This window comes from Sus scrofa, chromosome 13, assembly GCF_054392235.1.
Source record: "Sus scrofa isolate SSC_HxYL_T2T_F1_AM1 chromosome 13, Sscrofa_HxYL_maternal_Yorkshire_Landrace_v2.0, whole genome shotgun sequence".
Lineage (NCBI taxonomy): Eukaryota > Metazoa > Chordata > Mammalia > Artiodactyla > Suidae > Sus > Sus scrofa.
The window spans coordinates 208,960,728-209,104,906 of NC_139395.1; the positions used below are offsets into that span (position 1 = coordinate 208,960,728).

General features: G+C 37.9%; 6 protein-coding genes and 1 pseudogene across 6 annotated transcripts; 1 reads left to right on the forward strand and 6 right to left on the reverse strand.

Moving 5' to 3' along the window:
- Nucleotides 1-1,713: 1,713 nt before the first annotated feature.
- Nucleotides 1,714-2,490, reverse strand: CLDN8 (claudin 8). Its single transcript, NM_001161646.1, is given in 1 exon segment — nucleotides 1,714-2,490. A coding segment is annotated over 1 exon segment (678 nt). The 5' UTR covers nucleotides 2,433-2,490; the 3' UTR covers nucleotides 1,714-1,754.
- On the forward strand, nucleotides 1,964-62,808 carry LOC146397856 (uncharacterized). Its single transcript, XM_084989759.1, has 2 exons — nucleotides 1,964-2,920; nucleotides 60,437-62,808. The coding sequence occupies exons 1-2, from the start codon at nucleotides 2,690-2,692 to the stop codon at nucleotides 60,512-60,514; spliced, it is 309 nt and encodes a 102-aa protein (XP_084845885.1). The 5' UTR covers nucleotides 1,964-2,689; the 3' UTR covers nucleotides 60,515-62,808.
- A 5,524-nt stretch (nucleotides 62,809-68,332) lies between these two features.
- Nucleotides 68,333-69,967, reverse strand: KRTAP24-1 (keratin associated protein 24-1). The gene has a single exon (XM_003358906.3). The coding sequence runs from the start codon at nucleotides 69,947-69,949 to the stop codon at nucleotides 69,188-69,190; it is 762 nt and encodes a 253-aa protein (XP_003358954.1). The 5' UTR covers nucleotides 69,950-69,967; the 3' UTR covers nucleotides 68,333-69,187.
- Nucleotides 69,968-78,289: 8,322 nt separating this feature from the next.
- Nucleotides 78,290-88,352, reverse strand: KRTAP25-1 (keratin associated protein 25-1). Its single transcript, XM_084989990.1, is given in 7 exon segments — nucleotides 78,290-78,465; nucleotides 78,468-78,511; nucleotides 78,775-78,965; nucleotides 78,967-79,131; nucleotides 79,133-79,151; nucleotides 84,691-84,817; nucleotides 88,175-88,352. Coding segments are annotated over 7 exon segments (900 nt in total).
- Nucleotides 88,353-104,976: 16,624 nt separating this feature from the next.
- On the reverse strand, nucleotides 104,977-107,491 carry KRTAP26-1 (keratin associated protein 26-1). Its single transcript, XM_021070899.2, has one exon. It carries the CDS (start codon nucleotides 105,792-105,794, stop codon nucleotides 105,243-105,245), a length of 552 nt encoding a protein of 183 aa, XP_020926558.1. The 5' UTR covers nucleotides 105,795-107,491; the 3' UTR covers nucleotides 104,977-105,242.
- A 19,391-nt stretch (nucleotides 107,492-126,882) lies between these two features.
- Nucleotides 126,883-131,653, reverse strand: KRTAP27-1 (keratin associated protein 27-1). Its single transcript, XM_084989758.1, has one exon. It carries the CDS (start codon nucleotides 127,501-127,503, stop codon nucleotides 126,883-126,885), a length of 621 nt encoding a protein of 206 aa, XP_084845884.1. The 5' UTR covers nucleotides 127,504-131,653.
- A 3,733-nt stretch (nucleotides 131,654-135,386) lies between these two features.
- On the reverse strand, nucleotides 135,387-135,918 carry LOC146397858 (keratin-associated protein 13-2-like; annotated as a pseudogene).
- Between the last annotated feature and the right edge of the window lie 8,261 nt (nucleotides 135,919-144,179).

A 144,179-nucleotide genomic window follows, 5' to 3' on the forward strand; every position in this document is an offset into this window, starting at 1 on the left:
ACTAATTACTTCAGTCTCATAGAAGATTTAATTATATAATTCATATAAAGCAGTCAAGGTCCTAGCATATAATGCTTGTCCCTAAAACCTCACTCACCATTGCTAATTAATACTATTTCTCAGAGGTAGAAGTCTATTTACTTATAAAAAGTTTTTATAGAAATTGTTATTTTGTACTTAGCATTTATAGTATATACATTTTTGGGAAACTATAGTACTATCTTAATAATATATTATTACAATATCCTTATAAATATATGGTCTGCACCAAATACTAATGTGTTAATCCAATAATTGAGGTTCTTAAATGATATATGACACTTAATATTCCCCAGAATTATTGCTGAATCTAACACATGGCCTTGACAGTCTTTTTTAAAACGGCAAAGCTGAAAAAGTCAGGGTTTTAAAAACTCTACAAGTTAATGAAATAGCAAAAAAGGTGGAGACTAATGAAAAGATATCAAATTAATATAAAAAGGCACAATTTATTAATACAAAGGACATAAAACAGATAACACACAGTCATTTAAGCTGGAAAAATGTAGACATAAACTTTCAAATCAGATTAATAGTTGTATCAAATTTGGGGGAAACACAAAGATGTAGTTATTCTATACTTTGGTAAAACCGAACAGAAGTGGAAAACGTGAAAATTTTATCTTCGATTGGACTAAAATGACAATTTTTTTTTGTCTTTTTGTCTTTTTTGTTGTTGTTGCTATAAAATGACAATTTTGACATAAGTATCCACATAGAAGAAGACAACTGGATTTTGATTTTTGGTAAGCAAATTAAAAACAAAGATAAAAACAAAGATATACTATTTTTTTTGTCCTGTTACGTATGTTAATAAAAGCTCGAAGTCTGTATACAAATAGTTTATATTAACATCTTCTTATATGCGATTTCTTGTCAAAATACATCCTGCTCTAACCACAGAACTTAAAAGAAAACAAATTCACTTTCCTAAGATCTTTAATGTTTCTTAGACTATACTTTTATCTTTGTTCCTAGCATAGCTCTGGAAAAGCAGTTTGAATGCAAAGCCCCTTGACAAAATATCTGCCTTTTAAAAGATGTTCATTTAATATACAAGAAAAGGAAGGCCTCTGGGGAAAGAGGATAAAGGAGTTAGGATTTCTAACTCCTAGGCTGAAAAACAGGATATCAGAAAGCCATTTAGTTCCCTTTACACTGCTGATTAAAGCCTTCATTTTAACCTTCATTATAAATCAAGTGCATTCATCACTAAGCCGTTTTTAAACAATTAATATTAACCTTCTTCAATCTTATCCCCGGTCCCCCTGAAAGGCAATAGTTGAATTCTATTTATTCAGTGTAATGAATCAGTATTTCATTTAAAATAGAACCATCTAAGCCCATCTCTATTTATGTGAGATAGAAACGTCACTCTCATCTATATACATAACGCTATGTCACAGAGAAAACACGGTTGTAAAATAATTGTCTTCAAACAATGTCATTTTGAAGTAACTGATAAAAGGAAAAAAATGTGTGACCCTTTTTAGAAAACAAATTACTGTATCTTCTAGAACGATCAATGTGTGTAATACCTCATTCGGCTGAAATCACTTATGGAATCATAAAGAGCTGATGAAGAGTTCCTGTAATTAATGTCAGGCAGTCAAGAACAGCAAATCAGTGTTTCTTTGGGTTCCATTTTTAGAAAATAGTAGACCTTTTTCTCATCAGCGTGGCTTTCTAGGCAGTTCAAAGAGAGACGCACACAACTATACATACTGACTTCTGGAGTACACACTCGGGGACTTCTTTTCCATGTGATAGCTCCTTTGGGTTGTTCGATGGGAAGGTATGGAGTATCTGTAGCTATGGCTCCTCTCACTGCAACAAAAAATACAGCAGAACAGGGCCCCTGCAGCAATCAACACGAGCGCTGCCGTCCAGCCTATGTAAAGGGCTTCTCCGAGCTCCCGCTTTTGGGCAATGTCCACTATTGGGTTGTAGAAATCTCTGATGATGGAATTGGCCACCCAGCTCACGGGGATGAGCACCACGAAGCCCGTGAGGACGAAGAGCACTCCAGCCGTCAGCAGGATGTAGCTCTTCACTTTCTCGTCGTCGCCCGTGCATCTGGTGCACTTCATGCCGAGGATGGCCGTCATGAATGCCAGGAAGGACAGCACGGAGGCAGTGCACATCAGTCCTCTAGACGCCTGTAGGTCCGGAGAGAGAGCCAGCAGGGAATCGTAGATCTTGCACTGCATTCGGATGTTGGCATGCCTCATGCAGTTCATCCACAGTCCTTCCCAGAGGTTTTCAAAAACCACAATGTTGCTTCCAATGAAGGCGGACACCCTCCACTGAGGCATGACGGTGACAGCCACTGTGCCCACCATTCCAACACCACCAAGCACCAGTCCGGCGATCTGCAGGGCATTGCTGGCCATTCTGCCCTTGGATGGAGTTAATCCCAGAGGACTCCAGAGCTGGCAGGGCTTCTCTGAAGCAAGGTTCTCGGAGCTCCGGAGGAGAAGAGTTTTCCTGCAGTGCTGAACTCAGAGCTCAGCAGTTTTTCAAATGAGAGCTGTTTTGCTACTTCTAACTAGATTAAATCCAGTGTCGGCTGCCTGAGGTGCCCCCTACTGACTAGGAGAGATAAACTTACCAATCAGGCGGGGCAACTTTCTCAGCCAATAGGAGGGGGATGGTAACTTGGGTGTGTTTAAGCCCACAAGAGATACTTGGAACGCTGGACCTGCACGTAAACATTCTTTGTGCTTCTCAGTTGTCCAAGAAGACAGCCTTTTGTTTACCTGGAGGCATGGATTATGAATGCTTGCACAATCATCAAGAAATGCACCAGTCCCTTGAGATGGGAAAGTTGCACCTTACCCTGGCAAGTCTGAAACTCTTAGCAAGAGCTGCGGTGACCAAGGTACAAAATAAAAATCTCTGCCTAAGAAATTTGTTCGGACTGTCAAAATGCCAAAGTGAAAGGGGAGTAGGGGATTGATAGATTGCTCATACCTGAGAAACCACATTCTTGGGGACACATAGGATCCAAGTGCTTGATTTAATTTGTCTGCAACTTCAAAGCAAACTCAACTGGGGTGAAATCAGGGAACAGATCATGTCAAAGGACAGAAATCAGGCTAAATATACATTATTGGCCTCTGTGGCACTGAAAACATTTTTGTTTTGTTTTTTTCTTGAGCTAGGAAGACTACTTACTGGTATTTTCCTGACAATCTTGATTGAATCAAACTATATTAGGTATCAACTAAACTTCTTTAATATAATGGTTGTAGGCAGAGATGGAAACTCCTAAATGTAATACATTTTGAACTGTCTCTTCTCAAAATAATGGTGCTGACTGCTGTGGTGCTAAAATAAACATACATATTGATTTGGGAAACTTCCACTAGCAATTTTATTCTAGAAAGCACCTTGAATGCACTGGCCTGTCTTTCCAAATTTCAAACTTGAATTTCCTTTCTTTTTTGCATGATAAAAATGATCCTTTCTTTACAATTTTACTTCTTCTCTGCTTCCTTGTACTACCTTAAATCTGAGTGTGAAGAAAATAATTCCAGCTCACTTATTGAACCTTGAAAATTTAATGGTCCAAATAAATCTAAGTGGTTTATAGAGATTAAAAAAAACAGTACTTTTAAGGAGGGAAAGAGGAAAATGCCAAAGTAAACTGTCTTCTAAAAAAAAAAAAAAAAAAGGGAAAAATCTAGCAGACCAGGTTGTTGTTATTTTATTAGACTGGACATGTTGAAATTAAGAAAAAAATTAAAAATTGATATTTACATAGTTTTCCTCATTTGTTGGCCTCATTTAAAGACGAATCTACAGCACAGCATATCCCTTATGCTGACAAAATATGTAGCATTTTCTCCTTCAAGATTGGACCAGTTAAGGGGAAATAGGTAAACTTGGAGAACTAACCTGCAATCCATAAAAAGAGAGTTGAAATCAAAACAGCAGATTTTGTTTTGTTTTCTTTTTTTTTTAAGGGCCACACCGCGGCATATGGAGGTTCCCAGGCTAGGGGTTGAATTGGAGCTGTAGCTGCTGGCCTACACCACAGTCACAGCAATGCCAGATCCGAGCCACCTCTTCCATCTACACCACAGCTCACAGCAATGCCAGCTCCTTCACCCACTGAGCGAGGGCCAGGGATGGAAACTGCAACCTCATGGTTCCTAGTTGGATTCGGTTCTGCTGCACCACGACGGGAACCCTAATTTTTTTTTCCTTGAGTTGCCAACCTGGGAAAGGGGATGACTTGAGCTTGAAAATGAATAAGGAATGACATGATTGGTTGAGATAATGACAAACTAAAAAAAAATATATATATATAATATGTATATATCTGTCAATATATACACACCCATGCTCACATATCTATATATATTTTATTTGTAGGGAAGTGAATCAAAATTTCTTTCTGAAGTTCATGTGTGACATATTTTGGGGGAGCCCTGCTTGAGCAGTGCAGACTATCCACAGAAAAACAGGAAACCTTGAGATGGAAATAAGTAAATATTTGAGAGCCTTGACTTTCATAGGAGCTGCCTCCCAGGTGTGTAGCCATGTACCTATGGGTTTCGAGTACCAGCAAAGCTCTCTTCTCCGAAGCATTAAGCTTTACTAGGACCTTATTTCACACAAAATATTTTCCCCGCTTTAAAAAGATTAGTACTTTACTCCTGAAAGTTTCTGTGGCCAAAAGATTAGAATCAGAATGAGAAACCGACCTTGGGTTCACATTAGAATAATTACAGAGCTAGCTGCCTTAGGAGAAACTAGCCCAGGGCGCCTAGGCAGGTTTCTGATCACACAGCTATCTGGTTCAACCCATGATAAGCTGAAATAACTGTGCCCTAAAGGTCAGAAGAAATGAGAAAGACACGGAAAGATGGTAATGCCAAGTTTGCTAAGGACAGAGAGCCCTAAATTCAGAGACTAAAAAAAGTCAAGTTCATTGTTTACCTACTTTTCTATAATAACTGTGTCCCCAAGATGATTAATTTGCCCACAAAATTCAGATAGAAGTGATGCTTTGAGAATTAGCAGATTAATAATAATTTTACAGTTCTTTAATTCAGAAGTACAGAGCAACCTACACAGATTATTTTATCATTTGTATTTCCATTTCTATGGAAGAGCCAAAATATTACCAAAAACCCCCAAAAAGAAAAGTATGGTTCTTGTTGATCTGTTGTGACACCTTACTCTCTGGAGATCTCCATTTTGTCTACATTATAAGAAGCATGAGTCAAGTTTAGCAATTACATTTACTAAATTAAATAAATTTAGTCCTGACAACTGCGTAACACATGCAAATGATTCCTCCTTATAAATGATAACACACAATGTCACTGTCAGACTGCCCTTGTTTTCGTCGTCCTTAATGTTACAGAAATTAATCAGTCCTTAACTAACGACTCTTTAGTCTGGTGTTCCTATCTATTTTCATCACTACTTGGAATAATCTTTGTTTCTGCCAATTAAGCAGTCACCAGTTTCTACTGTCTTCTGGGTTTGTTTTTGTACTCATTTTCCTCTGATGCATTGGGGTTTTTTGTGTATGCATTTAAAATTATTTTTCCCTGTTAATTAACTGTACTTGGCTGACCATCTTGTCCTGAGAAAACAAGCTCTTGTATCAATAGGTCTCTTTGTTTCTCCCTCCCAAAATAAATCTTGTGTATTGCCACATGTTCCTGAACTAGCATCCTATTTGTCCTTTGTGATGTTCTCAGAGTTCTTCTGTCTCCATTAACAGACACATTCTCTGTCTCTCTAAGGCTTATACTGGCTCTGCCTAAAAATGAGCTCCTTCCTGTGTAATAATTGCTGTGTCTCAGCTCAGGCTGCTTTAACGAAACACAATGGATGGGGTGGCTTAAACAACAGAAATGAATTTTTCATAGTTCTGGAGATCGGGAAGTCTGAGATCAGGGGACCAGATGGTGGTGTTCTGGTGAGAGCCCACTTGGTAGTTTGCAGATGGCTGTCTTCTTGCTATGTCCTCACAGGGCAGAGAGTGGGAGAGTTCAATTCTCTTTCTCGGTGTTCCCGTCTTGGTGCAGTGGCTAACAAATCCGACTAGGAACCATGAGGTTGCGGGTTCGATCCCTGGCCTTGCTTAGTGGGTTAAGAATCTGGCGTTGCCGTGAGCTGTGGTGTAGGTCGCAGACGCAGCTCGGATCCCGAGTTGTTGTGACTCTGGTGTAGGCCAGCGGCTACAGCTCCGATTAGACCCCCAGCCTGGGAACCTCCATAAGCCATGGGAGCGGCCCAAAAATTCTCTTTCTCTTAGAAGGATGATAAACCCATGATGAGGGCTCTATTCTCATGACCTCATCTGCATCTAATTACCTCCTGAAGGTCCCACCTCTAAATACCATCTGGGTACTAACAAAGCCAAGCAATTAAGTTCACATCATTCTGAAGGGCCTTTTCTTATTGCACAAGGTGAATAATGATTATTGAAATGTTGTACTCTTTTTTCAACTATTTTTTTTTTTTTTTTTTTTAGGGCCACCCCTGCAGCCTACGGAGGTTCCCAGGCTCGGAGTTGAATTGGAGCTGTAGTGTCTGGCCTATACCACGGCCACAGCAATGTGGGATCCAAGCCACATCTGCAAGCTACAACACAGCTCAAGGGCAATGCCGGATTCTTAACCCATTGAGCGAGGCCAGGGATCGAACCTGTGTCCTCATGGATACTTATCAGATTCGTTTGCACTGAGCCACGACAGGAACTCCTCAACATGGTATGTAGAGGGGTCAGGGACTAAAGCCACAGCAGTAACCTGAGCTATAGCAGTGACACTGCTGCTGGATCCTTAACTGCTATGCCGCCAGGTAACTTCCTTTCTTCTACTTTTCATTGCATTTTTAAAAATTAAAATCTGAGTTATGGTAAATTCTCACATATTTTGGGAGCTAGGCTTTATTGTGTGTAGTGTATGTGATAATCCCGCTAATGAACAGGAAATCCAGGGAAATCTCTTATGTTAATTAAGCTATATACCGTGGGAATTTTTCTATATTAATAAGTAAAGTCTATTGATATGATCGACATGAATCATCCTACTTCTAATGGTTTGGGCAATTTTTCTTTTCTTTTTTTTTTTTTAAAGGAGCTGGAAATTTACTAGTAAGAATAGCGTATTAAATGGTCCCTATGTCACAGGTTCATTTCATGCATTACACTTTATATTTAAAATATGCCTGTAAAGTAAAGGTTATTACTTTACTTTTATAACAGAATAAATTAAAACTCCATAGAGATTGTGCCTTTTCTAAGGCCATACAGGTTTTGCTTGTTGTATCCACGGAAACAGAAAAATTCCATGTTCTTTCCTGTATCATCTCCTATCTCCCAAGGGAAACTAGAAAGGGAATCTCTTATATGAACCCGCTTGATCCAAATTAATGAAAAAACAAAATTTGTTCAACGTATTTTTTTCCTTGTAGGATATTATTGAAAACTATTTCCATGACCAAGCTCTGTGATTTTTTTTTTTTTTTGTCAAATACCTGATTCACTGATATTTGAAATACATATATTGTCTTTTGTCTTTTTAGGGCTGCACCTGCAGCATATGGAGGTTCCCAGGCGAAGGGTCAAATCGGAGCTGTAACTGCTGGCCTACACCACAGCCGCAGCAACACGGAATCTGAGCCGCGTCTGTGACCTTTACCACAGATCACGGCAATGCCAGATCTTGGACACGCTCAGCAAGGCCAGGGATCGAACCCACATCCTCATGGATACCAGTCAGGTTCTTTAACCACTGAGCCATGACGGGAACTCCTGAAATATATTTCTTTATGTACTCTCTTCAGAGAAGTTTATTCTGGGGAAATTACAGAACAACGATTTTGTTCTTTTTAAATGTTTTTTAGGATTTTTATTTTTTCCATTATAGTTGATTTACAGTGTTCTGTCAATTTCTCTGTACAGCAAAGTGACCCAGTCATACATATATATATATATGTATACATTCTTATATTATCCTCCATCTGTTCCATCACAAGTGACTAGATACAGTTCCCTGTGCTATACAGCAGGATCTCATTGCTTATCCACTCCAAATGCAATAGTTTGCATCCATTAACCCCAAACTTCCAGTCCATCCCACTCCCTCCCCCTCCCCCATGGCAACCACAAGTCTATTCTCCAAGTCCATGAGTTTCTTTTCTGTGGAAAGATTCCTTATTTAGAGTTTCAGAGTCCCCCCCCCTCGGAAGTCATTATGGGGCACTTCTTTCTTAGCCATCTTTCATTCTCATCTCCACCTTGATAGTTTCTTAACTACAGACTAGCGCATGGTCCTTAATGATCCAAGCAACACTGAACATGAATTTGGCTGAAATGAGAATTAAAGAATTTCAGTGCAATGAAGTGAGTTGCTTCATGTGTCAGTGCCCTCCACTTACGTCAAAAACAGGAAAACTTGCCTTTGTGTTTTACAGGACTTATCCGTGATCAACAGAGGTGTAATATAATAGTTCTTTTTATTAGTCCACTAGAATTGTTCTTCTCAGTGACTCCCTAACAACTTTTCCGTCTTCAGTTTCTAAGTGGTGTAAGACTGTGTTCCACATGGTTATTTTTGGAATTGCTTGAAAAACAATTTTTTAAAATCTTTTCATTTCATATCATAATTCTTTTTACTGAAATGTAAAGAATGATGTACACCTTTGAATGAGGGGAGCAAAGGGTCCCTGACAGAATTTAGACACAAAATCATCATCTCCCTTAAGAAAGGGTTTGAATTTCAGGTGAAGACGTTACTGAGGACCAGAAAAGGTAACATCCAGGAATGAATAGAGCCGTAAAAGAGCATTTCTCCCAATTTTATTTTAAATCCACAGCTATTCACATCAAGTTTAAGTCAGGTTAATTACAAAAAGAGAGAGAAAAGAAAAAGCATGTAATATAATATCTTCAATATGATTACATATACTTCATATAGTTTAAGAAATATTACATAATACTATTATGCTAATCATAAGAACTATTCAATAAATATTCAGTTATGTTAACAATTCAGGTTATTAAATGATATATTAATTAATTATATGATTTGAACCTCCCAACCACCTTATTAGAACAGTACTAGTTTTACTAAGGGAACCCAGACTTATGAAGTTTATTTTCTTCCTTTTTTTTCATTTATGATTTTTATTTTTTCCATTATAGTTGATTTACCATGTCTGTCAATTTCTACTGTACAGCAAAGTGATAAATATGTATATATATATTTTTTTTCTCACATTATCCTCCATCATGTTCCTTCATGACTGGATATAGTCCCCTGTGCTATACAGCAGGATATCATTGCTTATCTACTCCAAATTCAACAGTTTGCATTTATTAAACCCAGACTCCCAGTCCATCCCACTCCCTCCCCCTTGGCAACCACAAGTCTTTCTCCAAGTCCATGAGTTTCTTTTCTGTGGAAACATTCATTTGTGCCCTATATTAGATTCCAGATACAAGTGATATCAATGGTTATTTGGCTTTCTCTTTCTGACTTACTTCACTTAGTATGAGAGTCTCTAGTTCCATCCATGTTTCTGCAAATGACGTTATTTTGTTTTTTAATGGCTGAGTAGTATTCCATTATGTATATATACCACGTCTTCTTAATCCATTCATCTGTTGACGGACATTTAGGTTTTTTCCAAATCTTAGCTATTGTGAATAATGCTGCAATGAACATACAGGTGCATGTATATTTTTCAAGGAAAATTTTGTCTGGATATATGCCCAAGAGTGGGATTGCTGGGTCATATGGTAGATCTATGTATAGTTTTCTAAGGTACCTTCCTACTGTTTTCCATAGAGGTTGTACCAATTTACATTCTCACCAAGAGTGTGGGAGGCTTCCCTTTTCTCCACAGGCTCTCCAGCATTTGTTATTTGTTGACTTGTTAATGATGGCCATTCTGACAGGTTTGAGGCTGTACCTCAGTAGTTCTGACGTTTAAATTAATGGCCCACCCAAAGTCCCGCAACTACCTGGTAGAAAGGCCATTGTAGGAACTCAGCCTGTCAGACACCCAAGGTCATGCTCTTGACCCATTTATGTCATTACAGACCTGGCTCTAAATCTGATGCATTGCTCATATCGCTTTGTAGTTTCATCTCTTGCTGTTCTCTGGAATAATGCTCTGCACATTGTGAGTTTTCAATAACATTTGGAGCAGGATAGAGAGAATAAGTTGTCTCCATTACCTACAGCAAAAACCATTGCTCAATGTAAGAATCATAAGATGAAACCTTATGAGTGAAAAAGTCACACACCTGGAAAGCAAACACACACACACACACACACACACACACGCACACACGTCCTTATAAACAGAGCGAATAGAGGACTATAAGAAATGACTTTCTCTTGTAAAGTTGGAGTTAACAGGACAGGGAAATGTAATTAACCAGGCAAATAGAGCTAAGCCATGTTACTGATTAATTTACAAAACAATTAACTTTCCACTTAAAATTCAAATTAAGATTCTCTCTGCCTTAGGCAACCAGTGTTTGCGAATTTTAATAGGTTAGACATTAAGTGCCTTACTTAAAACCAACTTCAGACCACACTGGGTAAGAATATTATTGGAATAAGCAGTGCATGGCATTCTTGGTTTCTATTTACTAAGAAAAAGACAGGAGATATTGCAATATATTCCAACATACTGGACTTCCTAATACGTTTTCAGTGAGAATATGAGGAAAATTAGAAGCATCACAAATCCTATCTCATTTTATAGAGAGTTTGTAATTTTTTGCTAAATATATATATATATGTATATGTATTTTTGTCTTTTTTGCCTTTCTAGGGCCACTTCCTGCGGCATATGGAGGTTCCCAGGCTAGGGGTCTTATTGGAGCTGTAGCCTCTGGGCTACGCCAGAGCCATAGCAATGCGGGATCCGAGCTGCGTCTGCAACCTACACCACAGCTCACGGCAATGCCGGATCCTTAACCCACTGAGCAAGGCCAGGGATCGAACCCGCAACCTCATGGTTCCTAGTCGGATTCGTTAACCACTGTGCCATGACGGGAACTCCCGAAATATTTTCAAATGATGACATAAAATATCTTCTAACCAGACAAGTATGCTATGTAAAGGGCACCCTGATAGACTCAGAAGATCAAGAAATAAGTCATAGATTCTGCATTTTATGATTTTGTGTACGCCAAGCACTGAGGGAGCCGTGGGAAAAATAACTGCTTTGTCAATTAGCTTTTTCATAATAATCCAAGTCTTTAAAAACAATAGCAATAATAATAATAATGTCTGCTCACAATTATGCAGCTTAAAAAATGCCAGATTTGTCTGATCCAGAATGATAAAGAAAAGCTCATCCCCTAGACAAAAATTAGGCATATGTCCTTGCAAATAGTTGCAAGAGCACTACCAAATACTGCTTTTTAGGACCTTTTGATAGGCAGCTGTGTGTCTTCTTATTCTTATCATATTATTGCAACACTGCCTACTCTGATCACTTCGAGAACTGGAGCCTTTCACTGCTCTTTTATGCACAGTGTTCACCCAGAACTCAGATCATAAAAGCCTGGATAATTTGGTGCTGAATTGAGTCAGAGTCAGGAGTTTGGTGTCGATCTGGTCAGTAGGTCTTGCTTTGCTCATGGTAAGACACACTACCAATGATCTGAACCATTCTTTTGACTTTGAAAGACATATAATTTAATTGCTAGAAGCAGGTGAGGGGAACAGCCTATCTTCACTCCATGAAAAAGCAGCTCCAAGGCACTAGGGGCTTTTCAATGAGAACAAACAACCCATGAAAATCACCTCCAAGACACTGTAAACATTCAACAGAGGCAAGTCAGCTGACCCCTTAGTTACACAACTTTTCCGGCTCACTCCCTCTGCTATTCCCTTTTTTTTTTTAACCTTCATTTTTTTTTCTTTTTTTATGATTTTTATTTTTCCCATTATATTTACTGTGTTCTGCCAATTTCTACTGTACAGCAAAATGACCCCATCATACATATATACATACATTCTTTTTCTCACATTTTCCTCCATCATGTTCCACCCCAAGTGACTGGATATAGTTCCCCGTGCTGTACAGCACGATCTCATTGCTCATCCACTCCAAATCTTCTTTGTCTTTCCTTCTCTCTGAACCTTGCTCATGAGATCTTCTTTAGGATTCCTGCTCTGTGGATCCATATGTGACTATTGAACTGGCTTCTGGAAGTCTCTCTCAGGCATAGTTTTAGCTAGCCCTCTGGCCTCACACTTCCCAACATTCTTTTTCCTTTGTAACTAAGCTGGTTGGTCCTGCTCTGCCAGGCTTCCTTCCAGGTCAAGAGCTTGGAACAGGGAAGGGTGTCTTTGTACACAGGAGCAGGATGGACAACCAGACCCAAAGTAGGTCTAAGTGATCCTCTGGACCTCATTCTATAGATGAGGGTCTGAAAGAGCCATGAAGACAGAGCCATCTCTGTTCTACCTATCCTTGTAGCAGAATATGACATAGTGCCCAGTGCATAGAAAACACTCTATATTTATTTGACGTCACACAGATAGTACTGAAAGATCAGTGCCCCAGCCCTTGATGTCTCCTTGGTGACTTTGGGCAACTAGGACACTGGCATCAAGGAAAATACCTATTCGCATGTATGTATGTATTTTGTATTGTTTATTTTCCCCAACAGAATGTAAACACTCTGGGCAAAGTGACTTTGTCTTGTCCACCGATCTTATCTCCAACTGCCAGACATTCCCTGGTTCATAGTAAGAGTTCAGGAAATATTTGGGAGATAGACGAATACATAAAGGAATAGTGTAATTTAAGAAAAAAACTCCAGGCACATGGCATTTTGTTAATCCCTTCCACATAAATTATATCACTTTGTCAGAATTTTTTGGGTCAATACCTAAGCAGAGAAGAATCTAAAATACCACTCAGCTTTAGCTCTGTTGGCTCCTCACTACGCATTTAGCCACACCCTCTGAAAGGTGAAAATAATGTCCCAAATGGGTCCACGTATTTTACTTCAGCTTTTGTCCAATTTCTTTCTTTCTTTTTTTTTTTTTTGCTTTCGGTCTTCTTAGGGCTGCACTTGCAACATATGGAAGTTCCCAGGCTAGGGAATGAGTTGGAAGCTGCAGCTGCCGGTCTATACCACAGCTCACAGCAACACCAGCTCCCAGATCTGAGCTGCATCTTTGACCTACACCACAGCTCACAGCAATGCTTGCTCTTTAGCCCATTGAGCCTGACCAGAGATTGAACATGTGTCCTCATGGATGCCAGTTGGGTTCATTTACCGCTGAGCCACACTGGGAACTCCCTCAAATTTCTTAGGTATTCTCAGCAAAAATACTTCCACTTACTTATTCGTTCTACCTCCCTTTTCACTTCTCAATACACAAATCCCCATTCCCCCCCCCTTGCTATAATTAATCAAACACTCTTCCAGTTACCTGGGCAGATATTGGGAGACTGGGAGTCTAGGTTACCATTTTGTAAATATACAATTTTATATTTTTTGTTAAATATATAATTTTAATTCACTAGGGAAAAGTCAGTTTTAATTATTAATCTCTAGATATACTAATAAAAGTAGAAAAATATATATAGAATCAAGAAATTAATAAAAATTAATGCACATATATTTCTTAATTTTAGAAAGAATGTATCTTTCCTGCATGTTCTCATTGGAAAAAGTAAAATGGAAGTTCCCATTGTGGCTCAGCAGAAACGAATCTGACTAGCATCCTTGAGGATGCAGGTTTGATCCCTGGCCTTGCTCAGTGGGTTAAGGATCTAGCGCAGCTGTGAGCTCTGGTGTGGGTCACAGACACGGCTCTGATCTGGTGTTGCTGTGACTGTGGCGTAGGCCAGTGGCTACAGCTCCATTTAGACCCTCTAGCCAGGAAGCTCCGTAGGCCATGGGTGCAGCTCTAGAAAGACAAAAAGGAAAGGAGAGAAAGAAAAGGAAAAAAGAAAAGAAAAGAAAAGAAAAAGTAAAATGTAGTATTGCCTTCGCTATTATCTAGGAGTTGTCCTGATGTCTTTGGGAACTTCACTTTTCTTTGGCCATGTTCAAATTGGAATTCTTATGAGCTAATGATGTTGCAGGAAGGGATTTCATTTAGAAGGATCATTAAGCTACTTCAGTAGTAGTCTCAGTTGCATCAACCTGCCTTTGTCAACTTGCCTTGTGATTTACTCTGAATTCAGAAAGGAAAGGGGCAAGATCCTCCCCCACGAATGAGTGAATGACAAGTCCATCAGCGAGCTATTATTAGGGACTTATTTGGCTTCCAATGAATAGACTAACTTAGCTTGTAAAGCTTGAAGCAGTGATTTTATTTGAAAATAATTAGGAACATGCATCGATTTCTGTCTGTGTGTGCTTCCCTTGCCTTTCAATCAAATCTGCCTCAAATTTTATGCTATTTTGAACAACTGTTTTTAGAACTAGTAAAACAGAAAAAGTTTATGCTTTTTGTTATCTCAACTTGTGGCTAGTGGCTCTCCTGAGGACAGTAACACAGATGTCTGTATATGTGTATAGATAGGGTCATAAAGGAATGACTTCCAGATTTTGTAGAATGTGTTGGTTGAACTCTGTCCTTGAGAACATGCCCATGTCTTACAAAAAAACAAAGCACAGTTTTGCATGTAACCTTTATCTACATGTAAATATGTTTCTTAAGTTTGCCTTGAGATTCAGGTTCCTTTTAAATAACATGTATTGATCTTCTGGCACATGTAAGAAATATTACATATCCTAGGGTGACTGACTGTTCTTTAATTTGGAGATGGAAAATCCTCTTTGGCACTGATTCTGATATTAAAGAAAAACACATCTCCGGGGACACTAATTTCACAAAGGAAGGGACGTTCTCCTTACAGACCAATTCACAGCTGACTGAAATTGTGATGTAGAACTCACAGAGTAGAAGAGAATAGACTTAGAATGAACAGACTTATCCAGTGAATAGACTAGAAGAATAAGGCAGCAGCCCATCTGGATTTTGACACCCGCAGCCTCTGTTCTCACAGGCCATTGTCTCACTTCACATCTTGACACAGTCCACCAGTCTGCATATGTGTTGTGTTCCATGGCCACACTCTACCGTCTTTGACTTTTAGGCTTGAAATCCCAATTACAATGACCCCTTTGTGTCAGACCCTGGTCACTGTACAAAAAGCAAAATCAATCAATGAAATTCAATTCTGGAAAACCTCTCAAGTCCATTTTCCATCTCATGAGAACATTTCCTGTTGTAAATAGTCTCAGTAATCAAGAGCTTGACTCAGAGGCTGGTGGTTTTAAGTCCTCCATTTGCTAATAATTTCATCATTCATTTATCCAGTGCTGGCTTCCCAGTGACCGTAGGATAGACACTATTCCTTTTTTTTTTTTTTTTTAGGGCCACACCTGTGGCATTGGAGGTTCCCCCAGGCTAGGGATCCAATTGGAGCTATAGCTTCTGGCCTCCGCCACACCTACAGCCACAGCTGCCCAGGATCCGAGCCGTGCCTGTGACCTATACCACAGCTCACGGCCACGCTGGATCCTTAACTCACTGATTAAGGCCAGGGATTGAACCTGCATCCTCATGGATGCTAGTCAGGTTCGTTAATCACTGAGCCACAACGGGAACTCAGACAGATGCTATTCTAAGCATTAAAGATGAACTAAGGAGAAGGCACAGTTCCTGCCTCAAGGAGCTGATGGGTTAATTAGGGGAGAATACTTGCTGCAAACAAGACTCCCACTTAGAACCACCCTTGCCATTGATCGTAAAATCATAGGAATTATGACATGGTATCCCAAACACAAATGCCTGCAAAGGCCAGGGTGGGGACAAAAAACAAAATAAAACAAAACAAAAACAAAAAAAAAAAAACCTGAAGCAGAGCAGGAAAGGACCACACATGCTCCCCTAATGCAGCCAAAGCTAACCCAATGTAGCTGATATTTGCCACAAGGGAGTGAACCCTTGTGTTATTAGAACTCTCCACTCTTAACAGGAAGACAGAAATGTGAGCTTTTCAAATGAAATTCTCCAACTTTTAACATTTCCAACAGTGTGATTGCTGAACAAAACATGTGGAACAAATTTGGTACAAGGTTTGTCGGTTTCTAACCAGATTTCAAGACCCAGTAAACTCCAGGTATGAATCAGTTGCCATCAAGAAAGCCTTTTCCTTGGATAGTCACTGACCCCATCCATGTTTCAATTTCTTCATCAACCTCAGGAGAGCAGAACTTGCTGGTTACCTCCATGGAATACTTTAAGAATTGATGGCCCTATGTGTCTGTTTCTGTTATGAACCTAAGTTCATTTGTATCCTTTCTTTTAGTTTCCACATATGAGTGATATCATGTGATGTTTTTCTTTCACTGTCTGACTAACTTCACTTAGTAAAATAATCTCTAGGTCCATCCATGTTGCTGCAAATGGCATTACTTCAGTCTTTTTCATGGCTAAGTAATATTCCATGGTATATGTATAATGAAGGGGACAGGTGGTAGGGGAGAGATGGACTAGGTGTTTGGGAGTGACCTATTCACACTGAAGTATATGCAATAATTGACCAAAGGAGACTAGATTTATGGCACAGAGAACTCTACCCAAATTCTGTGATAATCTATATGGGAAAAGAATCTGAAAGAGAAGGGATATGTGTACATGTATAACTGAATCACTTTGTTGTACAGCAGAAATTATCACAACATTATACATCAACTATACTTCAACACAGCTTTAAAAAAAATAATGGCCCTGTGAAGCACTCAGATCTCCTTAGATAAAGGTACTATGCAAACAAACACTGTGCTCACTAAAACTATGTTTCACTCTGAAGAGTTTGCACTGGTTGTCCCAAACCATGGTTATTCAGTTCTGCATTTTGCACAAACATAGTAGAGGAGAAAGAAGTTAGAGTTATTTAGTGCTAACATCTAGATTTTTCCCTTAAATGACACATTTGTGATTTTTCTATTGGTAAACTACCTAGAGAGCTTGGAAAGGCTCCCAAGGAGAGCATAAAACTCCTTTCAAAATCGGTCTTTGTTTCATTTCTCTTCTTCTTTTTTTTTTTTTTTTTTTTTTGTCTTTTTGCCTTTTCTAGGGCCGCTCCCGCATCATATGGAGGTTCCCAGGCTTGGGGTCTAATCGGAGCTGTTGCCCCCGGCTTACGCCAGAGCCACAGCAACTCGGGATCCGAACCTCGTCTGCGACCTACACCACAGCTCATGGCAATGCCACTGAGCAAGGCCAGGGATCGAACCCGCAACCTCATGGTTCCTAGTTGGATTCGTTAACCACTGCGCCACAGTGGGAACTCCAAAACTGGTCTTTGTATTAAAAGGTAACCTCAGTAATTTACGAGCTGCTCTATATTGTTTGTTAAAGAAATTGTGGCGACTTGAAGTAATATTAAAATATTAGAAAAGAAGACAGACTGGTATGGGCCCAGATTCTGCGGTGGAACATAACATACTGAACTTCTCCATTTCCAAAGTGGCCCTGGTTAGCCTGGGGAAGAGATAAGAGTAGACAAGAACCCCTCTGCATAACAAACCCTGAAACAAAGAAGAGACAGCAAAACTGGCTTCTGTAGATTCACTATTTTGCTAACAGAAATTCTGTTTCGAAAACCTTGTTGATCAGACAAAACCTATATTTACCTGGGCCGATATAGTGCCTGCTTTCTCCTGTTTCTCTGGTTCTACCAGTGCTTAGGAAACAGACCAGTGTCACGTGTTGGTTAGCCTGGTGGCTTGACATACATCATTACACAGGTTCATCTCCGTTGAATATTGCACAACAGCCCATGAGAGAGACTGCTTCCAAAGAGATCCAGACTGCCCAGGGTCAAATAGGAAAAAAATGAGTAAGTAAAAAGTAAATAATGCAATCCAATCAGATTCATCATTCAGTGATTTTTTAAAAGTGTTCTTTCAATTGTTATGTATGAGGGCAATAAATTAATCTAGATCTCCTTTCCCCCAAGGAATGTTAATGGGCAGGTTTGAGTAAAATCTAGCTAATTGCCTATCTGGCTCCAAGGAGTTGCCTGGGCCTCAGCCTTGATGAAACAATTTTGTCCAGCGCCCAAGTTATACTCTAAGTGTAAATAAAAAATGTTGGCTGTTGGGCTAGACAAACACAGGCTTCTTAAGTTTTTTAATTAAGAGTACTGTGTAGCATCATTTTTTCCAACTTATTATAAATTGTGAAATAATGGCTCTTCCTCAAGCGCAAGAAATATTAAGCCCTGGGAAGATATTGGTCCTATTAAGAATACATACACTGTATAGATACTTTTACATTATGATAAAATGATGTTAGATATTAATCCCCCCAAAGAAACTCAGCTAAATTCAAAAAGAAAAAAGAAAAAGAAAAAAATCAAAGAAAGAGAGAGAAAGAAAATGAAAGAAACAGAAAAAGAAGAAATCAATCCTCTAATGAAATTTGTCATGTAGCTTAAGATACAAAAGCCAGTCTTGGAATTTTTTTTTTTTTTTTGCTTTTTAAGGATGCACTTGTGGCTTATGGAAGTTCCTAGGCTAGGAGTAGAATCAGAGCTGTAGACACCAGCCTATACCACAGCCACAGCCATCTGCAACCTACACAAGAACTCATGGTAGTGCCAGATTCCTGATCCATTGAAGGGGCCAGGGATCGAACCCACATCCTCAAGGATACTAGTCAGGTTCGCTTCCACTGTGCCACAGTGGGAACTCCCTTATGAAATATTTTTAAACACTGCCATCAATGAGAGTTCTCACTGTGGCTCAGTGAGTTAAAGACCCAACATTATCTCTGTGAGGATGCAGGTTCCATCCCTGGCCTTGCTCAGTGGGTTAAGGATCCAGTGTTGCTGCAAGCTAACTGTTCAAAAGAAAAATGATAGAATGCTAGGTACGGCTTGGATCTGGTGTGGCTGTGGCTGTGGCATAGGCTGCAACGGCAGCTTTTATTTGCCCCCTAGCTTGGGAAATTCCAGATGCCACATTGTGACTATCGAAAGAAAAAAATTGCCATTAAGGTATGAAAATTAAGATAATTCAAAATTCACACAGCAAATTTGAAGTAGAGCTAACAGAAAGAAATATCTTACATTTATTCCTACAGTATTATTGCATAGTATAACACGATTGCTATAGATGATAATGGGGTTAGGATCTGAGGTATTCCAAATAGCATTATTCTCACAGAACTGATGTATTTCACAGTGGCCATACAGTCATCACAAGAACACTATGAAATCAGACAAAGGAGTACATTGAGATTAAACAGGCTGAGTTCCATATACTCATCCCTGTGTTGGAAAAGTAATGTGGCCTCACATTTTCATTTCCCAAACACAGGCCTAACAGTTTTTAGGTATTTGGTTATAAGTTCATTAAACTATCAGGCATTCTATCATTTTTCTTTTGAACAAAAAGACACAAGAAGTTTATTAAAGTGCATGACAATTTATGCTCAAATTTAAGTCTCCTCTGCAAAATTGCACCTTGGATGACATCTTGCTTTGTATCCATTACTGTGGGTGCAGAATTTATTAATCCTAGCTCTAGAGAAAAGGCTGCTGTGGACTGAAACCTGCTGTGTCTTTTTGGAGCTCAAGGGCGTTGGCTTCAAAAACTCTACTGCTATTGAAGCCATCAAATGTTTCTAAATGATATGAAATTAAAACTGAGGTACCGTGGTCTCCTCTCTATCACTTAAATAAATGAAGAAAGGGCCATACATAAATGAGGCTGAATAGCAAATGTGTTTTGTGTATTGAGGGTCGAGTCAACCATAGAGTGGGGATGAGGGGTCTGAGGGATCATTAAAAGATAGCACTTAACACTATGGAAAACCATGGTTAGCCAGGTGCTTTAAAGGGAATATAGTATGAATCCTTTTGCATACTTCAAGAGAGACATTATTCTGCTTTCCAGGTTAGGAACGGACGCCACAGATATTAAGAACAATATGTGGCAGAGCTTAAACATGAATTTGAGTCCTTCCTCCAAATTCCACACTCTTTTGACTTCACTATACTCAGTCTTCAACTTTCGTTCATTATAAAAAAAATAACCAAGGAGTTCCCGTAGTGGCGCAGTGGTTAAAGAAACCGACTAGGAACCATGAGGTTGCAGGTTTGATCTCTGATCTTGCTCAGTGGGTTAAGGATTCGACGTTGCCATGAGCTGTGGTGTAGGTCGCAGACACGGCTTGGATCCCGCGTTGCTGTGGCTGTGGCGTAGGGTGGCAGCTACAGCTCCGATTCGACCCCCAGCCTGGGAACCTCCATATGCCACAGATGAGGCCCTAGAAAAGACAAAAAAAGGCACAAAATAATAATAAATTTAAAAAATTTAAAAAAATAAACAAAATTTTTTAAGAACTGTAACACATTCAACTAACTCACTAAGAGTGAAGAATGGGATAATGAAATGACTTTCAATAGGTATTAAATATCTCTAAAATTTATTTGTTTTATAGTTTTAGGTTATGGTCAGATATGGAAGAAAGGAAAAAATCTGTTGGTGGAGGAAAATATTGAAAAGATATAAATCTTGAGAGACATGGGGAGAAAATAAGAGATTATGAGATTAGAGATCACAAAAATAGAGACAAGAGAGAGGAAGTGAGATAGAGGTAAAGGGAAAAAAACAGGCATATACAGACCTGAAGAAGGCAAGTGTAGAGTTGACACAACACCTTCCAACCCTCCTCTGCATATCTTCCTATACCGAAGAGGTTGAAGAGTAAAAAATTATATTTTACACACTCCTTTTTAGGTAATTCTTAAGCTCCAAAACTTACCTGAAACTTGTTTGGGCTCTGAGTTACCCAAGAAGAGAGTGGATGTTTGTAGTTTATCCACTGTGTTGGCATTGATAGTGACAGAGCAGGTATGTTTCTGGAGCCAGCAACTCTGGTGCTGACCAGCTGACATGGAAAGAGGCTTCAAATACTCAAAGTTTGACATCATGGCAAGAATGGCCCCTCCCTTGATGGCTCAGATTTGCTTTGTGGTTTTGGGGATTATTCCTAAAGTCCCAGGCTGAATTCTGCTCACTCTTCAAACAATTCTATGCCCTGCCTAAATCTTTGGAAGTACTTCTCTCTAGACTCTAACTACAGGGGCTTTGCGAGCCCCAATCATGAATTCACAAGGATGGAGTTGAGATGGGTGAGACACAAATGAGAGAGACTTCTTAGCTTTCAACATTAGTGCTGTTGAACAGGGCTGTGAGCTTGTTTTCCACTGAGAAATTTTGACAGATTAATCTCTACGTGCAGGACTCTTTAACCTTTAACTTTTAGTTAAACATGATAGTGCTCATAACCTAGAAGTGGAAAAATTCATTAGGATCCATCAGTGAGATTTGCATCTTAGTCACATAAGAGCAAGTCGGTGTGCCAGACTCCTGCTTCCTGTGAACGTATAAACATCTTTAATAGCATTCCTTTTGTTTTTAAAGACCATTACAAAATCAACTGGTGGTTTTATTGAGAATAAATTATCAGAAAGGGGCATGGTTGAGAATAGCCTTCCAGTTTAAACGCAGGGTCGGTTAAAATACACGAGAAAGAACTAAGTGCAATCAGAGGTGGAAACAATGAGGTTTTTCCAGAGGTGGATGAAAGAAGAATGACTTTTACTAACATGCTAAAAAATAAAAATACTCAAGAGGAAATAGGTCAATAAAAATGAGTGGGTAAGATGAATAAGGCATGTTTATAATATTTACAAACAAAGTAATGAATACAGGTCCATGAAAAGAAAAACAAACAAACAAACAAAAAAGCTGAGGTTAAGGACTGTGCAGAACTGTTCTTTCCAAGTGAGATAGAAAATGAGGATTTTGAGCACATGTTCATATAGAAACTCAAATGCCTTGAGTTAAAGTCAGCATGTTCTTCTCTCAGGCATTGTACTTAAAAAAAAATATTATCTGCATGTCCCAAGTCACACATTTCTTACAGGAAGTGGCAATTCCACGTGCTCAGTTACTGTGTGGAAGGGAATCAGAGTAGATCTCTAATGGAAAACATCAAGATCATGTGGAAGCCACTCACATTTCTCTGCACCTGTAACATCATTATGGCTTCTGCTGTGGGAGAGAATTTACCTTTGGGAACATTAAACAATAACACAGAGAGTAAAGGCGAGAATCCACTCGAGGACTGATGCAGAGATTTCCTGCAAAAGTCAACAGACCTTGAAAAGGGGGTTAATATGTCATAGAATTTGGCTTTATGGCTTTTATGGTATGTGAATACATTGAACTGGAGAGAAAGACTGCTGGTGGGGGGGAGGGTGAGGAATGCGGAAGGGAACATGCTGTTTGCAAAAGGGCACACCTCTCAGCTTAGGACTTCTCATGACTATGATTTTCCCAAAGCTATTTTCTTGGGCACAATCTTAATTAATGTTACTCTTGTGTAAGCTCAACAATGTTATACATTCTGTGGTTTAACACTAAAATTTAACTCACCTTTCCCAAGAAAATAGTTAATAATGTGAGGTTTAAATGGTCATCACTCTGGGCAAATGGGAAGTTGATGTTAGTCTCATTTCCAAGCAGCAAGACTTTTCCCAGCAGAGGGATTTCAACCTCCTCAGCCCCTTCCTTCCTAATAAGGAGCAGATGGATATTGACTCCTGCAGATAATGTTGACCAGTAGGTCCAGTTGAGAATCCCATGCAGCAATCCATGGACAAGGTGAGAGTTTATCCAAGTATCAGAAGGGAGAATCATTTTCTACCTTCCTCTTTCAACTAATAAAAATTGGAGCAAACATATAGGACAAGACCAAAATTTAGCAATAAGGATCCCAGGGAAAGTGGTAGAAACCCCTAGGTGATTAAGGGAAAAAAGAACAATGTAAAATTCAGCCTAGGAGAGGTTTGCTTAATTACACCCGCTCTGGATTTTTGCCAGTTTCTCAGAAAGAAGGAATTAAGAAGTTCATGTTGTTCTAGGTACCTTTATATTTTATACAAGTAGGTAAAGTATACACAGGTTTTATTGCAGCGGGAACCCAGTAAGCCACCATCTGACTATGGTAGGCAGTAGACTTCAGACTCTATGCTATTGTGGTCTTGAACTTTGCCCGTATCTTTGCTATAAGTACAATCTCTGTTATCTCCACTTGCTTTCTAAAAAGTAAATGTGTTTCCCTCTAAAACATTGTACATATAGACTGGAATTCTGTAGTTTCATCGCTGTACTATAAACAGTATGTTTCTATATCTTGTTAAGTCTGATGGCTCGATTTTCTCTGTGGAATCCCAACTCAAGTACGAGAATAGCATTTAATTATCTTTATAAAGAGTATTTTTTCAAATTTAATCCTTGGAAAAAAGTTATTTGTTACTCAAAGACAGATGCTATTTTACTATTATACTGTTACTACTGTCCATTGTCAACAGCTACTGTTTATTAGTAACTTATTTTGTGCTGATCTCTCTAGGCCATGTACACATTATCAGAGCTGATCAACGTACCTCCACTTGGTATTTTTTTTTATTACTATCTCCATTTACATATGAGGAAACCGAAACATAAAGAATGTAAGCAATTGCTTATGGCTACATGGCTTGTAAGAGACGCACATGGATCTGAACCTAGATCACAGCTTACTTTGTTCTTCCCGAATAAGCAGTAACTTACAAGTAATTCAGAGGCATTATTGTTTAACCAGTGGCTAATAGTCTCATCCACTCTTTCATATTTTAACAGATAGATATATAAAGGTCATTTCATATAGATCTATTTTAAGCTTAAAGAAGAACATATATATGCCACTTCATCCTTGCAACACCTATTAGGGTAGATGTGGTAGGATTTAATATCTAAACTCTATGAACAAGGAGAATCAAAGCGGAAAGATACTATATCATTTGCCTGAAATCACACAGCTAATAATTGGTAAAGCTTATTGTCTTTTAACTTTAGATTTATTCCTTTCCAACCCACATGCCCACCTGACTCACTCACAGTGTGATCTGCTGGTCAAATTATGTTCTCCTACCTCAATCTCAAAGTGCTAATGTCATGAGAGATTTTTCAAATCATTGAACACCTCAAAATAATTAGCTGGGATATATAAACTAGTGAGTACTAACCACCTGTGTGATGGAATTTGAGACATTTGTTTCAAACACAGAAATGATCAAGGGATTTGCTATCAATTTGGTCCCTATGACGACAGGGGCATTTACAAAACACAATGTTTCAACCGTGTATTCTAGTCATAAAGAAGATTGATTTGTCTACATTCCATCACATTTATCAAGAGAGATTATGACCTGACTTTTGCAAATCAGGGCCATTGGAAGAAGTAATCAAAATGAAAAATCTTCATGTTTATGCCATCAAACATCAAAAAGTTCAGGGTTTTACCTTTCCAAATGAGCTTGTATACATGGCTGGAAGTACACAGTGGTACCTGAGGGTGAGGGTGAGAGGGAGGAGACAGGATTCATGTGTGCTGGGAAATGACAAGAACTATCTTCCTAAATTATCAACATTCTCAGAGATTTGGGAGAAAAAAAATTAAGTGACTTAACTGGTGATTTCAAATACCAGTTAATATATTGTAACAAAGAGATGACATGAAAGAAAATGAAAATTATTACGTTAATTAAAACAGACTAACACAAGGGATTTCTAAGAGATTTCATGACTGTAGCTGGGGGTTTGTCCATGAATTTATCTTCAGTCTTTCAAAAGTATGCCTTTGTTTTTTCAAGTTATCACTAGGGAAGATGAGAAGTAGTGATTTAGGGGGAAAAGGGGACAATTTAAGGTAACATATGGAGCTTTGTGTAAGTGTGTGTGTGTGTGTGTGTGTGTGTGTGTGTGTGTGTGTGTGTGTGTGTGTGTGTGTATCTTCCTAATGAAATCAGTGGACAAGGGCATGAAAGTTGCTGGGGAGATTTCATAAGGAGCTCTCTCAGTTAAGAACATTTTGATGTTGCAATGCCTTTTGAGACTCATATTCGTAGGACTCCAAATGACATAAAAATGTTTTGCCTTTTTAGTTAACACTACAAGAATCTGAAGACACTGCATTTAAAACTGGAAGGAAAAAAGAAAAGAATGTTCTTCATTGATTTTTTATGATGTTCAGATTTTCAGAACCCAATTAGAGCAGTTGGCAAGTAGAGTCTTCACTCATTTCACAATGCTCAACTTTCAGAAGCTCAATGGAGGGGTGGCTTTTGAGAATCTGAACAATCATTTGTTGACCCAAAGACTCAACTTCAGAAAAGATTCACAGGCTCTAATGCATGCACACCTAGGAGTGTATCTGAATTATGAAGCATCTGTATCACTCTGCTTCTTTGTTTGTTTGCCCATGCTGAAGAAATATGGAACTTTGGAATGGGGAAATTCCAAAAGTGGAAATGTGGAAATTCCTGGGCCTCAGCAGTGACAATGCCCTCAAGGTACTCCAGAATGACTCTGATAAATATAAGCAATATCTTTGACTTGATCAGTAGTAAGTAGAGAGTAAAGGAGGCCTCTGAATTTTTATATGAATAAAGGTGACTATTTTGTTTTGAGGCTGATTATACTTTTAATTTTAAAAATCCAGAATGGACCAAATAAAAGATAGGCGCATGACCTATACAAACAAGATTTTCTGACCATGTGATCTACTGCTGACCTTACATAACTACTTTTTAATTTATTTTTATTTTTTTATTTTTTTGTCTTTTCTAGGGCCGCCCCCACGGCATATGGAGGTTCCCAGGTTAGGGGTCGAATCGGAGCTGTAACCACCAGCCTATGCCAGAGCCACAGCAACGCAGGACCTGAGCCATGTCTGCAACCTACACCATAGCTCACGGCAACGCCGGATCCTTAACCCACTGAGCAAGGCCAGGGATCGAACCTGCAACCTCATGGTTCCTAGTCAGATTCGTTAACCACTGAGCCACGACGGGGACTCCTACTTTTTTATTTTATACCTGATGCTGTCTTTGCCAAAGATACAAGAACTAAATTAGGAAGCCCCTATCATATGGCAAATACTTTCTAAAAAGACTTTTATTCAACTAATTATTACCTTTTTATTGATAAGTAAATAATATAATTATCACTTAAAAGGTGAGAAAACTGAGACCAAGGTTAAGTAGACTAAGTTGAAATTACAGGAAAAAGGTGATTTCAATAGAGTCTTTTGAGGGATTTCTCATCGTGGCTCAGTGGTTACCAACTAGGAACCGTGAGGTTGTGGGTTCGATCCCTGGCCTTGCTCATTGGGTTAAAGATCCGGTGTTGCCGTGACCTCCTCAGATCTGGCATTGCTGTGGCTCTGGCATAGGCTGGTGGCTACAGCTCTGATTAGACCCCTAGCCTGGGAACCTCCATGTGCTGCAGGTGCGGCCCTAGAAAAAGACAAACAAACAAACAAAAAATAAGAGTCTTTTGATTCCTAACTCAGAGAGTTATCTTTTTGTGTCTCTTCAATGAAATGAAACTGAAAGCTATCGTAATTGAAATACCAGTTCAGGGACAAACTCCCTTGTTTGCCATGCAGCATCACTTTATTCGATAAAAACTGCAACAAATATTTGTATTTAGTATAATTTTGTACAACACTTAGTATATGAGTATTTAATAAAAGCACCTGGTTATAAGTTCTCATTGTGGCTAGGTGGGTCAAGGACCTAATGTAATCTCTGTGAGGATGTGGGTTCGATCCCTGGCTTTGCTTGGTGGGTTAAGTATCTGATGTTCCTACAAGCTTTGGTGTAGGTTGCAGATGCAGCTCCGATCTTATATTGCCATGGCTGTGGTATAGGCCTTAGCAGCAGCTCCAATTCAAACCCTAGTCCAGGAACTTCCATATAACATGGGTAGGGCTGTAAAAATAATAAAATTAAAATAAAATAAAATAAAATAAAATTTTGTCATATGAAATTATAAAATAAATAGTTTATGCATATCTTAGATTGTAAGGGTTGCATATCCTCACATGCAAATACCTAGTAGCCAAACTTCGGTGTGTGAGCATTTCTCAAATGAGGGAAAAGATGTTGCTACAAAGAAATTTTCATAGATGATTGCATACACTTTGAGACCACTAATGCTTACTTTCTGCACTCCCAATTAAGCTCCATTAATCGAAGCTCCCTTACCTACAAAGATAAATACTGACACTAATTGCCTTAATGATAACTAATTGATTCTAGAAATTTCTAGGCTACTTACATATGCATACATGTCTTTCTTTAATATATACAAAATTTGCGCCAAGGAATATACCATTATTATCTTGTTGCACCTGCTGAAATAATACTACTGCTAATAGTAGTAATAGTAGTAATAATAAATGTACATGGACAAAAGGGAGATGTCAGTTCTAAAAGAACATTTTCAAGATCACACACTAAACGTGTTCAGAAAATAGCTTCAAAGAAAATATAATGGTGGTTAAATATTCATATTCACTTCCTGTCTACTATAATTCCTTTCATTTTTTTTTCCTGTAATTAAGCAGTGAAGCCTCCCCTGCTTAATTATTACAAAGCTTTTCCTTCATGGAAACACTTACTTTTAAGCCACATTAAGAAGGGTTATTTTCATACTAGGTTTTATTATGTATTAGGTAGCAAATCATTAAGTGTATTTTATCCCTCACCCTGCTTTTTGTTCAGAACAGTAATTCATTTTTCGAACCATAACATATAAAACCAACTTTGGAGGAAAGAGAACTGAGGGAAAAATTTGGAATTAAACATTGTTATAAAAATTAATATGTCTTTGGCTTAACCATGTAGAATCATCAGATTTGTTGAATGTCATATATCAAAAAGAGACACACTCAGTGTTTAAATGCTTAATAGGTATCCTACTAAGTGTTTATTCATCTGATTTATTCTCAACTACTACCTACAGAGATGACAAACTGATATTTTCATTTTAGTGAATCTAAAGGCATTGAGCCCTTAAAAAAAAAGTCACCGATTGGCAGAAATCTGCAAATTCACAGATTTTTCACACATTCATCTATAACGTCTACTAACCCTACTAAATCTCTCCAGATATGGAGAAAATGTGTACATATTACCTTACGTAAATAATTTTAAACAAAATATGTAGACTACAATAGTGAATAGGTTAATTACCATTTTCAGTTTGCTAAATCTGTCTTCAACAAGCAGTCTATTGCATTCAATAAAATTATAGTGAGCATTTATTGCCCTTTGATATGTTTGGTAAAATTAAAGATACATAAATAAACAAGTATTTACTTACTTCTTGAACTGATGCTTGCTCAAAAATTTGCTCTTTCCTGGCCAATTTAAAAATACCATACTTTGGGTGATCCCAAATACTTGCTTATAAGTAACCCTATGGATTTAGGATGAAAAATACGTGTCATTCATGGTGGCAGTTTTTCTTCTTTCATCCAGAGTTTGTTGTCAAGTGACAAAAGACTTTTTTTTACTGACCTCAGATTTGGCCTTAGAATTCTTTTCAAAATAATTCTCTGGGCAGCAGTTGCTTTGTGTTCTAAAATCTAATTGTCATCCCAAATCTAAACTGCCCAAAGCTGAGCCAGCTGAGAACTGCCTTTCAGAGTTAGCCAAGCCAACCACAGGATAAGTCAGGGGAAATGCCTGACAGTCATGCTTCTTGACGGGGGAGTGCTTGCAGTCTGCCAGACGGACTAAGTGGATACCAAATAGGGAGTTGTCTGAGGTATGCCCTAGAGTTCTAGAGGTTAGCCCTGAAGAGAAAATTGACTTATATTTAATGAAGAAATCAGCCCCTTTATTTTTTAACCTTAACACTTCATCTCAGCATCTTCAACATCACTGTCCTCACAAGTCAGGGGTACCAATGTTTCTGGTCGTAACTGCTGTTTGTTTAAAAAGCCTGTGCTCTTTTTAGCACACTCTTGTTTTGCGCTCATGAATTATCAAAAATATTATAAGAGAATAGCTTTTGGTTACTCTAGTTATTCGGGTGGTTGTTATCATTAACCAAGGTCTAGTTTGATCTATTTTGTCATATTTCTATTTTAGATGATAGTGTGCTTAATGATCAGAGAACCACAATTCTCACCTCCCAGTGTGAAAGGATCCATCTTTCATAGAAAGTTCTCTCTTTAAACACAGGACAGGGACAGGCCCATGCGGACTACACCAATCTTTAGGAACAGAGTGCTTATAAGTTTCAATCACTTGGTCCTCCTTCATTTGCTCTATTTAAGCATACTGAAACCAAATAAAGAGAGCAAGTGCATTGATCCCTTTTTAATTAATAGTTTCTAAAAAATCAAGTTGGCCAAGCTATGCTTCTATCAGCTTGTTTCCAGAGCTCATGAAGTTAAATCACATCTTTAAAATGATAAATTGCACTCTAAAGTTGTATAAGAGGTAGAGGAAAGAAGGGCAGATGGATTCTAAAAATGACTGACTTATAAACTACAACTATTTTACTTGGTTTCTTGTACTACTTAACCACTTTAAAAAATTTAAAAATAAAAATTAGATTTTGCCTCTTGCTTAAACATTCCTTGTTGAAGGATCGGGGATGTAACCACATTAGTTCATGAGCAAGAGCACTTTATTTTTCTGCTTGTCAACACTGAAGCCCCCCACAGGGCACTCTCTTTTTTCCTTTTGAAGCCAGGTACCTAATTACATTCTTGTATTTATTCATCCTCGTGGATTTGTATCAAAACGACATAGCTCCAGGGATTGTTTCTTGAAAGCATGGCTGAATAGAGTCAATTTATGAGCTATTGGCTTGCTGAGTGGCCTTTTACATCCTGATGCCTAATTAATGCAAAACAACTGCTTCTGATATGGAATGTGGTTTTGGTGTATTGAGTCTACTAACTTTGTTCACAAGAAACAGATGAACAAGTTTTCTGAAAAATAAATCAGCCTTTAGGTCCTATGCATGGGTGTTTTCTGGTCACATTCATTTTGCTAGGTCAGAGGCCAAGGTTAATAACTTGGTGCTGTGGAAAAAAGCACTTGCCCACAAAATAAGCCTGAGCTCTTGCCTTACTGCTCATTTAATAAAAACCTATTATGGTCCAGGCTGTGTCTGGAATGAGTGCTGATGGCACAAGGTGACCTGGAGGAGACATGAGCATCCACTTAGTGTCTGGAATGAGATTATTTTGTATCCTTTATTCTCTCAGTAAACCTATGATGTAATGGGATGCCGTGGTTTAGACAGGATCCCAGTTATACAGTCATTTTAAGGTCCAGCAGTGGGAAAATTACTTTTTAAATTTCCTAAGATAGGAGTTGTACTTTAAATATTAAAAGTGTTTCCTGAAAGTGGAGACTTGAATTTTCCTTTGAGAGTAGACTGCTTCTTTGTTTGGAGGTGGGGGTAGGTAATAAAACTTTAATGGGAATTTAAGTTAGATTAAAGACTCTATTGTGAAATTAAGATTCCAGAAACATAGGCATGAAACTGATCAGCATAATAATATAAAAAGTTATCTTTTTAGTGCATGGTGTTGTGTTTCCCCCTGGAAAACCATTGTGTTTGTATGCAGTGTTGAGGAGTTAGGACTTAACTATGAATAGAGAAAGGAATATAAAAAAGAATGTATGCATAGTTATAACTGAGTCACTTTGGTGTACAGCAAATATTGGTATACTATTGTAGATAAATTAAACTTTACTGAAAAAAATTAAAAACTTAAAAAAATTAAGAAAAAAAAAGAAAGAAAAGTAAAGGAATACTCAGGGTGAGCCCCTGGTGGGAAGGAGAGGTGGGTGATTTGTGGAGGGCAGGGCATGTGGACTCTGGGACCTGCTATATTGTTTATTACTTTGCAAATCTCATGTGATATCCAAACACACACATTCTGTTCTTAGTTGTGTAGAGGGGATATCAAGCTACTACATGAGTCTGTCGTTAGGGTGTATGTGTGTGTGTTCCGTGGGCCTGATTTTCTTTGAAGGAAGTTGATTAGAGATTATGGAAATATCCTTAAGAAAAGCTAACCTCCATTGTGAAGTTGCCCAGGAGGGACGTAAGTGTTGGTACAGACTAGTACATTGTACAGCATTGGTACAGTCCAGTAGAACTTACAAAACATTGACATTTGGTCTTGAAAGAGATATCTGATTGCCTAAAGCTTTATGCAGCCTAATAAGTGGAGAAATTGTCTTAGAGGCAAGAAAGTCGCCAATAAGTGACACAGAAATAACTTTCTTATTTCAAATCCAAGTTGTTAAATCTAATTCAGGTAATGATGGGCTAGATTGCAGCACAGTAATCTCCCCATTAAAAACAATTTGTTCAGATGGATTAAGAAAAATATATGTTTAAAGGCATCTGAGAGCTACCCAGGCAGGCAAGACTTGATCAGTCAATTTTCCAGAGAGAAGACATGTTCATTAGAGTGAGTCAAATATTCTGCAACATGTCTCCCTCAAGACATTTGTTAGTTCATAAGAGGGGTGGAAAGAAAGTCTGAGAAGTACAAGCTACAGCTATGACTAAAAGGCAAACATACTGAGTAGTCTTTGAGATAGGAGCATACAAATGATATTCAGTGCTACCAAAGCAGCCGGTAATTGGGAACCCAAGATTCTGGTGGGAAAGAAACAAAAACAAGTGAGCCCAACCACTGACCATTCACTCAGAAGTGGTTGAGACCAAGAAATAGAGTTTAGGAACACAGCTGCTCCTAAGAGGTTGAAGAACTATGCAGAAATGTTAAGGATTCTCAACACAGGAGAGCTAAAATTTGAATTTCAGTGTGGATAGTTCCTGGTAAACAAGCCAGGCTTTCAGATGGTACCTTGAAAAATTTCATTCTGGAAGTAAAGATAAAACATATGTATGTGTATTAGAACTTAGAAAGAGGGCATTATAACCTGAAATCAGCTAGAACACTGAGAATACTAATGTTACCTAGTCTCCATCTACTTGCCTACCAGAAACTAAAAGTAAGCATCTAGAGAAAATAGCATCAATGCAATGTCTCTGGAAACTCTTGTATTCAATTACATATACCACAGGTCCAAGAAAGTGACAAAGAAAAGAGAGAGAGACAATGGAAACCTCTGCAGGAGGTCCTGGTAGAGATATGAAGCTGGACAATCGCATAGCAAGGATGTACTAGGCCGTTCTCTTATATGAATTTAGGTGTAAAAATTTATTTATTTTATTTTTTGTCTTTTGTCTTTACAGGGCTGCACCCGCGGCATATGGAGGTTCCCAGGCTAGGGGTCGAATCGGAGCTGTGGCTGCCGGCCTACACCATAGCCACAGCAACACCAGATCTGAGCCACATCTGCGACCTACACCACAGCTCACGACAACGCCGAATCTTTAACCCACTGAGCGAGGCCAGGGATTGAACCCGCAACCTCATGGTTCCTAGTCAGATTCGTTAACCACTGTGCCACAACGGGAACTCCCTAGGTGTAAAAATTTAAACAGAATGTTAACAAATTAAATCTTGCAATGTTTTAAAGAGGTAACATGTCACAAACAAAATGAACTTATTTTAGAAAGGCAAATATTAACACTAAAAAAATTAATCCCCTAAATTCTCCATATGCAGAAAAAAGGAAGTAACCTAGGATAGTCTCAATACAGTAAAACATGTTATTAAACTCAATCTTCATTTATATATAAACCTGGCAAACTATGAATAAAAGAGGTTTTTCTTCATCCGAGAGAGGGAATCTACAATAAATATCTCTAGGAAACCTTTTGCTCAATGATGACATATAGAAATTCTTCTCCCTCAAGTCTGAGAATGTGTCAAGGAGGTTAGAGTCAGCTCTGCTATTTAATTTTGCAGTTGAGATTCTATCCACAATAATTATTCAAGGAGGAAAAATAAAGCATGAGAATCGAGCAGAAATAAATAACATGAACTTTAATCAAAATGATGTAACTATATGCATAGGTAATCCCCAAATCCCATAGATAAACTATCGCAGCTAATACATGAACTCAGCAAGGTCACTGAATACAATGAATACACAATTGATGTATTTCTTTATACTGGAAATAAAATTTTAAGAAAGAAAATACAAAAACAGACTTTGTCGTTGCCTTTAAACAAACATCTTGCTATAAATTAAATATCTCAATAAATGGAGGTATTTATCACATGAGTTAATTGGAAGACGCAATACTGCCAAAAAGGTAATTCTTCTCAAGTGATCTCTAGATACAGTATCATTACAGTCAAAATCCCATTAAGACTTTTTAAGAAATTACCAAACTGTTTTTAAGAAATTACCAAACTGATTCTCAAATTTGTATGGAAATGCAAAGGGCAAAAACTAAATAAGACAACACAATGAAGAATCAAGCCAGAGGACTTACAAAATAAGATGCCAATACCTTTTAAATTGTTATCGTAGTTAGAGCAGTGTGGGCACTGGTGCAGAAGTAGATAAATCGATCCACAGAAAAATAGAAACTCAGAAATAGACTCGTGTGTGGACATTTGATTCATGGCACAGAGTTCACTATATAAAAATGGAGAAAGAATGATCTTTCATTAACTTGTTAATACAGTTAGATATTCACAAGGAGAAAAACTGGAACTTGAGATGCAACAGTATACTCTGCACAAAGGTAAACCACAGATATACTCTAAGTTTAAGTGCAGAAGTTAAAATATTAAAATTTCTGGAATATGAAAGAGAATATATTTACAGCTTTAAAAGCAAGCAACAATTCTTTTTTTTTTTTTTTTTTTTTGTCTTTTTGTCTTTTTGCCATTTCTTGGGCCGCTCCCGCGGCATTTGGAGGTTCCCAGGCTAGGGGTCTGATCAGAACTGTAGCTGCTGGCCTATGCCAGAGCCACAGCAATGCTGGATCCGAGCCGTGTCTGCAACCTACACAACAGTTCACGGCAACGCCGGATCCTTAACCCACTGAGCAAGGCCAGGGATCGAACCCTCAACCTCATGGTTCCTAGTTGGATTCGTTAACCACTGCGCCACGACGGGAACTGTGCAAGCAACAATTCTTAAGTAGTTCATAGTAATCACTAAAATAAAGAAAATGTGGAGTTCTCATCGTGGTGCAGTGGTTAACGAATCCAACTAGGAACCATGAGGTTGCGGGTTCGGTCCCTACCCTTGCTCAGTGGGTTAAGGATCTGGCGTTGCCATGAGCTGTGGTGTAGGTTGCAGACGTGGCTAGATCCTGCATTGCTGTGGCTCTGGCGCTGGCCGGCAGCTACAGCTCCGATTCGACCCCTAGCCTGGGAACCTCCATATGCTACAGGAGCGGCCCAAGAAATGGCAAAAAGACAAAAAAAAAAAAAAAAAAGAAAAAGAAAAATGGACCATACGATAAAAAAAGGACTCAAAAATACTAGTAAATTAGTATAAATGCAAACCTTAGGGCAAGGGATAATATATTTGCAATATATTCAAAAGCATATATGAATTTATATATATAATACAGTGGGAGATAACCATAAAAAATCAATAAAATCTTGAACAGACTCCTTTCAAAAGAGAATGTACAAAGTGGCCAAAATACTTAAGAAAAAAACTACTCTACCTCATTAATATGCAAAGAAATGCAAAGTTAAAAACCTCATCTCTATAGCACTTCATATACACACAGCATAGTGGCTGAAATAAAAGGAGAAAGCTAATGTGGACTGAAGCAGGAGATAGCTGGGTTCCAGGCTCAGCAACTGGAATCTGCCCCTGTAGACAGATACCTCAAGAATAAGATTATATTGGAGTTCGTGGAGCAGTGGTTAACGAATCCGACTAGGAACCATGAGGTTGCGGGTTCGATCCCTGGCCTTGCTCAGTGGGTTAATGATCCGGCGTTGCCGTGAGCTGTGGTGTAGGTTGCAGACGTGGCTCGGATCCCGAGTTGCTGTGGCCCTGGCATAGGCCAGTGGCTGTAGCTCCGATTTGACCCCTAGCCTGGGAACACCATATGTCGTGGGAGCGGTCCAAGAAATGGCAAAAAGATCAAAAAAAAAAAAAAAAAAAAAAGAATAAGATTATGATGGAAGCCAGGAATAGCTGCATCCTGCTTGGATAAAAGATAAAGAGACCAGATGCTTCTCATTCTTGAGGTCAAGGTGACCTCCCAAACTATATACGTGAAAAAAATTTCCTCGGGGGTCAGGGACTTGAGGGGCATCAGACCATAGTACATCCTGTCAACTACTCAGAGACCCTTGTGCTGGAATCCATCTTGGCTAAAGGATGTGCATGCACACAGGAGAGGGCCCTGAGTCTGGCCAAATGTGAGCTCAAGGCCAGACAAAGCAAGATGATTGGCCAGAGGAAGCCTGGAAGCACTGCCCCCAAACAGGAGATTTAATCCACCTCCAAAGCACATGTCACTCTCTTTCTCTTTCTCTCTGTCTGTCTGTTCTCTGTCTCCTTCTCCCCTTCTAGCCCACCTGTGCTTTCTCTGTATGTATCTTCTCTCTTAGTAAAGACTTCATTTGCCTCCTTACTCTCAGTCTCTTTGTCAAATATTTTTTCCAAAGGGACCAGGGGACCTACATCAACCCTGCTGGCCCTTGAGGTCTAGTGATTAGGGTTCAGCCCTTTTTCCCACAACCGTCCAAGAGCATGAACTACTGGAGTGCTTATTATATATTGCAGGGCATGTATACATTAACACTTTGCAAAAGTATGTTGCAGTACCTACTAAAGCATGCCTAACATCTCGGAAATTCTACTCCTAAGTGTATACCACACTGAGATACAGCCATATATGTATCTAAGGATATATACAGTAATGGTCATAATAGCACTATTTGTCATAGTAAAAAAGTTAAAACAATCTAAATGCTTATCATACTAGAAACATAAAATCATTGTATAATCAACAGTATATTATTCAGCCATGAAAAGAATCAAACCATATGCAGGAATCTTTTAAACATAATTTTGAACAAAAAATAGATATCCAAGAGTACATGCTTTATATAAAGCTCAAAAATAGGTGAAACTAATTCATGGAAGAACTCAGAACCCTGGTTGCCTTCAAGAAGGCTAGGTGGTTAAAAAAAAAAAAAAAAAAAAAAAGAAGGAGTTCCCATCATGGCTCAGTGGTAACAAGCCCATCTAGCATCCATGAAGATGCAGGTTTGATCCCTGGTCTTGCTCAGTTGGTTAAGGTTCTAGCATTGCAGTGAGCTGTAGCATTGTAGGTCACAGATGTGGATGGGATCCTGAGTTGCTGTGGCTGTGGTGTAGAACAGCAGCTGCAGCTCTGATTCGACCCCTAGCCTGGGAACCTCCATATGCCGAAGGTGCAAAAAGAAAAAAGGTTCTCAGTGAATTGGAGGGATTTCTGGGATGCTGGCAATGTCTTGTTTGCTGATACAAGTGCTGGTTACACAAGTGTGTTCAGTTTTTGATAATTCATCAGTCTCCAATATTAAGATTTTTCACTTTTTTAACATAGTGTTAAGTAATGATGTATACTGAAAAAATTAAACAACCATGTGGTGAGTGCTACAATGCCTTCCTCGAAGGCAGCAGTCAATACACCCTTGTCAAATGACAACCTGCCCAGGAAAAGGAGACCTTAGGTTATGTGGGGTTAACTCTGCCCTAGGTTGTCTGGGAGACACTTGGCTAATGCCCTAGATAGGACTGTGGTGATAAGTAGGTATTTTCCAGGCTCAAAGAGAAAAGGACTCTAAAGGCAAAAGAACAGCATGCACTGAGAACTTTTCTGAAGTTAAAAACTCTGAAAATATAGCAACTTTCTACAAAGGCTGAATTAATTGCTCAAGTTTTACTACTTGAAGCCCTTATTCCATTTAACCAGACTATGAAACAGAATGGGGCTGATTATCCATTTCCTCCCTCCTGCTGCCTACCTATTAGATGTGAGGCTACTCATTAGCCCCAGAAAAGGGGCTCAGGAAAGGACAGGGGGAAAAGTCAAATTAGTTAATTAGGCAGCCCTGACCAGAGGTTTACTAGGAGAAGAAGGTTGAAACTAATGGCTAAAATGAGTCTGTTAGACATAATGAAACTCATAGTTTTGGCTTCCTCATGACTATATCGAGAAATGAGATTTTACCTTAATTTGCTTTTTAATAGTGTCACATCTGATACAAGCTCTTTCACACTTATTCCAATGGCTAAAAGTTTTGACATATAGAAGATTCTCAGGAAAATAGCACCTATTTAACCTTTAAGTATTAATTCTCTGAACAAATATGAAAACAAAAACTACTTTAAGTCTTTTTTTTTTTTTTTTTTTTTTTGCTCTTTTTTTAGGGCCGCTCTTGCAGCATATGGAGGTTCCCAGACTACAGGTTTAATTGGAGTAATGTCAGATCCAGGCCGCATCTGTGACCTACACCACCACTTATGGCAACAATGGATCCTTAACCCACTGAGTAAGGCCAGGAATCGACCCTGCAACCTCATGGTTCCCAGTCAGATTCGTTTCTGCTGCGCCACAACGGGAACTCCTTGAGTCTATTTTTTTTTAAAAAAACAGCTCTTGCTGTTACAAAGAGGCAATGAAAAAAATGTCATGTGCTTCCTGAGATATATGTAGCAAATGACATTATATTTTTTTGAAACAAAATGTTTCTAATTTTTATTTTTAAATTATAGGACAGATAACTCAAAAAAATAATGATGTCTTCACTCATTAGAATTGTTCACTGGATTATTCAATTTTAAGCAAGGCCTTCTAGAACAGAGACAATTTCATTAGATTGGAATATAGTTCAAGGTTACCCCAAAATATATTTCCTGCATTTGGAAACAAATTAATTGGAAGGTGACTTATTTAGTACTGCCAACTTGGTCTGTTAACGCATCTTCAGCGAATAAACTTTTCACTGACAACTGGGGCCTCTGGCATATTGAATAAGCAAAAAATGGCAACATGGTTAAACAGGAATTTGTCCATTGAAGTATAAATGGGAAACTCACAAAGAAGAGGTGGCAGAGGAGAGATGATAGGGTTTGTTAGTAAGAGAAGAGAGAGTAACTACAGAGAAAGATAGCATTGTTAAGTAGAAGTCATCCATTTCTGAAATCTAACATTTAAAAAAAGCCTATAAGAAAAAATCATATTGTGGTTGACACATTTGCACAACAATAGAATCCGTATGAATCTATGATGTAGCAAATTGTTATAGCAATGTGATGTTTAAATATGTTTGATGGAGACTCTGTACTTTGAAGTCAGAAACAAATTATGACTTAGACCTGAGTCCGAAATACCATTTAATCTCTGAATCTAGAAAGTCACAAGTTTGCATCTGTTTGGTACTAGTAGCTGGCATGTTTTACTAATGTTCTAGCTTATCAATGAATGACCATAAAAAAGTGAGATAGTGAGATGCTTAATTATTTCTTTCAAAATGAAATTTCAAGTATGGCATGCATGGTAAATGAGCACTACTCTTATCTAGTCACGATTTCCAAGTATGGAGTTATTTGATGGAAAAGACCAATCATTATATAGATTTCTACCTCAGTAATAAGAGTGGAATTGGGAGAACACATTATCTACATTTCATCTGTAATTACTCCAGCAGCACTATGCTTCCAAGATGATTTTATTACATAGCATTACAGATAGGAAGGGTATAATATTACTTAACCTGATCTCAAGTGATCCATCCTGGCTCTGCTTGTCAAGATTCTTGAGAGTAACAGCCAATAGTTGATGGTATGGCTAGATATATATATATATACATATATATATATATATATATATATATATATATAGAGAGAGAGAGAGAGAGAGAGAGAGATCTCTATAGATAGATAGATAGATAGATAGATAGATAGATAGATATACAGGGAGAGATTTCTTTCCTTTTTTTCCCTTTTTCTTGCCTTATTGAATTACCAAGGATATCAAAGTACAGTATTGATAAAAGTAATGACAGTTATGTCCTTGACTTCTGGGTTTTAGGAGAAAACATTGTTTACAATCAACAGCAAGTTTTTCATGAGTGCACTTTGTTTTATGCCTAGTTTGCTGAGATTCTTCAAGAAATAATAAATAGGTTTTGAATTTTGTCAACTGTATTTTCTGAAGCTATTGAGATAATCATATGGCTTTTCTTTTTTTTGCCTGTTAATGGTATGTTACTATAGTGAATAACATTGATTTCTAATGTTAAACCAACCTTGGATTTTAAAAATTTTATTGGAGTAGAGTTGACTTACAAAATACTCTTAGTGTCAGGTGCACAGCAAACTGAACCATTTATATATGTACATATATCCATCCTTTTTCAGATTCTTTATTACACAGCTATTACTGTGTTATTACACAGAATTGAGTAGATTTCTTTGTGCTATACAGTGTTATTACACAGAATTTACATATTCTTTATTACATATTACTGTGTTATTACACAGAATTGAGTAGATTTCTTTGTGCTATAAAGTGGGTCCTTTTATATATAGTAGTTTGTGTATAAGTTCATCCCAACCTCCTAGTTTATCCTTCCTCCCAATGTTCCATAAGTTTGGTTTTGAAATCTTTGAGTCTATTTCTGTTTTGTGAATGTCTTTTTATATCATTTTTATTAGATTCCATACATTAGAAAATTTCATATGGTATTTGTCTTTCTCTGAATGACCTTACTTATGATAATCTCTAGGTCCATCCATGTTGCTGCAGATGGCATTATTTTGTTCTTTTTTATGTCTGAGTAATATTCCATTGTATATCTGTATGGCATCTTCTTTATTCAGTCCTCTATTTTTGGACATTTAGGTTGCTTCCATGTCTTGGCTGTTGTAAATAGTGCTGCAATGAGTACTGGAGTGCATCTATCTTTTCAAATTATGGTTTTCTCCAGATATGCCCAGGAGTGTGACTGCTGGATCATATGGTAGTTCTATATTTAGTTTTCTGAGGAACCTCCATACTGTTCTCCACAGTGGTTGCACCAGTTTACATTCCCACCAACATTGCAGGAAGGTTGTAGGGGGAGATTTATTTTAAGGAATTAGTGGCTTACATAATTGTGGGGGTGGCAAATCCAAAATCTGCAGAACAGGCTGGCAAGCTGGATACCCAGGGAAGAAGTGATGTTACAGGTCAAGTCTGAAAATATTCTGGATGAAGAATTTCTTCTTCCTCAGGGGACCTCAGTTCTTCTTCTCTTCAAGCCTTCAACTGATTGGATGAGGCTCACCCACATTAAGGAAACACCCTCTTTACTCAAAGTCTGCTGACTGAAAACTTATTCTTATCTAAAAAAATGTTCACAAAGACATTTAGACTGGCATTTGACCAAATAATTGGACACCATGGCCTAGCCAAATTGACACATAAAATTAATCATCATGTTAGTGTTCATACTTCTCAGGAAAAGGAGTCTGATTTGGTCAGACATCACGTTCTAATATGGAGCATCACACTGGGAAAAGTTTTTCACCAAAGTCTTAGAGGTTGTTGGCATCTTTCAGACCTGGTGTATATTATTTACCATTGATTCTTGCCCTGATCCCTGATACCTTTGATTTGGGGCAAAGAATTAGGTGTGCTTTTACTAGATGTTTATGAATCATGATAAATTATACAGAGAGAATTGCTGAAGGCTGTTTTCCTTAGAAATGCTCTAAGGCAGGCACCTAGAGTTCTAGCAATTTCTCTCCATCATGCCTCCAAAATGTATGTGTCAATTTACAAGCTATCAGCAATTCTTATGCTATAAAGAGAAATTTGGGGCATTATCACCCCCCCTTAAAATATTTTTAAATTTTATTTTGGTAAAGTATAGTTGATTTACAGTGCTGTGTTAGTTTCAGGTATATAGCAAAGTGATTCAATTATACAAACATATCTTTTTTTTCAGATTATTTTCCCTTATATGTCATTATAAAATATTAAGTTAAGTTTTATCACTTCCTTTTAAATATCCTTATTTCCATACTAGGTATACAATGGCATTCTGTATTGTAATATTCAGTTATTTGAAAACCAATTAAAAAAAAATTTTCCCAGTTGTATCGGTTTCTCCTTGAACGAATTGTTTATTCATGTAATTTATCCATTCATCTGTTGAGATCTCACAATTTTCCTTATACATATGAATAAGCTTTTTATGTAATGAAGACATTAACCTCTTTATTCTAGTATCATATCAAACGTAAGCATTTCATATTTAGATATTTTCCCTTTATTTTAGTTATATTTATTTTATTTTATTTTTATTTTTATTTTTATTTTTTTGTCATTTTGCTTTTTCTTGAGCCACACCTGTGGCATATGGAGGTTCCCAGGCTGGGGGTCTAATTGGAGCTGTAGCCACCCACCTACGCCAGAGCCACAGCAACGCAGGATCTGAGCCGCGTCTGTGACCTACACCACAGCTCATGGCAATGCAGATCCTTAACCCACTGAGCAGGACCAGGGATTGAACCTGCAACCTCATGGTTCCTAGTCGGATTCGTTAACCACTAGGCCATGATGGGAACTCCAGTTATATTTATTTTAATCAATGGAAATATAACACTGCCTATCTTCAAATCTATCAATTTTTCTCATTTTTTTAGGGCCACACCTGAGGCATATGGATATTCCCAGGCTAGGGGTAGAATCGGAGCCACAGTTGCCAGCCTACGCCACAGCCGCAGCTCTATCAATTTATCTTGAATGATTTCTCTGTTCTTTCAAAATTTATTACTTTACACACCTAATATATATTCACTTTTATTTTTGGTTACCGTAAGTTTACTTTAAAAAAATAATTAAGTTTCAAGATCATCTACAGCCTATTTAAAAATGGTATCTAGTATGGGTCTAACAGTTTCTGTGTTTTTCTCCAATTACCTCAAGGCAATTCATTAATTGCTTTTTTAGTCCATAATTTTTGTCAAATTAATTTAATCTATTAAAAAATAATATGTATATGTATATGCAAATATATGTATATATGTGTGTATGCGTGAATTTATCAACATGCATATGTATATATGGAGATAGATATTTCATAATCTACCCATAGCTGTCTATCTGTCTGTCGAGAAAAAGAGAGAAGAAAGGCTATTTCTAGTGTCTACTCCATGCCAGTTTTCAAGGTGTATGTAAAGGGTGCAAGCATGTTAATTTCTAAACTTACACAATTCTTATTTTGTTCTGGGAAACACTATGCTTAGTTATGAATGGTTATCTTCCCATCCTTCCTTGCAATAAGAATGGCAGTGTCACCACGTTCTGGCCAACAAGACATAAAGAGAAGTCAAAGGATGGGGAACCTGAAATGCAATTTCAATGCGGCTGTACTTAGCTGGCATCTCTCCTTGGCTGCTCAGCCTCTTTTTCTCTTCCATCCTGTCTAGAATAAAGATCTGATACTGGGAGATAGGACCACTCTTCCTACAGGAGTAGGAAAGCCACACATTGAAGTTAGGGGAATAGAAATCTGGAAGCACCTGGGCTTTTGATGATATCACGAAGCAGTTGTATCAGCTCTGACTTGCCTTTCTCTCCTCCATCCTTGGGAATCTGAGGTGTTAACTATTAGTTCAACCTGAAGTCATGCTTCTGTTATTTGTAGCTAAATGCAAGCTTAATGCATGCATTTAGTTCTGTTCAGGCTTTGTCTTTACTGAAAATGGCAAATTAGACATGTTTTTTGCTTTTAAACTTGAGCAGGTTTTCTTAAATACTATAAAATAATATAATGTTTAATAGAGATGCTTTAGTTTTAAAAAGGGGCTTTAAATAAAACCATGCATAATATAAAACCTGATATAGAAAAGTTAATGATCTAAACAATGGGCCTGTAATATGATTAAGCCACTGCTCTGACATACAGAGCTCATGCCCTAGTGGGTAAGAAAAATGTGTGAAAATAATAATCACAATGAACTCTGAAAAGAGTAGTAAATGCAATGTTCCCTAAGCTCAATCTAAGCTCTGCTCAGAATCTCCTTTTCTATTTTTTTTCCTGTCGTGATAGGGCAGTGCCATTAGCTAATCCAGGACTCAAATTTCAGAGTCATCTTTCTTCCTTACCTTCACAATCAATCCAGTTTCTGGACTGCTCTAATGCGTGCACCATGTCTGTCTCCACTTATAGTACCTGAGTCACATGCAGTATAAAGTTTATGGCACTACCTTATTAGCCAGTTTGCCTACCATTTTGTCTTTCTCTACTCCTTTCTGTTTTTGTGCCTGCTACATAAGTCATCTTTCTCAAAGTTGTTTGACGGTATCACCACTCTGCTTAAAAATATTTTTAAGTTTCACATTATCTACCAGATAGAACCTAACTCTTTTTTTTATATATTTTTGGCCACACTCATGACATATGGAAGTTTCTGGGCCAGGGATTGTATTTGAGCCACAGCTGTGACCTAGGCCACAGCTGCAAGAAAGCCAGATCCTTAATGCACAGTGTCGGGCTGGGGAGACAAGCCAGATCATTAACCTACTGTGCTACAGCAGGAACTCCCAGAACCTAACTCCTTAACATGGCTGAGAAGATGCAATCTGTGTAGAACATCTTCTGGAACTTGGGTGGTGGCTACACAGATTGCGTCTTCTCAGCCATGTTAAGGAGTTAGGTTCTGGGAGTTCCTGCTGTAGCACAGTAGGCGGAGGAAAGCCTTCTATTCTCTTCTCTGTCTGATAATTACACTTCTCAACTATGCGAAGGTAACCTGCCTTGTACAAGCTCTCCTATCTCCCTAGGTGATGTTAGCTGCTCTACCGTATCCAGGCTCACAGGGTTGGCTTCCTTTTCCCTTCCCTCTCTCTGTTCCTCCCTTCCTCTCTAGCCACTCTCTTACGCCTCCTCTTCTTCCTTTTTTTTATCTTCCCTCTCCCTCTTCTTCCCTTTTTTCATTCTTCCTTCCTTTGCCCCCTCATTTCTTTAATATTTACTTATTATACTGTCATATTTGTTAATATATTTGTATTTGCAAAAAAGTCTGTGAATTTCTTCCAGCAGAAGACTTTGTGTTACAAAGGACCTTTTCCACTGCAAAGCATAGGACCTAATTTCATAACATAAGACATTACTGTTAAAAGCGTCTTAAACCTTCCATAAAATATTATTATTAAGAACAGTAATAATTCATATCTATAATACCATTATTAGGTGATGAGCTTTTTGTATAAGTAACCATTAAATATGCATTGGTTTATGTGCATACAACTTGGACAGTGATATGTATTTATAAATATGTAATGTATATGGTAATACACAGTATAGAGCAGAACATTAGAAAGTGTATAATTCATTTTTAAAATGGTTGTAATTGCTGAACTCTGTGCTGAATTTGTATAAATTAAATTCATATAGGTGGTAACTCTAAATTCTATTTCCTTTGTTGAAAATGTGATTAAAATTTATTCTTTAATCTTTCCGAAAGTGAGTTCAATGCACAAAATTAGTGGTACACTTAATAAAGCTACTTAGGTCTCATCAGCATTTCCCCAGTCAGTCTCCACCTCCGATGGCTCAAAACCAGACCTGAACATCTGAAAATGGTGCCCTTTCTAATCTCTAGGTTGGCACAATAGGGCAGAAAGTCTTTTCCCTTTTAGTCATCAGCTCCCTCGCCCCCACTACAAAGCTTCATACTGGCCTTGATCAAACAATACTTTTCCTCCTCCCACAGGACCTTGAGTCTTTGTCTTGAAAAGAAAAACACTTGCCCATGTGCTATTTTCAGGGCTATCTCAACTCAGAAAGCTAATATCTGCCCCCTGGTGGTAAAATTTGTGAGCCTTTAGGAAAGCAAAGGCTTGACTTCTTTCTTGTGGGAGGTGAAACATACCTTTCGTTCCTTCCTAAAGAGATCATGGGCTCAAAAACAAGGTATGATGTAATTTCTCAGTAGGTCACCCTGATAGTTTAATCTCTCTTTTACTCTCCTGCTCTTTATCTCAACTTTGAATTCTGATTCGTTTGTTCTGATTACCTGCTCAAACAGCTCTGGGGTTAAGCCATTCAGCTGGGTCAGATTTCAAAGCAAATATGCTTGGGGAAAAGGCACGTCAAAATAACTGTGCACCCAATTCTAAGATCAAAATCTTTTTCCTGAATCTTAAATTCCCAAGGCATATGGAATTAAAAAGTATGGACAAAAATTAATCAGGTTTCCAGGGGCCACTAAAAACACCTTTTAAATGGTGTCTATTTTCTCTTCTGGGTGAAGAATTTTCAGGGAACAGTGTATATACTGTCAAGCAGCTCTTCTCAACCAAGGTCATTTGGCAATGACTGGGGACATGATTTATTTTCACATCTTACAGGGGATAAGGGGTTGCTGGAGTCATGCTATCTACTAGGCAGAGACTAGGAATGCGGCCAAGTATCTTACAATATGCGGGGGAAACCCCTCCCATAAACAAATGATTGAGTCCAAAATACCATTAGTTCCAAGGTTGGGAGACATGGCAGAGAGAATCAGAGGTCCTGGAGTCAATCAGATTTGCTTCCTATCCTAAATCTGCTATTAGATTCTCTAGAGCCTAAGTGTCTTCACATATAAAATAGGAATAATTAGACTTCTTAGGGTGGTGTGACAGCTAAGATGATTCATATAAAGCTCTTTCCTTGTGTCCTCGGAATAAGTATTCAACATGTGTTATTATTATCCCTGTATTTATGGCCAATTTTCAATTCAAGAGGAATAAAGAACTTTTCAAGTTAAAATGAGAGAAAAACATGTGTAGAAATACAAATAAAGATGTAAATTTTATATCCAAAATTTTATATGCAATAGTAACCATCCTACATGAGAAGTGAGATCTTTTTTGCATTGCCACTCGTGGGTACAATTATTTGCTTCGGAACTCTCTCACAATGGAAAATCATCGGTCAAATATTTCTCAGTGATACCAAAGCAGCAACTCAATCTACCTGTAAACTTACTATTTACCAGTAAATACCAGTTACCCAGAGTCAGTAAACATTGTTTCTCTTCTGTTTCAGTTCTCCTTGTTCAAAAGTCAGTATTCTTGAGCTGTTTGGAAAGACTTTCTCCATTGCCACTACAAGCATTATCTCTTTTGAGATTTTTTTTTTGTCTTTTGTCTTTTTAGGGCTGCACCCGTGGCATATGTAGGTTCCCAGGCTAGGGGTTGAATCAGAGCTGGAGCCGCCAGCCTATGCCAGAGCCACAGCAACATCAGATCGGAGGCACATCTGTGACCTACACAGCAGCTCAAGGCAATGCCTGATCCTTAACCCACTGAACTAGGCCAGGGATCAAACCCACAACCTCATGGTTCCTAGTCGGATTCATTTCCACTACACCACCAAAGAGAACTCCCCTGAGATTTTTTTTTTTTTTTTTTTAATGTCTGTGTCAAACTTGTCTTTAGGTACTCATAAACTCATCAGTGGCCCAGGGTTCTTTCTTCAATACTGGGCCACCTTTTGTCAAGGGCACCCAGGCATATTACAAAGTTCATCATGAGGTAGATTCTTTAAAGTTTTGTTTTTGTTTTTTCCTAGTCCTCTTTCCTTACAAGAAACATCTTGTGTGCTTGGGAAAAAAAAAGTCCCTCTTCATATGATAAATCATTCAGAATTCTGTGTCTGTATCTCATAAAAAAAAATTCTCTCTCCTCTGCAACTTCATTCTAATAAAAACTTACAAAAAATACAATAACTCAAGAGATATTGTTTTAGTAAACACAATAATTTATATTCTCAAAAAGCAAAGAACTTTGTATTTTCACTATGAACTGGTTATAAGGTAATAGAAACCTGCTTTGTATTTGTATGGCTGAAGTTCTTCTGGTGATTTATACAGTACAACAATACAGACTACCCTTAAACCATATTAAAATGTCTGTGTCTGAGGATAGAAAATTGATTACTGTTTTTCTCCTCTCTCTACCCTTCTCCAACCCCACCTAATGTCAGAATCTGATAAGCTAGAACATCTTATAAGGTACAGCATTCATTCAGAACACACTTACATAGATTTTGTGTGTTGTCTTCACTGTCGACAGGGTAGTAGTCACATCCTATTTCACATTAGTTTATACCTCCTGCTGGTGGAAGTGCTGAGATCAGAGACGTTCTTCATTGGAATAAGCCTTGTAGATCAAAGAACACCATATCAGAATATGTCTTGTAGGCTATTGAGTTCTAAATTTAGGTGTAAACCAAATGAAACAAAAGAAATGAGGTGACATAAAGAGGTCCCACAGCAAGAGGGTTGTAACTTGGTAACTCCATCCCAAGTCTCCAGTACTGTGCTGCCTAAGCAGAAAGGAGAGAGGTATGACTTAACCAAAAAAGAAAAAAAAAAAAAACTATATTATTAATGGATTTACTTAAGAAAGAGGTCTAGGAGTTCCCTGTTTGCCTAAAGATTTAAGGATTTGGCATTGTCACTTCTATGGCTCAGGTCACTGCTGTGGCATAGGTTCAGTGATCCCTGGCCCTGCATGCCATGGGCATGACCAAAAAAATGAAAGAAAGAAAGATAGAGGTCTAAGGGATGAGCCCTGAACAAAGTGTAGAGATTGTATCGTCAACACATACCATCGGGGTTATTGATCTATGTACCTACCTGCTCATTTTGTCATACAAACTTAAATTAAAAAAAAAAAAATTCTTGAAGGTTATATCCTCTATCGATATCCAATGGTTGGCTGCTCTCTACCACATAAAGAGGGACTATTCAGCCATTGTTTTGAATTACTGTGGGGAAGACACATTTGATCAAATACCTAAAAGTCACCCACTCCCTACGTTCTATCTGCTAGTGGAGTTCTGATTTTCAAATGACCTCTTCCCTAGATCTAGTAAATTAATTATAAGTATCTCCTATACATACATATAAGTACAGAAACTGGTCAAAGATGCAAGAAAAAATAGGCATGAAAATATCCAGGGCATATGCTTACATATATTTTTGTATAAAAGGGGCAAGTTTCCATTTATTTTATGTAGTTGTCATCTTCATAAAATTTAGATGTGTCAATAATGTTTAAGAAGCATCCTATTTCTATGTTGTCTTAAATCATGAATTAGCAAATACTTTATACAGAGCTATGTATTAAATGTTCATCAACCTCAAGGACAGAAAGGCTTGAGTTAGTGTTTAGCAGGCAACATTGAAATATAGAAGCCTCTATCTTCTGATAAAATTGGGGATTTTGTATATCATAATACTAAATCAGTATATATACTACATGTGCGTATATATATATATAGAGAGAGAAAGACAAAGAGAGACAGACACAGAGACACAGACACAGAGACACAGAGACAGAGACAGAGTACGTTAACCAGTTTCCTAGTCTTTCCCTCTCCTAAGTTCAAGTTCTTTCTGAATTAGCTAATACTGAGCAAAAATTTGATTCCCATTATTCAGAGAGCTGTGCCCAAGTTGCATGCTCCATTGCTTTAGCTTTGAGGTGCAGAGCTGAGAAAAAGAGCTATGAAAATATTTGTTACCACTTGATTGCAGTGAGGAGCAAGGATGGGATATATATTTTTAAATATATATATTCAAATGATTACAAGTAAATGGTAAACATAAACAAGTGGTTTAAAGTCATTTTCTTAAAACCAAATACCTTTCTTTCTGGAAAGAAAATATTTCCAGGTTCATTTCATCTGAAGAAAGCAGATTTTTGACACATAGTAATGAGCAAATAATTCTGAATCTGTCCAAACATGCAATCGAATCATACTTGTTCAGGCATAAATTGTTTTTTTCATCATAAGTTAAAAAATCAAATGTGGGAATTGATGACAGGCTTCTAACATAAGGAGCTTACATAGAGCTAAGATTTTTGGAAGTAGATATAAAAGTATGTAATTAATTTATTTCATTTACAGGTAATATTCAAACGGAAGCTTAGGGAAGTCATAGGGAAGAAGTGGGAGGAACATGGAAAGTCTTGGCTGTATCGTGGGCTGGGGAACACCATATTAATGTTTTAAAGCAACTGAAGCTATTCCATTCTTTAATATTCCTTATCCATGGCACTGTCATGGCTGAATACATACTGGTCTTCCAGTTGCTTTGGTGTCTTGGCCTATTCTTATTTCTAATCAGTAGTAGTCTCTCCAATAGCACCCAATGGAGAGAGTTCTCATATATTAAATAAGTCCTCAACTCCATTTTAGTTTTGAGGAATATATGAAGGTAACACAAGTGAAAATTAATATACTTTTTTTTTATGCTTTTTAGGGCCACACCTAAGGCATAGGGAAGTTTCCAGGATAGGGGTCTAATCATCCACACCACAGCCACAGCAATGTGGGCTAGGAGCTGTGTCTGTGACCTATTCCACAGCTCATGGCAATGCTGGATTGCTAACCCCCTGAGTGAGGCCAGGTATCAAACCCACGTCCTCATAGATAGTATTTGGGTTCATTTCCACTGAGCCACAATGGGAACTCCAAAATAATAATATTAAGTTAAATGCCAGACCTGCATTTAGAATCCTGATGGCCTAGAAAGCTGGTGGAAGCCCCAGAGGCTGAGAACTTTGATCTGCATCCAGCCCAGAGAACAAGTAGACCCCCAAGTCTTCTTAGACCACTTACTCAGCATCTCCATTCTGTTTTTGATCTAGAAGACTTTTCAGCCACTGAAAAGGATATGACAAGAAATTAATTTCAATTTCATAATTTGTAAAATTGGGATCATGGCACCTACCTCATTGGATTATGTAGTGGATTTTAGATTTTAGATTTTAAATAAAATGTGTATTGGCATGCAGTACTTTCTCAATTAATGGTGGTTCTAGTATTTGGCATAAGTGAATATTTATTAAGTATTTATTTTTAAGTCAGTTAACTAAATTTCCCAACTCAGATTAATATTTTCTCTTTTTTACTCTAGCATTTTACTCTTCAATCAGTAAGTTCTTCTACCACAACATGTATCACTTTCTTTTTATTGGAATCATTTATGCAAGTATCTAGATCTTTTATAGTCTTACTCCAAACACCTATATATATGGCCCATATTCGATTTAGTTAGATTTGAAGATAGTGCAAATTCAAAAAATCATTTGCAAAATAAGACTATAATGAAATTTTCTTGTTTTTATGTGTTTACTTACTCTTCCCAATTAAAGACAACAAGGTTTTTTTTGGAGGGGGGGCATACATGTGGCATATGGAAGTTCCCAGGCTAGGGGTCCAATCAGAGCTTTAGCTGCTGGCCTATGCCACAGCCACAGCAATACTGGATCCAAGCCACATCTGTGACCTACACCACAGCTCACAGCAATGCTGGATCCTTAACCCGCTGAGCAAGGCCAGGGATCGAACCTGCATCCTCATGGATACTAGTTGGGTTCGTTACTGCTGAGCCACAATGAGAACTCCTCATCAAGTATTTCTGATGGTGCAAAATATGTATGTTAATACTATGAGGATAGTAAAAAAGATAAACCCTAATCCCAAGGGAGTTTTACTAGTGATGGGGATGATAATCCTGCAAAGAACTAGAATGCAAGACAGAATCATATAATGCACAGATTAAAAACCCAGGCAAAGATAACTACTGATTTCTAACTGTCTAACCTGCCTTGGGTATTTAATTTCTAACTGTTACAAGAACACTTCTAGGTAGGCATTATTAACCACTTTTTACATTAAGCAAAAACAAAAATAGACAAAAATCACCTAAAACTTAGAGAGGTTAAGGAACATGCCGATAGTCATGTCAGTAACAGGACCAGTATTTCGACTTAGATGTTTCTCATTTCCATGCATCCATGACCCCCCCCCCCGCACTGTCTTTTTGATAAAGGAGCATGTAGAAATACATAATTTATTCTGATTGTCTTTGGACAGACAGCATTTAAAAGACTGAAAAAACTTGGAGTGAGGACAAGTAGAAAGGAAAACCATTCCAGGGAAAACAAAAACAAAAACAAAACTCCAGGAACACAGAGAGGGGAGAGCAGTAACAATGAAAGGTATATTTTCACGATGTTCTAACCTGTTTTCTAGTTTAGTCCAAGTTCTAGACGAATCACAAAAACCCTCAAGGATTTTCTAACAGTGATACTTAGAAAAAAGACAGCACATTCTACAAGATTCTTAAGAAAGAACAATGAAACAGGGCAAAGGATTCCTGAAAGGCTCATACCCTCACAAATAAGTGGTTTTCTATGATTTGCATAGAAGGATAGAACACGTTTGACTCAGGCTGCTCCCAGAAACCCAAGATCAGGACCAATAATCCTTTTCACCTCAATAGACTTTTATGCAATGTAGGGACATGTTGAATGAATTATCAAACCAAAATTATATATATATATATATATATATATATATATATATTTGTTTGTTTATTTGTTTGTTTAACCTGTGTGTGTTAAAAAAGTCCATGTCTCTAATAAAATATCTGAGGAGGACTTCATATCACAAAAAGTTGACTTTTGTCCTTTTTTTTTGTCTTTACTGAACAAAAAAGGTCGCCATAATACAGTTTTCTTTTTACCTACTGTGATCAGTTGGGTGTCATAGGGAGATATATAAAATATATATTGTCAGTTATGATATACTTTTGTTTTGCTCACCTCACATACTACTGTGCCTGATATTATATATGCATATATATACATACATGAATTATTTGTTCATCGAATAAACAAAGAGCCAGGGACAGATAAAAGTAAGAGCTTTTAGTTTTCAAGTTTTCTAGAGCAAATATTTATTCTATACAGAAGAAAACAAAACAAAAAAAAAATGAGCAAGCAAACAATGAATGATCTCTTAACGTTTTGCAGTCTCAGGTTTAACTTGAGCATTATTTGCCATGCAGAGTAAGTCTCTGCATTTTCCTTCTCTGCATCTAAGCCCGTCTACTTCTGTCACCTTCCAGTTATCCCTCTGCAGTGGTGCTTAGACACAACCATGAATAACTTATAGGTATTTTATGGAATTATTTATTGAATTTTGAGAAGATGATTCTACTCTATTAGCTTTGCATTGAAAAACTGAGAGTCTGTAGTCTCTTTAAAAGGCGAATAATTTAGCAAGGAGAAGACTGATCAATCTGCTTCTTATCCTTTGCCAGAAAAAAAAATGTTTTTGAATAGTCGATTGCCAAAGTTTCAAATCAATGGAACAACACACTGAATAAATAAATGGCTTTTTGTAGCTAGAGTTGCCCTTCTCATTAGAAATAGGTAACCGAGGTTTGTTAAACTTGGGAGTAAATTAGTGTTGTCCCAGATACTTTACCTTCTTAAATAAAGTTACGTAGCTCTACTTTGGAGATTCTGTCTTAGATATTGAACATAGGCAGGGGGGAAATTATTACAGTAATTGAATGATCCCAGAGATCTCAGTCAATGAAGATCTAGGATAGATGCAATATAGGGAGCATTATGAGATGTTAGATACTGGGCCAGATATGTCAATGAAGGCGTTGTTCACTTTAGGACAGGATATGAAATATTCTATCCGCTATGTTAACTGTATGTGCTTAGTAAAGATGGAGCGATGGAGGCTGAGTATGAATTGAATTTTGGATGATGGATTTTTTTTTCTTTTGGAAAGATCACCATTATGACAATTCTACATAGATTTAGCCCTGAATAATGATTCACCACTTCTTTTGAGTTTTAGTTAATGCATTATACTAGTGGTGCTAGGATTCCTATTCACAATTTGAAAATTTAAGAGGCAGTATTTTTTTGTGAAAAAGATCATGTCCCTGGGATTTTCCACAGAATGTGACATATTTGCACCATCAGTGGAAATTTACAATGACTCAAGGAACGATCTTAATGAAATCAGCCCCCTCATCAGCTAAAAATCTAAAGGGAGAATTAACAGATCAATTTAAGTTCAATTCTATAGACAGGTGGAATTTTTATTTAAAATCATTTTTTTAAATGTTTTTATAATATAAATAATTAAGGAAGTCATTTGTTTTTAAATAAATCCACACATATGAATAAAAACAGATAAATTAATGTCCCTGCCTTCCCATTTCCCACTACGGTTTTTCATTTCTTTTTTCTTTCTTTTGGCCATGCCCGTGGCGTGTAGAAGTTCCCAGGCCAGGGTTGGAACCCACACCACAGCTGTGACCTTGCCATTGTAGTGACAACACTGGATACTTAAACCACTGAGCCACAAGAAAACTCCTAGATGGTATTTTAAATCATTTGTCTAGTTTTGTTTGTTTGTTTGTTTGTTTTTGGCTGCACCTGCAGCATATAGAACTTCTTGGGCCAGGGACTGAATCTTAGCTGCATTTGCGACCTACACCACAGTTGGGGCAATGTGGGATCTTTAACCCATTGTACCACAGAGAGAACTCTCCTGCTACACTTACTTCTCTCTATGCATTTTCACATCTTTATGAATATTTTTAAAATTATGGATATGTGAGTTTTTCTTTTCCACCTCCTCCTTTTTCACATATAGCATGTATTGTCTACATTCTTATAACATTTTTAAAAAAATTAACAGTATCTCCTCAAGATCTTCTTTGTCAGTATGGGTGGACTTCTCACCCATTCTCATCACGGAGGCCTATTATTTATAGTATGGCTATATTATAAATTAATTTGTTTATTTATTTATTCTTTTATGAAGGGGAGGCTGAAAAAGTATCTTTCCTAGTTCACTGTATATTATTACATTGGTCTTTACAAACACCCCCCCCACACACAAGTTGAGTTTGATTTATTTTCCTTCCATCTGATTTCTGAGAATGTATTGGGCTAGTGTTGCTGGATCTTTTCTGTGACGGGTTAGGTAATGTTCCCTCAGGACATTTAGAAATAAGAACAGTACACACATAAATCAATGTCCCCTGACCTTTCTCTATCTCTATTTTTGGCACCAAAAATTCTGCTCTGAGTTGTCATTTTCCCAGATCTGGACAGAATCATCTCCTTATTCCTCAGGTATTTCTCTCAGTTTCTATGTAACTTTCTCAGGGGCAAGCCCATCCCTTTCTTTTTCCAGTTACATCTCCTTGGTTGGCTTTGAGAGTTAACATCACATATTAGTTATCTGTCATCTCTCTTGCTGTCTTAATTACACTATCATTGAAAATTTGCTGACATTATTTGCCTTAAAGGCAATATGGAATGAAAAATGTAAAGATATATTCTATAAATATGTTCATAATTCATTAATAATAATAATAGTAACTGACATTTATTAAAGTGGCTACTTTATTCCTGCTATATTTATAGACTCTTTAAAACAAGTGTATTGACTCATTAAGCCTTTCCAACCACTCAGTGGAGTGGACATTACTATAATCCCTGCTTTGTAGATGAAGAAATTGACCACAAAGAGGCTTTATGTTGGCAGGACTACAATTCAAGCCCATCCAGTTCAGTTCCAGAGACTGTGCCTTAACTATGACTCTGTACAACCCCAAGATGTGAAAGCTCTGATCTAAAAGGTCTGAATTTCCTAAATTTTATTTTTATTTTTATTTTGCTTTTTAGGGCTGCACCTGGGAATGTGGAAGTTCCCAGGCTAGAGATCGAGTCGGGGGTTGTAGCCACCGGCCTATACCACATCTACAGCAACGTGGATCTGAGCTGGGTCTGCGAGCTACACCACAGCTCACGGCAATGCGGGATCCTTTAACCCACTGAGCAAGGCCACGGATCTAACCCACATCCTCATGGATATAGTTGGGTTTGTTTCTACTGCGCCACAATGGGAACTCCCTGGATTTTCTAAATTTTAACAGCTAGTGTCAAATTTGTCTTTAAAATGGCTCTCTATAAATATAACTTTCAGAAAAACCTAACCACAAGTGGTACTTTTAGTCTTTTATTTTTGTCTATCTGATCAGGGGAAAAAAAAAAGCCCTTAAGATTTAAAATTTGTATTTCTGCTGGCAAATCTTCAGCTATACAAATACATTGAATTCTTCAGAGCATTAGCCTGAACTGTTGAATGTTGGACTTGAAAGAGAATATGGAGATGTACTCTGGGCTCTTATTTTATTAATGAGAAACCTGAGTGTCTGAGAGTTTATATGACTTCTACTAGTTCCCACAGAGAGCTGGCTACAAGGTTTGAGGGGAACTTAGATATTCCGTCTGTCTTTTTTATGCTATTTCAGCTAATCGGCACTGCCTCCTATAACAACCTCCCTTGGTAATCACACTTCCTTATAGGATCCCATGTTACTTACTCAAGAGATATACAAAGACACTGAGCTGGGCTTCTAGTATTTTACTAAAGCACAAAGAAAACACCGGGAAGGCAGGTTCTAGGATCATCGTACTGTGTTCTAACCTTTGGTACAATCTTCATAAAGAATAAAACACCAATTGAATAGAGAATGAAGGACAACCCTATCCATAGAATCCACCACAGGTTCCCAGTTACACTTAAATGTGTGTAAAATTTGTTTAGGGTACAGGTTCCATGACTATAGCCATAGAGTCTCCGCAGCAGTAATGAGAGAAGACTCATAGGATTGCAGAGGTGGAATGGATCTCAGAATTGATGCAGGGTGAGGTTTAGAAGTCTACGTGGCAGATGAGTGTTTGAGTTCTAGTGATGCCAAATGACATCAAGATAACGTAGTAGCAAACCACAATTTTTTTTGTCCTTTTGTCTCTTTAAGGTCATACCTGTGGCATATGGAGGTTCCCAGGCTAGGGGTCTAATCGGAGCTGTTGCTGCCGGCCTACACCAGAGCCACAGCAATGCCAGATCCGAGCCGCATCTGCAACCTACACCACAGCTCATGGCAACGCCAGATCCCCAACCCACGGAGCAAGGCCAGGGATCGAACCTGCAACCTCATGGTTCCAGGTTGTGTTCATTTCTGCTGTGCCACAATAGGAACTCAGCAGACCACAACTCAGCAGAATTTAAGCTTTCTAGTAATAAATTTTCATTAAGTGAAAATCCATCCCTCTAAACTCACTCAGCAAATGTTTACTGAAGTATTATTAATTGCTAAACATTGGCCTGGGCATTGAAGATTTGAAGGCAATGAACCTCACCTCATTCAGATACTGTCAATGTCTGCATAGAATTGACCTTCTGGTGGGGTAAGGGGATGTGGAAAATGACTCTCACTCAGCTCTTGGCACTTACTTCATGTTGCAGGAGTTCCATTAAGGTAACAGGAGTGGCCCCTTTTTGTCCATCAGGCAGGTAGAGGGAGATTTTCTTATCTGCTTGGTGCATTTGGACAGGACCTGGGCATGCCTTGTTCAGTACCTTCTCTCCTTCCTGTCTGCTTCTCCCCTAAGTGTAATGAAACCACCAGCCCAATCATTGTTTATTTCTGGTATTAATATCAGGAATGCCACTTACCTTCAGATAGAAGCCCCCTTTTCCAAGAGGAATTATTTTAGTCGTAAAAGTGGCAGTTTACTCTTGTTTGCTTATGCTTTTGTCTTATTTTTCTCTTCATTCAGAAGTCTAAGGGACAGGGATGCTCTCTCTTTCTCTTTCTGGATACACACACACACACACACACACACACACATATACACTCACATATACACTCACATATATATGTATACACACACACACAGACACACAGGGCATATGGAAGTTCCCAGGGTAGGGGTCAAATCGGAGCTGCAGCTGAGGCCTACACTAGATCCAAGCTATCTCTGGAACCTCTGCCACAACTTGCAGCAATATTGAATTCTTAACCCATCGAGTGAGGCCAGGGATTAAATCCATCCTCATGGACATTATATCGGGTTCTTAACCCACTGAACCATAATGAGAACTCGAGGGATGCTGTATTTTGTACTAGTTTTAAAACCTAAATAATAAATTCAGATCAGTTGCCATGAGAGCAAAAGTCTACGGCCCCACTGAAACACATAGGAGGTGTTCAGACATACGGAAGGCATCCTCGTAAGTAATTTTAGTTTGTTCAACTGCTACCTGCGTTTTGTTTGTTTTTTAATAATGGGATAGTCTTCCTTTAGGATCAGCCTTCTTTTATATTCAAATAGTACTGAGAGTCATTGGAGATGGATTTTTTATAATGTGCATCTGTCCTGAAATTCAACCAAGAGCTTCTTGGCTGACATAGGTGTGGGTGGTCATCCCAGCATGAGACGCTGCAGCAGAGTTAAAGCAAAGGCCTATCATTTTAAGACAAAACCCAAAGCTTCTGCCAGATATACATTACATGCACTTATGATTTTACAGAAAAGTCTAAGATGACAAATATACAGTGTAATCAGAGTTCACATAGACAAATACAGAGTCAATCTATGATAGTTACTACGTTATTGTCTCTGTTTTAAATCTGCCATTCTATGTATAACTGATTCACTTTGCTATAAATCTGAAGGTAGTACAACATTGAAAATCTACTGTAGCCCAGTAAAATTTTAAAAATAATAAAGTGAAAATAAATATACCTTAGAATGCTCAGTCTGAGCGTCTGAAAACCACATTTCTCCTCTTTTAACTGTTCCCTGTTACGTTCTATCAATATTGGTCACCAGAGACCAACTGGAGGGCTGAAGGAAGGGGGTTTGCTTCTTCCTGTTTTGGTTTTCTGTTCCTGTTAATATCAGCCTGGCAATGAAAAGTGATTCCATTCCCCTTGCTAAACCCCACCTCCCCATTCCTCCAGAGAAACGAGCACTGCTGATCAGCAGCACCTCCCTCAGAGCCGGGTCCCAGCTCCACAGGTTCCTCCAAGTTCCACTAGGGGACCAGTGTCCTCTTCAGAGGTCTGAGTCTCACTCACTTGGAACTGCTAGGCTCTAAAACCACAACTTTTCTTTGTCCCCCAGCCCTCGGGCAGGGGCTGCTTCCTGCTATTACTAACTCTGTCAGCTTGACATTTCTCTTTGCCTTTTTTGTCCTCTAATACTTGTTTAATCTCTTCTCTACTTTGCATTGTCATAGTTTCTATTTTTTCTGCATGGACCCCAAGTAGCCACCAAAATACCTGTCGTACCTTATACATTCAGGAAAAGAAGTTGAACTCCCAGGTGAGCAATTTCCAATCTTTCTGGGTCCACAATTGGAAGATGACAACAAATTAGATGTCTAAGTGAGATCTAGAATAGGTCTGCATCCTTCTTCATCAAATCAATTAATCCTGTGAACAGAGTGGGGCTTGGTAACACTTCAAGAAGGAAAATGCTTATAAAACACCTTAACAAACATACCCGTTGCATCATGTCTGTAGCTGCAATTAAACCAAGGGAAAAAAACAGAGATCTTAACAGTAGGATCTGGTTGCTGGGAGATTAGATTAAAGCAATCATGTACTCTTAAAAATTGTTTCTCAGAAACATTACTTTGCAGATAATATTGCCTCCAGGAAAGAATAAATCAAGAGAGAGAGAGGAAGAGAGAGAGCCCTATATTCATCCCTCCATATCTGCAGGTTCCATATCCATGGATTCAATCAACAGAGGAAAGTATTTGAAAAAAGAAATCCAGAAAGTTCCAAAAAGCCAACCTCAATTTTGTCTCACTCCAGCAACTGACAACTATTTACAAAGCTTTTATGTCATATTTACAACTAATTTCACTTCATTTTCATTGTATTGGTGTGAATATATGTATTACAAATTATTTAGAGATGATTTAAAGTATACATGAGGATGTGTTTAAGTTATATGCAAATACTACACCATTTTATAGAAGGGACTCCAGCATCCTTGGGTTTTGGTACCCATGGGGGTTCTGGAACCAATCTGCTGGGGATACGGACTGAGGGACGACTGTATCTGATCCAGCTTTAAACTAAACTATCATCACTTGGAGTGATTGTAGCAACCAAAACTCAGGCAGCTGTTGCAGAAACTAAGTAAAAATTATTCGCATTGCTTTTTAGCTTGTAAAAAATCAGCCTATTTCAAGGTAATCCATTCTTGGAGTTCTCCTCTGCTAGCTTCCCTATCTATCCCTGTGATCAGGTTAGACTCTGGTGCCTGGCTAAAATAAATGTTTCATCTTTCAATTCTTTGAGTTTCTAAGTACAATGATGGCATCAATCAGCATGCCTATCTTTTCTCTGTATTTTCCTTTTATATTTTGCTTTGGAGTTCCCGTTGTGGCTCAGCAGTAAAAAAATGTGATTTTTATCCATGAGGCCTCGGGTTCGATCCCTGCGGGTTAAGGATCCAGCGTTGCTGTGAGTTGTGGTGTAGGTTGCAGACACAGCTTGGATTTCATGTTGCTGTGACTGTGGTGTAGGTTGGCAGGTACAGCTCCTGTTCGACCCCTAGCCTGGAAACTTCCAGGTGCCATGGGTGCTGCCCTAAAAAAAAAAAGAGAGAGAGAGTGAGAAAGAAAAAGCATGATTTTAAAGATAAACAGACACTATCTCTGGATCTTCACATGAGAAAAGCATTTGTGAATTAGTAATCCTTTTCACCAACTGTTGGAATGCAAATCCCAGCCCAACCAAAACTGAGTTAATATGTTACTTGAAAAAAAACACCTTAGACTTTTTTTTATTTTACTCTTTGAAAGATTAATATGTTGTAGAGATTACATGGTCAACATTAGCGTGTACCTTGTTATTACCTTATTATGATATTAAGAGTCCTCAGTTGTGAAATACTATGATCAGACATCAGGGGCTGGTGTCTAGTGCAAAGTTTAACGAGCTGCCCTGAGGACCAGGCAGGTTTTACGAGTGTACTTAGTTGAATATGTTTTACAAGTGGGGTGGAGTCTTTGAGTTAAAATAAGGGCAGTTTGCAGGTTCTTCTCCGAAACGCAGCTCACAGAGGAAATTCAGCCTCCTATGGGTACTTCCTTTGTTTTCCTTCCCTTCAGACATAAACTAGCATAAGCCCAAATGCAGTGTCTTAAGGAAATATGTAAGTTGGGTGTAAAGCTTTTATTATGGACTCTGGGCAATTTAATAATTTGGGTGTACCAGGGCTACGTTCATCTCTCGTGATTAAATGGCTTATCTGCCACATGTCATTCAAATCTGCCAGTGTCATTAGCTGACAGCGCTGGGCTTGGGTGGCTCCTGATAAGCACTCTGGGAGGGGAACGGAAGGGCAGGAAGGTGTACTCAAACACCGTAAAAGATTTTAACACGGGTACATCTAGAATGTTAGAATCATCCTATTTTGGAGGTGTAAGGGCTCATTAACTCCATCCACCCTCCTCAGGTTACCAGTAGGAAAACTGAAAACCAGAGAGAACATGTGTTTATAGTCGTCACACAACTATGAAGCAGCATAATGGGGGCAGCAGAATGGTTTTCTGACGCCACGCCGAGTTCCCTTGCACCATCATTCATGACTTCCCCTGTCCCCAGTCGTCTGTCTGCCTTTGCTGCAGTGACAGGCCACGCTGTAATTACTTCCCAGGAACAGGCACACTTTCTCAGAGATCACTGGGGAACCGTAGGAATAGCCTTTTGTTTCTACACAGGAGCGTTGAAGATTGTTCACTTAAAAAATAATTTGCTGGGTTTGTATTTTAAAGACAGAGAGACATGAAACGACTTTGTTGAAACTGTTTTTGAATTCTGTGTTCTCTTGCAGGGTGGCAAAGTGGTTAGCGGCCGCCAAGGCATCAGACACAGGAAGATGCCTCCCCGTGGTCAGACACAGACATTTTAAAATTCACACATTGCTTCTAAAAGCCTTGTTCACTGACATGCCCTCCTATTTGGGCAGTGATCATGAAAGCCATGATCTTAGCAGTTTATTGTAGAACATGCAGCAATTGCCATTTCTAATATCTCTCACAGGGAGTAACACAACGGCAAATACCTGCAAACTTGTAGGTATGGAATAAATTTGTGAGACTTGATCATCAGATGTTGATTGAACAAAAATTTATTTTGCAGCCACTGGAAGCAAGAGATCTTCAGGGCTTGGGGCTCTGGAATGGAAGTCTTCTTGTGCTCTTGATGGAATACAGATTATATTGGAATCAAAAGAATGAAATCGCATTCTGTACTTAGATTAAAGGAGAAGGATTTGGGCTAGTTTTGTGTCTGGTTTAACTGTTATCACCTAAAATTCCTAAATCACATAACATCCTTGTTTGAGTGTGTGCTTCTCCCGGGTACTTCTCCCATGGGTTGTGTATGTGAGCTTCCTTCCCATTGCTTAGCTGTGGTTGAGGCCCTGCCTTCACATTTCAGGTGGTTTAGGAGCTTTTCAGACTAATGAGTCTATGCTTCTTCAGGAATAAACAGAGACAGTTTTCAGAAAATAGACCTGTCAGACCAGGTCGTGGAATACGCGTGCTTTCGTATTATGTTTTTGTTTAATATTTCATAAGAACACTAGATTTTACCTGAAAGCAACAAGAAATGTAAATGTTCTCTGCCCTCAGGCTGGATCGTACTGTCATGCTTAGCATCTCCATTACATATTTCAAGAGAGGCCAGAAAAAAGGAGAAGAATATTCTGGCTAAATTCTATCAACAGTTTTCTAAGTTGGAAATTGGAGATGACATAACTTATTTTGATTATCATGCTTAAGAGTTAGACAGATAATTAAAACAGAAGAAGTGGTAAATATGCATTTTCAGAATACGTATTTTCAAAAGATGTGCGTCAAAAGCGCTACAGCTCAGATTTCCAGATATATACATAAGTTTAAGAATCATGATAAAAAGAAATATGTTATATGTATATACACATTATAAGCATGCATATTTATTTACAATTATTCATGAGGTTGCTATCTTATTGCCTTTTTCTTGTTCCAGGATAATTGTCAAAGACATTTTCTTGGCTTTAGCAAGAAATTAAATTTTATTTGTGGCTCACATACACAAGCTTGTGGAGATGGAATTCTGGGAGTCAGGTGGGACTCACCATGGCAAGGGGTCCAGGCCAGGAGGGGACTGATTGGTTTCCAGCCTCTCTAGTTTACTGGGACACCCCAACTAATGGTTCTCCTGTGGGGACAGAAGCGGGGAGGGTTTGGAAAAGGGTGAAACAATCCTCTTCTATTTCCTCCTCTTTCTTGTCTTATTCTTTCCCTTCTCTTCTCTTCCCAACCTTTTCTATCCCATCCCTCTCCCCCTTTCTCATTCCCTCTCTTCTCTCCCTCCTCCTCTCTCACCCTCCCTTCCCCACTCATGCTCTTCTCTCATCGGTGATGATGGTAAGGTATGCTGTGTGCTCCAAGCCAGAAACGAAGAGCCTTATTGACTCAAGGCAAGTCTTTTCTTCGAAGAATTGTTTATTTCCATCCTACGGTATTATTCCCCTCAAAATTTATGCAACATCAGGAGCACACGTTCTAAGGTCTATATGGGTCTATCCAAAGATTTTACTTCTATTTTGGATCCAATTTATTTCCTTTTTTCCTTTGGAAATTTACCTCTGTTTTGGATCCAATATATGTATTCATTTATTTTTTTTTTCCTTTCGAAATTTGGCATGAAAAATTTCCAGACCAGGGATGGAACCCACATCATAGCAGCAACCTGAGCCACTGCAGTGACAACACCAGATCCTTAACTCACTGAGCCACTAGGCAACTCCTGGCTGTAATTTTTAAATATTTTTCTTCTGTAGATATAAGTCCATTTGATTTATTCCCAAATATTGTCGTGCTCTGTGTTATGTAATGTAAATTCATATGATTCCTTACCTTAGAATAATGTTTTGGTCCAGAGTTAAAGTTTAATACACTGGAAACTTGTTGCTCTTGGCATATTTACTTTAGTTTCTTCACTTTAGGGCATCAAATGAAATGTCAATGTCAAAATCTGATCTTGGAGTCACAGCGTTGAGGGGTTTATAATGATATTATTAGTTCTAAAGGCTTTATACTCTTCTAATAAACTTCTTTTCCATCATCTATTTCTTGTACCCATAGCATTTGTTTCAAAAAGTACAAGGGCATGTTCACATTCTATCAAATAAATATTTTGCAATTTCAAGTTCAATTTAATTCCTACGTGTGTAACCACAATAGGAAAAAAAAAAAAAAAAAAAGCCATAATGGGATGGAGCACTGTCATCTGATTTACTTTATGCCATGAACTCTGTTTAAAATAATTGCATGCTGGTTGTATTCCATGTTCCATATCCTTATTAATTAGATCTTTCTTAGGGTATAATCTTCCCTTAAGTGATACGCTTCGTGGCCTATTTTTGAAAGCATTATGTTGGGGTTCTGAGAGACTAGTCCTTGTTACTGTGTGGGTTCTGAACACTTGAAATAAATTGCAGGCAGAGTGAACATATCACCTTTGTTGTTGACAAGGGTCAATGTATACCATCAGATCTGCTCAAACAAATAGCCTTGATAACACGGAACCCTAGAATTAACAGGTTTATCCACATCAGGACAGCACCGGTCCATGATGGGGAAAGCAGTGGGAACTTGCATCTTCTGGGCAGTTTGTAAAAGAAGGAAGAGGTGAGGGGGAGGTCAAGGCTGAAAGGCACATGCCTCGTTATTCTTCCAAAATTTATCAGTTATAAAGGACATTGCACTCCCAGAAGGAAGAAAGCATGGTCAGATGAATATTTAGGAGAAATTCACTATTCATACAAACTAGTGAGGGAAAGATTATCCTGATAATACACTAGTCTAGAAAAAAGGGAATCTAGATTTTGTTTCTAGCTTTCCAATTAACTACCCAGTTCTAAACCTTGGATTCAGGTTTTCCATCACACCATCTACAGAAAAAAGCCTGTAGCATTGCTGGGTTCAAGCATTTCTTTTGCTTCTTAACATAATAAAAGTTGCTGGAGTTCCCTTGTGGCTTATCAGGTTAAGAACATGATATAGTCTCCATGAGGATGTGGGTTTGATCCCTGGCCTCCCTCAGTGGGTTAAGGATTCAGCTTTCTGGAGTTCTCGTCATTGCTCAGTGGTTAACGAATCCGACTAGGAACCATGAGGTTGCGGGTTCCATCCCTGGCCTTGCTCAGTGGGTTAAGGATCCAGCGTTGCCGTGAGCTGTGGTGTAGGCTGCAGACGCAGCTCGGATCCCGAGTTGCTGTGGCCCTGGTATAGGCTGGCGACTACAGCTCCGATTTGACCACTAGCCTGGGAACCTTCATATGCCGAAGGAGCAGCCCTAGAAATGGCAAAAAAAAAAAAAAAAAAAGGATTCAGCTTTCCTACAAGCTGAGGCATAGGTTGCAGATGCGGCTCAGATCCTGCATTGCTGAGGCTATGGCACAAGCTGGCAGCTGCTCTGATTTGACCCCTGGCCAGGGAACTTCCATATGTGGCAGCTGCAACTGTGAAAAGAAAACAAACAAACAAAAGTTGCTGCCTTTCGTTGCAACACCCCTCCTAGTGTCAGGGTGTTTTTGTCACTATCTCAATTAATTCTCAGAAAGTCCCTCACTTTATAGAGGCTCAGAGGGTTAAGGGGCAACTTAAGCAGTGCAGCTTGTAAGTGGCAGATTCAGGATTCAAATTCAAGTTCTGCAAATCACTCTGTTCTCTCATAACATGTGATTCATGATGCCGCGCACAGTAAAAAGAACTTAGTATCTGTCTTTGAACCTCTAGCTTGAAAAAATCAAGATCCATATGGGAACCAGTTCTTAGAGTTCATAGAAGAGATGTAATGTGTTCCCTGATTCCAGAGAACAAAGGTCAAAAAAAGCCTAGTGCTTATTACAGATGACTGAGGAAAGATGCAGATTGACAAGAAAGAGTATAATTTGGAGCCCCAATCTCATTGCTCACACACCAGATGAGAAAAGGTTTACGGTAAAAAGTAATGAGGATGACAGTAATAATTTTTATTATAATTAATTTTGAAAGAAAGAATTCTGGACTTAAAATCTTTATTCTTTCTTCCTTAAAAGAGTGATTCTGGATTTAGAATATTTATTCCTTAGATAAAAACTTCAACATCATTTTTTTAGATAACATGATCAAAGTGTAAATTTGGAGGTCATATATATATATATATATATATATATATATATTTAATTAAGAGAATTACAGTATATTTTTGAATAATATTCTCTTTAAACATGTGAGAATCTGTAATAAGGGCAGTCATCTAGAGTTTTCAGGGCTCCAGACTGCAAGGCACAAAAAACAAAGGTAAGATCTGAGCTTCTGTTTTCTTTTGATCTGTCAGTGACCTGACTATGGATCCACAGCGCCTTGATTTACTGAGACTCAACTGTCAGTCACACTAAAGTAACAGACGGAAAGAACAAGCACAGTGACTGTTGTGAATGGTTGAAGAAATAATTTCATTAGCCCAGAGACAATGTCTGATCAAGGATTCACTTTCCTTCTGACTCACTTCTGAAGTGAATCCTGGAACTAGGATTTCAGCAGGCCCTGGTGTAGGTGGAAATTTAGCATGGAGGGTACAGCATTGGTGGTTATAAATAATGATAGAGTTGCATGGTTTTGAAATAATTTCTTATGATATCAGGAGTGACCATATGGTTAAAATTGAATTGTCAGGTGAGCCAGCTATTCATCAAAGGCCCCCTAGTAGATGAAATCCAATTTCCCAAAGTGCATCATGGGAAACTCCCTAACTGTATATTAAGAACTATCATAGGCATTCCGTGAAGAACCCAAAGAAAATGACACAGTTAAGACACTCAATGGGGCAAAGGTTTAGAAATCTATCGATGTTTGCATTAGGCTTAGAAATTATGCAGATTTACTTCTTATCCATCAGAAAATATGATACAAGAAAGGATTCCAAGAGATAATGGCTAATAAGTACAGTTCTAAGATAGTAGAAAGAAACAAACACAAAAAGTGTGCAGTTATATTCAGGCCTTTGACAGTATACCAACTGTGGTAGCTTTATAAACTCATAAAAATTTATTACAAAGTAAATTGTTAGTCATCTAAATATAAAATTTTAAGAATATGAATGAAAACCAAAGATTTAATCGTTCTTAAGTGGATTGTGTGTTAAATACATTCCAGGATAGAGTTTTGTTTGATTTATAACATTTAGGACAGTAGATGTACCTGTGAAATTTATTGTATTCCTTTTACTGTTGTGTATAAAAGGATATAAGCAAAGTATAGAAAAAAGATTTGAAAGCTTATATTTAGATTAGTAAAATTTTTATAGCTGTAGAAAGTAATATTTTAAATCTATAACTAGTTTTTTTTTTAATGTCTCCTTTTATTTGAGAGGCAGAACGTGTTGGTCAGATATGCAATAAAATGTATGGGAGGAGTTCTCCTAGTGGCGCAGATGAATCCAACTAGGAACCATGAGGTTGCAGGTTCCATCCCTGGCCTCGCTCAGTGGGCTAAGGATCCGGCGTTGCTGTAAGCTGTGGTATAGGTCTCAGACACAGTTCGGATCTGGCGTTGCTGTGGCTGTGGCTGTGGCATAGGCTGGCAGCTGTAGCTCCAGTTGGACCCCTAGCCTGCGAACCTCCATATGCTGCAGGTGCAGCCCTAAAAAGATACAAAAATAAAATAAAATAATAAAATAAAATAAAAGTGTATGAGAAGAGTAGTGATTCATTTATGTACTTTTAAGTGCAACTATAAAAAGACCTCTGCTGGGTTCTATAAATTAGCTGCCATGGGAGTTATGGACATAGTGTGTAATTTTTGGCACCTAACTGAAAACGAACAGGACAGAGATATATGAATCTTCACATTCTATGGTTTTCTAGAAGGCAATGTGCTACAGAGGACGGGTGCCCATTTCACTTTGCTATTCAGCATTTTTCTTGATAGCAGCATAGCAGAGGTCGTTGATTATACATTCTACAAAGTCATAGAGTGGGAACAGTTTGATTTCTCAGTACTGTGATGTATTTTTGCTTTTAATTTTTAAAAAATTACTTAGAGAATTAAAGCAGAACTGTTTAGCTTAAACAACCCTCTGAGAATTACCAAGTACTATTTCTAAAACTTCTCTAAAGCTAGCACAATTTAAGTTGTGTTTTTCTAGTGTTTTTATTCTATCGATGTATACATAGATAGATTGATACCATAGAGAAATATGTGTGGTTCCAAATAAAATATGTCCCACTACAAGTGGGCCTATGCCCCCAACCCCTCCTCCATATAAGTGCTTTATTTTTCAAATATTTATATCTTCTCTATTAAGAGCTTTTGATGTTGGTGCAGTCGTATTTACAAATCTTTTAACAACTGTTGCTTATGTCTGTTCTATCCAATATATTTAATCAACTGTTTTATATTTGTTTCCCAGTTTTTCTCATTGAGGAGCTTTGTTTGCTTTTCTTCCATCAAAGTAGACTATACTTTTCTCAAATTTATCTCTTACCCCCATCCTTTTTCCTCCCTCCTTGCATTCTCATGTCCAAGTCTCCTCACCATTGAGGCATGGCTCAAATGTCTTTTCTTCCCCCAAGTATTCTTTCATCCTTTTAGTTAGAGTCCTTCCTCTGATTTATTTTATATTGTACTTAAAATGGTTGAGACAGTATTATGTTTGTTACAGTATATTACTTTGAATAGTTCTCAAGAACAGGATCTATAAATCCTGACATCCCCAAAGAATCTCATTCAACACTTTGAAAAATGGGTTTTCTACTAAAGTTTTTAAAGAGAAAGAATGTGTGTTTAGTTTAGACAATGGAATACTCAGCTGGGACACACAGTATTTACTTTCAAATACTCGAACACCTGTCCTATGTTAGAAATGAAACTGGCCTTATATGGTCAATGGATGGTTGCTAAGGACATGTGGATTTTTCTCAATATAAAGAAGAAATTTTCAATGAAGAGAATTCTCTGAAAATAATGAACTCACAAAGGAGTCACTTCATGTCCATGTTCACTCAGGTTTGATACATCGATAGTCTTTCTGCAAGCCTTTTCTATAGAGCAGAGCTTCTGAATGAATAAATAAAATGATGGTCCCATTTGTGTGCTTCATGAGTTTTTAATGTGAGTCATTGACTATTGATATTGATAATCCTTCCAAATCTTTCCACTCTCCAATTACACACTTCTCCAGGGGTCATTTTATTTGACTTTAGACATGGTTTGCTTTTTATTTATAAAAACCTTAGGATAGATGCTAATTTTTTTGTGACTGAAATGGATGATTTTACTTTCAGTTTTTAGAAAACTTTTTAGAGGTTACATCACTTCTCAGAGAGTTCAAGATTAAATTTATTCCAAAGTCCAAATCTTGTCAACAAAATTAATAAATACAAACATTGTGCAGGGAAGTATACCTATATTTAATGCTTTATATAGCTTTTATCAAATTGATTTATTTTACAATTTTCCCCAAATTTCCCTATATAATAACCAATCACAAACAGTCTAAGAAATACCACTTAATGTGTTAAAAATAGAACAAAACAAAACAAAGTCCTGGGAATTCATAGTCTATCTTGTTTATATTTTTAATTAGGCTACAAACTAAATAGCAGGAAACCAGGGCTTCAAAGGTATTATGCATATTGTCCAACGCAATGATAAAACTTTAGTGAATATGAAATAAAGCAAAACTAAAATCATTTTTTCCTAGTACAAATTTGTTTATTAACTATAAACCAAGACTGTTTTGGCAACCTGAAAGCAATAAATCAACAGGGAAGAATTTTAGCAGAATCAGGAGCATAGATTATTACTGATCATGAAGCATTTATAAAAGGATTTTGTCATTCTTTTAGTAAAAGATGTTTGTGTTTCTGCTGTTTCTGAGGCTTTCTCTTAGGCATTGAGAACAAAAGCTGAGTGCCAGGCAATCCTATGCGCTGTGGCTTGTTCAGAAGAGAAGGTTGGTGGAAGGTCTTCTGATTTTAAACTCTAGTTGGATGTTGCTGCTTGCCCATCCTTGCATTCTGGCAGGAGGGGAAGGATGAATTTGCTCAACTCAGGATGTTCAAGATGATATTATCTCTCAGCTTATTAGCAGGATGCTAGTTAGGCAACTGGCAAAATTACTGATAAAAAGCAAAACAATCTTTAGAGGGGGTGCTGGAATCACCAGTTACACCAAGGAGGCTCCATTTCATCAAGAAAAGTTGAAAACAGTCATACTATCAGACAAGTGACGGCCAAAACATGAAAGCTGCATTGCTCTGTATTTCATGTGGAATCTCTTCAGTGTGTCTGTCACATGCAATCTCAGAAATAATGATAGTACCTACAGGATCAGTCTTCAACACAAAGGGCATTAAGAGAGCAACAAAAAAGCTAGCTAGTAGATGATAATGCTTGTGGTTAAGTCCTGAAGTTATATTTGAGGTTAATAGAACTTGATTCTTAAGACATGTGAAGTGATTCACCAGAATTATCAGAGAGGGTGACAACTTGGTAGAATCTGCCCCATTGGACAGTTTCTGGCAGCTGTGAATGCCATAAGTTGATCAATAGCAATTCAGAGGTCTGCAACCACTGCATAAATACCTCAGAGGAGGAAAGGTACTTGGTATACAGCTCAGAGATTGAAGGTTTCTTGAAAAATAGCTCAGTGGTGGGCAGCTTATGTACGGATAGCTTGGATATTGGCAATGTCTTATAAAATAGTGTGGGGATTGGCAGCTGTTGGCAATACAACACAATGGTGAGAAGCCACTAGGAATGAAGCCAAGATTTTGGTGGCTTCTATACCCCAAACTACTCAGTCTGTAGTGGTTTAGGGGCCGGAAACTCTTGGATAAGCAGTTAAGTTGCCCAAAGCATTTGAAGCCACTGCTGAGGGTCTGGCAAGCTTTGGACGTACCTTGGCTGGGTATGGAGCAGTCTGATACATACCCCTGGGTCTGAGTGCACGTGTTGCAGCTGGGGTTGGCTCTGATGTTGGTGGTTTCACAGGCACTGTGGCTTTTGTCCACTGTTGGAGAGTTGCAGGGCACAGAGGTATTTGATTGGTCACAACTTGTGGTGCATGTCTTGGGTTCGCAGTTGGGAGATTCACAGCTTGGTGCCTCGTCTTGAGTTTCCTGACAGTTATCCAGGAGCCAGAGATTTCCTTGGTAGCTGCTGGGTAAGCCGAGCCTAAAGGTGGGGCTTACATCACTGGAGTAAAATGCAACAGAAGTAGTCACCGGTATATAGCAGTAAGTTCTGTAGGATGTGACACTGCAATCCCCAGGACAGCCCAGGAGAGACATGGAGCCTGCGTGCATGCTCAGTGACGGTGGTGAAGTTATGGTGAGGCTGTGGCCTGATGACCTTTTATATCTTCCCTGGCCATTGTTTGCTTCTTCTTCCTTCTCCCTGCCTTGGACAATAACACAGCAACATTTGATTAGTGTGTTGTTTAGCTACAGCTGCTGTCTGCACGCTCATAAAAAAAAAAATAAGTTTATTTTGAGTTCTCAAAGTGTCTGTAATCATCACTTTGACCATCACCCATCCCTCATCATCTGTAGACCATGACTTTGGTGACTAGCGATTTCAATGTTAATAGGCAAACTCTCCTCCGTCAATCAATGGTAAACAAGAGATCAGGTGTCTATGGACTTCTTCAGCAGGATTATTAAAAGGTTAATGAAGATTGAAGTAAAATAAAGCACTCGTGCTTTTCCACTCTTTTGACCACTGCAAAGTACTGCATGGTTTGATCTTATACTCTAAGTCAAGCCCTTGGACTGTCTCCACATCATTGCTCAAAAGAGAGTATAAGGCATTGAATTGTTGAGAAAGAATTGCTTCCCCCAATAAGGACTTAATTGTGACAGTTCTTGTACTGGTGATAACTTCTCATCAGTTTGGAAAATTCTATTTGTAAGACTTGCAGCAATCCCAGTGAGACATTATGACCTACACGAGGCCAGAAATGAACTTGTTCCCAGGGGTCAGTGGTTGCTAAGTAACCAAGATTTCTATGAGATCTGTTTCTTAAAGAGTTTCTACAACATGTAATATCAAAGAAGGCCAGTTTCTGAAAATTGCACCTTCCTAATTGATGGAAATTATACATTATATACTCCATTGTCTCTGTTATAAAACCCAATTGCTGTCAGATGTAGAACATTTTTCTACATTGCTCCCAAAATAAGTTTTACTTATTCCTGATTTGCCTTTTTTTTTCCACATGTACTTTAATCCTGTGTTGAAGAATATAGTTATTTTTGGTTTATATCCACAAAAGGGAATGGCTCTGCTTAAAATTTTTATTTGAATAACATGTATAGTTATTATAGGCACTATACATGTTAAATAACACTTTTCACTCCTTATGGTGAAGGCTGAAGGAATTTTTTTAAAAGATTTTAATTTAAATGAAAGAATGCGTACTTTGCTCTTAAAAATATAAACTGTAATTCATACTTACAGCCTATATTGGATCGGAAATGGCAATGCATTTATTAACAGTGATGCGTTCAGACAGAGGACAGCAGCAACTTCTTCAGGACAAGCTATAGGGTTAGTTTTTAAATGACACTGTCTTCACAGAAGACAATTAGATTTCTCTCCCTGCTTTCTGCTTCTCAGCTATATTTTTTTAAAGCACATCAATTTAAAGCTACAGGTATTTTCCAAACTTCATTTTTTAATTTGAATTTTCCCAATGTGTCTCTCAGTAGATATTTGATAAATACTGGATTTAGTCTATGAGTGACTATTAAACACATTTTGCTGTCCTGTGAATGTGTCTCAGGTGAGAAGGGTCAGAATCAGGGAGCCCTATTTTTTGCAAATTGTTTGGCTATAGATTGTCCTGGGGTTCCATACAGAAATGGTCAGTCCTCAGGCAGGCAAAATAGGAAATAAAATACACAAGACTGTTCATGGCCTCCATGTAAATGCTGGGGAGGTTGTGGACAATAGGGAACGCTCCTAATGGGAATGTAAATTGGCACAGCCACCATGAAGAACAATGTGGAGGTTCTTTAAAAAATAAAAATGGAGTTACCACATGAGTAGGTTATCCCACTCCTGAGCGTCTATCTGGAGAAAACTCTAATTTAAAAAGTTATGCGCACCCTGGTGTCCATAGCAGCACTATTTACAAGATATGGAAACAACTTAAATGTCCCCGGACAGTGGAATGGATAAAGAAGATGTGGTACCTATATACAGTGAAATATTACTCAGCCATAGAAAAGAATGAAATGATGTCATTTGCATCAACATGGACGGACTTAGAGATTATTATGCTAAGTGAAGTAAGTCAGACAGAGAAATTGATATTGCTTATATGTGGAATCTAAACAATGATATGAATGAACGTATTTACACAATGGAAATAGATTCATAGACATAGAAAACAAAGTTATGGTTACCAAAAGGAATTGAGAGGAAGATAAATTAGAAGTTTGGGAATAACAGGTTTACACTACTATATATAAAATAGATGAACAACAAGAACTTACTGCATAGTACAAGAAACTACGCTTAATATCATGTAATAACCTATAACGGAAAATAATCTGAAAAAGAACATGCATATATTATACATATGGGCACCTGTGTATATGTAAATATGTAAAAATAATAAAAAGCTCTTTGGCCTGAAAAAAAAAAAAATACACAATGTGGTTAATGGCCAACTTTCCACTAAATTACTAGCTCCTAATGATATATAGAAAAGTCCAAAATATAATGGAGGTTTATTTCTAGATCTCTCTATCATACGTCTAGTCTTATTTTCGGCTTTCTTGCAGCAGATTTGAGGGAAAACAAACGAACAAAAAACAGAATAAGTACGTTAGGAGTTCCTGTCATGGCTCAGGGGTTAACGAATCTGACTAGGAACCATGAGGTTGCGGGTTTGCTCCCTGGCCTTGCTCAGTGGGTTAAGGATCCAGCGTTGCTGTGAGCTGTGGTGTAGTTTGCAGATGTGGCTCAGATCTCGTGTTGCTGTGGCTGTGGTGTAGGCCAGCAGCTGTAGCTCTGATTCGACCCCTAGTCTGGGAAACTCCATATGCCGCGGCAGCGGCCCGAGAAATGGCAAAAAGACAAAAAAAAAAGAATAAGTTAGTCAGCTATAAAGCCCACATACTCCCCTTTGCATTAAATGGCAGAGTATTTTAATTAAAGTGATTCACTCTAGCGTGAGTCCAACAATTATATAACGTAGAACATCGTATAGCATAATCAACAGAGACGTTACAACATATTTAAATTTAGTATGGTACAATAACATTATAAACAATCAAACACTGAGATTTGTAAAGGCAGAGGTAGCCCAACCCCTCTCATTTGCTTTCGTGTTTTGCCTTCTTACTCCTCACACTCATAGGTAACCATCACTCCCTATTCACCTGCCCACCACTTTCTGGAAACAATACCTCCACAGAAGTGTCTTCTGCTTTAGTCTCCATCTTGGCAAGAGACCGAGCTGTTGGCATCAGCGACAGAGCAAATGTTTAAGTTCATCAGAGTGGTAGTCTTTAGCAGAAAGTAAGGACCATTGTCATTTTGGTGGCATTGTTTTCTGAAGGTTTTGGATAAGCTTATGCATTCCTCAGTTTTTAGTTAATTACTAAGTAGTTTTTCTTTCCATTAAGTCCCCAATTTGTAATAGTTTCTATGTGTGGAAAGCCAAATAGAATCCCACCCCACTGCCTCTAACCCCAAATCAAATGCTCACTTCCTCATCCCAGCAGCCTGTGAATGTTACCTTATGTGACAAAGGGGACTTTGCAGATATGATTAAGGGTCTTGAGATGGATTGTCTGGGTGAGCCTGTTGTGATCACAGGAGTCCTTAGGAGATGGAGACAGTAGATTAGAGAGAGAGAAGGGAGAGTGACGACAGGAGCAGAGACTGGGGGAATGCTGCTCATGAGAGGAAATGTCAGCAAACTCCAGAAACTGCAAGATGCAGGGAATGGATTTTCCTCCAGAGACTCCAGAAGAAATCAGCCTGGTTGGAGCCTTGACTTTAGTTCAGTGAAACTCATTTTGGACTTCTGGCCTCCATAATTGTAAGAGAATAACACTCTATCATTTTAAGTCACTGAGTTTATTGTAGTTAGTTACAGCAGCCAGAGAAAATTAATACATTACTTCAGAAAAATACAAGTAACTCCAATAGATAGTCTTTACGTAGTTTGATGAGTGTGTGCTATGTGGCCATGGCAAATTTAAGACGCAAGGAATGAGTTTTCTACCCATTGGACAATTCAGAGAAATTCCCCATGCCTTCTGAAAAGGAGAAACAAACTCCCTTTATCTAATGAGGCAGCAGATTTTTTGCAACTCATTAAAAAAGAGTAATGGAATTATTTCCCAGTTTTTCCAAAGGTTAAAAATTCTTTAGGGTAAACATGGAAGATTAAAGAAAGCTGCATTTTCCAGTAAATGGCCCTTAAAGAAAATAATGGAGGTTGCCTTTTAGCCTTTTAGGTCATGATGATATTTTATCTTCCTTTTTCCACCATATATATAATTGTGTTTTAATTCCACTTGCCGGAGCATTGTTAAATGATGCAACAGTGATCCCATGGGCTGAAAAAGCAAAATGTATGCAAATCCATACTTACGTAGCAATTAAATCATAAACATTGGTTAAAAATGATTTTTAAATTTAGTAGTGGTAAACTAAAATGGTGCAATCCAGCTACATTTATGATGTTGGCTTCCTAAATTATTAATGATTTCAAAAGCTGAAGAGAAGATGAACAAAGTTAAAATTTTAGGAAACAGGAGTAAAGGAAGATAAAAGGAGTTTAGGAGTTCCCAGCACGGCACAGTGATAAAGGACCTGGCACTGTCTCCACGGCAGCTCGGGTCACTGCAGAGGCACTTGTTCAATCCCCTGTTCTATACAGTTGGGTTAAGCATCTGCTGTTGCCACAGCGGCTTCATAGGTTGCAGCTGTGGCTGGGATTTTATCCCTGACTTGGGAACCTCCATACGCCTTGGGTGTAGCCAAAAAATAAATAAATGAATAAAATATATTTAGTAGATAAGACTAATACACATGGGAAAGAGGATGGGGGATAGAATATTATCAAAGGGCCAATGTGTGGTCCAGATAGTTATATATCCTTTTCTTTTTATTTGTTTAATTGAACTGTGGTTGATCTACAATAGTGTACTAATTTCAGGTGTAGAGTAGAGTGATCCAGTTATAATACATATTATTTTTCAGATTCTTTCCTAATCTAGGTTGCTATACGATATTGAATATAGTCCCTATGCTATACAGTAGGTCCTTGTTGCTTGTCTGTTTTGTGTATACAGTAGAGTGTATCTGTTAATTCCAAACTCCTACTGTATCCCTCCCTTTCACCTTTTTCCTTTGGTAACCATAATTTTGTTTTCTATGTATGTGAGTCTGCTTCTGTTTTGTAAAATAGTTTATTTTTATTATTTAGTTCCACATGTCAGTATTCTAATATAATATTTGTCTTACTCTGACTTACTTCACTTAGAAGAATAATCTCTAAGTCCAATCATGTTGCTGCAAATGGCAAATATTTCATTCTTTTCGTAGCTCAGTAATATTTGATTGTGGGGGTGTGTATATATATATATATAATATACGTGTGTGTGTATACTATATATGTTTGTATATATATATTATGCATGTGTGTGTTTGTGTATTTCCCTCACATCTTTTTCCATTCACCTGTTGATGGGCACTTAGATTGCTTGCATGCCTTGACTATTGTAAATAGTGCTTCTGTGAACACTGGGGTGAGATTGAAGATAAAATACTTTAAACATTTTAAAAATAACACAAGTGGATGGAAAGACAGGAGAGAAAGTTTGATTTGTGCTTTGGTATAAATGTGATGAAATACAAGTGCAATCAGAGTTAAACATTTTTGAGATGGAACTGTTATAACTGTTATCACATGTCATATCTAATGAATTATGTCTAATGAATTACAAATTACTCTTTTACTGAGTACTGTTGAAACTACTTATTAGTACGTAACTTGGAAAATTGTTTTCTCAGTACCTCAGATCTTATTATTTAAAACTAGGGCTAATAGTTCCTGTTTTACAGGACTGTTTTAAGGATGAAATGAGACTAAATGTATGAAAATGTACAAGAACATTCATGACACATAGTAGATACAAATTAAATATTCCTTTCTTTCTAATTTTCTAAAGCTCTAATGTAGGAAATTCCATGAAACTAAATAAAAATATCATTATTATTAATTTGCTTTGATGTTGCAGGTATGCAGTTCTGCAATGATACATGTCTTCTCTAAACGTTAATGCCAAAAATGAACAGTCTACTCCTTGTGGTTAAGAAAAATGCCTTGCTTGACAATAGATCGCTAATGACTCCTCTTATTTAACCCATATTCTTTTATGCTGTCAGTAACTAGTTTTTAGGGGACTGTATATACGTTTGTTTTTCTTTTCTTTTCTTTCTTTTTGTCTTTTTGCTATTTCTTGGGCCTCTCCTGCGGCATATGGAGGTTCCCAGGCTAGGGGTAGAATTGGAGCTGTAGCCACCAGCCTACGCCAGAGCCACAGCAACTTGGGATGGAGCTGCGTCTGCAACCTACACCACAGCTCACGGCAATGCCAGATCCTTAACCCACTGAGCAAGGCCAGGGATCGAACCTGCAACCTCATGGTTCCTAGTCAGATTCATTAACCACTGCGCCACGACAGGAACTCCCAGAGGAGTATATATACGTTTGTTAAGAATATGGGCCCAATGTTCAGATTTCCAGGCTTATAACCATATCTCTGATGCTCACTTGGAGTCTCAATTAACTACCAAAAGTTTCTGTAACTTAATTTTATGTCTATTCAAAGTGGAGTCAATGAGAGTGTTTACTCCATAGGTGGCTATGATGATTAAATGAGTTAAAACAAAGGTTATGATATACAGCTAGCATATATCTTAAATTACATTTTATTATCATCATGGCCTATAATCTTTGCTATTATTATCAAGTGTTATTTCCATTATCATTATTATTATTAATGAATCTCACCTAAAACCTATTTCACTGATATATTAGTGCCTCAGTGGGAAAAAGAGAAAAAGAAAAAAAAATGCACCAGAGAGAGGCAAGTTTTTGCTACATAACTCGCTATGATTGAAATGTTTTGTAAATATAGTTTTATATATAAACTGAATTAAGCATATTTATATAATCTATCTATCTATTGCTCTATCAATCTTTCTATCTATCCACTTCAATCTGAAGGATTTGAATAATTTGCTGCTATTTCCTACCATCAACATGGGACGTAAGACTTCCAGAAAAGGACAAAATATGTGTACCATTAAAATCAATCAGCCCAGAGCAAAGGATGTTCTACGAGACAGAGAAGAAATTGTTTTATTTGCAGTTTGGATTTGGCAGTTACAGGGTTGAAGATCATGGTCGCCCAGTTATTGACAACCTTCAAGCGGCTTCCAGATTAGCCATCGCCTAAATTAAAAAGACCACAGATAATAAGGAAGATAGAGAAGAGTCTTTGGAATTCAGCTTATGTGGGTCCTCCGGCAAGTTTCTTGCCCTGTTTGAGATTTTTTTAATCTGTAAAAATAGGGAGAATAATACTGCGTAGGGATGTTCATAGCAGATTATTTAATGTCTAGTGTGGTGGCACACTGAGGGTAGTCTACGTGGTGGATATGAGACGTTGCTTGTCGGAAGAACAAGTTCCCGCTGAGCGCATGGAAGCCTGAATTAATATGTTAACTACATATACATAAAAGAGAGAAATGAGTTCAATGCAGTAGTGATATTCTCCATATAAAGATCCATGAAGGAGTGGGAGGAAGTGCTTCTTAAGTTTGATTCAAGTGGAAAAAAACAATGTTGCACTTTCTACTGTTCAGAGCTAAAATTTATGTAACCCATGTTTTGTTAATCTCATCAGGTAGGGCAGACTTTGTGACTCGCTCGGTTCAATAATATATTAGAAGATATACACAGAGTTGGTGGGCAATTCTCTTACTATCTTACCCTGCTTCTACAGGTAATATTCCAGATAATGAAGATTCTTTACTCCTGGATCCAAAAATGAGAATGATTTGGAACTGGAGCAATGAATGTGTAGTATGAGTGATAAACTAACCATTGTAATTTTAAGCTCCCGGACCTTTGAGGTTGTTATTTACCATGATAAAACATATTCTACTCTGACTAAAAAACCTTCAGAATTCTCTTCTGATTTGATAGAAAGTACAGATGGACAGTTAATGTTCAAGTAGTATGACGTGTTCAATCAGGGCTTTGAAAGTATCTATCTTGATTGATTTTTTTCAGACATTGTTTTTGCTTTTTCTTTATATTTGGTTTAGTAAAATTAAAGACTTTAATTTCAAGGGAGATAGTAAGAATAAAAAAGATAATGCTTTCTGAATCATTCAGAGCCAATTTTTGCTTAAGAACGTGTTAATGCCATAAAAAATAAAAAAGCTTGAGAGCAAAAAATATTCCAGTGAATAAACCAACAGTTAAAATCTCTTAGAAATTATCAAGTGATAGAGTGCTGGCTAAAACAGTAACTGAACTGAGAGCACAATTATCCATCAGCCTAAGAATAATTCACTAACTTAAAGATGGTATTTCTTTACAAAGCCATCTAACAAAATGCTGTGATGACAGTTTGGCATGATCTGCTAATCAATGGAGATTGCCAAGTCCCAGAGGAAGAAAAAGCTAGTTGGAAACTGCTGTGTATGTAAGGGACAGATTGAAAACTATTAGATACAATGTCCAGGGGTCTGAAGCTGCTGGACTCATAACCTAAAGGTTGATGTGATAGAAGAGACATTTCAAAGGATGGTCTGTACTGGAGGCAAGACTGAGTGGTGGAGAAATTCCCATTGTGGCTCAGCAGAAATTAGTCTGACTAGTATCCATAAGGATGCAGGTTCAATTTCTGGCCTCGCTCAATGGGTTAAGGATCTGGTGCTGCCCTGAGCTGTGGTGTAGTTCACAGATGCAGCTTGGATCTGGCATTGCTGTGGCCATGGCGTAGGCCAGCGGCTACAGCTCTGATTTAACCCTTAGCCTGGGAACCTCCATATACCTTGGGTACAGCCTTGAAATAAAAAAAAAAAAAGGAGTGGTTGATACCCCCAAGAGATATTGTTCGGCAGCTGGCTGCCATAAGAGAGGTGGTTCTGAGGATAGCAACTATTGGACAAATAGTTCTAAGGTCTCGTATATTGATGGCTGGAAAAATAAGAACTGATGGGGAAACAACCAGTTTTTCTGTAGATCCTGGAGACACAGTAGGCTGAGGAAGGATAGCACAGAAACTTCATTGGCTGTGGGCACACAGCTGGATAGTTGGTAGCTGGAAGGTTTACCTCCACATGTCTTTGGGAAGTTGTCGAGACTCTAGGTTCTATTTTGGCTGGGCCCTCCAAGAGCATCATCATAGCTCACACCAGTAGACTACGGACTAGTGGATGTGGTTCATAGGAACATGGCAGTAACTCCCAGGAGAGCAAGAGTTTTAGTTTCCAGAAGAGCTGTTGTTGGATGACATAGTAGAATCTGAAGTAAGGATTTCTGATGAATAAGAAAGAACAGCTTGCCTATGTCTACATGAAACTAGACCTATTGTGTATATACTTTGGTGGTTATATATCCAGATTCTCCTCCTCCCCATATTTTAGGTCAGGTAGCATCATAATATCTCATTAGTTCATTGTTGTGCTGTCTATGAGGATGACTTCTTACCCATCCATAAAATAGGTCGAGTTTGCATCTTCTATGTATCTGTCATCATCTTCCCCCTGTTTATTAGGCCTGAAACTCTATGATAGGATCCCCTGTGTATTTCATCCGCTTTGCTTCTGTTCCCATGCCTTAATAATGCATAGTTAAATGGAGTTCATTTGAATGGATGTTTATTCTAGTCATTGTCCACAAGGAACAACATGGTTAGGGAGGCATAATTTTCATCACTGAAGAAGAGAATTAATGTTGCTATACCTGCAGGAAGTGTTGATGTACTGCACTAGTTTTCATATATAAAAACGTACTGGATTTTCCAGATGGTAAGTCTCATACCATTCCCATATTTTTTATACTCAGCCTGGGAATATAGTTGTCTGATGTTGCTATCTGTGTATCTGTCCTGATAGTACATTTATATAAGCATCTTAGAATACATTTAAAGAGCTCTACTTTGACCACTTGTTTTTCATATTTTAAAGTTGGGTTTTATTTCCAAAGACTTGTGGAAATGTATGTAGTAGTTCTATATGGTAACATTGATGACACATTTGCTTTTACCAGTAAAAATCTCATACATTTCTATTGGTGGCATTCAACTGAAAGGATAACCATGACATCAAAAGCCATGAACTGGTGCACTGCTTACCAGAAGTGATGGATGACTTTATCTGAGATAATTTACTAAGACACGTTGATCTTCAAGCAATTAAAGTGAGCAAGGATTAAGAGAAAAATTAACATCACATGAAGAAAGATGTCTGAAAATTTCTTACTTGGACACCTTGGGATGGATGCTCTCTGTACCTCATTTGGTATTCTCCTCCGTAGATATGAGCTAATTTTTACAGACATCTACTTCCTGGAGTCAGTGGTCTAATAGAACCAGAAATATCTCTTTCAAGCTGCTACAGAGATGGTCAAAGATGATCTTGTGGATGAGTGGAGGGGAGTAAAGTTTCCAATTAGCCACTTAGTATCTGACTGTGTCATTCATGATCCTTTTGGTAAATGCTTTCCCATTATACAAAAATCCCAGTTTCTTTGGGGGTCATGGCTTTAGAGAGTCACGGTGACATGTAGCCATGAAGGCACTTCCCTTCTGCAGAATCCTCTTTCTGCATCCATCCATTGACTCTGTATTGCCCATCAAGGAGTTTAAAAGGCTGATCAATTCTTTTTTTAATGAGGAAAGATATTGAAAAATGTTTATAAAGCTTTGCAAGTAAGAGTGAGGCAATCTCTGGAGTTCCCATTGTGGCTCAGTGGGTTAAATACTCGCCATAGCGTCCATGAGGATGTGTGTTCAACCCTGGCCTTGCTTAGTGGGTTAAGGATCTGGAGGTGCCATGACCTGCAAGTAGGTGACAGATATGGCTTGGATCCTGTGTCGCCATGGCTGTGGCGTATGTCGGCAGTTGCACCTCTGATTCGACCCCTAGCACGGGAACTTCCATATGCTGTGGGGGCAGCCATAAAAAGAAAAACAAAACAAACAAACAAAAGGAGTGAGACAATCTCATACATTCATGCAAGCACGCACAGAGAGAGAGAGGGAGAGAGAGGCTGGGGGTATGACCACAATTGTGATTTTTAAAAATATTTTATTTGTTTATTTTTTAAATATCACACAAATCTTGACATTTGGTGCAGATGGCATGGAAGTTTTCTCTCCTGAATTTCACTTTCTTTGTTTCAGGTAGTGGAGGAAAAAAAATATTTGACATCTAACGTGAGGGATTTGTTGAAGTTGACCCACCACATTTTTCCTCAAAGAAAGCCTCAGATCACATAGGTGTGAGGGCTATTAATGGTAGAAAATAACAGAAGAGATTGTATTCATCAAAAATAGAGAGTTTGAGGAGTTCCCGTCATGACACAGAAGAAACAAATCCAACTAGGAACCATGAGGTTGTGGGTTTGACCCCCAGTCTTGCTCAGTAGGTTAAGGATCCAGTATTGCCATGACCTGTGGTGTAGGTTGCAGACATGGCTCTGATCTGGCATTGCTGTGGCTGTGGTGTAGGCCAGCAGCTTTAGCTGCGAACCTCCATACGCTGCAGGTGCAGCCTTAAAAAAAAAAAAAAAGAATAGAGAGTTTGAGAAGTCTGATAATTTTCCCATTTCCTCCGAGAACTTTAAGCCCTCCAGATAAATAAAATCTCCCAAATTCTTATATGCTTCCAAAGAAGATTCTTCCTTTTACCTTGGTAAGTCCCAACTGAAAGTTTTTTTGGTGTGTGTGCCCTACCTAAGTTCCTCACAATTTAGTTCATGATTCTCTTCACTTCTTTTGTTCTTAGTAAAGTTTGAAAACAAGTCATAACCAACTAGTCTATACAATTTTTTCCTTGGCATGTAGGCAGGCTACATATGAGTTTTAAGAAGAAAATAAAATCTCTTTTTGTTCCACAGTGAAAATAGATTTACTTAGAACTTCTATGAACATGTATCTGATGCTTGGGATAGCATTGAGACCAGAGGTATCAAGCTAAACATAATGCCATTATTAATCATCAGTAAATAAAATATAAGTTAGATTCAAGACATGTACTGAGAGAAGTCTACCCATTTACCATATTGGTATGTTGAACACAGGAGAGGCCCTATACATATTCCTAGCTGACGTATATCCTAATTCATTATTTGTAATCTGTGATTCCTCCTAATACAGAGACTTTCATTAAGTTTTTTACATCTCCATGTAGTTGCCTGGTTCAGTAGCCTGAGATAGAAACAAAACAAACAATTACTAAGAAGTTATGTCTTTTATTAGAGATGATTGCTTGAGGATATGATACAATTACAAAATAAGGAATATTACATTTGAGTATTTGTGATATTTCATTCTCATATAATTTTAAGCTCAAATTTGGACTCTCTCACTTATTGGTAATGTGATTTTAGGGCTAAAATTTAATCTCTAACCCTGTTTCTTCTACACCAAGACAGAGGTAAGACCTCTCAAGTTATGAGAAAGATTAGGGTTAATATCTATAAAATGTCTAACATTGAAAATGTAGAATAAATGGTACTTTTTTTCCTATAATATTTCTCCAAGAACTATATACAGAAGACTTGAAATATATGAAAATTAAGCAAATAATTGTAAAATGGGACACAAGTTCTAGAGTACATAGATGTGGATTTAGATTTCAAATATTCCCTAGAATAATGTAGAAACATGGTAAAAATTGTGGAACAAGAGAGTGGTGATGAGAATGAACATAATTTAAACAAGTGGCAGACACGCAGTCGTTGTTCTTCGTGTCCTCATGCTGTATAGTAAATACTTAGGTCTGCGTCGATTGATCAAAATAAAGCTACAGTGCCTGGTTATAAACATCAAATAGTTTCAGCAAAGGGTCCTGTTCGTGAGAGAGGCCAATTTTAAGTTGAGAAAAGATGGAATTTAAAAAATAGTAATTTTAGGAACTGGATCTGTAGTCCTGTAATCACAATGTAAGTTGATAACAACACTGAACAAGATTTGGTAAACTGAAGAAAGAGCATCAATATCTGAATTTTTGCAAAACAAAGTTAAATTTTTCACAGTTGTACGTTGGAACTTAGATATAATGTAGCAGTAGGTGGTTATTTTCTTTTTCTACCCAAATTTATCTAAAATGAATCCTTATCCCAGAGAATACTGGAAGATTTACCAATTATATGTTCCCTTCTTCTTCCTGGACATATGGTTGTTTTATATTTAACAGCCTTTCCTGTGGTTATGTAAGGCCAACAAACTGAGTTCCATGTTTAGCTAAAATGGAATGCAAGGACTAGGGCCATCTTGGTAGTCACATCCTAAAGAATCAGGTCTCTGTGAGCTAATTTCGAAATGACTACATGAAAGAGGACTTCCTTGCTGACCTCTTTCCTTGCCCACTATTGTTGGAAAAGCAAAGATGTGTTTAGACCATTATATATTTGGGGTTTTATTTGTTATACAAATAATCTATAAATCATAGAATCCCTCTGAGGCTAAATTTACTATTACCTGAAGGATCCTAATACAAAACCCCAAATATAGTCATATACTGTATGTACATTTTGAAAGTCACCAAGACACAGTGCTCCATAAATGTTGAAAATACTTTAATATTTTTATAGGACTTTTTAATAAATATTTTATTTTTGTCTTTTTAGGGCTACACCTCAACATATGGAAGTTCCCAGGCTAGGGACCTAGTTGCAGCTGCAGCTGTCAGCCTATGCCATAGCCACAGGAATGCCAGATCTGGGCTGCATCTGTGACCTACACCACAGCTCATGGAAACGACAGATCCTTAACCCACTGAGCAAGGCCAGGGATCGAACTCACATCCTCATGGATAGTAGTCGGGTTCGTTTCCACTGAGTCATGATGTATAATAATTCATGACTCCCATGAATTATTTTTTTAACTTCTGGGTAATTCTAATATTCTTCATAATTAATTGAGAGTAAAAAAAAAATCAGCATTTCATAAAGCAGTTGACATAACCCAAGGGAATACCTAGACATAAAATAAGGTATATATAAATAATAACACATGAAAAGAATAACTTGTATGCCAACTTGTACTTTATTATCAAGAAAATAGAGGAAATAGTCTTATCTAGGTTGAAAACATCAAACTTTTCTTCTTTAATGAAAACAGTTAAGAGCTTCTAAAGCAAAAACAACAACAACAACAACAAAAATTGTTGTTAAGTAAATTTAGTATGGAATTACAAGAGATAACATAACTCACACAGAATAAGAACCATGCATACGAAGCTGAATGATCTCTCAAAGACAGTAAGCATGATGTTGTTTCCAGCTATGTATGATGGTCTTTAATAAGGATACCACCAGTCTCTTAAGGAAATAGAGTATGGTTAAAATCAATATATGTATCGTTTATAAGTCTGTAGCAGTCTGACATATGGCTAAGAGGTGAGAATCCATAGGGCAGTTATCTCAGGGATTGATAATCAGAGGAATGGGAGCTCAGGGACTGGAGGCCATAGGTCAGGTCGCTCAGGATTGACAACCATAGAGCTGGTAACTGGGAAAATGGAAACTCAAAGCTTTTCTCCAAGATTATGGCTGGCAGGAACTAGAACCACAGGATGTGATAGGAAGACAGCTAGCTCCTTAATGGGATGTCAACACATCTGAAACAATTGCAAAACATCTAAAAGGGCTACAGGTACTGCTCTCATAATGGCTGGCAGCTTATGGGTTCCCTGAAAGGCTCATGGCAATTGCCAGGGAATGTGTTGCTGCCCAGGCTTCTAGAGGAGAGCAGGGGTCATCTCCACAGCTCACCTCAGTGGATCGGAGAGCACTGGGGAAGGTGACAGGAACATGGCAGGAATTCCCCGAGAAGTGAGAGCTGTGGTTTCTGGAGCAGCAATTGATGTCAGACATGGTAGAGCCAGAAGGTCAGGTTTTGCTGAAATTACAAAGATCAGTTTGTTGAAATGTGATTATTATTTGCTGGACTGTCATTTGTATATCTCAGCTGCTAGGAGTTTGTTCCTCTATGGCCCTTCCTTCTGCTCATATTTCAGAACCGTTTCTATGGTATCTCATTAGTGTGTGTATATATATATATATATACATATATATATTTTGCTTTTTAGGGCCACACCCGCGGCACCCAGACTAGGAATGTAGCTGCTGGCCTATGCCAGAACCACAGCAACCCCAGATCCGAGCCATGTCTGTGACCTACATCATAGCTCACAGCAATGCGGGATCCTTAACCTACTGAGCATGGCCAGGGATTGAGCCTGCAACCTCGTGGTTCCCAGTCAGATTCGTTTCTGGAGAGCCACGAAGGGAACTCCTCATTACAGTGTTTTTAAATTTCTACCAAGCAGTCCTCCCATCAACTATCGCATCCTTTAGAAAACCATCATTCCAAAGTCAGTCTTGTCTTTTCTGCCCAATGGCTTTCAGCGTCTAAGTCCACTTCTTCTTTAGGAATCATATTTTTTCATAAGTCTTGACATTTCTTTGAGGTTGCTGTTAAAATCCTACAAATGAAGCCGCACAATGGGAAAATTCATTTATGGCAAATTTTTTTCCATAAAACCAAAATATGCATATGTAAATACTTAAAAAGATTAATAATGTACTTTCAGAAGTGATAAATGTTGATGATTCTTAATTTGGGAATTAAAACACTTTGCATTCTTTGGAGTCACAACATAAATTCAAAATTCAATTCATTTTCTGGGAAACTTGGCATGAAAATCATATTCAAGTATATCTTTCCCAATGAAGAATTGTGACCTGGAAAGCTTTATTTTTGTTAAGATCCACACCCAAAGAGACTATATATGTCACTATTCTTTTATTACCATAAAACTGAAGGTGTGAGCACACATATTTTGATAGATATTATATAAGAAAGTGGTCATATGTGTCCTTGAATATTTAAATGAATTTAAGCATATTATTGCATTTATAGAGCATGTGTGTTGGTAACCTGTTTCTATATTACTATTTTTCAATTAATATCTTCCACATATATATTCATATTTTGGAAATAATTCATATTTTCTGATTACTTAAGAAAGACAATCTAACTTGTGATTGAGTTTTTTTCTAAATCTTTATTCATCTTTTTTTTGTTTTTGGTCTTTTTTGCCATTTCCTGGGCTGCTCCCATGGCACATTGAGGTTCCCAGGCTAGGGGTCTAATTGGAGCTACAGCTGCTGGCCTACGCCACAGCCACAGCAACGCGGGATCCAAGCCGTGTCTGCAACCTACACCACAGCTCACGGCAATGCCGGATCCTTAACCCACTGAGCAAGGCCAGGGATCGAACCCGCAGCCTCATGGTTCTTAGTCAGATTCGTTAACCACTGAGCCACAGTGGGAACTCCCAGGGTCTTCTTTTTATTTGTGCCATTAGGAAACTTCCATGTTGTCACTGGAGCACAACTATTCCTGTGTATGTATAATCAAGTCACATTTATGTGGAATCCCTATAACACGGGTAGCACGATAAACACATTTTATGATCTTTGGATAAACTGAAAATGGAGTGAGTCAGGTTGTAATTTTCTTTCCTGAGTAAGGGATTGTGTGTGGTAACTAACAACATACACCACCTTCCTTATGTTGATATTTAAGGATTTTTTTTTTTTAAGATCAGCCAACGGCCCTAGAAAATGGGTACCACAGGTAACATATCTTTTCTAGTTCTGAAATGTCATCTTCTCCAATGATATATGACCCTCAAACCAATACCCAGCTACCCACATGGACTTTGCGTCTCCATAGTTACTGTCATGAGGTAGATTTATCTTTTAAATTTATTAACAGCCAGCAGTGGAATTGTGCTACTGTGTTATTGTATTGAGGATATTCTGGATTATTATTCTCCACCATCAGCTACCCCGGAGTAACTAATTCTACTTCAGTGTAAATAAGGAAGGTCTTTTCTTTTGTTTTTGTTGTTATTCAGTTAGTGCACAAGTCCAAATTAGTGAAGTAAATAATGCTAACTTATCTCCAGTATACCATATTTACAAGTTTCTGTATAGATAAAATATTACAAGTCACAAGAAAATTAGAAATGTTATCTCTCCCCTGAAGCCAAACAAATATAACAAAACAAATATAACAATATCGTAATATATTCAACTGCCTTCTAAAGTGGATTTACATACAAGGAGGCCAATTTATTCTTTTGAGCACATCGATTGGTGTAGATGTAGAAGCTTGGGAATAAGATCTGGAAGGGGCTGAATTTGTTTTCATTGGATGTTAAGATTTTGGAATTCTCAGAATCAGTTCAAATAAGAGTGGAATGGAGAGATGGGAGCAGGGGGGCTGGTAGGGGAAAAATCTGTTGTGTATAATGTTAACTGGCCAACAGTTTGACCAGTCTTTCTAGCAATATTTTTTGCTAATTTCCTTTGTAAAGTAGCGAAAGGCTGTGTATAGTTTCTGGGTGAATAATTAGTAAATTAGTGACAGCAGCAGTAAGCAAAGACCATAATCCCCAGGGAATTGTAGAACTAGCAGGATGGCATAGGATTTTCACAGGCTATAGAAATGGCAAGGATTAGAGAGTCAATTATAGCCACATGAGAGAAAGGACAAAGTTCTGTCTTCTAAAATAGCTCTATCCGCATTTCATGCTATGAATTTGTAAAGATAAGAGAGACACCAATAAATCACCCCATTTGTTCATTTTATTCAGTATTTTTTTCTTTGTTTTTCACTCTGGATAATTTCTATTGCTATTTCTTAAAATATATTAATGGTTTCTCTGACAGTGTCTAATCTGTTAATGTATCTTCTTCCTTAGGCATTATAGTTTTCATCTCTGTTTTATTGTATCTTTCATGTCTCTATATAACAAGAATAATTTTGTCTCTAGCCTCTTAAGCATATAGAATACAGATATATCAACTGTTTTAGTGTTCTTGTCTAAAAATTCTAACATCTTTGTCATTTGTGGGTTAGTTTTGATTGATTTTTTTCCTTCACTATACGTCTTATTTTATTGCTTCTTTGCACACTTGGTAATTTTTGATTGCATGCCAAATATTATGATTTAACTTTCTATGGGCTGGGTATTTTTGTGTTGCTATAGATACCCTTGAGCTTTGTTCTGGGCCACAGTTAAGTTGCTTGGAAAGAGTTTGATCCTTTTGGATCTTGCTTTTAAGCATGTGGGACTAAAGTGGTATTTAATCTAAAGTTACTTTTACCCTAGCACCAAAGGAAAACAATTCTGAGTTCTTTACATGTTTTCTACTGTGCCTGGTATGAGCACAAAACACCTACAACCCTCTGTGATCTCTGAATACTTCTCCTTCAGTTCTTTCAGGTGGAAGAGTTTGACTGTTTCATGCAGTTTTTGCACATGCATATGCTGGATGAGTAAGGTTCTGTAATGGCTCTGGTGGACCCTCAACCAATCTCTGGAACTCTCTTTCTTTTCAACTCTCTCCTCTCTTTCCATCTTTGCCTAATTTTCAATGTCCTGAAAACCCATGTATCATATATATGTGCCTAGTACTATGATTATTTTAGACGGAAGAATAATTCCTGTCTCTGTTACTTCATCTTGGTTGCTAGCTGAAGTCCAAATCACTTTTGAATCTCTGCTTTCATATAGATAAATGTCTAATACACACAGAAAAAAATCAATTTATCTTCTTTATGAATATATATACCTATACATTATCTGTATTTCATGCTGTGAATTTGTAAAATTAAGAAAGACCCTAATGAATCACCCTATTTGTTCATTTTATTCTTTGCATTTTCTCTGTATTTTTTCTTTGTGACATGTAATGTATCTCATACTTTGCAGACTATTATAATGATTTTTTCCTGTAAAAATATTATTTAAGATCAACAATCACTGTTTCTGTTTAATTAGGTCATTTATTTTCACCTTTGATCATTTTGAACATAAAGAATAATTTTTCAGGATAACTTTCATGAAAAAGTCACATTCTCCCATTTCTTTGACTTTTGATGAAAAAACATATATGTATATATACATACACATCCATTCTCAAACAATTTCTTTTCTTTAGTTTTTCAGGTAAAATAAGTAGCAATACTCTCCCAAGGATCCCTTGAATGAGAAAGGAATGTAAATTTTCACCTAACAAATATTTAATTCCCTGTAAATACAATCTAGAATAATATTGCCATTGTAAATATCTACATATGATGCATTGTGCGGTCATCTATGTCCTTGAGATTTGTTTTCCTTCTTTTTAATAAAATGTTTCTATTTAATATATCAAGCATGATACCATAGCAAACATAAAAAACTGATAAGCAATTATGATGCGAGTATAAGTTTACTCTTAATACATTGATGAAACTTACCCAAGCAACACCTCCCTAAGACCAAATACCCAAAGAATCTGCAATGTTAAAACACCACATGCTCATGTGGAATAGACGTATATTCCTCACAAGTAATATACAAGATGGACCTGGTGCATCCTCTGATTTCAAAAAGTAAAGAGCGATCAAAAACCAAAGTAAACTAAACAACTCAGAGGGTATGTCCAAGAGACACAGGAACCAAACTGAAAGAGCTCTTAATAACCAACACTGGAACAATTAAAGCAAAAAACCAAGTAACATAATATTAGATTATATTCCAAAACGGAAAATATATAGTCCTGTGTCCACAGTGATATAAATAAATAATTGTTTTATGAACAGTAAGTAGTCATTGTACAATGGTAAGAGAGAATAGACAAATCTCCTATGCTGAAGGATCCCAAATAATGTATGTAAATGTTTCTCCCTTAAAGAAAAGGAGAGAGTGACTTCCACTTAAGTAAGGACAGTACAGAAACTTCCTTTCAAAGAGCATAGTCATGGGAGTTCCCACTGTGGCTCAGCAGGTTATGAACCTGACTAGTATCCATGAGGATGCTGGTTCAATTCCTGGCCTCACTCAGTGTGTTAAGGATACTGCATTGCTGTGGCTGTGGCATAGGCCTGCAGCAGCAGCTCTAATTTGACCCCTAGCCTGGGGTGCAGCCATAAAAAAAAAAAAAGGAAATACGAAGAGCATAGTTTTGGACAAGGGGAAAAACAATACTCTACAGCAGGGAACCCTGATGTATGCTGCCTCTACCAAGTGGTCAAGGTTGATAAAAAATAATGGTAAGTCAAAGTCATATTGATTGCATGTACTCTTTTTTATTATTATTTCTTAATAGTTATTCCCCAATACAATTTGTTTTCTACTGTACAGCATGGTGACCCAGTTACACACACATGTACACATCCTATTTTCACACGTTATCATGCTCCATCATAAGTGACTAGACATAGTTCCCAATCAACATGGATGGAACTAGAGACTCTCGTACTGAGAGAAGTAAATCAGAAAGAGAAAGACAAATACCATGCAACTGTATGTACTCTTGATGTGAAACTTTACTTCTATGATGTTTCTCCTTAAAACACATAGTCCCAGTCTAATCTTGAGAAAAATATCAGGCAAATCCAAATTCAAATTGAAAACATTCTACAAAGTTCTTGAGCAGTACTCCTAAGAACTCACAAGGGAATCAAAATTAAGAAACACTTGAGAAATTGTCACAGCCAAGAGTAGCCCAATAAGATATGATGAGTAAGTATAATGTGACATCCTGAATGGGAACCTGGGAGGTAAAAAGAATATCAATTAAAACTAAGGAAGTCTGAAGAGAGTATGGATTTTTGTTCAAATAATAAGAAATTCATTGAATGTGACAAATGCAAATGATACCAAATGCTCACCACTCCAGAGCCAATAAAGAGGCAAAGTTGGTGGGAAGGAAAGTTTGCTTTATTTTGGAGGCTGGCAAATAGGAGTGGAGGGGGAGGGCCGGCTCCTGTCCAAAGGCGGACTCCTCCTACTGGCAATTGGTGGGTAGAAGCTTTTGTAGGTGAAGAGAGGGCACTACCCGCAGAAACAGCAGTCAGCTCTGACAGTCCTCTTGGAATTGGTCGGTCATATGGTGGTCTGACCAGTGTCATCTTGATTGTTTTAAATAATGTAAATCTTCAGTTCCAGGGTTGATCTGTTCTCATCTCTTTGGGGCCACTTCTCAGAATCATTATGTCATGGCTACAGTCTGGTCATCATGCAGTTAACTCCTTCCCCCTGGAGGTGGTTTCAATTTCACAGGATACGCTTCAGAATATGATCTGTAGCCCTTAAGGAGGAAGGAAAGGTCACTGACTTTGCCTAAGGACTCAGCTATTATTATTTGGCCTCATTTGACTGTTTTCCTTTGCTTCTACATTTTCTCACTTCTCTGATTAAACTTACTCTTCAACTAACATTTTACTAAGATGAAAGGCAGGAGGAGGACATGGAGAGGAAGGACTGTATTATCCTGCTCTGTTTCACAAATACCAATGCACCAAAGCAATTTTTTTTTTTTTTTTTTTTTTTTTATGACTGCACCTACAGCATATAGCAGTTCCCAGGCTAGGGATTGAATTGGAGCTGTAGCTGCCACTATGCCATGGCCACACAGCAATATGGGATCTGAGCTGCATCTGGGACTCATGCCACAGTTCACAGCAACACTCGATCTTTAACCCGCTGATCCATGCCAGAGATTGAACCCATATCCTCACACAGACTACATTGGGTCCTTAACCTGCTGAACCACAATAGGAACTCCAGATTGTTATTCATGGGCAAGATAGGGGCAGACTATATAGAGCTCTCTGCATTACTTTTATAACTTCTCCATAAATCTAAAGCAATTTTAAAATAAGTGTTTATTTGAAATACAAACTGTGTGCTAAATTATTTGCTACTCAAAATTATTTCATATCTTCATTAGCTTATACCACAGGTTATTGGGATTTAACTTTTTTTGTTCGATAAACTACTATTTAATAACTTACATTTTGGTGCCATTCAGTTATTATTTTAAAACGCTTTCTCATATTTATATAATTTAATTTTTATAGTAGCTTTCTGAAACAGGAATGTTTGTTCTCCAAATCAGAAGATAAAATTTTAAATCTATTCAATGTATTCCCCTCACAGAATTATTAAGAATTGGAGAGGAGTCTCATACAGCTCTTATAACATCTTCCCCAGCATTTTTTGGTATTTCCCTTAAGAACAACTAAGTTATTGTTAAAGATAAAAAAATTGTTTTTGTTTTTTTCTTTGATTATGGTCAAAGAGCAGAAAAAATATATTACTGTACTATTTTGGAATGCAAAATAGCACCACTGTAGCATGAAAAATCAATGATGATAATATAGTTTCCTAAATGATTCTCTCATATATTACTCTACTCACCCTCTTCTAAGAAGAACAAGAGAGTTGATTATAGCTTTTCTTATACTTTGTTTCTCAGGAAATGAAGCAAATCCAATGGTCTTCATGGTGAAAACCCTTGCTATCGAGTTCCAAACATATCACCAGGAAGTATCCAAGCAAAGAAGAGTTTAACATTGGTGATAACTCAATGGCTCTATTTGTGATGAATAGACAATAGATGTAAACACATCATTGAAAGATATATTTCAATGTCTTCATGAATTTTGGAAGTTTTTACTTTAAAAGCACAAAATTTTCTAGTTTTTAGCTAATTAGAATAAACCAATGCATTACCAGAAAGCCTAAATTAGACTCTGTGACACTAAACTGTACCAACTTGTGTGACTAGTTTAACCACAGCTGGAGTTCCCATTGTGGCACAATGGAAATGAATCCTACTAGTAACCCTGAGGTTGTGGGTTCAATCCCTGGCCAAGATCAGTGGGTTAAGGATCCGGCATTGCCGTGAGCTGTGGTGTAAGTCACATATGTGGCTCGGATCTGGCGTTGCTCTGGCTGTGGTATAGGCTGACAGCTGTAGCTCCAATTTGACCCCTAGCCTGGGAAATTCCATATGCCGCGGGTGTGTCCCTAGAAAGCGGAAAAACAAAAAACAAACAAACAAACAAAAAAATCCATTACTAGTGAATAAAACACAAGGAACAATTTAACCATTTGTATACCATATAAATATATACTCTTTCTATGCAAACTCCCAGAGCGCATACTTTTCAGGAACTGGTATAATGAATATTTCTAAAATACCACTTTGAAAATAAGTTTAGCATATTTTTCCCAGTTGCAGAAGACTTAAAATTTCAACACACGCTAATTTATTATGAAGGACTTATACATTTACTCAACAGTCACTGCCAGTCCTTCCATACCTATGCCTACCCACCTGTGTGTACCTAGCAGGTTTTATGCTCTTAATTATGGTGTCTACTTGAAGACGCAACAACAAGATTACACAAGTTTAACTACCTGCCATCTTTGAGAGCCATGATAAGGTAGAATAAACCCCAAGTACTGTCCTCTTCACTAGAAGTCTGGGGGTCACCACTAAATCCCTTCTAGTCTTGTGTCCATTGAGAGACTCAGAATCGGGGCTTGAGAGTGGCTTTACTCAGAGTAGTTCATAAATGATAGAAACTTAGGATAACCAACATCCAGAAGGATCCAAAGAAAATGTTACAGTGTGGTACAAGGTGCAATTTTGAAAGTTAAAAGATACTTGCTGAATGATCCAATGAAGAAGTTGAAAAATCACTTAGGTTACATTTGGCATTCTCTATCAAGTGGACAGAGCCTTCTCATTAATTAAAACATACCATAAATTCACTATAATAAACTAATGCACATTAACAAAAGCCATGTTACAGCACAGGAAAAAGCACATGTAGTAGGAGTTAAAGCAAGTCTTTTCTCACATGCTGGAAGACATGCAAACAAAAACTGAGTTAAAGAAGGTACTGTCCAGGAGTATCTCAGAATAATGAGTACAAAGTCGATCTATCTATCTATCTATCTATCTTTCTATCTATCTATCTATCTATCATCTATCTACTCATATATCTATGTCTACCTATCTTCCTATCTATCTTTGGAAGGTTTCCATAAGAAATGATAGACAGACATTTTTAGCAAGAAATCCCAATCCTGATAGCGATTGTGATTAACCAAACTTACTGGGAAATAAATAAATAAATAACTTACTGTTCAGGTGCTCCAGAAAGAATACAAGCATTAGAAATGACCAGACATATAGATCAGAGGTCAAAGTTACTGGACAATAAGCTTAGTGATTGGCCACTGCTATGTACCTAGTCATTGACTGCAACAACAGGAGTCATAGACCAAAGGGAAGCCACTACCAAACATATACTTGAAGGGCTAGAAAACATAGAGCAGGTAGGTCAGGGAGTGGCAGCTGTTAACTTTGGGGAATTTGAGTGTCAGGTAAATGTGGGTGGATGGTCTGAACTAAAGACCTAGGAAATATCAAGAACAGAGTCAGTTTCTGCAGGTCTGGAAACATGACAATCAGTAGATGGGTATCAAGAGATTTCATGGTTGCTGGGGCCACAGTTGGCAGGTTGGCAGCTGGGTGGTCTCACCCCAGTGCTCTTGGCAGTCATCCAGGAGCCAGGTTGGCATCTACTTATTCAGCAGAGGGTCCCTCCTCAGATCACTCTTCCAGAGCAGAGTACGTATAAGGGAAAAGGAGGATAGCGAGAACTCCCAAAAGAGCAGGGGTTCTCATTTCCAGAGCAGCTGTAATTGGAAGACTCAAACTTGGCAGAGTAAGTTTTCAAAGGGTTATAGAGACTTTCTAAAATGCTATTATCTCCTTCTAGGTGAATTTTCTATATATCCGCACTGTTTCCTAGCAGTTCCATACACATACTTATTTAGAGTCTTGCTCAGATTGGTTTTTACCTGACAGCATTTGACGGATAGTTGCTTAGAAGAAAGTACCCTCCAAACTTCTCGTACAGCTTTACCTGTATTTTTCAAACAGTCCTGTCCCAGGTGTTGACCCTCTTTTCTTATGACTTCCAGCATAGGGTGAGGTCATAAATAGCTGATGGAATTCTTTCTCCAGGATATGGTCCAAGAGGGGAGGTAGAAACTAGTAAGTGTTCCTATCCATACATTGCAGGTACAAATAAGAAGGGAGAGGCTAGCGGCTCACGAAGCCAGAATGACTCCTCATTCTCAAAGTTTCCATAATTTTGGTTATCAACAAAATTAGGAAAATATACACAATGTGATGGGATTTTATAAACAAAACTCTTCCAAATAAATTATTGCACTTATTCTAAAATTATATCCAGATTATATCCACATGTAAATTCCCTCATTAAGAAAAAATCCTGGCATGTGAAAATCAAATTATTGGAATACTCATTGCCTGATTATTTCCAAAAACCTGAGAGATTTTGCAAATGTTTTCATAGATCCTCATAACAAGCAGTGAATTCACTACAATTGGTTACAATGCTGCTCATTTTTCTACTTTACTCTTGTTTGGTTTATTATTTTATTAAGATATTCTAACCTCATATGATAATATATTTTAAAGACTTTTGATAAATGTTTCGAAATTCACATATCCAATACACTGAGAACTTGATTCACCGAAACCTCCATACCATTAGATATTATTACCATTATCTATTTTGGTCATTTTTTTTTTTTTTTTTTGACTCTTTAGGGCTGCACCTGAGGCATATGGAGGTTCCCAGGCTACGGGTCTAATCGGAGTTGTAGCCACTGGCCTACACCACAGCCACAGCAATGAGGGATCCAAGCCACATCTGTGACCTATATCACAGCTCACGGCAATGCAGGATCCTTGACCTGCTGAACGAGGCCAGGGATCGAACCCACAAACTCATGGTTCCTAGTAGGATTTGTTTCTGCTGCACCACAATGGGAACTCCTATTTTGGTCAATTTGATGTGGAAAATAATATTTATTATTAAGCTAATATGCACTTTTAGATGACTGCAGAAGTTTTCTATTTTGGTATATTTTTATTTTATTTTGTTTATTTATTTATTTATTTATTTAGGGCCGCAGCCTCGGCATATGCAAGTTCCTGGCCTAGGGGTCTAATAGGAGCTGTAGCTGCTGGCCTACACCGCAACCACAGCAATGCCAGATCTGAGCCACATTGGAGACCTACACCATAACTCAAGGCAACACTGGATCCTTAATCCACTGAGAGAGGCCAAGGATAGAACCCATGTCTTTATAATATTTGGGATTGTTACTGCTGAGCCACAATGGGAACTCAATTTTGGTATATTTTAATTAATTATTTAGTTTTCTAGTTTTATGGATGTTAAGTATTAATTTTAATATAATTTTTAAGCTTATTTCATAAAATGAGATCTTATTCTAAAAAAACCAGAAAAAAATAAGAATCTAGAAAGGATAGTTTAGATTGATTCTTTAATGCCAAGGCAAAACTTTGCCTTGAAAAATATGGTGAGTTTTTAGGAAAAAATTATAAAGCAGACTCCTGGATTCATCACTTAGAGAATTATATTGAGAGAGTTGTAATGAGACCCAAGAACCTTATCTGGTTTGCAGATGTCTCTACAAGGACTGGTTAGGGATCCACTGGAGAAGAAAATCCCTTAGGCATCCACCAATTCTCAAAGTCATTGATTAGCTATGCTTACATAAAATAAAAACAATTTCATTGCATTCCTGAAGTTCTTAAGATAGAAATTTTCCACTGAAAAGAATCCATTGCCAGTTTTTCTCATGCAACTTTCTGTGAGTTTTATCCTTTGGTATATTTCTGAGAATATATGCCCTCCCCCCAATACCATCATATATCAGATTGCTTTGATATTTGGTGGCTAGTTTGCATTGGATTAAGGCTTTATTAAAGTTCTGCTTCCAGATGCCAAAGCATTGACATGTTAACTAAACTTTCTGTTGAGATATAGAAGATTCAGTAGTATGCGTACCCAAGAAAATAAATTGTGGTCAGCCCCTAGAATAGTGCCCATAATATAATAACAACTCAAAAAATATTTTTCAAATAAATGAAGTTGAATGAGAGCATTTGGAGATACAATTATAAGCACAGATATGAAGTTGTAATTTCACCAACATAGTTTCAGATACTATCCCTAGGCAATCTTTTTTTCCCTTTTAAATCTCCCCCTACCTTCATCTTTCCTCTTCTTTTCCACTCTTCCCTCACACTACCAGAATAGAAATAGAAGTGCTACATTAAAGCACTGCTTCATCCTGATAATAAATGGAGAAATAGAGAATAGGTTTTTCTATGAGAAACAAGACATCAAATATGCTTTAAAATACAGCAGTCTGTTCATCCTGCAGTAGAGAAAGTTCTGTAATCAATTCATAAATTGGTATTACAGATATATCTTGCAGGCCATCATCACCTCCAGAGATGCAGTTCGTGCTGACTTGACAATACCAGATATTTATCAACCAGTGAGAATTCCATAAAGAAAATGGAAAATATTCTTCTATTATGGAGAATGAGGGCTCATCAATAAAACTGCTGTTAGCACAAACAGGAACAGCCAATGCCTTATGTGTGGGCCACATAATATTTCCTTGTGTGTTCTTTCTTTTTTACCGTGTAGTTAGATCTGACAGTGGTCTATTTATATTGGGAACCAGGGGTGGTTTGTGCTGTGTATGGAATTAAAAAGAATAGAAAAGTGGAGAGGCAGAAAAATGTGTTTTATGTCCTCTCAATTTGCCTCTGAAACCATTGACTTTAAATGCCTAGACAAAGCTATATTATTCCTCTGAAGGTTCTATACACAGTTCCTTAATAAGTAAATTCCATTTTTTTGGATCATAGAAATAAAAATATTTTAACATTTCAAATAAAGCCCTGGTTTGAATTCAAAAGAAAACCTAGTCCTTTTTTTTTTTTTTTTTTTTTTTTTTTTTTAAGGGCTGCACCCACGGCATATGGAGATTCCCAGGCCAGGGGTCAAATCGGCCTATGCCACAGCCAGAGCAACGTGGGATCCGAGCTGTGTCTGCAACCTACACCACCACAGCTCACAGCAACGCCAGATCCTTAACCCACTGAGAGATGCCAGGGATCAAACTCACATCCTCATAGATCCTATGTGGGTTAGTTAACCACTGAGCCATGAAGGGAATTCCCCTAGTCTGCTGTTGCTTCTCCTCACTTAAGTGTATTCTATGGCACAATCCTTATAATCCTTCCTTCATTTTATAAATAATTGCCAAAGATGCAAATATCCAAAGAATAAAATTTATTATGTTGAGATTTTTTTTTTCCCTAGAGAATAGTGATGTCTTTGGACTTTGGATGCAAAAATAATTCAATTGTAGAGGAAATACAAAGCTAAGGCCAAAATAAGTGTCTTGTAGGCAGCATAGTGTAGGCTTTTGTTTTTTTATCCAGTCTGCGCTCTGTCTTTTGATTGGAGCATCAAAAGACATCCTATACTCACTGTGAGTTAGGAAATTTTACAAGCTGATTTTATTATTTCTAGAGTCAGCTGCTTAGAGTCAAAAAGATGCATCAAAAATGATAACAGAGACGTGTACCTGGGGAAGTACACGTCTATAATTTAATTTAATTTCCTATTGCTCTACATTTTCTTGTCTGGCTATTTCCTAGAAAAATTTGAATGAAAACACCTTTGTTTAAAAATATGTTATGTTTTGCTAAACAATTTGAGCTGCACATTGTGATAGAGCTGCGCAGCATGGCTGTAATTAAGACAGCGAAACATATTCAATATTACATTCGTTCACAGGTAAAATTTTAAAAGCTTGACACTATTATTTATTCTGCAATAAGGCATTAAATACTGAAATGATGTTTACTATTAGCTTCACATGTAGATGAATTTACACGGGACTCTAAGACATTTTCTAAGTAGGAATAAGGTTTTTGAGGGACCATAGAGTTTAAAGATCCAATGATTAGATTAAATTACTATAGAAAATATACTTTTTTTTCCTTAATACTGAACAATTCCAATATCTGATTGAAAGATCTATATACCAGATGTCCAATTTGCAGCATTGTTTCTCGGGATTCAAGGGAGGAAGCTTTATCAGAGTGGCGTGTTTGACAGGACACTGTCTTTTCAGAAGTGCTGTTCCTCTATCCACCTTGTGGAATATGAACTTGGAAGATTTTCTCCACGTTCATCCTACAGGCTCTCACTAGCAGCATTTTCTATGTGTGACACATTATACAGGTTTCGTGTGAGCAGTAAACTGCCTTGTCCTGACATCCTGGAGGCCCAGATGTCACATAAAGGGCACTCACTCTCTTGGAAAAGGTCACTGTTTTCCACAATATAAAACTATGACGGTATGCATAGGATACGGGTGCTTTCACTAATCCACAGGATTTTTCATAATTAATCCTATTTAAAAAGGCAATTTCTAGACACTTTGTGTAATTTGTAAACAGGTCTTTGGTTTTCATTTTTAGATACCTCCCAACACAGGTTAGATAAGTAGGAGGCAAAGCAGCCTGCTTTCACGTCAATGCACAACCCACAGATTGAGAATCTATATACATGATAAAAAACAGAATCTATATACATGATAAAAAACAGAAGATGAAAGTGATGAGGACATTAAAACTGACAAAAGAGTGAATTAAAATATGCCGACTGATTCTCTATACAAAAAGGTAATGCAATCAGTAAAATGGAGAAGAAACAGCCAAATAATTTAGAAGAGAAAAGTCCTTGGGCTTTGGACAAGGTCAAACAAATATTTAAGCCCTGTTATAGTAAAAATGTCAGAAAAGTTACAGAATTAAGACTGTCATGGCGCAGTGGAAACGAACCTGACTAGGATCCATGAGGACGCGGGTTCGATCCCTGGCCTTGATCAGTGGGTTAAGGATCTGGCATTGCCATGAGCTATGGTGTAGGCTGCAGACATGGCTTGGATTCTGCATTGCTGTGGCTGTGGTGTAGGCCAGCAGCTCCCATCCAACCCCTTGCCTGGGAACCTCCAAGTGCCGAGGGTGTGGCCCTTAAAGAAAAAAAAGACTTTTATTTATGAACTTATCTATGAAACAGAAACTAATTCATGGATATAAATTTGTGATTACCAAGGGGAGATGTGGAAATGTGAGGGAGGAATGGATTGGGAGTTTGCGATTAGCAGATATAGACTAGTACATAGAGAATGGGTAAACGAGGTCCTACTGTATAGCACAGGGAGCTATATTCAATATCCTGTAAAAACCATAATGGGAAAGAATAGGAAAAAGGAAATATATGTATGCATATATATAGTAAATATACATGTATTAGTAAATACATGTGTGCATATATATAGTAAATATATGTAGATAGAGTAAATATATATATTTATATTGTTAACCAACTATACTTCAAGGAAATGAAATTTTTAAAAAAGAATGTTTCCTTTTAAATATTTCTTTTGACGCTTACAATTAAAGTTACTTTCACATCTCAATGTATACTTTTTTGTCATATGTTAATTCTTCCCAAAATGAGCCAAATGTTTGATAAAGTATCAGTTGAGGAACTTTCTACTAAAGGTTAATAACCGAAAGAGCCAAGGGAAAAGTAAGATATTGGTCAATGCAAGGAAAAGGTAACCACATTTCCTTACATAGCTAAGAAGGGCACATCCATAACTTGTACTCTGATCTCACATTTACCATGCTTCTTTGTTGCTACTGGTGTGAAAGTTAGACACATTATGTATTCTTCTGTCACATAATAGCTCCAAAGAAGCTATCTGAAAGTTCAAGCTCTGCTATTCTGTATTTTTATTCAGCTGGTGAGATAAATGTATGCATAGAAGTAATAGATAATGGAGTTCCCAAAGTGGCTCAGCAGAAACTGACTAGCACCCATTGAGGACGCAGTTGCAATTCTTCCTCAGTGGGTTAAGGATCCAGTTGCTGTGAGCTGTGGTGTAGGTTGCAGATGTGGCTCGGATCCCGTGTTGCTGTGGCTCTGGTGTAGGCTGGTGGCTACAGCTCCGATTGGACCCCTAGCCTGGGAACCTCCATATGCCGCAGGAGTGGCCCAAGAAATGGCAAAAAAAAAAAAAAAAAAAAAAAAAAAAAAAAAAAAAAAAAAGAGTTTTTCTTTTACTTTATTGTAAAAAAAAAAAAAGCTTAAACACCTATTGTCCACTTATTTTAGCCACCAGAAAATATACCTGTGAAGCTAGAAGTCAGTAAATATCAGCTGATACACTGATCTGGAATAATTGGCTAAAATAAAGGGTTGTACTATAACCACAATGTAATTTACTAGGAAAACATAGGTTTTGAAAAAACTTGGAAATAAATCTCAAAACCAGTAATTTACAATCGCTATGATCTTGGCTAAATTAGGAACAATTATCATTACCTTGCTGGATATTAAGGTAATTAAACTTATTATGCAAGAAACATGACCCATAGCTGGCAACACAAAATTAGCACATGTGGGCTAAGGTATAAAAATTAACAGGTATTATCTAGTTGTGGAATATTGGATATAGAACTTTCCCTAATTTCTAGCTGCTAGAATTCTGATCTGTGGGGAGATGCGAAGTTTCCACCCAAAGTTAAGAAAGCAGTACAGACTAAAACTTCAAAACAAAACAAAGCAAATGCAATTTGTTGAATTTCTCATCGGTACTATCCTAAATCTAAATACCACTTGCCCTAGATTTCACTACCATTTGATCAAAAACATAATTTACTTACCCTCAAATCAACGAACATTTGCAAAGAGCCTAATCACATGTTGACCAAAAGGCAGACTTGAAAGAGCTCAAAGTCTGGAGAAGGGTTCAGAAATGCAAATAAAACAATGAAAAATTAAGGATGACATTGATGTAAGAACAGACAATAGGGAATAGAACAAAAGTGTCTAGATATTGATACACGCATTTGTAGATACTCGATTTATGTACCAAGGGCCTTGAACTGCAGTGCAGTGGGAAAAGGAACAACTTTTTAGGAGATGGTGCTGGATCAACTGGAATTTTGGTCCCTAAGACATAATACACACACATGCACATACATCAATTTTACATTGGCGATATATTTAAATGTTGAAAGGAAAACAAAAAAAAAAATCTATAGTGATCATACAGTATCTTCATTTTTTAAAAAAAAGGAAAAAAATAACTAACTATAACTAGAAGATTGATAAATTGGGCTAACTTCTAGTAGGGAATGTATATCAATCTAAAGATACCATAAGTGAAAAGCAGGCAGTAGTATGGAAGAAGATATTCAAATTATTCAATTTTATATATATATATAAATTAGCCCTCCAACAAAAGGCTAAATATATGGACTATGTGAAGACCCCTCCCCATCCTAAAAACAGACATACAAACTAAAACCATAAGATAAGGACCGAAATGTCTGCTTCACAAAAAAGCCATATTTAAATGGCCAAGAAGTATTTTAATAATGCTCCCAATGAGGAATTGTCATGAAAATTCAAAATAAGACCAACATTTGTCATAAGTACATACTCGCTAGAATGGCTAAACTTAAAAGGACTGACAATTATAATTATTGATGAGGAGGTAGAGCGACTGGAATTCTTATGCTCTTGATAGTAGAAATCAATATTGGTATAACTGTAGAGTGTAATTTTGCCATGGTATAAAATAAAGCTGAGCAGGCATGTTTCATACAATTAATCAACTTTATTTCTAAATATATTACCCCAGAAGGATATCCCCATTGGTATATCAAAAGATACGTGCAAGAATAAAGGAGTACTGTATACATTATTGATAACAGTTCCAAACTGGAAAGAAGCCCTTCTGATCAGCAACAACAGAATGGATAAGTGCATTTTAGTGTCTTGGTACCTTTGATATTATACCTAAAGGAAAATAAACAGACTCCTAGTAGGTTTAACAGCATGGAAGTATCTCACAAACACAAAATGTCATAAAAGAAGCCCAAGACAAAGGGCTAGATACTATGTAATTTCATTTTAAAGTTTGAGAACTGGCAGAACTAATACACAGATTAGAAATCAGAATGATGGCTACATCTGTGGAATAATGACTTGTGTACAAATTCATAGGCATGTCATATTTAAATTACAATCTTACTTTATTATTTTTTTAGTCTTTTTGCCATTTCTAGGCCCACTCCCACGGCATATGGAGGTTCCCAGGCTAGGGGGTCGAATCGAAGCTGTAGCCAGCCACCAGCCTACAGCAGAGTCACAGCAATGCAGGATCCCAGCTGCGTCTGTGATCTACACCACAGCTCACGGCAATGCCGGATCCTTAACCCACTGAGCAAGGCCGGATCCTTAACCCACTGAGCAAGGCCAGGGGTCGAACCCCAAACCTCACGGTTCCTAGTCGGATTCGTTAACCACTGTGCCAGGAAGGGAACTCCCAAAATCTTACTTTAAGTTATTGTAAAAAAAAATCAGTGTCAACAAGATCTGCAATAGAAATATGTCTGAGAAAGCCACCTCAAGGTGTGAATTACTCATTATGGTAAGTGGAAAGGGTCTGGAAAAATCTTCAAAAAATAAAAGGTGCCACAAACTTTAAATAGTATGAGAATCAGGCAAGTAAGTCCAGATAATGAACTAGAATACATTGATTGTTGTTTGTTTGTTTGTTTGTTTTTTGTATTTTTAGGGCCACAGCCCGAGGCATGTGGAGGTTCCCAGGCTAGGGGTCTAATTGGAGCTGTAGCCACGGGCCTGTGCCACAGCCACAGCAAAGCAGGATTCGAGCCACAGCCACGTCTGTGACTTACATCACAGCTCACGGCAATGCCAGTTCCTTAACCCACTGAGCAAGGCCAGGGATCAAACCTGCTACCTCATGGTTCCTAGTCGGATTCGTTTCCTCTGTGCCATGATGGGAACTCCTAGAATACATTTTGAAATAGCAGCATGAACATAATGATAAGAGGAACCAGAATTCGACTTCTGTGTCAGCAATCTCCTAAGAAGAAATGGCATATGATTTCTCTAAAGGGAACAGCTACTAGTTAGCTCTCAGAGATCACTGTCTTTCTTGCATGTTGACAATTTCTAGATATTACACTTCCTCAAAAAGGTGAACGTTCATGCCTTTATGATTTAGTTTTGTTTTACTTTTTGAAATATATACCCCATACCTTTTATGCTGAATGAAGGAAAAAGTGTATCTTTAATACAGATATGTCTTAGAGTATATGGCTTCTGATAAATTCTGAGATTCGGCTTATCTTCACATTTGTCTTATTTATCTCTGCATCTTTTGTGCCTGGCACAGGATGGCTTGGGATGCAATAGTTAGGTGATGAAAAAAATTGCATAATAAACCAACAGTTTAGTAAATAAAGTTGGGCTATATTTTTGAAAGTGAGTACAAGTCTTCCAGGTAGATCAGAAGTTCATGCTGATCCTCATGATGACGTAGGCAAAAGGGTAGATGCTTATAAAAATAAGAGTATTTAGGAGTTCCCATCATGCTCAGTGGTTAAAGAATGTGACTAGGAAACATGAGGTTGTGGGTTCGATCCCTGGCCTCGCTCAGTGGGTTAAGGTTCTGGTGTTGCTGTGAGCTGTGGTGTAGGTTGCAGATGTGGCTTGGATCCCGCATTGCTGTGGCTCTGGCGTAGGCTGGGGGCTACAGCTCTGATTAGACTCCTAGCCTGGGAACCTCCATATGCTGTGGGTGTGGCCCTAGAAAACACAAAAAGACAAAAAAAAAAAAAAAAAAGAATAAACCAGAGTATTTGGAGAACTATATATAAGTCAGAATCAAAGGAATTTTGAATCTGCAATAATTAGAAGAAGATGAAGCCAAAGATGTAGGAGGCAGAAAGACAATGAAGAAAACCAGATGTCAGGATAAGGGGTTTATATTTTCCTGTAATGAGACTAGATCATAGGAAGCCATCAAAGGCTTAAGTAGAAGTGAAATAGGATTCAGTTTGCAATTGGGAAAGACATTCTGGTGGAAATATGTTCACGGGAAGAGAGCGATAAGGAGATCATTCCTAATCTTGCTAAACTTGCCTTTTCAAAATAAATTCCACCAAAGGCTTTTTGGGTCTCTCAGCTACAAAAGATCATAGATATCAGAGATCTAGAAAGCAGGTTGAGGAATTAGCCCTCAAGCCATTCCCCTACTGTGAGATAAGATCATATAGTGGAGTGTACCATGTCCTAGTCGCTTCCCTCGCAGGCAGTTGAGGTTGGTCATGTGTGTATTAAAATAAGACAATGAAAGAAACTGAAGAGCCAGATTCTTAATTCTGAATGAAACTCATTTATTGCAACCCACACCGAATACATTCTTTCCACACCTGAGTGGCATTGAATAGCATTGTAAACCAAATCATTTTACCTTAAGGAGAGAGGAAACAAAGATTAAAATGTGAAAGGAGCAGCTTTCTTTGGATCAGGCACAGGACAATCAAGAAAAAGCAGTCACGACTAGGAAAGAAGCAAAAGTCCATGGAGTTTGAGTTTTTGTCTTGGGTCCTCAGGTGGATCATTATCTGGAACAAGGAAGCTACTGGCCTCCCCAGGAAGAGCAAGATGGATGACAAGTATTGACTACATGTGTCAGAGGTTGGCATCCGCCGAAAACGGGATACAGAGGTCTGAGGCTGCCGGACACAACGCTAAGGTGGTGAGGACCACAGGGCAAACAGCCCTGGGGGCGGTATCCAGGAGTGAGGAGGCTCAGGGGCCGGCCGCTGCTGAACACGTAGTTCAGAGGTCTACTGGATACTGAGAGGCAGGAGCCAGAGGTGTGAGTTACAGGAAGAAGACTGATTCCTCGGCAGGGTCTGGGCACGTAGCACGCAGTGGAAGGGCAGCTGGAAGTCTCACAGTTGCTGGGCTCACAGCTGGCTGGCTGGCAGCTGGCAGGTTCACTGCAGGTCTCTTGGCCATTGTTCAGGATCCAGGTACGGTCTTGACAGCTACTGGGCACGCAAAGGACATCGCCACCACTCACATTTGTAGGGCAGAGGGCAATGGATGAGGAGAGAGGGATATGACAAGGATTCCTGAGGGATCCCAAGCTGTAGTTTCCGGAGCAGTAGTTGTGGCAAGCCATAGTGAGATTTCGGGAGTAGGTGGCTGTTGATAGAAAGAAGTGAGTGTCTTAGGCTTCTCATTCAACTTGCTCCTTTATATACCCACAGAAGGTGGTGATTTTGTACACAACCTCTTCCTCCTTGCTGTATGAAGCTGCATCAGAACACTTTATTATAGCCCAGGAAGTAGTGCTGCTGCCTCCCATAAAACTGTAGGTTTCTTGCAAGGCCTTCCATTGATTAAGTATATCTATAAAGCAGTGTGACCCTATTTTAATAGGATCTCTGCTTCTTAAATTATGCAACCAAAACAGACATGCTGAAGGTCATGCACTTATGTTTTTATAGCCACTACTGCATAAACATTCTTAGAATTCCTCTCAGAATTGTCTTTAAAAGTTGTAGTAAACTTCTTTGAAAGGGTGACAAATTATCTCTTTTTTGGGGGGAAATTCTATGCTTTTTGGAAATTGCCAAAAGTGAACAAAGACATGACATGTTTCATAGTTATCATAGGCTTATCATTTCATGGTTACTCATGTTCCAACCCCAAACTAATATTCTTGGTTAAAAAAAGAGAGAAGTTAGACATAATGAATAAGGCATAGAAATGGATTTGGTTTTGCTTCTTACATTGATTCTGATGTCAGTTAAGAGGCACTTATAAACCGCTTGTACATAACAGCATCAGAATAAATGTAAAGCATTCCTAAGTATGAATACTTCAAAGGTAACTTGGGGATATATTTTCTGGTAAAAAATCGGTTTAAAAGATACATGATTACATTTAACCTCAACGATCTCACTGTATTTTTCATATACCAACATACCTAGTGGCTCCACAGGCTATTTTAGCAGAAATTGTAATTATCTGCTGGATCTAAGTTTCAATTTCCTCTAGCTAAAAACTCAGTGTAAATCGCAACGCTTTGTCCTATTTTTACATAAATGCAATTATGTTGTAAAAGAATAAAAAATCTTATAATCTTTATGATTTGGGGCAGAGAGATTCTAAGAGTAGTATAATGTAGAAAATTTCAATGTGCCAAAATTTGTGCCTGGCTTTATTTTAGAATCCTGGTAGAAAGTGATTTCCTACCAAAATATCTTTATTTTTTTAAAAAGTCATGTTTTTTTTTATTTCATATAAATAAATAAACTGAGTCAAATTGAAAGTTTGATTTATGTGCAGAATATTCTTAATACAAATAAATAAATTTGGCTCAGTTTAAATTATGGATCTTCCTGGAACAGAAGCAAATAAAATTTCTTTAAAAAGAAGAAATGGCATGACATTTTTCATAGTTGTTATAGACTAATCATTTCGTTGTTACACATGTTCCAACCAAAAACTAATATTCTTGGTTAAAAAAAAAAGAGAAATTAGACACAATGATTAAGGCATAGAAATGGATTTGGTTTTGCTTCTTACTTTGATTCTGATGTCAGTTAAGAAGAGGTTATAAACTGCTTATACGTAGGCAATAGCATCAAAATAAATGTATGGAATTCCCTTCATAGCTCAGCGGTTAAGAACCCAACTAGGATCCATGAGGATGCAGGTTCGATCCCTGGCCTCATTCAATGGATTCAGGATTCGAGATTGTCGTGGCTGTGGTGTAGACTGGCAGCTGTAGCTCCGATTTGACCCCTAGCCTGGTAACCTCCATATACTGTGGGTGCAGCCCTTAAAAAAAAAAAGAAAAGACAAAAAAAAAATGTAAAGCATTCCTAAGTATGAATGCTTTGAAGGTTATTTGGGGATATATTTTCTGGTAAAAATCAGTTTTAAAGACACATAATTACATTTAGCCTCAACGATCTCACTGTATTTTTCATACACCAACATACCTAGTTGCTCCACAGGCTATTTTAGCAGAAATTGTAATTATCTGCGGGATCTAAGTTTCAATTTCCTCTAGCTAAAAACTCAGTGTAAATCACAACGCCTTCTCCTACTTTTATGTTCAGTGGATATGCCCACATTTATGAAGTCTCTCTCTGTCCTGGGGTGGAATCTGTGAATGGAAGATTTTTTTCTCTATGGACTAAGAGGACTATTGTACCATGAAGGCTAGAAATATGAAAAGAAAATGATATAGTCTCTGAGGTCCCTGGCTAAAATGTTGAAAGCACCTCAGTGTTTTAGGTCAGATAATATTAACCTTGGATAATTCGTACCTGAAGCGTTTGATGAGTCCTCCCAGCTCCAATCACTACCCTGCCTGCTTTCATCACCTGATACTGTTTGCACGCATTGGGAGAGTCTTCTTGTGAAATCCTGGATGCAACAGCTATATATAACTAATAGGTACAGCCATATATAACTGAATGCTTATCAGTTTTATAGGTTGATGCTCTTTCTGTCTGCTCTTCTCTATTACAGGCAAAGTCCAACACCTGCATCATTAATGAATCAATATATTTGTATGTATTTATGTATATGTATAGGTTATGTTGTATGTGTACATGGATGTTTTTCCACGCAGAGAAGGACTGTGGGATAAGAGGAAGCTAGTATTTACTTAGTGTGTACTCTGAGCAACACATTGCAGCATGCATACCCATGTGCGTGATGTCAACTTAGCCTCAAAATTCTTTACAGTATATTTGACTACGACATGTATTCGTATGAGAAAACCTAAGATATAGAAAGTTGCAGTACATGATATGAAGAGAAACATTTGCACAAAGGGGTTCAAAACGTTTGAACATTTGTGTGGTGATTCTAGACCTCTAAAATGCTTTATCTCCCATCATCCAATACAGCAGTACACAGAGATACACTGATACCATCATTTACTAACTGGGCAATTTGCATAATCACGCTGATCCTCACACACTATCAGTATCTTTTCATAAAACAGTGGAAATGTTAATAGTGACTATTTCAGTGCCATTTTAGGAAATGCTGAGACGTAAGAAAAATTAAGTATAAACTGCAAAGCGCTATACCAGAATAATTTACTTTTTTGCCTTGGGATTCTTAACTCATTCCAAAGAGAACCACCTTGGTTTTGATTCCTTTACAGCACCTCCAAGAGACTCTCATTTTTCTGTAGTGGGTGGGTGACACTGTAAAAATATTCACAGAATTTCAAATGGCCTGAGTTTAAGTTGTCCCCAGCTATAACAAATGTTGAACTGTTGTTATTTGAAAGTAACCATCTCACCAACAAAAGAAGTCATATGGGCATAACAGCAAGTACCTCATTAGTAGCCTCTCATAAAACTACATTTTTCAGGTTCTTCTGATGCAAGAGCCCAGGGTAGACTGAGAAACTATATATCCTATGTGTTCCTACAGGTTTACCCATTTTGTTGCTTTTGCTTCAATGAACTGTGGCTCCTTACTTCTACTCTAAAACAAAGAAAGAAAGAAACAAACAAACAAACAAAATGATCCTTAATTTCTCTCTTTCTTGGACACAGAGAATCATCTGAGCATTGCAACAATAAAGCTATGCCAATAAATAGCATTTTGCATTCATTTCTTCATTTCACAAATATTTATTGAACATCTTGTGTGTGAAAACATTGTGATAGATGCTGAAAATGAGGCCAAGATACTGTTGATTTCTGCTCCAAGACACGTTCACGGTGCAGATGTGTTAGGATAGATACACAATTTGTGTCAGTGTTTAATAACTGCTATATATAGTATATTGACAAGGACAAACATCATTCACCAGCTTTACTTAAAGTTGGCTTTGGATATTAACTTTGAGTGATGGCAGGAAATGGCAAGGGTTTGGGGGAAGGTGAGGACACTTCAACCTGTGGCAAAAGGTACAGTGACAAAAAAATGATATCACAACATTTTCAATGAAGGGTTCTTAGAGGCAAGTTGGAATTAAACTTAGATTCACATGCTAAATCGAATTCAGCCATCAAGGGAGTGGTGGAGTTTGTTCTCATGTAATGTTTTTCTCCTTGATCTACTAAAATTATGTCTTTTTTATCCATTTACTCTTTCCATCGTCACTATCAGCACTCCATTTAGATTTCGTTCCCCTTTGGTGAATACATCCATGTCTTACTGCCATCCTGACACCTATCTCTATTGTCTTTCCTTTAACTTGAATACTGTGTTTAGATTAATTCTCCTAAGATTAATTTTATCATATGACTCTCTTACTCAAAAATGTCACTGACTCTCTTTTGCCCATAGAGAATTGTTCAAACACTGGATTAGCCCTCCTCTGCTTTCCAAGAGTGATTCTGCCTATTCTTTTCATGTTTCCAATTATTCTACATCTTTTCTCATTTCACATCATCTCTTCATTCATCCTATCTTCCCTCTCCTTTGGAATAATCTTTAATTGTATCCATCATTCAGATCACAGGTAAATTAGCCCCTCCTTCATAAGTACTTTTCTACCAACCAAAATCCCTCCAACCTTAAATTTTTGTAATTATCATACCTATTTCACACACACACACACACACACACACACACACACTCTTTTGCATTGCAAGAAAAAACTTCTTTTCACCTGTCTTAGTTTCTGAATGTATTATAGAACCCTTATTATCTACTATTGACTGAGCATGTTTTATGTGTTTTACACGTATTAACTGATTTAATCCTCACAGCATCCCATTCAACTAGGTATGATCATTATTCTTGATACATGTAAAGGAACATAGTTGATCCCTAATAAATATTTGCTAACATCATAGCACTCATAAAATATAACATGTTTTATCAAATAAAAATTGACTTTTACTTAGTCAAGTCAGTAATCTCCGTTAAATACTTTTCTAACTATCCATTTTCACCAAGGAAAGTCAACTTTCAAGGAATATAAAAGAACATGGAAACAGAAGGAAATTCAGGTGAACTTAACATGCTTTGTCAGATTTTTCCTGCTCATTCTAATATTGATTCATATTCATCTTAGCTTGGCTTTGAGAAGACAATCAGTTAGTAATCTCGAGTCAGTATCTTGCAATCTTCAGCATAATGAAATGTCCTAATTTTAGCATCTCCTGTTGGATGCCATGTGTAAAATCATTCATTTACCATCAATTGAAAGAATTAAGTGATGAGAGTTTGGGGTGACTGACAAAGTTGTCAATCTGTAATCTACTTTCAACTGAATTTTTATTATAACATTCTTCAGTGTGAAGTCCATGATTTATACACGATTTGAACAAAATCCGCTACAGTCTTTCCTACTTTATTTATACACAAAAACCTTCCCTGGATGATGTTAGGAAATTGTCTGGGTTAATTAACACATCCTTTTATACCTGTATTAAAAACAGTGTAGGTGGAAGTATCCCTTCCACAATTCATAGTTAAGCCTTTGTATAGTGTCCCTTTCACCTTATTAGCTACTATTTATTGAGTCCTTATTACCTACTAGACATAGTTCTATGTGTTCTACATATATTAACTAATGTAATCCTCACAACATCCTTATCTGAATGGCTTGATTTCCTTCCCTTTGTCAATATATTTTATCAGCCATATTAAGCATAATTGATGTACAATAAACTGAGCATATTTATGTATGTATATACGTATGTATTATGTATTTTTTAGGGCTGCACCCGTGGCATATAGAAGGTCCCAGACTAGGGGTTGAATCGGAGCTACTACAGCTGCCAGCCTACATCACAGCTTACTACAATACCAGATTCCCGACCCACTAATCGAGGCCCGGGATCAAACCCGCATCCTCACGGATACTAGCTGGATTTGTTTCTGCTGTTTCTGGGAACTCCAAACTGAGCATATTTAAAGAGGACTGTTTGATGTTTTGACATTTGCATAAATGCCAAATCGAGATAATAATATGATATTCGTTATCTCTCAAAGATCCTCTATGCCCTCTTATAGTTAGTTCTTCTCTCCCACCCCTCTTCGTCACACGCCACCCCTGCCTGATCCCCAGGCAATCCTCGATCTTCATTATGCCATTTTGGATTAGTTTGTATGTTTTAACATTTTATGAAATGAAATGAAATTATATAGCATATGTATCTTTTTTTCTTCTTTCTTCCACTAAGTATAATTATTTTGAGATTCATCCATGGCGTAGTTTGTTCCTTGTATTGCTGTGTAGTGTTCTGTGGTGTGGATGCAAATAATACATTTATTCTTTCATATGTTGATGAATGATTGGGTGGTGTGCAGTTTTTGGAAACTACAAACACACATGTTTTTGAATGGATATATACATTGAATTCTCTTGAGCAGATACTCAGAAGTGGAATGATGTGATTATATGAGGAGTCGATGGTTAACTTTTAAGGATCTGTCAAACTGTACCAAAGTAACTGAGTTATTTTATCTTCCCACCAGCAGGGTATAACAGTTCAAGCTGCTTCAAAGTTTTTTCCACCATTGATACAGGTACACTTTAAAAAATTTTAGTCAATTCTGTTAAGTGTCTATAGCATTGTTTCATTGTGGTTATGCATTGCTAGTGACTGATGATTCTGAGCATAGTCATTGCTTATTTTCAATCTGTATATCTTCTTTAGTGAAGAAACTCCTCCATATTTTATCTATTTTTTTTATTGGACTGTTTGCCTCCTCATTGTTGAGCTTGGAGTGTTCTTTGGATATTTTAAATACAACTCCTTTTTTAGGTATATGATTCCAAACATTCCATACTAGTCTGTGGCTTGTCTCTTTACTCCTGTAATAGTGACTTTTTGAAGAACCAGCATCTTCAATCTTGATAAAGTTCAGTGTATTAATTTTTAATTTTTAGATTATTTTGATGCTGTATCTAAGAAATTGTTGCCTAACTTCATATCCTAAAGGATTTTCTTCCTATGTTTTATCCAGCTAATTTTTTTGAAATCTAATTTTGAATTTAGTATCTACTTCCCTTTTCCCCTTCTATTTCCCAGTGTGATCCTTCTTAAGCCTCTTCATCTGCATTCTTATCAGTCTTCATTTCACTAATTTTAAGCATACAATTAATAGTCCTACATGAATTGCTCTGTATAAATAGTTACAGGATTCTTTCTTTCCTGATCTCTGTTCCTGTATTCACAATTGTCTCTTAGATCATTCCACTGGGACACCTTGTACTTCAAATTAAATATTTACATGTACATAGTGCTTGCTCTCAAGTTGATTCCTCCTCCCAAAAACTTTGTATCTTCTTACGGTACCAAATTCTCTCAGTCACATGGGTTTAAACTAATTATAAAACTATCCTCATGAATACTTCTATCTCCATCATATTCCCAACAATGAGGTAGACGGTGAAATTTAGCTCAAGTAATATCTCTTCCTTGGTTGCAGTCATCTTGAACACTTGTGTATTGCCCACAAAATAAAATCAAGTGTCTCTAATGACATTCAGAGCTTTTCAGTATGTGATGCCAACATACAGTGCCAAGCGTAAGTCCTGCAGGTCATTTTTTTTTTTTTTTTTGGATGGTCCTATCTGTCACTGTCAGTATTCACTGAGAATGAATGACTCAGCAACATTGCTGGTTTTCTCTTTGCTATTTTAAATGCTTTTCCACTTATCTCTTCTTATAAACATTCTACTCATTCTTTATTGTTCAAGTCAAACATAAAAATTACCAGGAAGCCTTCATTTCTGCTCTATCAGAAATTCTTTTCCCTTTGAACTCATATCTATGCTACATATCTCCTATTATAGTAATGATTTCATACCTTATATTTTATTCAATTTCTATTTTAGTCTTGCTTCCCAGTAATTATAATTCCCAGTAATTACATTAAAGGCATTATAACCTTACTTTTGTTTATATTGCTCAATAGTCCAACATACTATTTTTTGTAAATTTTTATTTAAAAAATAAATGAAAATGCTTTAGTAAATTTTTCATCTATTCATTTCATTCAATTTATTTTCTCTTACTTTATCTAAAATATTTCCTTATTCATTGAAGTATAGTTAACATGTATTAGTTTCTGGTGTATAGTAAAGTGATTCAGATATAAATACGTATATCTCTATATATACATACATAGACAGTTATAGATATCTGTATATGTATCTATATGCATAGCTCTACCTGAGATGTATATATCTGAATCTTTTTCAAAGTCTTTTCCATTATAGGTTTATATTAGATTGAAGACTTGCATGAAGATCAATGTATATCATGGTAAATGGCTGTGGAAGAAAATTTATCAGAGATTGGCACAGTCCATCTTCATTTAAAATCATACTTTCTGATGTTTCCCAATCTGTTCATTTGGATGCAGATCTATATCTCCAATCTTTTTGGCCATTAGTTTTATAAATTACAACCAATCATTATTTCTGATTTTTTGAGAGCTTTTCACAGAGAAAGCAAAGATTTACTCTAAACCTAGGAAAAAAGAGGCCCAGGTCTATTATGCTTGTTTTGGATTTTCCTGTAAAACTCACTTTACAGCCAGAAGAACACAGTCCACCTCCAGGTCACAGAAGACTCTTGTTCAGCTACTCCTTTGCGTAGTGTAAGTACCACTTCTGGCTTTGTTTTGCCCCAGACTCTCTAGGCACACAGGAACACTAGGAAGAGACTTTACAATTAAAAAAAAAAAAAAAAATAGAGTGTAAAACTTTTCAACTTTTTTTCCTTTCTTTCTTTCTTTCTTTCTTTCTTTCTTTCTTTCTTTCTTTCTTTCTTTCTTTCTTTCTTTCTTTCTTTCTTTTCTTTCTTTCTTTCTTTCTTTCTTTCTTTCTTTCTTTCTTTCTTTCTTTCTTTCTTTCTTTCTTTCTTTTCTTTCTTTCTTTCTTTCTTTCTTTCTTTCTTTCTTTCTTTCTTTCTTTCTTTCTTTCTTTCTTTCTTTCTTTCTTTCTTTCTTTCCTTCTTTCTTTATTTTGTCTTTTGTCTTTGTTGTTGTTGTTGTTGTTGCTATTTCTTGGGCGGCTCCCGCGGCATATGGAGTTTCCCAGGCTAGGGGTCTAATCGGAGCTGTAGCAACCGGCCTACGCCAGAGCCACAACAACGCGGGATCCGAGCCGCGTCTGCAACCTACACCACAGCTCACGGCAACGTCGGATCGTTAACCCACTGAGCAAGGGCAGGGACCGAACCCGCAACCTCATGGTTTCTAGTCGGATTCGTTAACCACTGCGCCACGACGGGAACTCCTGGTTTTGTTTTTAATAGAACATGAGATCAAAATAGCAATGCTAAGGCTTGTCAGTAACTCAGCAGTCCCACTAAAATCAATAGGTGCTTTTTAGGAGTTTGTCTTTGGCCAACATTTATTCTGCCGGAGAGAAGAGCACTTGGGGACAAATGAAGACTGAGTTTCCTAAAATATTTTTTCCTCTGAAGCATTATTTTATAACACTTCACGGAGTTCCCGTCGTGGCGCAGTGGTTAACGAATCCGACTAGGAACCATGAGGTTGCGGGTTCGGTCCCTGCCCTTGCTCAGTGGGTTAATGATCCGGCGTTGCCGTGAGCTGTGGTGTAGGTTGCAGACACGGCTCGGATCCCACGTTGCTGTGGCTCTGGCGTAGGCCAGTAGCTACAGCTCCGATTAGACCCCTAGCCTGGGAACCTCCATATGCCGCGGGAGCGGCCCAAGAAATAGCAAAAAAGACAAAAAAAAAAAAAAAAAAAAAAAAAAAAAAAAAAAAAAAAAAAAAAACACTTCATGAAATATAGAGAATCACTCTTCTTCAGTTGAAAGACTGACATTTAAGTGATTCAAGCCTTTATTCTGGTCTCTATTACAGGCTATTCCAAGATTCTGAGAAAAGACTCTGTGTGTGTGTGTGTGTGTGTGTGTGTGTGTGTGTGTGTGTGTGTGTGTGTTTTCAAACTGAGGATAGTTTTTTCCTAAAAGTTTCCTCATAAATTTGACAACCTCTCATCTTGTTCCTTGACAAATCCTTCTAGAGATGGTCTTATTTTATATTTAATCTGTGATTAAATGCTCTGAAAACCTGAGAAGTGGTTTATCATAAATAGTAACTATATATATATTTTTTCATGTTGGAACCAGGTAAAGGAGATATGTTCCACTCCCGTCTACCTTGTATCACCAGGATTTCTTCTCCAGAGGAATGCAGGTTTATTCTGGGGGGGAAAAAAAAAAAAGGAGGACTCTTTCCTATCTAACATGCTTGTGGATTGGATAATGCAGCAAATGACCCTTTAACTTGAAGTCCTAAATCAGTACATTCCTTGAAAGTATTATGAAACATCACTAAGACTGTGGAAGGTCCGATTTTTATAATAAATAACGTAGTACCTTTCATAAAATCATCAAACCTAGCATTTCAACATTAGGTTTGAGCATGAATGACATGAATTCATGCTTTTAATAGTCATGCCAAAAATTGAAGAAATGGAGAAACTGAAAATGTTCAAGCTAGACTGAATGTATTACAGGACATTTATTATCTACCTTTCCTGTTCAGTGATGATTTTCTTTTGATATATTGACCTGGAAATCAGAATACCAAAAAATAAAGTATTGCTAGGCCTAATATCTAAGCCAAAAGCAAGTGGTTGTGACGTTTAAAGAATTTTCAGCCAGAAAAAGTAGGGTTGGGGGTGGGGGGTGGGGTTGGATGAATCACTTAGTCTGCTGTGATTGTTCTGGGCCATTTATCTGCTCCTTTCCTCACAAATGCTCACATACTTTCTTGTCTTTCCCCTTGGTGATACGAATGCAATGTTGACAGAGACAGGGCTTCCTGGATGAAGAAAGAAGACCTTCCAGGTTGATTAATAGAATTTGAGGGAAGCTAATTGGAATCATGGGAATATGTTGACCAAATTGTATGGTCAATGGATAATTATTTTATTGTCTGTTCATGGTCTGTTAATTAGCACCATGTTGTTTGTCAATAAGATGGTAACAGGGAGGGGATTGAAAGCCAACTACTGGGAAACGGATTCAAAAACAGCTGACCAAATGGTACCCTGATTTGAGCAAGAGGGACTCTTCGCTCATCTGGCCATCACTCCCAAATTCGCCACAATGCAATAACTAGTACAAAGATTCATCTGAGTCAGCAGAAGTTTCCACTCATTTTTCAGACAAAAGTTACAGAGATGTGCATCTCCCCTGAGCTTGAAAGGAGAATAATTCAAAACTACGATCAAAAACTAATTAAATTGTTAGAACCTTGTCTGGTTCTCTTGGGGGGTTAGGAAGTGGTGTACTCCTTCCTGTGGGACCAGTTGGGCCATCTCCTAGCTCATCCCTTCCTGTAGCCTAACCACTTAGATCTATTGGAAAAGATGATAAAAGGTTAACAGTGGCTCTCTCAGGGAAAATTCTAGAAACAGTCAAACTGTGGGACCACATAGGTGAGGCATTATGTGTCTCAGATTGGGATTTAAGATGACCCGTGGTAGAATGAAAACGGACTTAGGTAAATTCTTGCAGTCTGCCCCACCAACTTGGAAATCTCCTTTAGTTCTTAGGCTGAAACAAGGTGAGTTAAAAACGGATGTTATGTTAATAATGAGAAGTGGATAATCCAGATTAAAGTGTATTCCTTAAAGAAAGGCTGCTATAGCGTGTCTAATCTGAGGCAGCCAAAATGACAAACCTTGTGATCCATAGCTGGAAAGCAGTAGTGTTTAACTACCGAGTCAAAGGATTCTCAAGGTTTGTTTGTTTATTTATTTATTTACTGCTTTTTTTTTTGTAGGGCCACAAGTATACCATATGGAAGTTCCCAAGCTAGAAGTTGGATCACAGCTGCAACTGCTGGCCTCCACCCCAGTTCATGGCAACACCAGGTCCTTGACTCACTGAGCGAGGTCAGGGATCAAAGCTGCATCCTCATGGATACTAGTTGTGTTCATTTCTGCTGAGCCATAATGGGAAGTCCCTCAAGGTTTAAACAAATGGAATCAGTAAAATGCTGCTGCTGCCCCATATTGGGGCCTTGGATGAACTAAAACCATTTTTAGAAGATTGACCTCTTGTAGGTGCCTTATTGCTAAAAATCAGAAGTAAAGGCAACTTGGTCACTGGTGCTGCCCTCCACTCTTGCCCCCACCTCTCTCTTTCTCTCTCTTACTCCCCATACTCAATGATTCCCCTCTCTCTCTCTATCCTGATATTACCCACATTGAGGAGAAAGATGACTTAGGTGGGGACCAATATCTCTTTTTCCTCAAGGGAGATTGGGACCATAAGTGCTCCTTTAAATATGCCAGGGAACTTCTGGGGGGAAAAAAAGGATTTAAATTTTTGTAGCACTTTTCATTATGGTGTCCAGGTCACCACCCTGTCCCATGGGAAGAGGGGACATACTGGGATTCGGCTAATGAGATTTTGGAAAATATCACTGTAGGAAAGAGGAAATAATATGACCTTTCATGTGGGGGGTTTGGGGTCATTTCAACAATATAGCTGTTGTTGCAAGTGTTATAGGCCTATACTTCCCAATTCCATCAGTTCCAGAGAAATTCCCCTGGATCGTAAAGGACTGTATGTATAAAAGTGCTGTTAGTAGAGTTCCCACTGTGGCACAGTGTGTTAAGGATCCAGCATCACTGCAGTTACAGTGTAGGTCACAGCTGCAGCTTGGACTTGATCCTTGGCCCAGGAACTTCCATATGCTGCAGGTCTAGCTAAAAAAGGGAAAAAAAAAAAAAAAAAAAAAAAAAAAAAAGAAGAGGAAGAAGTGCTAGTCATTGGTGTCCCTTCAAGCTACAAGTCTCAAAATTGGAGGCTTTGACAACGGGAGACAGTCCCTCTCTGTTTAACACTGCTTGAAGACCCATTAATAGTTATCTTACTGAAATACTGAATGAGACAATAGACTTGGTTGCAACACCTATTTTCAGATTATTCAGAGTAGCCAGTAGAGTGGCATACACACAGGAAAATTAATCAGAAGTGGTGCAGTTTAGAGACCAGTGTTGGCTATTTGGGGGAAAAAAAGTCCCCACCGTTATCTCCTATGTCTGCATGTCTCGAAAGTAGAGTAACAGCTTCCCTCTGTTCTGAAGTATATTTTCAAACATGTTTGTATAGCAAACAGTCTTGGAAAATACAATATTTCTCTCTGGGGCAACGACAGGCATGCCTACTGTCCATTCTCATGTCCATGATTCATTTTTGAGCTCAAGATTCCTCTGCTGTAAAATAACTCACTGTGCATGCAGTTATCATCTGGCCGTTCTACTCTTGCCTGCCCTTTGGGAACTGAGGCTCAGGAAAGGCTGCACATGCTAATGCTCTGGCTTCTGCTATTGTCACGAATAATAAAGTCTTTGTCTTTGATCCAGGTGTCACATGTCTTTTGCCAGCATCCATGAAGCTGTGACAGGCTAACTTGTTGTTAGCTTGCAAATTGGGTACAATCTCAGACCTCTTGTGGTTCTCATTGCCCCTTCCAACAGATTTCTCCTTTCTAGTTGAATTGGTGGCAATGCAATGTGAAAACTCAATCTATTTGTTTTAGCAATAATTTAATAAAACAGAAACTTTAATAGAAATTCAATAGTCATAATAGTATGGAAATAATGACGTCAAACTTATGCGGCAGTAACTAGCAGAGAGCAGTTAAAGTTATTAGATGATAAATAGCTTGATGGCATATTGAAAACATATCCTAAAAGTTTAAAGGACATCAGAAGAAAAAACTGACAAAGAAAAGGAACAACTGTAAGCCCTGGTTCAGTCTTAAGGCTGAACAGTAAAGCAATAGTTGGGTATAGCATTTTTTAAATAAAACAATGGAGCCATATAGCATATCTTTTAAAAGACTGTCTGTCTCTTTCTTTCTTTTTTTTTTTTTTTTTTTTTTTGTCTTTTTGCCTTTTCTAGGGCCGCTCCCACAGCATATGGAGGTTCCCAGGCTAGGGGTCTAATCGGAGCTGTAGCTGCCAACCTACACCAGAGCCACAGCAACGCAGGATCCGAGCCACATCTGCAACACACCACAGCTCACGGCAATGCCAGATCCTTAACCCACTGAGCAAGGCCAGGGACTGAACCCGCAACCTCATGGTTCCTAGTCGGATTAATTAACCACTGTGTCACGATGGGAACTCCAAGACTGCCTGTCTCTTTCAACCAGGGTAGGTAGTACTATTTAGGCACTTTATTTAGGAGTTGGCAGCTATGAAGGATTACTCAAAACACCTCAAGGCATAAGATATGGAACTCAAGGGCAAAAACTTGAATAGGTGGCTCATTTGTTAACAAGCAAATGCTCTCAGCTAGAGGGCAGCACTACTAAACCTCAGTCATGAATGAGCCAAGGATGAACAGCCATGAAACCTGTGAATGCAGCTTTGTGCTTTCCATGTAGCCCAAATGTATGTGTGCAGATTGCTGGATGGCAGGGACTAAAGACCTCAGAAGAAAGAGGCAGGTGACAATTGTACGATAGGCTCTGGACATACCACCAGCAGAGAGGTGGAGGAGATGGTTTCACAGGAGGTGGGTATAGTCATGTGGGTTGGAAGCTTGTGGTTCCCCTCCAGTGTCTTGGCAATCCTTCGAGAGCTTGGTTCTGCCATGACTACTACTTACTAAGCAGAAGACACCTCCCAGGATCACATGGAGAAAGATTTATTAGAGAAGATGATGAAATCATGACAATAACCCCTGAGCGAATGACAACTACAATTTTTAGTTGAGGACTTACAAAGGGACAAGGTGACCTTAGTGTGGATTCTAAGCAAATACCCGTACTTAGTGTTATTTCTCTTTTGTGCTGTGGCTTCTAGATGTTTTTAGTGATGGGTATTGACATCCACTGCAGGCTTTATTCTGACGCACGGTTTCAAAAATATTGACAAGTATAATTCAGTTATTTAGAAGTCAGGGAAGATGGCTAATTACAGCCATAGAAAAGTATGCACTGAATCTCTGAAAGGAAGAATGTATGGTCTTTTTTACTATGCAACAAAACATTCATTTTAAAAAAAATATTCCAACCTTCATGAAAAGATACTTGAAATTCTGCAGATAAATTAATGTTTATTACATCTGGCATATTAATTTGAGATAGGCCACATTTACGATCCAATAAAGGTTTTTTATGTGTTTTGTGTTGCCTTTAGTGTACATGAGGGCTCATTAAAAATTATTGTGCTTGGTACATTTAAATATTTTTCGTAAACTTCTCACAAGGGACGTTTTTGGATTACAGTCAACGGGGCAGCAGAATGAGAGTCACTAGGCTTGAGTTCTAGTCGTGAGTCTGCTTGAGTAAATCACTTAAACTCAGCAAGTATACTTACTGATTGTGCGCTGAGGGAAGCTCACTAAACATCTCTTAAACATTGAGAAATAATTAGGATTCTCTGAAGATGTCACTGCGATGACAATGAGAGAGCACAAGAAGAGCCCACGTAAAAATGGGCAATTAGTCTTTACCATGAAATCTTAGGATATCAGCATTTCACTCAGCTGGGATGTCTGGGAGACCCTTAACCCTGACCGGACCTCTTTCAGAACAAAACAGAGTTTTGGATAATGTTTGTCCTCCAGAGGAAAGCTCAGTAGGCCAGAGTGTAGCGTATTGTTTTTTGATTGTCTAGTGTTCCATTTGTAGCCTGAGGGCCCCAGAGTACTGGCCTTATATTAGAAACCCCCCAGGACCATCGCAAGATCAATGCTTGATCGCTACAGTCATTCACTGCAGGAAATTAAACCAGATTTCTGGGGACCAAGCCACCAACAGCTGCAGCCTCTGGGAGATAGAAAACCAGGAGCCGGCTCCCTTTAAACAATCTGCTGAACAAATATAGACTTGAAAAATGAAAGAACTGCACTGAGGCCTGTTTCTGTTTCCTGAGAAAGACTTCTGAAAAAATATTTCACTTGGTAGTAATGGATGTTCTAAGTTCTAATCTGGTAAGTACACCTGTGATCATTACAAACCTTTAGTGTGATTTACGGTAAATCCAATCTTTAAGTAAATTCAGTATAGCACTTGTGAATATCAATATAGCTAAAATTTAAAATGTATTTTGTTCACTGTCTCTGCAGTTTAGTTTCATAAAATATGAAGTCTAGAGGAAGATCCTTTGTTCTTGAGAATTTCGACATGCTTTATTGCATCCGTTTCCTGACATATAGAATGTCAGAGTGAATGTAGTTCATTCCAAGGGGAAACAAGAACAACAGTTAATAAGCTACTGTAAAGGTTCACAGAGTTTATGGTGGAAGAGAGCTTTTTAATCCAGGTGTAATACTCTGCACATTCAATTTAAATAAACAACATACTACAGTCCATGAAGCAATAGTGACAAGGCAGTGAACTGCTTAAGAGAGGTGTTATTCTTAGCCTTTTATTTAATTTTCAGTTTTCTTTTCTCATTATCCTCAGTAATTAGCATTTCTGAACTCCTGCATGGGCATTGGCCCTGGACTTGAAGCAATACCATACTGAGTGATGGAAGAACAGCAATGGACCGTTTTCAGCATTTACTTTGATATCTCTTTGTTCTTGTGTAAGATGCAACCACATTGGTTTTGCCTCTTGCCTCCAAGGAATAACTCACTTTGAATGTCATTAATGAATTTGTTTACAAAGATCCAGAAGAAGTTATGCAAAAAGTTAGGTAAAGGACTTAGTGCTATGCAACCACAAAAATGTATTTTTCTAATTCAAAACTTAATTTAATGTTAACTGTTTAGTCTATTTATACCTATCTAGCTATGGTATATTTTATTGCTAATCAAAGCCATTGTTGGATATAAAAAGTAATGATGAGTTATCAGTTGCCTAAAGAAGTATGATACTTCTGCTTTGTATTGGTTGTTTTCTTCGTAGCTATTTTTTTCAATCAATTATCATTCTTGGAGTTCCTGTGTAGACTCAGTGGCTTAAGTATCTGACATGGTCACTGTAGTGGCTCTGGTTGCTGCTGTGGCATGGGTTCGATCTCTGGCCTGAGAACTTCTGCATACTATGGGTACACGTATATCATTCTTTCTGTTCGGGTTCTAGAGGAAGAATATGGAATAGTTCCTGGCATGAAAGAAATTCAAGCTGAGGAAGTAACAGGAATTCTCTGAAGGTAGAAATGGGAAGCAGAACTAGAGAAGACTGTTCTGGTCTCAGGAAAGGTGTCAGTGACTCTGATGCAACGTGGAACAACGTACTGGCTCATATCACATGAGTGTCTACAATGATCTCAATGTTTTCAAAAGGATAGTTATTCAACTAAAAATGGGTAGGCACTAATGTTTGTGAAAAATGGGATTGCCTACAACATTAAGACAATAAAGCTTATGTTGCAGCAAAACCTGACTCCACACCATCCAAACACCTTTCTTGACACCAGGTTAAGCCAAGATCATGGGATCTGAAGTTAATGTTCTTTTGTGAGATATCTATTATAACTTAATCAATAATATTTTATAAACTCAAATAAAATATACCTAATTCCTTTCTAGTATTTATTCCTGAGTTATAAATAAGCTATTCAATATATAACTTAGCTCTCTGACTGTAGGCTCTACAGACTTACAACAATGTAATATATCAGACCAAGAATTTTCAATCAAATCATTTGTACATGCCTTCCATATGACACAGAAATTTTCCCCATGCTTGAGCTAGTCTAGAAACAAAAAAATAATCTAATATAATCAGTTAGTCAAAATTTATAGCTCAAACTTTGAAGTACAACTCACTGGACTAAAATTCCAGTTCCATGTTTACCATCTGCATTATCTTGGATAACCTATTTAATTTGTCTGTCTTCATCCTCACTGAAAAAAATGAGAATTCAAAAATTGTGGGAGTTCCCGTTGTGGCGCAGTGGATAGTGAATCCAACTAGGAACCATGAGGTTGTGGGTTTGGTCCCTGCCCTTGCTCAGTGGGTTAATGATCTGGCGTTGCCGTGAGCTGTGGTGTAGGTTGCAGACGTGGCTCGGATCCAGCGTTGCTGTGGCTCTGGTGTAGGCCTGTGGCTGCAGCTCCAATTCAACCCCTAGCCTGGGAACCTCCATATGCTGTGGGAGCGGCCCTAGAAAAGGCAAAAAGACAAAAAAAAAAAAATTGTGTTTACCCAGCTGGGTGGTTTGATTTTAAAACGATAAAGTGTAGGTACATAGTGCTTGGTAAATAATTAGAATCAAATTAATAAGAGGTACTTTATGGTTCTTGGCACAGTATTACATAGATACAGAAATATTCTTTAAATTCACTATACTTGGCTTCTAGAAAAAAAGCATGCTGTTAAGCTATCCACATCTTGAAGATTCTAGAATGAGCAATACCAATACACAAATTTTACCAAAGCCTTTCCATTCAGGCAATAAGAAATTTCTTCATCTATGAAGAATGTTCTCTATCATGTACCTATGTAATAATTTCTAAAACTTTTGAGAATACTGCATAGACTCTCTGGATCCTGTTCCATATTACTTAAGTCCTTTGCACCTATAATTATTTTTCTTAATAGCTATCCTAAATTTTAAATTGAGTATAGAAAAATCATGAAAATTAGAATTAGTCTCAAAAAGCAAATATCATATGAAGTCCAAAATGATATCTTGCATAGTTTGAAGCAACATTCTAGTAAGTATTTAGTGGACATGATAGCATTTAGTTGTCACAATCATCCAATGCATTTGCCATTATCTCTACTGTACAATGAGAGAATCATGTCTCAGAAATGTTAACTTGTCCCAGGGCACACAGCTAGCAAAGGGCAGAATTTAGATCTGAACACAGCCTAGTCATAATCCAAGGCAAATTATCTTCCTACTATGCTAAATTGTCTCACTCACAAGCATCTCTTCACATCACCACACCATTCTCCATCCCAATAACAAGTGTCTTTAGCACATGAGTCCACACAATTTTGCTCTATAAAGAGTTACACTGTGCTCCATGTTGGGTTACATTAGGTACTGTTTCCTTCTTCAGCTAATTTCTCCTTAGGGGCATGATCATGCTCAGCCTAGAAAGAATGAGTGGCCCAGATGAGCTGAACTCTTCCAAGACACTTCATTTTTTATTTAATGTGTTTTTTTGCCTTTTCCAGGGCAGCACCCATGGCATATGGAGGTTCCCAGGCTAGGGGTCTAATCAGAACTGTAGCCATCAGCCTATGCCAGAGCCACAGCAACACAGGATCTGAGCCATGTCTGCAGTCTACACCACATCTTATGGCAACGCTGGATCCTTAACCCATTGAGCAAGGCCAGGGATCAAACCTACAACCTCATCATTCTTAATCAGATTCGTTAACCACTGAGCCATGACAGGAACTCCCCAAGACACTTCTATTTGGGTTACATTTTAGTAACAGTCTGCACTGTGAGTGAGGTTCATTGATGTCTACATGATTGGGTGTGACTGGAATCCTGAGAAGCTTCCATGTGGATGAAGTTTCCTTACCTTTGCAATATTGTATCACTGCCATTATTGCTACAGTCAGAAGCTTTATGTCAATGTTTCTTGCTGCACAGATACTCTGATGGTGTGACTGCAGTGCACTCAGTTGCTATTGATGGTATCAAACAGTGTGCATTCAGCCTCTTTCAGACCTGTCTCAACTACTTCTCAACTTTGTCTACAGAAGTATAAGTGGTTATATTAGGTTCAAATCTTTCTCTCTAACCTATTCACAGAGCTTGACAGGTAAATCAACTTTAGCTTTGTCATAGATTCAGAGATACTTGCCAACCCACTTCAACAAAGCATAGCATGTGTTTTTTTGATGCATTTCCCTTAGTGTAAGGTGCTGCTTGCATCTTTCCAGATACAAAACAGCTAATCTCTCATTTTTTGGATGAATAGCTTTCCTAATGCATCAGAGGTTTCTGGGTTTATCTACAAATCTCTGCCACTGCCCTTCATATTGATTTCTGTGATACCTAATCTTGTTGCTAAATCTTACTGAGCATTTCCTATATGCAAGGTCATGTGTCTCTTCCTTTCCCTTTCAAATTATTAACTTATTAGGATTCACAGTGGCCCTATCATTACTATCTCAATTTTGAAGTTGAGGAAACTGAAGTGGAGAGTGGTTAGAAAACTTACACATAGTCACATGGTTGAGATGCACAGCCTTCATCCAGCATAGCTAGGATCAGCCCCAAGGAAATCGGATTTCAGAGTCCTTGTTCTTAGCCACTACTTTACATTGCCTGCAAATGAGAGCCCCACATCTTCCACAGCCAAACCGTTCTGAACAAAAATTTGTGAGTCTTCATACATTCAGACTCCATGGTTTCATAATCTTCACATTGAACATGTGCCTATCTTTTGCTAACTACCACCAAGGTGCTCTTTGATTCTGGTCCACACTATACAAATAATGGTAAGGGGATGTCCTTTTCTTTTCTTCCAAATATTTACACTTTTCATCAAAAAAAAAATCTGTGACAGAAAACTCACAAACAGGTTGAATAAAAATAATAGTGTGACAAATTTTGTAATGTAAAGTACCTTTACTTAATACAAAGAACATTCTCCCAAATCAAGAAAATAATAGTGAAGTGAGGAAGAATAGCAGGAATAAGCAGATATGCTAAACTTCAATATTTCATATCCAAAGATATCTAGATATTCTGTGGTTATGAAATCTATGGAGGTGAAATTAAAAATTCTCTTGCACTTCTCAAGCAATGAATTCAAGATCATAGTTAACTAAAGAGTACTCTGATACAACAGATGAGATAGTAATGGACCAGTGAGGAGACACAGATTTGAATGGTGGCTCTGATGTTATCAACTATGTGAACAATCTGTGATAAAGTTGAACCCCTCAGAGTTCACAGGACTAGAAGGGCTTCATGACGTCTTTAAACTCCAGTTCAACATGGATTTCTGATATTAGTAGTGCATTACTTTCATCTCTTAGGATATTACATCATATTGTTATAAGCTAGCTTCAATGCTAAGGGCTTCACTGATAATAATCAGTCTCCAAAGAGTAATGTGGACCTTTTAAGTATTCATGTTAATCCCTGGTTACGTGTCTGATTGCTCTATAACAAATAGTGCCCTAGTGACAACATAGTCAACATATTTTTCTAATTCAAAAATGCCCCCTTCCCACAAAAGCAAAAAAGGGTAAAAGTTCTCTTTGTTTATTCACTCACAAACATATGCAATATAGTTTATATTTAGAGAAGAAAACGTTCCTAGATATCTCAGGAATCAACGTATCCAAATTAGAATACGATCCTCCCTACACATTCTCCACATTTGTCACTTACTAGGCAATTGCAAACCACCAGTAACACAGCAGATTGGCTCATAAGTGTTAGAAGAAGATCCCAGGAGCTCCGGCTCTGGTGTGACATAGCCCAGAGGGCTACAGGAATGGGATTCAGAGGTTCGAGACTGGCATTGGCTAGAGTCACATTCCAGAGTTTGACAACCCTTAGACACATAAGTCTTAGGTGGGCAACACTTTGCCATGTTGCTCAAAGGTTGGCAGGTCTGGACTGCAAAACCCACTTGCTGGCTACTTCCTGACTGACAAGGCTGAGAAACACACTCCAGTGCTGCCAAGGGTCTTCCTGATTGACATGCTGTTTTTTCACAGGGCTTGAAATCAGGACAAGTCTCTTGGACAACTCTGCGAAGATAGGCACTTTGCACACAGCTATCCCCTGTGCCTAGTTCCTGTTCACCCCTGGGTACTTTGCAGCTGGTGTTTTCAGTGCAGGTTTCTTGAAAGTTGTCCAGAAGCCAGGTCCTGCCATGGAAGCTGCTGGGTAAAAAAAACCCATCTTCAAAGTTTAAAGCATTCGATTCATGCACGATGGCAGAGAGTGTTGGGACATTGTAGAAGCTCTTGAGTGAGTGGCTGGGGCTCTGGGTCATATTGTGAAAATGCTTGATTGAAGTTGGTCCCAAGGACCCAACATGCTGGGTCTGAGGATTCAGTTTGTTACTGAGGAGATTATATACTCAGAAAACTGGGTGTTGGCTTCTTCTCATAACTCTTTTTTAGCTCATGGTTTAAGCTAATTTGAAGAATAACATCTCATTAGTACTTTGTTTAGTTATATATGAAGATGACGTCTTATTAACAAAGAAGCCAGTCCATTCTGAGTCTTCAAAATGACTTTCATGTTAGCCCTGAAGCTGACTCATCAGGGTAGGGCTTGTCAAATGTGAGTCCCAACATGTCACCAAGCTAACTTTTTTTTTTTCCCTTAGTCATCATGACTCTCCACATTGATAAATGGATAATAAAAAATGTATGTGGAAATGGCCAGTTGAATACTGATTAAGATTCAGTTTTGGAGATTTAAGAAATGCCATCTTGGAAGAACTTGATAATACCATCAAGACATTTTTAGGAAGAGGCTGACCCTACTGAGCCTCATTCTATACTCAAAGTATTAAATGTGGCCATTGCCCTGTAAACATCTTTCCCTTTGTCTGACATTGAGTTGCCTTCATTTTGTTGAACGCAAAATTTATTTATTTATTTATTTATTTTACTTTTTATGGCTGTACTTGCAGCGTATGGAAATTCCCAGACTAGGGGTTAATCTGAGCTGCAGCTGCAGGCCTATGCCACAGTCATGGTAACCTCAGATCCTTCACCCACTGAGTGAGCCCAAGCATCAAACCCATATCCTCAGGGACACTATGCTGGGTTCTTAACCTACTGAGCCTCAAGCGGAACTCCAAAATCCAAATTTAAATGTTACCTCTTTAAAAAGTTTTCTCCTGATTTTTTCGTTTAGTCCTTGTAAGTTGTACCCATGAATTTTGGCACATTCTTTATTAGGGTTGCATTTTACACTAAGTAGTGTATTTACTTACATGTATGCTTGATAATTTGACTTCGTAACAAATCCGTCTTAGGTGTGCTTTTCATTTTTGTTTACTCAGTGTTTTGTTTTTGACGTCCGAGTGATCAACTCTTATATTTATCACATTAGCATGCTGTAGTTAGCAGAGTTTCTTATTCATAGCACAGGACTTACTGGTACAATTTCTATAACACACTCTGTAATTTATTTAACTCACCTTATGACAGTAAAACAACAGAAGTATATTTTCAGCACTGCACTCTGCTCTTAGCTTCTTGGTTTGAAGACCAAGAACATTTAGGAACTTTCGATAACACTTATATAAGCTCCTCCTTGCTATACGATGAACTAGGGATATTAGATATTTAAAAGGACACCTCTGAGTACATTCAGCTTGACAAGCTTCCACTCTAATGTCTTTGTCATACAAGCACGTTATTTATAATTTCAAATGACAGTTCTAGTGATTAAAGATCCAATTATGCCTCCATACGAACTCTACCAACCCATTTAATTCTTATGTTCCTTTGTGTTTATGGTTACACGGAGGCTTCAATTGCAGCTTATGATTCTCTTCCTTAAAAGTATTAAAAGAATTTGCATTGCTCTTAAAATCCATTTCCCTTATTCTGGCCTATAGCACCTTGTAAGACTTGGGGTCTAATTCCAGAGCTTGTCACTTCCCTCTGCCCTATATACTCAATTCTCTCAGGCCTCTACCCAACTCCTTGAACATCAAGCCTGCTTCATTCCTTCCCCCTCCCCCTCAATTAACAGCTCCCTTTCTCATCCTTTGTGTCTCAGTTTAAGAGCCACCTCTTTCAGTGGCATTTCTTCATCATCCCAAAGATTCCATTCTCAGGGAATTTTTGTTTCCTTCACAAAACTTATCTCAGTTTATAATGATTTCATTTATTTATTCATTATGTCTTTACCACTACACTGTGAGTTCCATAAAGGCAAGAAGTAAGTATATTTTCTCACTATTGTACCCCCAACACTGAGCACAGGGCCTGGCTGGTACATAGAAATGGCTCCATAAACATATTTGGAACAGTTAATGAGTAGGAGGTGCCAAGTAAAAATTCATTCAAACTATAGTTAAATGTCTGAAGGGATACACTTCTGAACTGGCAAGGGCACAGAGCTTAAAGAAAATGAAATAATAATAACCAGGCCAACTTTTCAACTATCCCTTTGTGAAATAAGAACAAAATCATTAAGGAAATCTCTTATTAGCATGGCATAAGCTGAGTCAATTACTTTAAAATAATGTTTGATTGCACATAGGCATGTTTTTATAAGCATTTGCTATGAAAAAGGGCACTACTTTTCACTGTGAGTACAGAGTCCTGTTAGATTCTGAGGGACAAAGCAGGACATCATCTAGTCCAACATTCACACAATTATCTCCAGCAGACAGCCTTCTTATTAACCTCACAATGTGTGATAAATTAGTGAATACTTGTGCAGCTCCAAGTCTCCAAAGGTCAGTGTCATTTATGAATAAGGCCACTCCATGAGTTCTTTTCTTTTTGGAATGAGGCATTAACTTGCATATTCTATTTAATTGAGTGTTGAATTAATAGGTGTTTTGGCACAATTTTGATTCAATGAGTAAATACAGATTTTGACTGGTACCAAATTTATGAAGGGAGTTACCTGATCTCTTACAATGGAGTGATGTAGGTTAGGATAACTGGTCACCTGGTAATTGTTCTCATTCAACCTACTAAAAACTAAGTATTAGTTTTGTAGGCATTTGAATAATGATAATTATGTAGTCCATCTCCTAGAATTATTGAAAAATAGATAGACGTTATTACCTGATTGTGGTGACTGGATACTCTGCCACTTAATGGTTTAGCAACAATTTCCTGGTCTTGCAGGATACATGATTGCAGCTGCAGTGGCACCTCCTAACCACCAGAGGGCGGAATATCAACATTCCCTGGGGAAACGCTTATTAACGTATTAAGGGTTTTACAGTCAGATTTCTAGGATTCTAAGCCACCATCTACAATTATAAACTACAGCTTTCAATTCCTATGACTTGGTTTCTTCACTTCAAAAAAAAAAAAGTTGTTCCCACTGTGACGCAAAGAGATCTACAGCTTCTCTGTAGTTCCAGAAAGCAGGCTCCATCTCTGCCAACACAGTGGGTTAAAGGCTCTGTCTTTGCTGCAGCTGCAGAGCAGGGCAGGTTGCAACTGGGGCTAGGATCTGATCCTTGGCCCAGGAACTCCATATGCCTCAGGGCCGCCAAAACAAACAAACAAAAACCCCTCAAAATTATGAGTATCAGCCTCATAAGTTTGATTTAATGATTAAATGAGAGGGTATATATATGAAACCAGATTGCCTGCCACAAAAATAAATAAATGAGTAAAAGTAGCAGTTATTTCTGGTCACATTAAGGATCATCATGCAGAGCAAGATGTTGTTCTAAGAGTAACATTAACCAGGGATTGGTATAAAACTATAAGGTAAACTAAACACAGCATCTTTTTTTGTGTGTTTGATGTTGTTTGTAAATGTTGCACATTCCATCCTTTTAAGGATTGGATTTTATTTATCATCACCATTAAGGGTCTAGCCAGTCTATTGCCATCTTTCACGAGCTTAGTCCTTGTTGGCTTTAAGTTTGAATCATTACTATTACTTTAAATTTGATTGTGTGGCTATGCTGGACTTTTAATCACTCGTGCAGCTATATTAAAGTTAAAAAAAGTCAAAAATTAGAGTCATCTTCAGTAATATCATTCTCAGTTCTCCCACAACTTACTTCTTCTATCCTTGTCTTAGTTTTATTGTACCAACCAAACCGATGCCAAAGCATCTCAGTGAATTTAAATACACTCCTCTTTTCTAACCAAGAAGTCCCGGATGTAGACACAGTGCATAGCAATGGAATACTAGGCCAAGAGTGAAAAAAAAAAACATAGCTTCTAGCCCTGTCAGTTGCATTAATTCACTGCATGAATTTGGACAATCACCCTACCTCTCTGGATATCTTACAAGATAATGAGTTTAGGTGAGAAGATCTCTAAGGTGCTTTCTAGCTGTCACATTCCATGATCTCCCATCGGAAGCTTAATACCTTAGAGTTGAAAATGGCATTAAATGGCATCTCATCAAATCTACCTGCTGAATGAAAACTGTACTTTCATTTAAGCAATCTAATCTTTATCAAGTTTATTTATGAAAAAAAATTAAAGGACAGACCAAAAAATTAAAGTCTACGGATGATTTGTTGTCATGCATGCGGCTAGGAGCCTAAAAATTTAAATGAACAGTTCTATTGTATTTGAGAATAACACTGAGGATAAATAAAAAGGGTGTTTCTCTGGCCAAAACCACATTGGTCCACCTCGAATGAATGTGTTGTGGGAAATGGCCAACGCCCTTTAGATACAACATTCATGTAACATTCTGTAAACTAAGTCGAGCACCGTATAACCATTCTCAGGCACTGAAATGCACAGAAAAAATTTTTAGTCTCTGGAATACTCAAAATTATGACATTATGACCATAATAGTGGTCCTCTGTGGAATATGGAAATAATCTCTTGACAGCTTTCTCTTTTTCTAACGATACACTTATTGTCTTAGAATATAATAAAAGGATTCATAGGTGACGATATTTCTTCTCTGAAACTATTTAAGTAATTTTGCTTCTTGGGGTAATTGTTGGCCACTTACAATTCATTTATATCAGACTTTGATTTATAGAGCCAAAAGGAGAAAAATAAATAAAAAATAGAGAAAAGTAAGATGATTAAATAGTGTCTATGTAACTTTTAATGATGAGTAATTAGAAAAAAGAATGAACCGTAGTATCTCAACCACCTGAAAATTAACTCAAATATTTTCCATCCCCTTGTTCATGGTGTCTTGGATGTGAAAGTGTCATGGTTTATTATAGCAATTATATAATCACTTTTGTTCCTTTCCCCAGATGCACTTACTCTGGCCTGTCTTTGAAGTTAGCATTTGGTAAAGTTATTTGTTATGATCCAAAAGTTATTTGTGTGATCCAAAATGTGAATTTGTTTTTGAGTTCTTCCACTTTTTTTTTGTCTTTTGTTTTTTAGGACCATATCCGCAGCACATGGAGATTCCCAAGCTAGGGGTCTAATCAGAGCTGTAGCTGCCAGCCTATGTCAGAGCCACAGCAATGCCAGATCTGAGCCGCATCTGTGACCTACACCACAGCTCACCCCAACACTGGATCCTTAACCCACTGGGTGAGGCCAGGGATCTAGATCTAACCTGCAACCTCATGGTTCCTAGTCAGATTCGTTTCTGTTGCACCCCTATGGGAACTCCGAGTTCTACTTGTTGTATGAGTGTTGAAGTTGTAACATTGCCATGGAGATGATGTTAGGTCTTTTTTGATGATTATGATAATCAGAGGATTACTGACTTTAACAGCAAGTATCCTAATAGAGTTCAACCAGTAAAAATGAATGCATGTTTGACGTCACGACATCGTATATCCTGCAGACTGTCACCCTAGTTCCATTTCACTCATTCATTCATTAAATTAACTTTTATTAGTCTTTTCTACTTGCAAGATTCTGTTAGACAAGATTCCATTGTAGCTACTGAAAATACGACAAGCCAGAGTAAACAAACAAAATAATACTAATATAGGAAAAAGTATACTTTAAATTGTGACTTTGTAAATAATAGAATATAAAGATATACAATGCTAACACTGTGTAGGGAATATTCAACTCTATAGGTTTTATAGTCAATTTAAAAAGAGTGAAAGAAAAGATAGTATTTCCATGGGTGTTGAAGGTTAAAAGAGATGTGGCATTCCTTCCAGAAGTACTAGATCATATAAGAGCTAAGTTCTGCACAAGGTGTTCAAGGAAATGGGAGTAGTTACCATTGACGGAGTATATGTTGGTGGCCTGTATGCATGCGGGGAGTGGTGAGAAGAGAGAGTGGGAGAGGACAGAGGTGGGCTGCAAATGGTTTTTAACATGGTATTAAAGGCTCTTTATGGAGAAGGGGGATTGTTTCAGGTTTCAAATGAGTGTCTCATTTAGGAAAAAAAATTAGTTACAAGTGACATTTTTAAAATTAATTAGTTAATTAATTTTTGTTTTTTTAGGGCTGCACCTGCAGCATATGGAGTTTCCCAGGCTAGGGATTGAATCGGAGTTGTAGCTGCTGCCCTATGCCACAGCCACAGCCATGCCATATCTGAGCCACATCTGTGACCTACACCACAGCTCACAGCAACGCCGGGTCCTTGAACCTTTGAGTGAGGCCAGGGATCAAATCTGCGTCCTCATGGGTACCAGTCAGATTTGTTTCTGCTGAACCACAATGGGAACTCCCCAAGTGGCAAAAATTTTTAATTCAACATGCCTTTATTGGCTCATGTGGGTACCGGTCAGATTTGTTTCTGCTGAACCACAATGGGAACTCCCCAAGTGGCAAAAATTTTTAATTCAACATGCCTTTATTGGCTCATGTTTACCAAATATCAGAAATAAGGTAGTCTGAGCTCTATTCCTCAGAATTTCTCTTGGTTTTACCTATCTTCTTCCATGTGATGGTTTAGTTTTCATCATTTTATCATATGTACATTTTTCCACATATGATACGACAACATCCAGAGGTAGGCATGATTGTTTCAAAAAACTCGGTAAGAAATTTACCAGAAGCACCGCTCCTGATCCCTCCTTGTTTCTCGCTGGTTTAAGTCAAAATACATGCCCCGCTCAGAGCCATTTACTTTCAGTAGGAATTGGGATGACAGATTTAATCCTGAAACCCGGGGCAGAGCCACATTAATATAAAGGACTAATTGTGAGTGGTTAAGAGAAGATACACAAGATAATCCAGTTTATGTGAGAAGAAGAGGGGGGAGAAAAACAACCATGACAACCATGAGGGCAAGGAAAAATAGGCTACCTGCATCCACTTTCATATCTTCTTCCAACTTAGGTATCTTCAAATGTAGATGTTTGCAGTCCCCCAAACAAGAAACTTAATAAACTATCCAGTTATCATATCCAGATATAAGCCCAAGATATAAAGGGGTCCTCCTTCTTAGCTACTATTTCCTACTCATAATACTTCCATGTTTTCAGAAGTTCTTAGGAGACTTCTATGAAAACAGATGGCCTAACACTGACCAAGTAGAAGAAAAAGAGAAGTAAGCACCAATATTAAAGAAATGACTCTTAGAAACTGACTTTTTTTGTAATAAAATGAATACATGGTTGATTTCCTCTATTCTTAAGATGTTTGTTTCCTGAAACTGGTTACTGCAATCAATTAGTATTATGACCTCAGAATTCCATTAGGGTTTGCATAAATCTGTAAAAGGGTCTTATACAAAGTATTTTGACAATTCCCTCATCTAAAACATCCAGGCTAGTACTTGCTGAAGCTTCACTGCTGTCTCTGGAACTTTTCTTCTTAGCTCAGGCCTGTGACTAGTTTACCCAGAGTAAGGTGTCCTGGTAAGGCTGAAATGACCAGGCACAGAAGAGTTTAGGATAATTTCCTGCCCAAGCTCTGATTCCGCTTGCCGAAAATTCCAAGGAACTAACTCCATTTTGGCAGATAATTCTGCCAAAAAGGGAATCTGATCTGTAAATCAAATTCTTCTTTTTAAACAAATAACAATAGGTTTGGAATTCCCAACAGATTTTTTTAAATTAATGGTAAGATTTATGAACTGATACCCTATTAAATGCATTTGAAAGGAAAGGTGAACCGTTATTCTATTTTTAGTAAGAGATGTAAGGGAGAAAATAGAAAACAGAATGAGTATACTATGAGAGAAATGGCTTTAATATGAATAGGAGTTTGTAAAACATCCCTCTTCTAGTTGGTAGAAAACCGATCTAGCCAGATAATAGCTGAGATTAACTTTGAGGGAGATAACTGTGAAGCCAGGTCTAGAACTCTTCAGAAGTAGAAGTCAGGTATACAGGTTGGTTGGTAACAAGAAGTTTGGCAGCTCCTAGAAGCCATGTGTATTGGATGGCAGAAACTGGAACCACAGCTCAAGGAAGGGGAACCACAGACTTCATAACCCAGGGGTCTGAAGCTGCTAGATCCACAGCCCTGTGAGTAGCAATTTCTGGATTTATATCCCAGAATGTAACCTCTGCTAGATCCACATTTCAGAGATCCAGCATAAACTGACCAGGAAGGACTGCAGAGCCTGGAAATCCTTGGGCGGTAACAGGATTTCTGGCAGGCACTAGACAGCACATGAAACGTCTGGCTCACAGCAGGTCTCCTGGCAGCCACAATAGAGAGAGGAGCCCTGCTGGCAGGTGCTGGAAGAGCAGAGGTCAGTGCTGTAGACCAGGTTACTGGGGGAGGAAGAGCCACAGGGGGAGACTGAGTAGCGCAGGAGGTCCCCATGGGGGCAGGAGGAGAAGTTTCCGGAGCAGTGGTTGTAGGACATGGTGATAGGAGATGTGATTTCAGCTGAGTTATAGTGAGAAGATGCTCTGATAGCCTTGATTTCTCCCAGCCCTGTTTATATATACAACTCCCAGCCCTGTTTATATATACATCCTTGCTATGCTGGGTGTGATATCCACCCTCCTCATTCTTGTGCACTGTCTAGTCATGAAAATAGCTAATTGACCTAGCTATAATTATAACTGAACGCATTCGTGAGCATTCTTAACTTCTGCTCAATTATTCTAGTTTGTAAAAGCCACTCCGCTTCTCTCTTTCTCTCTCCCTTTCTCCCTTCCTTCCCTCCCTCCCGCCTTCCTTCCCCCTTCTTTCTTTTCTTTTCTTTCTTTCTTCCTTCCTTCCTTCTTTCTTTTCTTTCTTTTCTTTTCTTTTCTTTCTTTCTTTCTTTCTTTCTTTCTTTCTTTCTTTTTTTCTTTCTTTCTTTCTTTCTTTCTTTCCTTCTTTCCTTCTTTCCTTCTTTCCTTTCTTTTCCTTTCTTTTTCTTTTTCCAGAAAAATAAAAATGCGGTTTGTCTTAAAAGACTTCTGTCATGATGCATGAAGACAACACCCTTCCTTCTTCCCCGAGCTTGACTATGGGGATTTTGTGCATGAGTGTGTAAATTGTTACTCCTAACAGTCATCAACAACTCCCTCTCTGATATTTATATATGTTTTGTGGAGCATTTAGTATGTGTAAAACGTTGCAGATGGTGGGATCATTTAATCTTTGCAATAACCTTATGAGATGGGAATGATCACCAATTTAGTAACCCAGGTACGACTGGCTCCAAAACTAGCAGGAGTAGCAATGCTGCGCTGACAACGCCAGCTTTTCCTTTCAGCTCCCAGAATCACATCCACAGGGAAGACTCAGGGGCAAACGCATTTCACTGTGATAGTATCTGCATGTTATCTGATGTGCCGCCCCTATATATTCTTACCTCTTTTATGAAAAGAAAAAAAGAAAAAAATATACATCCCCCAAAGAAACAGATTTTTAATTATCTTAGCTATGCTTTTTTAGAATTCAAAATTACCATGGAGATGGTTATTTCTCTTTGTCCTCTCATTTAGCTTATCATTATTAAGCAGCTCTTGTTAGATCCAGCATGGAATTACTGAATTCTTTTTTCATCAGAGGAAAATTTCTTTGGCAAACACATAGACTATCACTGAGAATAATTGCTAAAAACTGGTATACCTTGAATGAGTTGACTACCAATGAAATACATTGGCAAAAACTTGAATTTTAATAGTCTGCTAACCTTTACCAACTCAGTTGGGAGTAAGAAATGAGACACCTTGGAGTGTGATTCATTTCACTCCCTGCTGAGCTTCTCTTTTGCTCATCCTTTTAGAAAGAAAAAGCAGCCAAAAACGTACCTTCATATTAAGTAGTTAAAATTATCCTTACCACTATAAAATATCAATGGTACAAAGAAAAGTCTTAGAGATGCCTTTTGTTTTTCAATTATAAAATCCACCTTCTGCCTTAGAGCATCTTTTAGAAATTGGAAATCAAAAAGCTATTCATATAATTTGATCTTTTCCATTTGTTTTCTGATGACTGTTTTCTCTAGTTTCCTATAGTATGTGCTTATCTGTCACCCATGAAATAGTCTACTCATTGTTCTGTTTACTAATTTCTGCCAAATGTCTTGCTCACTTCCCCGAATGTTTCTCATCTTTCAAAACCAAAACCAGATTCCTTATCTCTGGACAGATGTGCATCTCATCTGTTTTAACTCTTTTGCCATAAGGATCTTAGCATTTTATTAGCTATCCATGCACACACGTCATTGAGGAATTAGAAGGGATGTCTTTTGAAGTGGACTGTGCAGACTAAAATATCAGTCATCTGAACTTGCAGGACAGTCGTATATATTATAAGGGTGGCACACACAGCAGTTCCTCAGGATCAGCAACAGGGCTTAATTTTCTTTGACCCAGCAGCTGGCACACATGGGTGCTCCAAGGTATTTATGAAATGAAGGAATATATCAAATCATTAAACTTATTTTTATACTCATCTAAAATAATTAAGTGCCTGCACACTAATTATTTTTCCTTGAAAATATACTTTTAATACAACATTAAGTGACTATAGATATCCCTTTGATAATTAAATACAACCCCCAAATTAATCACAGTCAGTTTAGTGCATGAAGTGACCCTAGATATCTACTCTCCAGCCCAAGCGAAGTTGCCTTGGCAGTCTTGATCAATTATTATTTCTTTCAGTGTCCAACATCTTCATTCTTACCTATTCTAATGGCTCTGTTTCCTCAGATTCATAAATGTAATCAACCTTCTTTGATACAAAAATTTTAGTGTCATTTCCTCCATGATTATATAGCTCTTCTTTATTTATTTGTTTGTTTGTTCATTTTTGGCCACATGTGGAAGTTCCTGGGCCAGGCATCAAACCCATACCACACCAGTGACCTGAGCTGCTGCAGTGATAACGTTGGATTTTTCACCCACTGCACCACAAGGGGTTCTTCTTCTTCTTCTTATTTTTCTTTTTAAGGCTGCAGATGCAGCATATGGAAGTTCCTAGGCTAGGGGTTGAATTGGAGGTGCAGCTGCCAGCCTACACCACAGCCACAGTAACACTGGATGTAAGCCATATCTGCGACCTATGCCACAGCTTATGGAAACCAGATCCTTAACCCAGTGGGGGAGGCCAGGGATCTAACCCACATCCTCAGGGACACTACTGTCAGGTTCCTAACCCTTTCAGCCTCAATGGGAACTCCCATCTTCTTATTTTTAAAGACAGACTCTACTCAAGATTTCTGTAAACAGTTCGTCAGCAACCTGAATTCTTATTGTCTTTTCAATAACCATCTTGCTTCTCTCTGGTTTAATACTCTTGTGAAATTTCACTGGCATGGTCAGCATTGCGTCTAAAGGTAGTGGACATTTTTAGGATAATCATATGCAAATGTTTAACCACATTTAACACAGTTAGCTGTGTCCTTGATCTTGAAATATGTTCATTTATGTACTTCCATGATACCACACTCCTGGTTTTCTATATAATTTTGACCTAATTCAATTTACCTTTAGATGTCTTCTCAGTATGTAAAGTTTCTTGAGGCTTGTTGCTGATCTTGCCATTTATTCTCTCTGTAGGGGAAGGACATCCCCTTTGTGGCTTAACATACTATCCATATTCTATGTCATTTATATGCATATTTCCAAGGAGTTCCCATTGTGGCTCAGTGGTAAGGAGCCACCAATATCCATGAAGACGCAGGTTCAATCCCCAGCCCAGATCAGTGGGTTAAGTACTCGGAGTTGCCATGAACTGTAGTGTAGGTCGCATACATGGTTCAAATCTGGCATCGCTGTCGTGTCAGCTGGCAACTGCAGCTTTGATTCAACCCCTAGCCTAGGAATTTCCATGTGACGTGCGTGGGCCCCTAAGAAGAAAAAAACAAAACAAAACAGAAAACAAATGTGTATTTCCAGTACACACCTCTTTTTATTAAAATTCTATTCAGCTACCCAATTACTAGCCACTTCCATTTGGAGGTTTCATAAGACTGTCAAAATTGTATGCGTATAACGTTGAACTTCTGCTTTTCCCTAGGGAAAAAAAAAATTTTTTCATCTGAGTAAGCAGTATTTCCAACCACATTGTAGTTTACCTCAGAACCTTGGAATCCTTTGAATATATGCAAACCACCCTAAATATAAGCCATCCTCTCTTCCAAATTCATCATAAATCTACCCAATCCTCTTACTGCCTTCCCTCTGGTCTCTGGACTCTCATCCTTAGCTTATTGATATTTTGGTATGGATATGATTTTGTTATGAGGAGTATCCTGTTCATTGCAAGTTATTTGACCGTGTCCCTGGCTTCTACCCACTAAATGCCAGTGGTACATCACACACACACGCACACTCATACATAAATTGTGACGATTGACAATGTCTCCAAAAATCACTTGGGGGCAAAAGCAGTTCTGGTGCAAAAACCACTTCTCCATCTAGTGTTTCTTGGTGGGACCACTGAAAGGGTTCAACACTGCCTATCTTATTTTCAAAAAATGTTTCTTCAAATTTTTTTTCTCTCTATTCCTGCCTGATGGATCTTCTTAAAACAAAGAGCTGGTCCTATCATTGTCCTGATTAAACTTTCTCATTGTTTTCTAATTCATATATCATTAAACACAGAGGCTCTGCGTGGTTTACAAGATTGCACAGACACGCCCCTGCCCAGGTCGCTTACCTTATCTTCGCACCCTGTCCTTTCCCTCTCTCACAAACACACCACCTTTGCTCCACAATGGAACATAACTCAAGCTTTTTCCTGCCACAAGGACATGCTATTTCCTCTGCCCCGAGAGTTCTTTCTTCATTTAGATAATTAAGATAATTAAGCCTTTGCTCACTTTCAAACCACCATTTCCCCAGATAAATTAGGTTCCCCTGTTATAATATCTATCATCCTTGTAATTAATGTTATTATTTTTATAATGTATTTGTTTTTTAAACAGTTTTATAGACTAGGGCTGTGCAGCTTAAACAAACCAGTCCATGAAAGTCTGTTATCATCTGCCATCAGATAAATAGCATGTATCAAGTAAATGAGTGTATTGCTTCCTTCATTAAGAACTCCTTCATGATGAAAAGATGTCAGTTGAAGTAAATCATAGGCTGGGCAACCTCATTGATTGACCTGGTCTCTGACCCTGGTCTCTGACCCTCTTTGAGAGGCACCTCTCTGAATGTAACCTCTTGGGAGAGACAATAACCAGACTCTTTCTTGTTCCACAGTGAATCTCCAGCTCAAGAATACTCAAGATTACATAGTCGTTTCTCAGTAAATGCTTACTTAATGGATGCATTAGGCAATGGATGGGTTTATCATTATCTAAATATCTTCTATCTTATCTTGTCTCTGTATCTTCAAATTTCTGCTTGATTTACATATCTCCTTGGATGTCTAATAAAACATAGTAAACCCAGCAGAGGCTCGATGACTCTTATGAGCAGAATCTCCTGAACTAAGAGCAGTTTTGTAATTTCTTTGCCCACAATTGTGGTTGTAGCATTCTGTCTATGCTTTTCCTGAGAGATATTGATGACCTCCTTTCTCACTTCCAACATCTGATCTTGGATAAGCATATCTTGCTATTGTTTAATCTCCCCAAATAGTACAATATTTTGTGTTTCTATCTTGCCATAAATCAGCTCTTTTGCCTGTTATTGCAGATGGTCCCTGGAGACTCCGACCTTGTCTATCCCAACTCTGTTTCCTATGAGTTGATCAGAATGTTTTTTCTAAAGGTCATTATTGGCCTTTTCAAACCTGAATGCAATTTCTAAATATTTAACCCAAGTCATCCTATTATATATACCTCAAATATATCATACACCTTTGTATCTCTAGGCCCTAATTTTATCTTCAAAAGATACCAAACTGCTTCTGCTCAGCTTAAGACTGAAGGCAAAGGCTGTTTGTTATGTAGGAGGATCTTGCTATAAGAAGCTCAGCATCCATCAACAATGAGCGTCAAAGAGAAGAGATGAAAGGCAAGCTGGAGACAGACAGGAGTCAGATGACAAGAGGCCCTGTAAGTCATGGTGGAGTTTGGACATTCTTCAAAGGTCCAAAATACTCTGAAAATCAAAAACTTTCTTTAGAACTAACTTGGTGCTAAAAGAAGGCATTATCTGTTCTCTTTGGACAGAATGACATGATCAAACTAAGGGAAACTATACATATACTTTTTTCTTCCTTTTCTTAGTGTGGATATATTGTGCTTTAGAAATAAATCAATATGTTTGATTATGGAGTGTTTCCCCAGATACTCCATGGAGTATTATATTACATACAATTTACCTATTCTCTTTCTGAAATCTGAAAAACTAGATTCCAAAACTCATCCATCCCCATTAGCTTAGGAGTAGGGGATCTGTAACAATGACAAGCCATTGATAAGCTACAAATAGCGACTTACCGAGACCAAATTTGCCTCCCACAGAGATAATTCTGGCTGCAGTGTGAAGAATGGAGTGAAGGGTCACCAAGGAGTAAGAGTGCCCTCCCCTCCCCCAGTTCAGAACCTGGCAGTGTGATTCAATAGCCTATATTCTTAATGACCATGCTTGGCTGCCTCCTATAAAAACGGTTATTAAAGCTCAATAACATGTGTAAAATGAGATGAGAAGGAGGACTCAAATGGTATCCTGAGAAAACCTGGCAACTTAAAGCATTGACAAAGTAGAGGAGCCCACAAAAGACTGAGAAGAAATAGCCAGCAATGTTTAAAGAAAATTGGGAGTGTAATAAAACCTTGTTAAATAAAGAAAGTAGTTGGAGTCCCGTCGTGACTCACTGGAAACAAATCTGACTAGCATCCATGAGGACTCAGGTTCAATCCCTGGCCTTGCTCAGTGGGTTAAGGATCCGGCGTTGCCGTGGTATAGGTTGCAGATGTCGCTTGGATCTGGCATAGCTGTGGCTGTGGCATAGACTGGCAGCTACAGTTCTGATTTGACCACTAGCTTGGGAACCTCCATATACCAAGGGTGTAGCCCTAAAAGAAAAAAAAAAAAAGATAAGTAGTCAAAATATCCAGTGTTGGAGGGAGATCAAGTTAGATGATCCTCCTAGATATTAAAATCTCACTATCAAATGCTATGTATCTGTTCTGTTTTGATTTTTAAAGTTTAATTTGGAAATGACCACAATTGCAAGAGTGTTTAGTACAAAGTAGCTGCTAAAAAAAAAAATTGTTAAACTAAACCAACTTGTCCAAGTTTCTCCATACACTAACATAGAATTTGAAAGCTAGAGGGGTTCATTTCAAGTCAATTTAGGAGCACATATTAGAACACAAGGTACTGTTGCAGGTGGTGAGAATGAAGAGAGGACTAAGAAAGCGCCCTATCCTAAGGAGGCAAGACTTCATCTAACTCTGGAAAATGAGACTTTTCTTAAGAGCAGATAAGTGACTTCAAAGTGTGTTACAGGCGATTAAATGATTAAATCTAATCGCTTTTGTTCTTTAAGACCCCTCACCTACTATATAAAGCTGAATAAAATCCTGGAGTTCCCATGTGTTCTAGTGGTTAAGGATCTGGCATTGTCACTGCTGTGGCTCAGTTCATTGATGTGTTGCTATGACACAGGTTCAGTCTCTGGCCTGGGAACTACTGTATGTCACAGGCCAACACCAACAACAACAAATCTTATGCTCTGTGCATTTACATACAGTTGATTATTTTGAATCCTGATAATGTTTTACATATGACATAGTAATTCTTTAATTAGAAGTCATTTGACACTCTAAGATTTTCCTACCTATACAAATGGAAAGTCTTACCTCTGAATTTACAGATTGCTCTTTCTAAGATCGATAGCCAAAAATATCCAAATAGTAATTTTTCCTATTAAAAAAGCAATCCCTTTAAGGCAAAAACTAAAAATTTAAGTAAGGAGTTCCCCTGATGGCCTAGCAGTTAAGGATTTGACATCGTCACTGCTGTGGCTAAGGTTTGACCCCTGGCCCAGAAACTTCTGAATGTTTCAGGCATGGCCAAAAAGAAAAAAAAAATTGAGGGAAGAAATGAATGTATTTGAATTCCATAAAAGTTTAGTTTATTTAATAATAGCAAAGCTGTCACACTGTAGGAGAACAGGAACATATGAAATAACCGCACAATTTCTCTTATATATAACTTCTCTTAATATATGACATGTAAAACTCTAAGGTAGTTTCCCAATTTTGACTATTCTTTGATTGTGTAATGATGACAGAACATATTTCTCTGAGAGAATCTAAGTAGTTGGTGATCAGTCAATCCCTCAAGATGGGGGATTTGTAGTACATGGCTATTATTAAAAGCAGCATTTCTATAGGAATGTGAAGATGCGTTAAGTTGATTTATAGAAGCCAGACTTCTAGGCTGGTCTGTATTAAGTTGGCAGGACATCCTTAATAGGGAAGCCATTTGTGTGGCAGAATCTGGGAAGATGACTCAGATTATGGGAATCACAGAATGATCAAAGACAGGAAGCCATTGAGTTCACAGGCCCTGGAAAAAGGATGGTTTCTGGCTGCTGGTGGGCTTCTAGCAGATCTCGTGAGAGTCATTCGCGAGAGACCTTTCTTGGAGGAGACTGGGAGAACAGAGGTCAGTGGGTAGACAAGATAGTGAAGAGGGACCCCAGGAGAAGACTGGGTAGACCGGGGATTCTCCAAGAGAGCAGGAGAGAACTTTCCAGCTAGCATCTGTGACTTGTATCGCTATATATAATTTATAA

Excerpts from the sequence above, each read along its gene's own strand:
- LOC146397856 (XM_084989759.1), top strand. The coding sequence starts at position 2,690 with ATGGTAACTTGGGTGTGTTTAAGCCCACAAGAGATACTTGGAACGCTG. Across the intron at positions 2,921-60,436 it reads CAAGAGCTGCGGTGACCAAG|GGTGGCAAAGTGGTTAGCGG; the intron begins GTACAAAATAAA and ends GTTCTCTTGCAG.
- KRTAP24-1 (XM_003358906.3), bottom strand. The coding sequence starts at position 69,949 with ATGCACGCAGGCTCCATGTCTCTCCTGGGCTGTCCTGGGGATTGCAGT.
- KRTAP26-1 (XM_021070899.2), bottom strand. The coding sequence starts at position 105,794 with ATGGCTTGCCACAACTACTGCTCCGGAAACTACAGCTTGGGATCCCTC.
- KRTAP27-1 (XM_084989758.1), bottom strand. The coding sequence starts at position 127,503 with ATGACCCAGAGCCCCAGCCACTCACTCAAGAGCTTCTACAATGTCCCA.